Here is a 129,303-nt window from a genome sequence, read left to right as displayed (position 1 = left end):
CTCGTAGCCAATTATGCATATCTCAAAATATAATTATTTAACTTTTATTGGATGTTAAAGCTTGCTTCTTTAATATCCAGAACAGGAACATTTGGCACGAGTTGTATAATTTAGTATAAGCTAACGTGAATAGTTTTTAAAATAATGAAACAGTCACGCACAACGCATGTTAGAAGTAGGTCTAATTTTGAGTGTTACATCGTTTTGAAAATAAGTGAAACATGTTTATAATTGAAAAACTATAATGAAATTGATGTTTGATGTGTCCTTATAAATGGTATTTTAAAAATTTATTTCAATTCATCACCAACAATAATATACAACACTAAATTGTTCTGTAAACGCGTTTCTAGGCATCTTTATTTCACAATTTTCCGGGGAGCATGCTCCAGAATCCCTCATTCAGATCTTTATCCCTTTTGGAGCTCGGATCATTTGCCTTCGACAAACTGAAACTGCCCTTTTTAGAATCTTGTGCCCCCCCCCCCCCCCCACGTTTAGTTAGCAAAATCATGGATCCTTTCTTTACTTTCCTTTGATTTTTCTTTTCTGACAGCTCCTCCGATATTTCAACTTCTTTAGCTGTACATTTCCACATCCCAGTCCTTGTCTCTCCAACTGCACTAGACAGGTCTCGGTGGCGTCGTGGTTAGGCCATCGGTCTACAGGCTGGTAGGTACTGGGTTCGGATCCCATTCGAGGCATGGGATTTTTAATCCAGATACCGACTCCAAACCCTGAGTGAGTGCTCCGCAAGGCTCAATGGGTAGGTGTAAAACACTTGCACCGACCAGTGATCCATAACTGGTTCAACAAAGGCCATGGTTTGTGCTATCCTGCCTGTGGGAAGCGCGAATAAAAGATCCCTTGCTGCTAATCGAAAAGAGTAGCCCATGTAGTGGCGACAGCGGGTTTCCTGTCAAAATCTGTGTGGTCCGTAACCATATGCCTGACGTCATAAATAAAATCTGTTGAGTGCGTCGTTAAATAAAACATTTCTTTCTTTCTTTCCAGCTGCACTAGGGACAGAACCAGTGGTATCCAGAGCGCTCGATTGGTGTACGGTCGGTCTAGGATCAATCTCTGTTGGTGGGCCCTTTGGAATATTTTTCGTTCCAGCAATTGCTCCACAACTGGTATAACAAGGCCGTGGTATGTATTATCATGCCTGTAGGATCCCTTGCTGCTAATCGGAAAGAGAAGCCTATTGCGCAGTGGCCACGGGTTTCCTCTCTATTTTCTCTGTGGTTCTTAAACAATGTTCGACGCAATATAACCGTAATTAAAATGAGTGCATTGTTAAATACCAATAATCACAGGAAAGAAAGAAAGAAATGTTTTATTCAACGACGCACTCAACACATTTTATTTACGGTTATATGGCGTCAGACATATGGTTAAGGACCACACAGATTTTGAGAGGAAACCCGCTGTCGCCACTACATGGGCTACTCTTCCGATTAGCAGCAAGGGATCTTTTATTTGCACTTCCCACAGGCAGGATAGCACAAACCATGGCCTTTGTTGAACCAGTTATGGATCACTGGTCGGTGCAAGTGGTTTACACCTACCCATTGAGCCTTGTGGAACACTCACTCAGGGTTTGGAGTCAGTATCTGGATTAAAAATCCCATGCCTCGACTGGGATCCGAACCCAGTACCTACCGGCCTGTAGACCGATGGCCTGCCACGACGCCACCGAGGCCGGTGAAACTCGAGAATAGCTGCATATTGTTCATTTGTACAGAAAATTATAAATCTTATGCTAATGTAATGGTTGTTAACGACAGTAAAATGGCACATACATTTCTAGCAATAGCATTTTCTTTTGGAATTAATGTTTTAAAAAGGCAGATGACTCGGTAAAGCCTACCAAATATATATTCTTCTACACGCCGGGGAAATTACGTTTAATATTAGATTCTGTATTAACAAAACACTATTTAAAAGCGGTATAATCACAGGAGTGTAGAGGGTAAACAAATGTTTTATAACGCACCCATCCGAAACCCTACCGGCACTAATAAACCCCTTAAAAATAAACGTCCCGTTTGAAATTTAATGATTTAACTGCTTAGCCTATCCGTAACCAGTCTTAAATGGGTCGACCCCCCCCCCAAAAAAAAAAAAAAAAAAAAAAAAATAATAATAATAATAATAAAAAAAAAAAAATAATAATAATAATAAAACATATATATCTTACCAGACGTTTGTGTGATGTTTTCAGTAAGACAACAACTGTACCAAACTGCCTGGATTAACAGTGTCCAGTGAATGGTGTTCATATCCTCCTTGGTATCAGTCAATAGTCCGTATTAGATCTGCAATACATTAGAAAATAATCTCTTTGTAATTTGTGATAATGCAAACTCTGAAAAGTTAAAGTTTGTTTTGTTTAACGACACCACTAGACAACATTGATTGATTAATCATCGGCTATATATTGGAGAGAGAGAGAGAGAGAGAGAGAGAGAGAGAGAGAGAGAGAGAGAGAGAGAGAGAGAGAGAGAGAGAGAGATGTTTTATTTAACGACGCACTCAACACATTTTATTTTACGGTTATATGGCGTCATACATATCATTAAGGACCACACAGATATTGAGAGGAAACCCGCTGTCGCCACTTCATGGACTACTCTTTTTGATTAACAGCAAGAGTTCTTTTATATGCACCATCCCACAGACAGGGTAGTACATACCACGGCCTTTGATATACCAGCCGTGGTGCACTGGCTGGAACGAGAAATAGCTCAATGGCCCACCGACGGGAATCGATCCCAGATCGACCGTACATCGAGCGAGCGCTTTACCACGGGGCTACGTCCCGCCCCCGGCTATTGGATATGAAATATTTGGTCATTCTGACCCGTAATCATCAGAGGAAACCCGCTACCTTTTTCCATTAGCAGCTAAAGAATCTTTTGTATGCAACATCCCACAGACAAGACAGCACATACCACGACATTTGATCAGTTAAAGATAAAGATAAAGATAAAAAGATAAAAAAATTTTTTTATTGTATATAAACATTCCACATACGGAACTGGATGCAAAACATATGTATAAACAAGAAACAAACAAAATGAGGCACTGGTTGGAACGAGAAAAACAACAACCAATTAAATGGATCCACCGAGGTGATTCGATCCTGCGACGCAAGCACCTCAGGCGAGCGCCTCAGGCGAGCGCTCAACCGACTGAGCTGTAAGTCACATGATCACTTCGTGGAACCGACAACGGTTATTGGTACTAACGTATTACCACAAACACCGCGTATCATGATAAAATGTAGCGCGTTTCCTCTCTAACACTATGATAAAATTACCAAATATTTGAAATCCAATAACCGATGATTAATGAATCAATGTGCTCTAGTCCCTAGTAGTGGTGTCGTTACACAAAACAAACTTCTTTTTTTTTTTTTTTTTTTTTTTGGGGGGGGGGGGGGGGGGGGAATAGTTACGTAGGCCTAATGTCTGGTTTCTATTTATGACGTAAAATGCAGCTAGTTATTTTTGTTTTGTTCTTGAACAAATTATTATTTAAAAAACCCTCCAAATTGTTAACAACTACAAAAAATTACTCTCCTACCTATAATTACCGTTACATTTCCCCCAAATTTTGTCCACACACAAGTTGTGAAAAAAAACATTACAGTGACACAGCTTCCACATATGAGACTATAACGATGTCGCCAGTATCGACTTTGCTGAGATTGCATAGGGCAAAATACATGCAGTTTTCAGCCGTCTGCCATTTTGCTTTTTTTTTTATGGAATATTTTTCAAGAGGGGTGAAAGCCTCCAAAGTACGTGACATAATTAATATAAAATCAATGATCTTTAGTGGTATATTTAAACAAACAAAACATAATTTTAAAAATTAATATGACGTCATCACGTTTGCTTTTATTATCATAACATGTTATGACGTTGCTAGATTAAGTCATATCCTTTCACCCCTCTTGGAGAATATTCCATAAAAAGTCAAAATGGCAGCCGGCACAAAATCACATGATTTTTGCCCTATGCGATCTCAGCGAAGTCGATATTGGTGACATGGTTATCATCTAGTATGTGGAATCTGTGTCATTGCAATGGTTTTTCCTAGATTTCTGTCTGGACAAAATGTGAGTAAAATCTAACGAAAAATAAAGGTAGGAGAGCAATTTTTGCCCAAATTAAACGAAAATGCCCGAATCTGGATTACAAGATTTATTCATATCAGTATTACCACCAAACAGCTACATATACAGAGTTACCCTCCTGCACCCCCGTCTCGTATGCTTAATATCATTATGTTACGTAATTTTAGACGCGGGAGTAGTCTTAGCGTTACAAAACGTTATGGGGGTGGGGTATAGGCCTAAAGAAACAAACCAAAGTTTGCGTTACGTAGCCCAATTCGTTGAATTTCCCCATTATATATATATAAAAAAAAAAAGTATAATGCAGCCAGTCCTTTCTGTTTCGATTTTTGGCAGATGATTTTTCTATTTAGTAATTTTAGCCTACTAAACCAAACAGAAATACAAACCGAAAATCTAATAGGGCCTGATCAATATTGGTCCATATTACGTCATTGTGGCGGGAAAAGCGGGAGGGTAGGAGGTGGAGTGAATCGAACGAGAGTTGCGTACTTTTAGAGAGGGGATGGCTTTAGCATTATAAAACGATACATGGGGAGGGGGGCGGTAAAATATGACAAATTTTGCTTCACGTAAACCTCACCAAAAACTTACGGGTTTAAAAATGTACGCCAAGTTGACGTTAAATATTCCACACAGTTTGTCCCAATGACGTCATACAAAACGCAGTTACTTGCTAAATACAAAAGGACGAGCGCTCGCGAACAACAATTTTAGTTTTTTTCTTAATCCTATCCTACGATTATTCCTGTCATATCAGATTAATTTAACGTTAGGTACAAAGTTAAAGTGCGTGTTGTTTAACGACACATTGATTTACTAGTAATCGGCTATTGGATGTCAAACATTTGGTAATTTTTACATACAGTCATAGAGAGGAAACCGGTTTAGTCCGTCCCATCATTCTATAAATTAATATAGGCCTACATATTTTTTTATAATTTCAGTCTTGTTTGACGTAAGAAGAAAAGTAAAAGTGTTTTGGAAATAACAAAACAATACTATTTTCCTGTGCAATTTACAAATCAATCCGCTCAGAAATAAATAAATTGTAGTAAATTTCATAGCATGAAAAAAGGCGTTTCCTGCGGACGGACTATATAGGTGAGATTCGGCTAATTGCGGACATCGGCAAAATGCGGACAATCTCGACCATACTGCCACTACATTGCATTTTCGTACATTAAACATTTCATTTTATTGTCTGCAAATTGATAATGAGACTACAGATAGTTCTTGAAAATCCATGTTTCTATTTTTATCCCGGTGTCACTTTAAAAACAAAAACAAAAAACATTCACAAAAATAGTATCTCACGTCACATGCACAATGGCATCGGTCACGTAATATAATTTATTTCTTCAAACGTTTTCACTGGATATGTCTACCAAATTTCGAGTAAAACGTTTCAGAATGAGAGAATACATTTATGTATTTTAAGAATCTCTTATAATATGATACATATACTTAATTTTAAAAAACCAAAAAACAATCGTATTAACAATAATAATTCTTTGATAAAATTAACGGAATAAACTTGTCCGCAGTTGAACGACTACATAAACCGCAGTAGTTTATTTGCGGACAACATAATAAGGTCACCGCAGGAATGATCTATTCTAAATAAATATTTGTTTTATATAATAATAAACCCATTTTTATTTCATTTCAATTGTGTTTAAAATAGCAACATTTGGATCAATGCGGTTTGAATGGCACAAGAGACAAAAACTTGGGTTTCAGGATAGCGATATAGTCAATTATTTGGCAATATTGGATGTGTCTTCACTGGATGAGGATGTTCCTGCATTGCATAGAGAAATGGAGATGGAAGCTCTTGCTGTTCACTTCAACATGCTTGAATAGAATCTTCTAATGGAGAGGACAATTTTTCTTTCATTGATGTCATCCAGCACATTTGATAAGACTTTCCCAGGGATTGGAAAAGTACTTTTGGGCCCTGATAAAAGTGGACTACAGGCAATGTATCCACTGCTAGCCAAGCTTGTGTCTGTAGCACTAACTCTGCCTTTGAGCAGTGCTGAATGTGAAATAGTGTTTTCTCAGTTGAAAATGATAAAAACAGACAGAAGGAGCATACTAAATGTTCCAACTGTAAGCAAGTTCTCTAGCATATGTATGGTCCTTACCCATATGTATGACGCAATTATATCTTCTGCGTTCAATCTTTTTACGGCCGTCATATCAGTAAACCGAATGTGGTGATGAAGTCTGCCGATTTCCGGAGGTCGTCGACAGGTCCCCAAAGTTTGGTGTTGAGGGACGTGTCTTCCGTTCAAACTTTCCGTCGGATTTCTTCTAGGTGCGGGCAGGTTTGTAGAACGTGTTCCGGTATTTGCTCTTCAGCACCACATTCATATTGAGCCACCTCTGCAAGTCCTATCCTTATTAGGTGCTTCTTTAGGCCACAATGTCCAGTGCGAAGACGGAAGATTAAAGTTTGTTCTTTTCTGTCTAGTTGGTTAATGCTATCACAGTCAGGGCTGTATCCACCATACCTCGTCTTCCAATCACATTTGAATTTTCGTTTTAGGATTCTCTTGGCTTCACTGTATGATATGGAAGAGTTAGGTTGTGGGAGGCAGCTGCCTGTTTTGGCCAACTGGTCGGCCTTTTCGTTGCCTGCAACTCCTACATGTGATGGGATCCACTCTAGTATCACCTTGCAGCTTTGATTAAGAGCATTCAGTTTTTCTTGCAATTTTCTAATCAGAAGTTCTGAGGGTCCTGATGAAAGTGACTGGAGAGCTGACAAGAAGTCTGTTAAAAGCACTGTATTCTGTTTCTTTCCTTTTTTTTATTAGAAGCTCTGTCACGGCAATCAGGGCTTGCAATTGATTGATTGATTGTAAACATATTTTATTGTACAAATAACAAAAGAATTGGGCACAAGTTTCACAACTTACGAGGCCCTCTTCTATATTCATACAATATACTTGGCGACCTATATTACATAGCTGTAAATATGAACTACATGTATACATTCAAGGATAACCAGCAATTCTGCTCTGTAGTTTGTGCTTAGCTCACCAACTGGAATGGATTACTGATGTATACTCCACTTCCACCTTTTCGTATAGCATTCTCCGCTGAACCATCTGTAAATGCATGGATCCAGGTTGTCTTTGGATATCGCCTGTCTATCATTTCTTGGGTGAGTGCCAGCTGTTGAGATGGTGATTGCTCCCCCTTTGTTGTAATTACTGGAACATCCAATTTGATTTCTGAGAAATGGTGTGTTGGTGACCAGACATTTGGAGAAAGCTCTTCATATTGACTGGCATTTTGCATGAGTACATCAGTATGCATTTTTTGCAGGTCCTTCACATAGTGGTTATTATATAACATTAATTAATTAAAATGTGTTGAGTGCGTCATTAAAGAAAACATTTATCCCTTCCATTAGTTCCGGGGTGCGTTTCTAATGGCCTTCAGTATAAAAATGTTTTACACGGCATAGCAATGCTACGCAAATGAACACCATATTCTGCCATGTAAGCCTTTAATAATATAGGACGTTTATACTGACCGCTCAACGCACCTACAATTTTATTGCGTTTTACTTCGCGACACAATCACTTTTATATTTACATATTACTTCGGTGTTCAAAACCTAGAACAGAGCTGAGGTTAAAGGTAGATATTTTACTATCGATCTTTCGAGATACCGCCTCTGGGTGTTCCGTAATTAATCCAGCACCTTTCTTACATAGTTCACTTCTTGACAGTTTGTTAATTAATGGTGGCTGTAAGTGGGTATTTTTACACTGCAGTGCAGGACAGGTTGCGATGATTTATGTTTCGAAATTAAACACGACAGGTTAGCAAATGTGTGTCACCAAACGCAGAAATCTCTTAAGAACTTTGGTGAATTATTATTGTCAATAATGACACTTTCATTGTTATCCACGCACTCTGTTGAAGGAGAGTTTTAATGCTTGTTTATAGCGGTTTCTGAATTTGTTAACCAGACGGCTTTTATCGCTGTAAGCTGCAGACGTCAACTGACTGGAAACCGCGCAGTCGTGCAACACACGCGCGTGTATATTCGACGGAACAAAGTCATAATACAGGATTGCGACGTTATTCCGATGTGTACTGTGTACTTATTTTACGGTAATGTCCAAAATCACCTGTATCAACTGTTATTAACGTCATTCCATGGCAGCGAACACGATGCGTAGCCCTGGAAATCAGAAAGGTAATATAAAGTGTGATTACACTGTGCAAGAATCCGTAAGTTGTCGTTGGTGATATATAAAGTGTGATTACAATGTGCAAGAAAACGAGCAAGTCCGTAAGTCGTGGAATTTAGTGCATACCTTGATCATTGTCGCATTTTTTTTCTGTGGTACATTACTTTTGAGATCATTCCTGATCATCATCGTATTCAACTTTATCATCGTGAATATTAACATCGACAACATCAACATCGACGCCTTCATCATCGGCATTATCGTCGTCATTGTTGAATTCATTAACATTAACATATGTTTGTGTTACTCCAGGGAGATTTTTATTCTGACGCGGACGATACAGTCGTGACATGGCAGTATCTTGACAGTTTACGTGTGTTGTTCACAACTTCCTAAAGGACCTCGACAGATGAAGTTTCAACAAAACACCCACAGTGTATCCGTGAAAATCATCGGACGTCATTATTTTAACAGTGAAAGCATATTAACTGTTTGGACTACAGAACAAAACCCCAAAGGAAAGAATCGCTGATTCACTTAAACACAAATTACGATTCTTCTATCATATGACTCGGCAAGACCGCTGGTAGACGCCGTGTGAACATTGCGGAACTGGTATCACTATATTTGTTCGCTTTGCAAATGAAACAAATGTCAACAATATTTCCTCGTTACATGATGGATTTATAGTTTTTCGCAATACAGGTTTCAGCCAACTGCATAGACAATTGCAGTAAGTGAATTTGTAAATGGAAGTGTTATTGATTGTAAGCGATAACGGAAGCCAATATTTGTTTTAACAACTCAAAATGGAAATCAAAAGACAAAAACAGTATCCAGCTAAGTGAATAAACAGACACCACCAGAGGGAGAAACAGGTTCAGTTGGATAAATCGTCTAACAAAGTATCGACAGAGAAATGTCGTTTTCTACACCAGGATCGAAAATATCGTCTTTGAAAAGGTAAAAACGTGTTCTGTGTTTTGTACATGATAATATGTAACCGATGGCATCGGAACCAGGGAGTATTCGGGAGCATACCTCTCACTTTTCACCAACCAAATTTTAAAATAATGGAATGGTTAATTAAAAATTACCTAGACCCTGCATAATTTCAACAATTAACACCCTAACAGGACAGTATAACCACCACCGCCTACCCTCAAAAGTAGATCAAAGCCTTTCGTTGTCAATATTTATCATTATTTACGTTTATGACAATCATATGATGTTGCAGATAAAATTTTATTAAAATGTTCATTACTAGGCGATCAATTTGCCGCTCTCCTACAACTTTCCAAGCGAGTGTGGAAGAGAGTGTGAGTGATCACTCGCCTTATTTGACGAAGACGGGAAATTAAGAGCGTTCTGGATTCTTTAGACTTTACATGTATATACTTTTTAGGGGCGGGACGTAGCTCAGTGGTACAGCGCTCGCCTGATGCGCGATCGATCTACGATCGATTCCCGTCGGTGGGTCCATTGGGCTATTTCTCGATCTGGTATAACAAAGGTCGTGGTATGTACTATCCTGTCTGTGGGATGGTGCATATAAAAGATCCCTTGCTGCTAATCGAAAGCAGTAACCCATGAAGTGGCGACAGCGGGTTTCCTCTTTCAATATCTGTGTGGTCCTTAACCTTATGTCCGACGCCATATAACCGTAAATAAAATGTGTTGAGTGTGTCGTTAAATAAAACATTTCCATCCTTCCTTATATAATTTTTATGATTTTAATTTTGAAACACCTCCTCATCCCAACACCTTGCCCTCACCCAATCGCCGCTTCCGACACCTGTGCTTACTGAATATCAGCATAGATTAAATTACCTAAATTTTAAGCTGTAGCCCCTTCATATCAATACCTATAAAATGTGTTTTCATGTTTACTGGAAATTACGGATGAGTTCCTGAACTTCAAGCATGTTATTAATTGTTCAAGTATCAACAGCCAGAGTATGTCTCCAGGGAGCTAACTCACAAAGCTCTTTTAAGCTCGCTTAAGCAACATCACATTGTCCTTGCAAGTATTTTTGCATTGCACTGCGAGATTGGAAAATTGCGAGTGTTTAGTGAATTACTTTTAAGTCCCTGATGACTAAAGTAGATCGAAGACAGTAGTAAGTCAGGTACGTACTAATTTGTTTCCAAACCAGTCACAGAAAGGGAAGCTTTTCCAGCAGGACTATAGTAAAACACCACACTACATAGAGAAATAATAAAAATGATGCAGATTCATAAGCATAGTAATAATCGTTTCCCTTTCATACGCCGATTCTCTAAGGTTCAGTGTTATTCAGATATTTACAGAGCCACAATCTTTAACGTCTTCATTTTGTATATGTTTAATACACGTCAACGCATTGTTGTAAATATATGTAATCCTTTTCTAAGATGTAATTTTTATATTTCCTATTACATTTCCGGATCGCTTTGTTACACATTCTTGTGACTTCAAAAATGTCCTCATGCAAAAACCAATCACTTAGGCCTATATGTGAATCAAGAGGACTCTGGACATGATTAATATTTTTAATTAAAAATATTCCAACAATGAGATTATATAATATGTTTCATGGGGAAGATAGATAATGAGCATTTTCCCCAGATATGCGGCGAAAGTCCAATGGTAGAGATTGGAATCGATAAGGTTTGTTAATATTCCACTAAAGAGCAGAGTTGATGCCCAAGGACACCGGTAATGGGAAAAGACAGTTTTGTATGCATTCTGTCACAAGAGTTGTTTACCCAAATGTTCAGCGATAACAGACCAAGCCAACTGATGTATATGTTGTTTCCAGCCCAGAGTTACAAGTTAATACATCATTTCCCCAACTGCTGAGGGAAAGTTCGAAGACGATCACTTGATAGGTTGGGGTGAAGTGAAATAATGATTTTATGTTAAATATTTTATATCTGCTGTGTTCGCTAGAATTATGCATACACATACACATACACAAACACATACGTGTACACACACACGTACACACACCCACACACACACACCCACACAGAGAGACAGAGAGAGAGAGAGAGAGAGGGGGGGGGGGGGGTATCCGACTTCATTATGTCTATCATGCCATACACAAGTGGAGCATGCTTTAATTGGTCATTGTGTAGATCCTACTTCTGACACCACAGACATGTTCAATAAGGCGAATATCCGTGTTCGCTATCTAGACTGGTTTTTTAACCTAACGTTAGAGGAATCTGATATGATAGAACACAAATAATTCGCGAGCACCCAGTCTTCTGAACACGTCACATACCTCGTTGTCTACACTGTTTTCGACAATAGATTTGACATTAGGGTTGATGTCAAATCCTGTCCATGGTGATCTTTCGTTGAGAACATTTAATTGAAATGCGTTAAACTACTATATTAGATTGTTTTTGATTGGTCGAGTGAGAGGTCATCGAAGCCGTGCACATGCACACTGACCAGTATACACCCTGATTCAGAGTCGATACGGTGATATGAACATCTTGCATCTTCTCTGGTGTAATTTTATTTTAATGTTATATAAATATCCTAGTTTTGACGGGTCACACAGTACACGGTAAATAAAGCTCCATAATCCACACATCGATAACATCTGTTTGAACGACCCTTTATAGACGTGCGTTAACAGTTACAGGATGGACGCGGTTTTACCTGTTGATATTAGCCTCTAGCTATGTGATTAATCTCCTTGACTTTGGTTTGTTGTTTAGACTGTTCTAGAAATGACCAAGTCAAGACATGTTTGGCAAATCTACCTGGATTAAAATGATTTAATAGAAATAAAACAAAAATTTTAAAAGTAAATTGACATCCCCAACCCCCCCAACCCCCCCCAACCCCCCCCCCCCCCCCCCCCCCCCCCCACCAACAAAACAAAACAACAAAATCTACACACTCATTCAACTTACCGGGTGTGATGTAGCTTATTGGATCAAAGTTAAAGTTAAGGTTTGTTTTGTTTAACGACACCACTAGAGCACATTGATTTACTTATCATCGGCTATTGAATGTAAAACCAATTGGTAAATCTGACATAATTTATAGTCTTAGAGAGGAAACCCGTTACATTTTTCCAATAGTAGCAAGGGATCTTTTATATGCACCATCCAATAGACAGGATAGCACATACCACGGCCTTTGATATACCAGTCGTGGTCCATTGGCTGGAACAAGAAACAGCCCCAATGGGCCCACCGGCAAGGTGCAAAAAAAAAAAGGAAGGAAGGAAGGAAGGAAATGTTTTATTTAACGACGCACTCAACACATTTTATTTTCGGTTATATGGCGTCGGAAAACAAAAACCGAAAAAGAGAGTCCGGAAACCAATTTTGTTTTCTTGGAAACCAAATTGTGATATCTACTAAGTTCAAGGGCCATAACTTTGTCGAAAATAGGTAAATCGAAATAAAAGTCAAACTTGATCTGTAACAGTACTTGATAAAACTTGAGACATTGTGTACAAAAAAAAAAAAAAAAACGTCCGGAAACCTACATGTGGGACAGACGGACAGACGTACATAAGAATGAAGACAAAACCTATAGTCATCTCAGGTTGAACATTAACATAATAATAATATTATTATTAATAATTAATAATAATAATAATAATAATAATAATAATAATCTATTTTATTCTATTGAAAATAAACAAACACTCTCCCACGCCTTCAACCTATACCCATGGACGGGACGTAGCCCAGTGTTAAGACGATCACTCGATGCGCGGTCGGCGTGGGATCGATTCCCGTCGGTGGGCTCATTGGGCTATTTCCTGTTCCAGCCAGTGCACCACAACTGGTATATCAAAGGCCGTGGTATGTACTACCCTGTCTGTGGGATGGTGCATATAAAAGATCCCATGCTGCTAATCAAAAAGAGTAGCCCATGAAGTGGCGACAGCGGGTTTCCTCTCTCAGTATCTGTGTGGTCCTTAACCATATGTCTGACGCCATATAACCGTAAAAATTAAATGTGTTGAGTGGCGTCATTAAATAAAACATTTCTTTCTTTCTTTTTTTCTTTCAACCTATACCCATGCCGCCCCAAGTAATAATTCCGGAAATTAATCTTCGTAACGTAGATTACGAAGTGCACGTGCATGATATTACACGAGTTGGACAAGTGAATGTTTGTGATGGACGTGATCTGCAGCGCTTGTATCACAGCAGCGAGGTTCCGATACCTCGATATGGAATTAATACACCCGACTTCCAAACGATGCGACTGTGTGCAAGACCTGGCACATATGTAAGGAAGGGTATAATGAATATTAATGATTTTCTAAAGGTTAAGTTAAAACGTGCGTGCAAATAACGAAAAACACGTTCATGGTGTGATGTACTCTATAGTAATATCAATTGGTTATTATGCAATGACCGAGTCTGAGAAATGATTATTGTTATTAGTTGTTTGTTGGAAATGACAGAAACGTGTTTAGTATTGCATAGCTAAGTTCCACTCGGGGGGGGGGGGGGGGGGGGGGGAGGGAAAGTGTGAAGTGTGGGGTGGGGAGGGTGGGTACTGTTAGATCGATGTTCTAAGGAATGAAAATACCCTACATGTTTTTGAGCGCCAACGTCTGTTAGAGAATTCAGGATAGGTTCCGATGAGATAAAATTTGAATTTCAAGTGTTAAAATATGGCATTTTTATCTTTTTGAGCACACTAACAGGGGATAAGGCCCTCTCCCCTCCCATTCCGCTGCCCCTGATACTAATTAGCACAAATTGCACCTGTTGGAATTATTAATCAAGGATTATGTATAACCACGTGTGTTTGCGTCCCAACAAGTACCCTACGACTGGCACTGTTTATGGGAAAGTGCATATAAAAGACCATATGCAACTGATAGAAACATGTAGCGGTTTCCTCTGAAGACTACCTGTCAGACTAACCAAATGTTCGATATCCAATAGCCGATATTTAATTAATCAATATGCTCTAGTGGTGTTGATAGACAAAATACAAAGAAATGTTTATGCCTGTATGTATGATAGTATAAACCGTTTTTAGCTTCGTGTAGTATATAACTTCTGGTGCACGAAGATGCATAGTACGCAACACTTGTATAATAGAAGTTTAAAATAGCTTGTGTCTGTACAACAGATAGGACACGGTGGATGGCTGTGATGGCGGTTCCCAGGTCAGGTTTGTTTTCGTTGTTATCACATGCGATAACTTACATCCTTGTAAGTACGTACTATTTCACTGCTGTCAGCTTAGGTTATTGTTTACGATATAATGATCTGTCTATCGACTCTTGACCTATGGTTAATAATATATATCATTCAGTAAATTTCATAATTTTTGTTGTGCTGTGTCTGCGTATTTAACAAAAGGACAAACAACCCCGCCAAATACTTGATTAATATCTCTCAGCATATTGTGTAATGGATGGTTATTACACTAAGGGAGAGGGATGGGGAGAGGGGGGAGGGAGGGAGGGAGAGAGGGAGAGAGAGAGAGAGGGAGGGAGAGAAAAATAGGAGAGTGCCAGAGGAGAGAGGAGGGAGGAGACTGAGAGGAGAAATAGGAGAGGGAAGTGAGGATACAGAATAAAAAGAGAGCGTTAGAGGTGAGAGAGTAAAAGAGGAGAAAGAGAGGGGGAGAAGGGAGAGAGAGGGAGGGAGGGAAATATAGAGAGCGAGACGACAGTTATGGAATATTAGCTAAACAAACAAATAACGAGTCCACCGAGGAAAGGAATATTTAATGACACCCCAGCACAATCAGTGTCGCCACCTAGGTAGTCATTATTTCTGTATACCCAGCAAGCGGTGTTTTATACTACAGACAGGAGCACACCTACCTGCGATATATGTCATTTATTACGTCATTCGTAGTATCTACAGCACTGAATGTTTGTTTGGAGTCGCCCATCCCTCATCTTCATAAATCAAGGCTAATATTCGTTCCTCGTATTCACGAATATTAGCCTTGATGTATGAAGATGCCCATCCCTGTACACTTATTAACATTAGAACATTGCTCGACTTGGACATTAACCACTAGTGAACGAACACGATTATCATTTGTTTTATTTCACTTGATGAACTTCATGACGAATTTTTTTTTTTAATTCTTGTAACATTCTTCCGTCTTCCAACATCAATTATGCCGGTCGCACCTGCCCCACTTCACGCACACGTGCGCACACACACGGGTTAAATACTAAGCTCAGAATGCACATTATTTTCATTTTGTTGTGGACAGATACATTAGACGGTAGTATTATTTTCTGTTTCTGTTTTATCCGTTTGTTTTAAATAGCTTTGTTATAATCATCTTTTCTTTTTCTTTTTGACATCTTAAAACCACAGACATCTTGAGCCACTGTTCTATCTGCTGATACCAAACGGGTCATACAGTGGCTCAACGGTAAAGTAATCGCCCTAGATGCCCAATACAGCCTGCCGGTGTATATTGGAATATACAATACATATACACATGTTGCTTAACGTGTAGAATACATAATTTAGTTTCGTACTTTGATCAAGCAGATAATCAGATATTTCGGTTGTTTTTGCAAATCGTCCTGCATTCGTGTTTGCTTGATGGAGACGGACTGTTGCCATCAACAAAACCCATTCGTTCGCGTTCACTAGATCGGAAACATATTTTTTAAAAAAGAAAAAAAGAAAAATAATCATTAATTTGCCCTTTTCACGATTTATTCAAGGGGCGGAATCAAACTCAGTCAGTAGAGTGCTCGACTGAGGTGCTTGCTTCGTAGGATCGAACCACAGTATGTGTCCCATTTCTCGAACTGGGCTTGCTCCCGTTTCTACCAGTCAGTGGCGTAGGAAGGTGCCAAAAAGTGTGTGTATGTGTGTGTGTGTGGGGGGGGGGGGGGGCACACTTTTATATTTACACACTTTTACACTATTATAAAGGAAATATATATAAAGCAAAATATCTGAAAGGGGGGGGGGGCACATGCCCACCCACCCACCTCCCGCTTCCTACGCCAGTGCCAGTGCTCCACGATTGGTATATAAAAGGACAAGGTATGTGCTGTTATGTCTGTGGGAAAATGCATATAAAAGATCCCTTGCTACTAATGGAAAAATGTAGCAGATTTCTTCAGAAGAATACGAGTCAAAATTACCAATGTTTAACATCCTATAACCGATGATAAGATAATCAGTGAGCTCTAGTGGTGCCATTAAACAAAACAAACAAACATACTTTTCACGAGTTGTCCATGTGCCCTTTTCCTCTTAGTCGCCCCCACCCCTCCCAAAAAACTCTACTGGATCTGCCCTTGCGATTTAGCTCTCGCCCAACTAGTACCCCACGAGTGGTATATAAAGGGCCATGGTATGTTCTAACCGGTCTGTTGGTAGAACATATTGAGAGACCCCACGCTGCCTTGACCAAGGATCCTAATAGTGTTACGTTACGTACCAAACAGCCGTGGTTTAACACGTGTTGAGGTATAATTTAAAATATATAGTCCTTTCCCTACATACATTTAACAAACTGAACGGACGAACATATATCTATTTATAGTTCACTATATTCGACAGATAAGTGTTATTAGTTTGTCAGCAAAGTTCAACAGTGTATCGCAGTCAAAACATCAGCTTGCATGTAATCACGTGGCATCATACAGGCTAATGTCCAGCTTCCCGGAAAGATGGCTGACAGCGAAATGCCGTCGCATCCTGAGTACATTAGTCATTTTCCATTTTGTAGTTAACGATTATACGCGTTTACCAACCACTTGACTTCTCTCTATTCTTTTCTCACTCTTACTCTCTCACTCTCCACACTCTTTAGCAGACGACTAATTTAAAATGGCGACAAATCACGTGAAACATGTTGCTATGTGTAAAATATTTATGGACTTCAAATGGCACGACAGTCCATTAACATCAGATATATGAGAGACAAAAAACCTGTTTCAGTCTATTTATTCACGAAAAAAAATATGTCACCGATTTCTCTGACAGAGAGCTCGTGTCTTAGATGTGTGGAACAGCCTGTTTGAATGTTACATTTTGTCTTCTGTTGTCTCCTTATGAATAGACACAGTCTCGCCAACGTGGACATCGGCTCTCGTCTGCTGGGAGGAAGGCGGGGATCGAATCTGTCGACTTTTGGAATCACCTCGCCATCAGACGCCGCTAACAAACATGAACAACTTGAGAGGTAAGATTAAGACGCAGACGAGTAGATAGCTATACTAAATATAATGGAAGGGAGAGGGGAGAGGGGTAGAGTGTGTGTTGTGAACTCCATGGTGATGACTGAAAGAATGTAGATTTTTTTTACGTTCCTGCCACTTCTGATCAACTTACATAGGTTACCTGTGAAAGCCATACCTTATTCCTTAAAAGCTTTCCATCATGTACACTTTTCATATTAATTCAAGTATAAAACTAGTCGCTCATTGGCTGGTTAAATAACCTCATCACTGATGTAAGCTTGCATATATCACGTGGTATATAACAGTTTTATTTCGATCTTACGTTCATTCAGATGATAGGATATTTTTGCAAACTATTTAACTTTCAAATTGGCATGGATGACTGTAATAAAAGTAATGATCTAATGTGTTTGACATAGTGTACTGGAATATCAAAATGAGACCGTCATCAGAAATATAGTAATAGTGCATTAAAAACGGTGATGATTAATACATCAATGTGCTCTAGTGGTGTCGTTAATTTTTTTTTTTATAATAACGGAGTTGGGATAACTGGTTCCTTGGCTCTAGCGGTTCAGTGTTAGCGCCATGTATCGATAAAAATTATGTCTGCTGTCTAAGAAATCTTATTTATTTATTTATTTATTGGCATTCATCTTTGTTTCCATGATCCTAAACTGCATATTTAATTTAGCAAACATCTGACTGGTGATTACCGGTATGTGTTGTAGGTCATATACAGACCAAATCGAAAGATGAACGTCCGAAGAGATCAAAACGTCCATCAGAAAGCCTCTATAGTTGGGCCTGTAAACCGTAGATTACAGAATGATGCTTTAGCATGTATTCTTGTTGGTTTTGTAACTCATTTTATTGTACATTTGTAGTTTATGGTGACGGGGTGGGTAAATAAATAAATGCATTTTATTCTGTTCCTCAACAGATTATACCCAATTTCCATTTGGATTTTTACATAAAAAATGTCCGTTTGTTTCAAAGGACAAACACGTGTTTTTGCAAGAGAAAGTAACTGGAGACTTTTTTAGAAAGAGGAAAACCCCCCAGATGAATGCTTGTACAGACATTCATATAAAAAAAAATGTCTTGCAGGCAAAATTCGACACCAAGTTCTCGAAATATTCAGTTCACGACTGTTGTTCCAGTTCTGAATCCGTTAACGTGGAATCGACTAATATCCCCTATGAGAATTACATGGCACTTGGCACGCCATGGTCGCTCACCGGAATTAAGTCTGCAATGGCCATATTATACGACAGCGTTACGACAAACTCATTGCGTTCAGTACTGCCCATCTCATGAATGCTAATGTAATGTTTTCAGAATATCGCCATTATTTTAAATGCCACCAGTGGATTATGCACATAATTGTCACACGTGTTACCAATCTCAACGGCACAGATGTAATGTCATCACGTCAAGGTTCATAGGTGTGTGTGTGTGTGTGTGTGTGTGTGTCTCTCTCTCTCTCTCTCTCTCTCTCTCTCTCTCTCTCTCTCTGTGTGTGTGTGTCTGTGTGTGCGTGTGTGCGTGCGTGCGAGCGCGCGTTTGTTTGTTTACCAGTGTACTGTTTGTTTTGCGCGTTTGTGTATGTTTATGTGCGTGCGTGTATGTATGTGTGTTCATATGTATGTATATTATCATGTGTTTGTCTGTGTGTGTTTGTGTATTGGTGTACTTCCGCCTGTCTGTCGGTCAGTCCATCCGTCTGCCTATATATTTCAATTTATTTAATCTACTTAAGGTTTAAGCACTCTATTCTGGACATACACTTAGTCGAATCCAAGATTTTGTAAAGGGGAGTGGGGGACACAATTTTAGAATGCAATTTGAGTTTGTGAAAGGCAAATAAGCCGAACTCTCAAAGGAAGCGAGTCTTGTATAAATGATCACCTGGATGCGAATCGGAAGTAGTATTTGTGGTGGAAGCGGGTTTCTTCTCCAACAATCAAACTACTTGTAACAACTACCATATGTCACGCACCTAACAGTCATTGAGTAAATAATATGTTGAATTTCTTCTCCATTAATCAAACTACTTGTAACAACTACCATATGTCACGCACCTAACAGTCATTGAGTAAATAATATGTTGAATTTCTTCTCCAGTAATCAAACTACTTGTAAAAACTACCATATGTCTCACAACTAACAGTCACTGATTAAACAATATGTCGAGTTTCTTCTCCAGTAATCCACTTGGCGTACTAGGATATGTTCACAACTAAAGGGGGGTTAAACAATATGTCGAGATTGGGCGTACAGGATTTGATAGGGGGGTTCCAAAATAGATTGCAGAGATATTGGGCATATATTTCTATGTTGAGTTTTGAAAAGGGGGGGTTCCAAAATAGATTGCAGAGATATTGGGCATATATTTCTATGTTGAGTAAATATAATAATGTCAGATATCAATGTCAGATATATTAAATTATAAAAAAAGCGATTTCAGGGGGGTTCGGTCGAACCCATGTACGCCCATGTCTCCAATAATCAAACTACTTGTAAAACCTACCGTATGTCTCACACCTAACACTGATTAAACAATATGTTGAGGTGTCGTTAAACAAACATTCTCTCCTTTCTTTTGACGGTCCTTCTGACACCGACTGACAACTTATCAACCAGGGGACATTCGTCCTGGGGCAGATCCGTCTAGACGTTTTCTGCTCGGCGGATATGTCAACTGCTTGGAGATCAAAGAGTCACCGTTGCTCTACAATCAGTCTGAGTATTGATATAATCAGCAGTATAGCATCGACATTAAAAAAAGAAATTAGTTCTAAACAGTGGGCTGAGCACTTCTCGTCCCTTTTTAGAAATGAAATGACTATGAATAATAATATTTATAATGAATATTGTGTAAATATTGCTATAATAATAGTGATACAAATAATTTGTCAATAAATCTCCCAATTACAGAAGAAGAAATTTTAAGACATATATACATGATTTAGCAAATAACAGCTCACTAGGGCCAGATGGTATCGCTTCCGAATTTTAAAGGCCTCGCAAATCCTAATTCTTCCTGTACCGATAGCGTTTTTGTCCCCAGAGTAAAGATATTATGTGTCCATTATTTAAACTGGGTAATAGAGATGATGTAAATAGTTATTGTATCATTAATTGATATAATATGTATGGTGTTTACTTCAGTTCTTAATACAAGACTTTATGAATAGTATGATAGCAATAATATTGATGAATGTCAGGCTGGTTTAGATCAAATTATTCTACAGTTGATCATAGTTTTTCATTGCAAGCTCTTGTACAAAAATATGACTGGAAAAAACAAGAAGTTGATTTTATTGTCTTATTGTATATTTAAGGTTTTTGATAATATTAATCATATATCTCTTTTGTAAAGTCTCGCTGAAGTTGGAATATGTCGTAAATATGTAACTGTAATTTAATCGATGTATACTAAACTAAGGGAATGTGTAAGAACATCAATGTTCAGACTATATTCACTGAAATGACCATATGTTTGACGTCCAATAGCCGATGATAAGATAAAAAAAAAATCATTGTGCTCTAGTGGCGTCATTAAACTTTACTTTATGTTCACTGAAATATCGGCACCCGGTAGGGAGGTATATTGAATCCACAAATGTTCACTGTTTTCATTAACAGGCTTGTAAAAACTATGGAAGAATATGGAGGACAAGGTGTTTTTATTTCATATGATTTTAAATCATTATATGCTTTTGTTTCCTGATGATGTATTATCTGTTCCTGACACTCCCTTACAGCTACAAAAGAAAATTAGAGTATTAGTAGTGTGTTGTAATACTACAGATGGCTGTGAATTTAAAAAAGACCAAAGTCATTGTTAGAAATGGACGTCATCTAAAGAAGTATGAATTAAAAAATAATAATAATAGAAGTAGTATTGAGGTTGTCTCATATTATAGATATTTAGGTATATTATGTTCACACCAAAACTAATATGGACTTAAGCCCAAACCTGTCTTACAGCACAACGTTAAAATAAGCCATGATGGCTATATATAGGTATCAAAAGACATTGGATGATATTCCAGATATTTGATCCTATTTTATGTTACGGTTCAGAAGTATTGGGTACTTGATACTGTAAAATTATTGAAGATGTTCAGATTAAACAGTGTAAATGGTTTTTAAAATTAGGGAAAAACACCGGTAATGCTATGGCGTTAGTTGAATGTGATGGGACTCGTTTATAGCTAATTTACACTACCAGAGCTATTAAATATGTGTGTAGGTCACTACAGCTGAATGAAAACCGACTTCCCCACCAATGTTATAAAATGTTACGGACTCTTAATGAAGCAGGACGTACCACATGGGTTACTCATATTAAATATATTCTTTTTAGATCAGGATTTGGCTGTTTTTCGATTGCTCAGGATGTTGGAGATGCAAAATTGTTTATAGTTATAAACTGCTTGATATCCTCTAACAAAAGTTGTGTAGTTCTGTTACCAATCTATCCGATAGTTCTTTTATTATGAACATTATATCATTGTTAAATGTAGAACGTTAGCTCACTTATCAAATCCCAGCTTATCTTAGAGTAATATATATATACACACTGTATATACAAGATTTAGGTATAGTAACTTTAGACTTGCTATTGGCCAAGGAAGATATAACAATAAAGGATTACGTTATAGTGACGATGGACTCCATATTTTGCTTGTATGTAAGCGTTGTGGTATATTAAGAGATCTCCATATTTTATAATTTCTAAATTTATGAAAAATCTTTCATGGCAAACATGTATTAATATTATGGCATCAGAAAATCTGTATGTAATATTTAGGAAATAAAATGAAATTTAACCTAATACAAATACTAGAACGATCAGTAACACGTTTAATATACAACCACTAATATTTTATGCAGAAAACTATATTTGATATGTAATTACAATTGTTAAAAAGTCTGTTAGTCGATAACATCCTATAAATTGCAGCAAACTCAGGACTGTCCCTTTAAAACACGTCTTTGTGTTTATAATGTGCAAAAAAAGTAGAAAGATATAAATGTTTAAATATATCTATACAATATACTGTGCATATGTCAGCTACATGTATGCGCAAAATGTATAACAGGCTTCCGATAGTATTATGGGCCTATGGCGTTTATACTGAATAAACTGTCTGTCTGTAGCATTCAAACATGTAGTAAAACTGAATAAAACTCGTTCATTTTATTACAAGCGAGCGATAATATTCAACATTTAAATTGTATTCCACGTTTGCAAGAAATTATATTCTTCAAGGGCCGTTTTTCATGTTATAATTTTTTGGAGCCGTCCTGTATATGAACAGACAGATATGACTTCAGTTCGTATGTTGGAGTTCTAAAATATTTGAAAGAAATCATTGATAAAACATTTCGTGGGTGAATTTGTATGCTCCAAGATAAGACGTTTGTGTTATTCTTGGATGTCTTTCACGCTATTCTTAGATGTTAATCCATTCGATTTGATTTGTTACGCGTTTAGCCAAATTAAAACGTATAATTGTTGGAGGATGAAATGTTTAAAGATTTAAAATACTATAGACTGCGACGACTTGTCACTGTTAAAACGCTACAAAAGCAACACTAAGATTAAAGCTACAATTTCGTCTGCATTTTTACCAATTAATCATTTTGAAAAGACCACGCAGACTAAGTTTCTTCCAGTGATGCGCTTTACTTCGATCCCTGTTTGCTGTTATCACTGCGTCACATAAAGTTACGCTATTAGTTGTACGAACGGGGCGCTTTTTACACATTCTTTCCGCTATCTTCGTAAACCAATACACTGCATGCAGTTTATCCGTCAGCCGTACAAATGAACTGCATGCAAACCGTTCGTACGAACTAGGAGTCTTAGCATACGAATATGCCTTTTGGTCCACGTATTGGGTTTTACCTGCCCACACCATTTCACCACGACTAGTATATCCCTAACTAGTTCTCCGTACAAAACCGTAGTAGGTGCTGTCCTGCATGAACGAAATTGCGCACAAATGACATCCTTGTTGCCAGTCGGTAGTGGTCTATATATGGTAGAGCTCGAGATGCTTGGGTGGTCTCATTCTCTTAATGATTGCCTCCATCCCAACCAGTGCCCCACGACTGGTATATCAAAGGCCGTGGTATGGGTTGTCCTGTCTATGGAAAGTAGTAATTGATGCTTACTGTTAATGGAAAAATTTACCGGTTTTCTCTAAACATTGTATCAGAATGGTTAAATAGCTCTAAATGTGTTGTGTTTATATGTTGTGTGTGTATGTGTATGTGTGTTTTTTTGTGTTTGTGTGTGTGTGTGTGTGTGTGTGTGTGTGTGTGTGTGTGTGTGTGTGTGTGTGTGTTTACCAGTGTACTGAAAATGGCCATGAGACTATTAGCGAAAACATGCGAGTTCATTGAAACTATAATTACGTTTATTATATGCATACGTTTATAAACTATGTAATAAGTTGGGACAAAAGATTGCATCTTTAATATTAACACCGAAAATAAATATTATTGATCCAACATCACTTGCAGTTCCAAATCAGAATGTCCAATTAATTTAGTTTTCAACATTACGAGCAATTTACGTTTAATCAATGCTAATATTAGTTCTGAGTTTAATTGAAAAGAAAATTGATTGGACTAAATGTCAAACATCCAATGCTGGAAGTGGGATACCTGTTTGTTATAACCTGCCGTATGGGATGCAGTTTATAAATTATTTATTATTGAATATTCCAGCTTTCGAAAGCAAGCGAGATACATACTAGTGTGTGTCTCTCTCTCTCTCTCTCTCTCTCTCTCTCTCTCTCTCTCTCTCTCTCTCTCTCTCTCTCTCTCTCTCTCTCTCTCTCTCTCATATGTATGTGCATGAACGTAATGCAGACCCGTAGGAACGATATCTGATATCTGTAGGGGGGCACAGCCTCTAGTGGATCCAGATTTTTATTTTTATTTATGAAAGAGTAGCACCAAAAAACTCGTACATTTTTAAAAAAATGGGGGGAGGTGAAAATTCCACAACAAATTCTAAATCAATAACACTATATTATCAACTGTACATTATTCTTCATAATATTCTCCACAAACGTATCGCTTGAATTAAGGGAAAGCCAAGGCAGTGAGCGAGGAGGGTGATAGAATAAACTACTAAATCGTCTATATACGATACACATCGTATTCGGCATTAACGCGCAGTGCTTACATTAACACTTTCCAAAATGTTTTAATACTTCCCACATTAATCTAACATTTTATTAATCTGACATTTTATTACTTGAACCAGAAACAAAATCTTAACATCGCGCACTAGACAGCCAAAAGCTATATCTTTACTAGGTCATTGATTTATTGCTTTATGGAGTGAACGCATGTCCTTAGGTTTATTTGCCTCTGGGTATTTTTTATGTATCACCTTGCGATTGTGGCTTGTTGATAACCGACATGACAACTGTAGGTGGTACTAAGCTGCTACAGTTCGAGTGACCTAAATATTCAACTACCTGATTCAAGGTGTGTCATTTTGGACATTTCTCTTATGACGAACATAATATCAGACTGCTTAATACTCAACGATAAAGTTTTTAGCCCCCTTCCGGTCCAAATGAAGGGAACTGTAGGTTGTAAACCCGTCCTTCTGCCTGTCTCTTTGTCTGTCCGTCTGTCCGTCTGTCCTACATATAGTTTTCTGGATCTTTTTTTTCTATACAATGCCTCGAGCTATTGAGCCAAAAATGTGTGTATAGCTTTATCATATGCTATTACATACCATGTTTGACTGTCATGACGATGTACCCATTTTTGACGAGAGTAATGACCCTTAAACTTAAGAAATACAGAAATTTGTTTTCCGGACTCCCCCTCCCCCCCCCCCCCCCCCCCCCCCCCCCAAATGCCTCTAGCCATCGAGCTACCATTTTGAGTGTAGCGTTATCTTATAGAATTACAGATCAAGTTTGCCTTTCATGAACTACTACTTTTACTTCACACAATGGGTATTATCGGGCCAATTAAAAGTTAGTTTTTTAAGAGGTATACAGAGGACTTGTTTTTGTTGTGTTTTGTTTACTAGATATAGAGAGAGAGAGAGATAGATAGATAGATAAGATAGATATATTTGGATTATATATAATACTTAATATTGTTTTCTAATTTGTAGTATCCAAGTCGCTGTAGTTCAGCTGTTTCAGAAGAAGAAACTCAAAGAGAACGAACTAGGATCCCTACAAGAGACTGTTCGGTATGACGTTTTGCTTTGGTCTGCTCATTAGATCTTAGTTGTGCATCTTCAGATATACGAAATTTGGCCGGTTGGTACCCTCATAGGCGTACGGGCTCCCATCTTTATACGGGGAGGGAGGGGGGAGGGGGGGGGGGCGATTTTTCCCCGAATTCAACGAAAATGCTCGAATCTGTATAACAACATTTATTTGTATTGGCAATACTGCCAAACAGCTAAATATGGTTGCAAACGAATCACTATACATTTTTACATGGATTACAACCAATATTGTGGGTAGAATGAAGGAAATACATGGTGAAAATGGTTCAGGCCAGCTCATTTTGCCCGAATTTCTTTCGCTTTTGCCCGACTTTGATGATTTTTCTCCAACACTGGGGGCAGGGGTTGGGGTGGGGCGCCAGTTGCCCCTTACCCCCCTGTCTCGTACCCTATGAATGGGTGACCGTGCTGGAAAACCGACTGTAACAGTGATCGTCATATGTCCTGTATGTAACAAGGCACATATAAAAGATCTCTTGCTATTATTAATCAATGAACGACCCAGGACACATAATTAAATGTACCACCATATTACCTACAGATGGAATATCTGATTTCTAGTTTTTGTCGTTTTTGGTGTGACATGGGGCGGACGTAACCCAGTGATAAAGCGCTCGCTTGATGCACAGTCAATCTGGGATCGATCCCCCTTGGTGAGCCCATTGGGCTATTTGTCGTTCCAGCCAGTGTACCACAACTGGTATATCAAAGGCCGTGGTATGTGCTATTCTGTATGTGCGATGGTGCATATAAACGACCCCTTGCTACTAATGTAACGAGTTTCCTCTTTAAGACTGTCAAAATTACCAAATGTTTGACATCCAATAGCCAATGATTAATAAATCAATGTGCTTTAGTGGTGTCGTTAAACAAAACCAACTTTCAACTTTTGATATAACTATGGTTAGTTGTTCATGTATACATATGTGTGCAGTATAAAACTTGACGTTATTAACTTTGGGCTTTTAGTAATAGCACACACAATGAAAACTCAAAAACAACTTTTCATTGCAAATAACGACACACTATTAATGAATTGATGGATAATGTAATATGACATTAATGACTGGTATTCATGAGATACATTCACATGGAAACATAGCCAGTTATCATCAGTAATCGAGTTGCTATCGTAATCGAAAAGTTCAACCCCCCCCCCCCCCCCCCCCCCCCCCTTATCAAGGTCAGTATCTGGTGTGTCCACCATTGGTTCTTGAGCATGCGTGAAGACGACGGAGAAAGGATTGACAACAAACATCTCAAATAAGCCACAGGAATGTTCCTCCACTCCTCTTGCAACGCCTGTGCAAGCTCAGTGACGTTACGCGGTGGTGGCTGGCGGTGACGTACACGACGTCCTAACTCACCCCACGTGTTCATGTGGGTTCAAATCCGGTGAAACGGCGGGCCAGTTCATAACGGTGATACCGGCTTGTTACAGGAATGCCTGGGTAATTGTTGCAGTATGTGGACGGGCATTGTCTTGTTGAAACAGAAGGGGACCTCCTGGTCTTCGGTAACGGCGCAAAAGTGGCTGGAGAACTGGTCTTAGAATAACGTCAACATAACGCTGGGCTGTAAGGGCATCGTGGACAATGATGAGATCACTCCTGAAATCACAGTTGATTGCCTCCCATACCATCAGACAACCGCCGCCAAACCGATCACGTACCCTCACACATCCGTCAGCGTACCGTTCATGGAGTCTCCTGTACTCTTCCATCGGCAAAGGAGACAGAGAAACGGTACTCATCTGAGAAAACAATGCTCCGGTAAAAGGCTGGTGGATGATTACCATTCTGGAGAGCAAACTGTAGTCTCGCAGCACGATGTCGCGGTGTCATGATGTTACCGTTGTACGGGCGTCTGCATCTGAGTCCAGCCGTTCAGAGTCGACGGATGACCGTCATCGGATGAATATGCCTTCCATGACGTCCTATCGTGTTGCTTGCTGTCATCGTCGCAGTTCTGAACCGGTCACGGAGGTGGTGTCGTCGAATCTGCCGATCTTGGCGTGGGGTCGTAACGGGACGTTGACCAGGTCGAGGTCGATCACGGACACTCCCGGTCTGTTGATGACGTTCAACAAGTCGTCCAATAGTTGATGGATGGACTCTGAAGGTCCTAGCAACTTGGCTTTGCGAAGTCCCTCCTTGAACCATGCCCAACGCTCGCTCCTTTTGTTCTTCTCCGAGTCGTGACATTCGTAATGTGACGAGGAATATGACACCGTTACGTGACTTTTATGTGTCCACATACTGGCATTCCACGTGCATTGCATACAGCATGATTAAGCATGTAGTGAACGCATTTCATACCATTTTGTGTGTTTCTGCTATTGTATGTGTAACGAGAACAAAACTAGGATTAAAACCAAGACAAAAGTACCAATCAATGGCTTCCTCTCATAAATTGTTATTTTAAGTCCAATAAATATATTTTTCATTAATCACAACAAAATATTGAAAAATATCTGTTTTGCGTTTTCATTGTGTGTCAGCATATTTTGTCTATTTGCAGTTATCTTTCCGAAACGGAAATGGGGTCACTTATTTATGATTATTACAAGGTGAGATATGTTTTGTTTTAAATGTTTTTCAAAATATAACTGGACGTCGTTTGCTCTGATAATCTATAACACGCAGAAATGTGATATATACATGTATACAGTTTTAAAAAATATGTATAGGAAACCCCCCCCCCCCCCCCCCCCCACAAGCTGTCGGAAGCATAAATTTATTCGATTCCATGTCTCGGAAAGCTCAACTAAGGCCGAACTTACGAAGTCTGTTTTTCTTAAACGCAGGTGTTAAAGCATTGTAAATGTATGTAGTTACACGTGTGTAAGACTAAAACCGATGTTAAAGCATTGTAAATGTATGTAGTTACACGTGTGTAAGACTAAAACAGGTGTTAAAGCATTGTAAATGTATGTAGTTACACGTGTGTAAGACTAAAACAGGTGTTAAAGCATTGTAAATGTATGTAGTTACACCTGTGTAAGACTAAAACAGGTGTTAAAGCATTGTAAATGTATGTAGTTACACGTGTGTAAGACTAAAACAGATGTTAAAGCATTGTAAATGTATGTAGTTACACGTGTGTAAGACTAAAACAGGTGTTAAAGCATTGTAAATGTATGTAGTTACACGTGTGTAAGACTAAAACAGGTGTTAAAGCATTGTAAATGTATGTAGTTACACGTGTGTAAGACTAAAACAGTTGTAAATGTATGTAGTTACACATGTGTAAGACATAAACAGATGTTAAAGCATTGTAAATGTATGTAGTTACACGCGTGTAAGACTAAAACAGGTGTTAAAGCATTGTAAATGTATGTAGTTACACGCGTGTAAGACTAAAACAGATGTTAAAGCATTGTAAATGTATGTAGTTACACGCGTGTAAGACTAAAACAGGTGTTAAAGCATTGTAAATGTATGTAGTTACACGCGTGCAAGACTAAACAGGTGTTAAAGCATTGTAAATGTATGTAGTTACACGTGTGTAAGACATAAACAGGCTTGTTAAATTTGGCCTATGGTATATTTTCCACTATTAGAGCTGTTTTAATACATGTAATCAGACATCACTTACATTCGATTGTTTGAATTATCCATTTTGGAACATCAAAAGTGTTTTTGGTCTCCCAGGTGTTTGTTATACCACGAAATAGTTTTTTTTTTAATTTGAAAAAAACACGTACCTTTGAGAAGTAACGGTTATGGTAACAAGCTCTGTTCTATCTGTTATTTCCTCGATTTAACGTCTTTGGTAAATCCATTGTAATTTTATCTGGTTGTTAAAAGTTTGTAGATTAACCAAACTTCGTGTCCATTTTTACACGCTGAAACTAGGGTCTACGACTTTAAAAGATGGCACCCCAATATATTGTGTTAAATCGGCGTGTATAACAATCATCAATTAACGACACTTGGATCTAGGGCTAAGACGAACTAATTACCGCCCGCGAGCCAACCCTAACCCATCTGACCTTTCTTCCCTGCCTTTCATGACTACTGGCAATGGAGAAATTAAACAAATCTCTCATTCATTTAATATAATAAACCCTAGTCGCCGCTATTTCATCAGTTTGCACGCGTCCAGAACAAAGTTTGCAGTATTGCCTTTACGAAAGACGTGAAATACACGTGTATTCATTTCATTTTATGCAGTTTCCAACGTTTTAACACAAACCATACCATGATATTTCATAAATCAACCCCATGGAGCGCTGGGTGACCAGCCACTGTAGCCTATACGTAGTTGTTGTGCTATCCTGAGCGCTGGGTGACCAGCCACGGTAGCCTCTACATAGTGGTTGTGCTATCCTGAGCGCTGGGCGACCAGCCGCGGTAGCCTATACGTAGTTGTTGTGCTATCCTGAGCGCTGGGCGACCAGCCACGGTAGCCTGTACGTAGTGGTTGTGCTATCCTGAGCGCTGGGTGACCAGCCACGGTAGCCTGTACGTACTGGTTGTGCTATCTTGAGCGCTGGGTGACCAGCCACGATAGCCTATACGTAGTGGTTGTGCTATCGTAAGCGCTGGGTGACCAGTCACGGTAGCCTGTACGTAGTGGTATCCTGAGCGCTGTGTGACCAGCCACGGTAGCCTATAGCCTATGCGCAGTGGTTGGGCTATCCTGAGAACCTGAGAACACTAAGAATAATAAAACAGCCGACACTACACAGTTGGTTGACTCGTCAGATCAACACCATATGAAAAACACTCCTGTTATTTAAACAAATTAGTGCTAAAGATCCGTCTGCTGTTCAGAATACTCAGCATTAATATAAATTATGATTGACAGAGAAAATGAAGAAACCCAAATTGCTAAAAGTGATTTGGAAATCACAACTGTTAATACGAACAAAAATACAGACATTAGTGCCTGCTTTAATTTGTTATTAAAAAATATATAAAGATATGAATGCTTTAATGGTACTCTTCTATCTTTAATAGACTTGTACGTAATTTGTGATAAGAAACATTGGTGTTTTAATACAGAAACACACACACGCACGCACGCACACACACATACACACGCGTAGGTACTGAGGTTGCATTTTTATTCCGGCTGATCTTGACAGCTTAATGAACTGTATGCTTAGAGCAGCGTACTTGAACAAATCGAATAGAAGCACGAAAAGCACGTTAAAGTGAAAACACTGGCTGAAACGGGAAATAACCCAAATTAGTGAACCGAGAGATCGATTCTACGAGTAATCACATCTCATACCTCGTCTTAATATGGATCTTTTCATGTCATGAAATAGAACTTTTGAAGAGACGCGAACAATATTTAATGTCAAAATGGGTCACGAAATCAGTTGAAGCGTAATATAGAATTGACAGTAGCACGACTACATATGATTTCTATTTGTTTTTTCAGGATCAGTTGTTAAAAAAAGGAATGGTTATTCTTCGAGAGAATATCAAAAACGAAAGAGGTGAACATAGGGTTTTTATCGATTGTTATGACAAGTATAATTGGTAATATAAACATCAATGCATATCAATTGCGACTTTATGCTTGTATTTATGTATGTCCAAGAATGCTGTCCAAAGCACGCACACACTTTATCTGAGTTGTCCACAACAGAACTTGATAGTGGTTAGTGAGAGTCATCAGAGGTGGTTCTACTCTCTGACTGGAAGTCTACTGGGACACAAAGCTAGTACCTACCATCTTTCAACTCAGTAAACTAGCTAACAATTGGGTTATTGCAACAGTTTTATTTAAAATTAAGTAACGTTATCGTTATTTTATTGGCCTTGGCCTCGTTTTGCTATTCGTGCGTTGTAGTTACCATCATCATACTAAAGCCAGTCTGACGTATCTATGTACATGTTCGTAAATAATGTCAAATGGTGTTTTAAATTTGCCAGGCGCTGATCTGTTACAAATGCTGGGAGAAACCTGGAATTATTTCTTCAAGGAAATCCTGCCCGTCTTGCAATCCATGTTATATCCACTTCCGGTGAGTGAAACTATTAATAATGAAGTAAAATGAAAAAAAGAAAAGAAAGAAAGAAGAGATAATCATTTAATCAACTGATTAACAGAATAAATATTTTATGTGGACTTTATCACAGACAGAACAGTACATATCAAGGTCTTTGATATATATATTCCACAACTAATTGTAATATATTGATGTCTGTCACACCCACGAACATCGACATGGACCAATATGCGAAGACAATCATGTGATTTTCCAACCAAAACAGCACTTGGAACATTTAAATAATCACTAAATAATAGTGAAACCCATCATGTATATTGTCCCCGTTTACTAGATTTGCTATGCTTGAAAGTTTACAGTTCGGTGATTCATTTCATTAATGTTGTATGGTTTCTGTACAGCAAATTCATTAACTTTCTCTTTTAGCGTTCGCTTGATGCGCGGTCGATCTAGGATCGATCCCCGTCGGTGGACCCATTGGGCTATTTCTCGTTCCATCCAGTGCTCCACAACTGGTGTAACAAAGGCCGTGGTATGTACTATCCTGTCAGTGGGATGTTGCATATAAAAGATCCCTTGCTGCCAATCGAAAAAAGTAGCCCATGAAGTGGCGACAGCGGGTTTCCTCTCTCAATATCTGTGTGATCCTTAACCATATGCCTGACGCCATATAACCGTAAATAAAATGTGTTGAGTGCGTCGTTAAATAAAGCATTTCCTTCCTTCTAATTGTTTACTGAACTAATATGATGAGAAATTGCTACGATAGTTCACACAAATGGGCGATACACTACTTTGTGGATGTAGAGGACATCGCTTTATTACGACCAGCAGTGTGCTATGATATACGAGTAATACGGCAGGCCTCGGATTACAGTTATCTTCCCATTTGGTTGTCCAAAATCCGGAAGTTTCACCGCGCAAGTAGTCTGCTGTTTGACTGTGATTATTTCATGGCAGACAGCTATGAAGTGGCAACTGTTTGACTGAAGTGACAGGGGATAGCATGTAGTTTGTAAACATGTGTAACTTGCTGACATTGAAGACTTGTTTGTGGTAATTCCGGCCCATGCAAAAGTAGTGCTTTTTGTGTAAAATGGGTGTACTCCGGCCTGGTTTAGAGGGTGTGTCTGTTTAAACCAATATGCTGGGAGAAAGAGCTGGACAACAGGGGTTGTCCTTTTCAGGGTATGTGTCCCCCATGCAGGCAAAGGTACATACAAAACTTCACGGGCCTTCTGATATTAATAAAAATGTTATAGCCACTAAGGCTATATAGAAACATATAGCGAAATTAATTGTGGTCTGAGGCCAGCATTGGTCAGAAAGGATAATAATAACCCAGACGAGGTGTGTTTAAGTGACAGAAAACGCCGAACGTTGTTCAAGTTGTACTAAATTAAAGACTTTTTGGAGCCGGTACAGGGGTGCGAACCCAGTACCTACCAGCCTTATTACGATAGGTTTATAGTTAGTGCAGGAAGGATGAAATAGTCTTGTGTCGTGCTCGCATCGGTAATACATACGTGATCTATTCATCTATCTTGAAGAAGGATCCTCCATCTCAGTGAGCACTGACAGTGTACTTTGACAGTACGCCACATTTTTGTGGAGTGTAATCATCTGACGGAAACTAGAACATATATTTTTGGTCAAAGAAATGTGCTGGAATCCTTTTGATTCCATCCAGAACTTTTATTGCAATTTCTTCGAGATACTGACTTTTATTCTAAATTTTAATTTTATCTATCTGTGATATTTGTATTTTTTGCACACTTCTTTACACTGTTTTTATTTAACTCTTGAATTTTAATATTGATGTTGATCATCACTTTATTTGTTTGCATTACCATAGTTTGACACCCAATAGCTGATGTATTGTTCGTGCTGGGGTGTCGTTAAACATCTGTTATGTTATATTACGATAGTTTAGCCCCTGCGCTATCGAGACGCTGGAACATGTACTAGTTAACGTTAAGATAAGTTTTTGTGTTGTTGTTTTTCTTGCAGACTCACGATGTATCAATCCGCGACGTGACTCTATTAGGATTCAGAAATATAGTTCTACTAAAAGTGAGCATCGAAGGTTAGTTGATTAACAACAGTAATGTACTTTGTTTTAGGAAGAATTCTGTGAATACTTTGCTATCACATATACATTTTAAACCAACAGAAAGTAAAACAAGTAATTTGCTAGTGAAATCATACAGTATAGTCCTAGCTGTGCAAACCGTCATCCAATAATATCGTTTTTGTTTTGTTTAAAAAAATAAACACAAAAGAAAACAAAACAAACAAAACAAGAAAACAACAATACACCCCCAAAATACACTCAAAAACTCCCACAAAACACCAAAAGCACCCAGCAAAGTTTTCAATCAATAGTACATTCTGGTAATATGCCTTGCACCTCACATATTAAGTAATATATCATTACTGCGCCTTATATACACACTGGGTTATGACATTTATTACAAATTACAGAACACTTCAACTATACAAGAAAGCTATATTTAGAATGTACTGTACATAAAATTGTTTTATTAAACATTGTTTTGTACAACACAACCGTATGTCTGTATATGCTTATTCCACAAGACTGTACTTGTCATTTTACTGTTATAATTTGTGTACACTTCCAGATGCAATAGAACACAACAGGAACGAGACTCCTCCGCCTATAAAACAGATGCTCTTGGTCTTACAGGTCTGTTAGTTCTTTCATCTTGCTGTTTAAATATATAAGATTCCGTACGAACTATAATGATCTAGGTAAAACTAGAGCTGTTTCAAATAAAAATAATTTGAGTAATAATCTTGTAACATGCATATATATATTATGAAACAATAAGTTTTTTTAAACTTTTAACATTAGTTTTTAAAGCGGATGATTTAAGACAGAGAGGGCCGAATTTATGAAGCCTGTTTTTCTTAAAAGCAGGTGTTTAAACACAGTAAATGTATGTAGTTACACGCGTGTAGGACATCAATAGCTTTTGTAAATTCGGGCGTCAGTGTTCTTTCAATAAGTTAGATGATACAGTTATACATGCCACGGAAGACACTATTTATAGCAACCAACTTTCTGCAACAAACATTTCGTGTGTGTCCCTTCCATACTCAAATGCATGCATGCATGTAACCGCCATACTCTTTTGAAGAGTATTATATTATGAAACAATAAGTTTTTTCTAAACTTTTAACATTAGTTTTTTAAAGCGGGATGATTTAAGACAGAGAGGGCCGAATTTATGAAGACATGTTTTCTTAAAAGCAGGTGTTTAAACACAGTAAATGTATGTAGTTCAAGGTCCCTTTTAAGATCTTTACTGGCAGTTCGATGATATTTCACATTCAGTTGTAGATTTTTAACTTAATAAAGATGCTCTCTCTCTCTCTCTCTCTCTCTCTCTCTCTCTCTCTCTCTCTCTCTCTCTCTCTCTCTCTCTCTCTCTCTCTCTCTATATATATATCTATCTATCTATATCTATCTATCTATCTATCTCTCTCTCTCTGCGTGCGTCATTTACAGCATGTTACAATTTACATTTACAATTTCATTATCTTTAGTACTTTTTTTCACTGGTGTCATGCCCTTCCAGAAACACACACCTTTTATTCTGAACACCAGTCATCCCATTAACAGTGTGGATGTCCCCTCCCCCCTATTTGCTTTACTGTCTCACTATTTGTTTGGACTAGTTGGATTCGTCGTCATATTACAATTATTTGTTTAAATTACTATGCGTATTAATTAGTTAAAATCTACGTTTACGTTTCCACAACAGGGTGTCCCGGATCTATTTCCCGGTGAAAACTATTTTAAGTTGGAGAAGATGATAGCGAGAGTTGTCGTCCCTTATCTCGGTCTGCGTGGGCTGTACTTGGGACATCCGGAACCATCAATCAAAGCAAAGTCGCGAATGACTCCCAAAGTTATAATTACAGGTTTGCTCATATTAAATATACACTGTGTGTGTGTGTGTGTGTGTGTGTGTGTGTGTGTGTGTGTGTGTGTGTGTGTGTGTGTGTGTGTGTGTGTGTGTGTTTTAATGTAATAAAATGTTATAAAAAGGCATGTTAAAATGTATGCATTTCCTTCTTATGTTAATGAACATGAATTACATTAATATTCAGCTTGCATTGCATGACACTGCAGAAGGGTTGTTTTAAATTATTTAACATTCTCATCCTCCTCAATTTAACAATGTTTACAAATTATTTGTTATTTATTAGCCTTTTATTTAATTTGATGAAGGTTAATTATAAGTTCAGTTTTAATTAACAAACGCTAGCATCATTAATAACCACTTTTAATGTGCTCATTTAATACTCTGGTCAGGAGACAGTTGCCGTATGTATATCTATGTATGCAATTACTAACCTCAAAGACAAAAAAGCCATTATCTGTCATATTATCGACAAAATTAATATATGTATCATGATATTAAATTTTGTTTCCACTTTGAGAACATTCTTAAGTGAAAAATATGTAGATAGTTGAAATTTCATCACATTTAAAGCACAGTGAATTTTTTTGTATACGAAATTTCTATAATTTGTTTTCTTTGTTTTAAATTAATTTTGTGTTGCTTTATGTCAACAGCGGATTCGACAGAAGAAGATAAAAATGACTTTAATTCCTTCCCCAGTAGTGTGCAAACATGGTCACCTTCGGCAGCAAAACGTCTTTCCGGCCGACTGGCGACCGCTCTTGCGGGAAACAAGAAACTGGCACCAGTCGTGGAGAATGTGTTAACTTGTGAAGCGGGACACAGACGACACAGTATTATATCTTAAAGGTGCTATCTCACGATAAAACAGCTATACCTTGTTCCAGCCAACATTTTAACATAGTTAATGCTGATTCTGGGCTTCTACTGATCTGAAGAATTTGACAGCCTAAGGCCCAAAGACACGAAGCTGGGTCTGACGAGTATGGTGTATTTTGACATCTGGGTCTGTAGCTGTAACGTGTATATTAATGAGTTCATATATTTAGATAAAATTTACTTTTATAAACACCAAAAATAAGCATAAGAAATCAACATTGATTAATAAATACCTTTCCTGTTGTTTATTAGAAGAATGAAAGAGGAAGGTTCGAATATTGTGTAGCTGTCAGTCTGGCACTGAGGAAAACATAGCGCATGTTCTATGTCGTCTGTTGCCAGATCTGTAGTTCGTGCCAGCACAGACGCGGTGTGTTTTGTCACATTTGATTTATAGTGCGTTTCATTTTCGACTAGTACCATACTCGCCAGACCCAGACCCAGACCCAGCTTCAAATGTTTTATTTCATTGCTGTTTTGAAAACTGAAAAATAGATTTCGATCTATAAGTATCAACAGTTTACTAGTATTATTTGTGGTGAGCAATGAATGGAAACGAGGATGTATTTGTGTGATATTGAAGCCTTCAGTGTAAACACCAAGTGACTTTATTATCATGAAATATACTGAGGACTACTGTACAGCACACACGTCATTTTCATAATCATGTGTGTATATGACTATAATATATACTGACATCCAAAAGAAAATATACGAATATTCCGAGACTATGGAAGACAAACCAAAATATGTTGCATGTATAAAACATATTCGTGAGAGTGGTGTTTTGGCATGTTGGGAAAAAAATTTCATTCCATAAAAGAAGAAACATTTAACCACCATTTTATTTCAATTATCCATCTTATAAAGGAAATTAAATAATTTATTGTTGATTGGTATAGTTTCTCTTGGACGTCAATATATATGCTCACATCGGTCTCGCCTTGTCTTGCCTTGTACCCGATGTTGAACTACAGGCACATATTTAAGTTTGAATTTGCATTTTGTTTTGCAGGCTTTACCATTGTTTTTAAATATTGTTTGCTTCTTGTTTTTGTTTTGTGTTTCTTGTGTGTGTATATATATATATATATATATATATATATATATATATATATATATATATATATATATATATATATATATATATATTTGTGTGTGTGTGTGTGTTTGTGTGTGTGTGTGTGTGTTTGTAGATCTTTTAAAAATTGGTTTTGTTTGTATTTTGTTATAATGCAAATAGTCTCACAATATTTATGATTTGTATCAAAAAGCATTATACGTAATTCATTCCGTGGTGCCAATGCGCCAGTATGTAAAAGTGATAAAAATATTTGTTTACTGTATTGTTGATTATTAAGTAATATATTTTGTAATAATAAATATATTTATATTGTCATAATTTTGTTTTGTCTTTGTCATTTGAAAACATATACAGTACGGTAAGTAACACGACTGGTTGGAAAATATCAAACATTACATTTGTTACTATGATGATTAGCTAAAAAACATTGATGTTGTCTGGATGTTATCGATATACATTTCCTACTGAAACCAGGGGCCTAGCTTCCTTATACGCAGGTACGCAGCTGCGTACCACCCGAGATTACAAATATGTTTGTTTTTTATTAAAATATATGATGTAAATGCTTGTATGCTCTGTTTTATTCCATCGGCGAAAAAGTGTGCGTACCACCTGAAAATCCCAAGCTAAGCCCCTGGAATTGTGATGTTTCACGATGGCCACCAATTGAAAATAACAAAAGAAATATTCGCTTAACGAAGCCTTCATACTTTTTAAACTACCTATAATTAACTACACTATGGTTAGTTTGACATTTGGCAGAGAGAGGGAGGGAGGGGGGTAGGAATAGGTGGAGGAGGAATCCAGTCGGGTTTGATTTTAATAAATAATAATAAACCCCTTAAAAAGATGCCCTATTCGACAAATGAACAAGACTATTAAGAATGAGGATACAGCAAACCCAGCAATCTTAATTGTAAAAAACGGTTGAACAGTATAATATCTAATATTGTTTAAACATAGTATGTTACAAAGGAGTTTTTAAATAAACAATAGTTTAACAGTTTGATATATTACATTTTAAGCTAGAATCATGAGAATTTATTTAAATATTTAGAATTGATTATCACTAGTTATTTATTTTTTTCCCCACGACTGCGACATTTCATTTCGATTTTGATTATATATATTTTTGGGGGGATTTTGATTTTGCAGTCCATGTCGCAATGACATGTGAGATAAATAAACATTTTGCTACCTGAATTTTGCTGCCCAGGCTCTTGGCAAAAAATATGTTTTGTTTTGTTAAATGGACTATCCTGAGTTTTCAGCCAAAGCAAGACTTCCGTATCCCCCTAACAAAATAAACATACATCCTGCTCTTTCCTGTGTTTAAAACATTATCGTACCTTAACATGTTTTAAATGTTAAGCATTATATGGGCCTACGGATAAATACATTTGGAATGACCTTAGACCGAATTATTTCAAATTTCGTTTGGCTGTTGAAAGAAATAATAAATTCGTACGTACAAAAAATATATTTGAGACAAAAATACATTCATATTCTAAGCAAGACGGTGTAAGTAAATTGTAATTTTAATAATACAGCAATATTTTATTTACTAAAAACCTTTTGAAATATCTCCAAATTCTGAATAGTTCCTTTAATATATGTAACGTCTACACTGTGACCTTCACGAGTACAAATCATTGGATTCGAATACTCGAGGGACAAACTCGACCCGAGCACGAGTACCTGACACTTACACGAGATTATAATGAGACTAAGGAATAAAGTAAAATAGCATTATACATCTTAATTCCAGCACTGGACATTGATGCCAGATCATGCCATTGTATTGCATTCCACACTTTCGACTTTTGGTTTTCGCTCAATGTAGCACAGCCCTATAATGTAACCGGCGGCAAGCAAAAATATAATTAAATGAGAGCTCTCTTCTTTGAACCGGTACTCGAGTCCTGTGAACAGACTAGTCTTGCTGGATTCGGCCCGTGCCCGAGTACTCGAGTACTTGTGGTGACCTCAAGTCTACACAGGTTACAAATGGCGATTTCATTCATGACCTGCACATCTGTAGGCAGCTGTCGTTAAATTCTGCACTTAAACGGTTTTTTAGAAATCATATCATATTCATTAGAACTGGAGTTTTTTTGTGTGTTTGTATTTTACATTCGCTAGAGATATAGGTCAAGGATCAAGATGACACTACAGCTTTAAGACTCTCACAAGTAGACCCTACACCACAAAGAGAATTTGATATATTTGGCAAATGCGTGTTCGACAATAACAAGTGATTAATACAGAGCCAAAAATACCAGTTCTATTAGTTTACGAATCACATGTTTCTTCTTCTTCTTCAGATTAAAGTTATCGTGTGACAGATGCATCTTTCCTGTATTTCCTTTTAAGTAGACGTAATTACATAACATCTGACTCACCACTGGTGACCAAGTGCATGCGGCGCACAGGGAAACATTATGTTCAGCCGTGACAAGGTCGTCTGTATGGACCCGCAAAGATATTTTAAAGGGACAGTTCTGAATTTGCTGCCATTGTAAGATGTTCCGACTAATAAAATATTTTAACGACTAAAATTACATACTAAATATTTTTTCTTCTTTAGTATATGAGTGTCTGTATATTCAGTGTTTCCTGTTGTCCTATTATTTGTATGTAGCCCAAACTGGATTTGGTCTCCCAATAACTTCGTACGTACGAAAAAAAAACATATTTTGGGAAACGAAATGAAGTTTAAGCTACTACAATACTGGGACGACTAGAAACACATTTAAATATACAGCCACTGATATTTGATGCAGGAAAATGTATTTAATTCAAAGTAGTTGTCCTTGAAATGTATCTGGTAGTCCGTAACATCTTAACAATGACAACAAACTCAGGGCTGTCTCTTTAAGTGGATGGGCATGCTTCCTCGTGAATTTTTTGTCTCTATTTTATAGTATGTGGAAGAGGTTTGTTTTGTTTAACGACACCATTGGAGCACATTGATTTATCAATCATCAGCTATTGGATGTCAAACATTTGGTAATTCTGACACGTAGTCATCTGAGGAAACCCACTGCATTGTTCTATAAATAGCAAGGAATCTTTTATATGCACTTTCCCACAGATAAGAAATCACATACTAATTGAGATGTATTTTAATTGAGGTTTTCGATATTAGTCATTTTATATTATATTTATATGTTTAGAAACATGCTGAACCTAATGTCCGATGTGTGAAAAAGGCGTTTGATGGTGGGAGTGGCAAATATTGGAGTCAGTGTATGGCAACCTCCCCAAAACATGGGCACCTACTAAAAGGACTATTAATAGAGCAGATAACAGAAATGACCTTTCAAATGGTGATACAAGCATGAAACTTTACAAACGCGATCTCTTTGGGGAGTTCTTCAAATTCAATCAATGAGAAACTTGAAATATCAATATGGCAGTAATTTTTCAAGATGGTCGCTATTTTTTCCCCAACCATTGTCTGTTATTGACATGTATAATAATAACTTTGTCCCATTTTAGCCATCTTGGTGACTTTTTATGTACTAGCATTTTTTATTCAAAATGGCTTCCATACTTTCGGAAAACATAGTCACCAGCTACAATAGAAGAACATAAACTGGTACCAGTATACCTTATTACATAACCAAATCACTTTATCATCAAACACATATAGATGATATCCCGCGGGTGTTCTTCAAATCCAATAATGAGCCGCTTGAATTTTCAATATGGTTGTCATTTTTCAAGATGGCCGCCATACTGTCCTGCCAATGTTCATTATTGAGATTTATTTTAATGGAGATTTTCTATTTTAGTCCGTTAGTATTATTTTTATATATTTAGAAACATGCTGAACCTAACGTCTGATACGTAGGAAAGAACGCTGACGGCGGGAATGCAAAATATTGGGGTCAATGTACGTCAACCTCCTCAAAACATGGCCACGTACTAGTAAGACTACTGGCACCAGAAATTACCTTTCAAATGGTGATACATGCATGTAACTTTGCACAAATGATCTCTTTGGGGAGTTCTTCAAATTCAATCAATAAGCAACTTGAAATGTCAATATGGCGGTAATTTTTCAAGATGGCCGCCATTTTGTCCAACGATTGTCCGTTATAATAATAACTTGATCCAATTGTAGCCATCTTGGTGACTTTTTATGAACTAATATTTTAAAGCATGTTGAAAGTAATTCTCACTGTTGAATGTCCATAACAAACAGAACCACAGTCCCCAGAGCACATCCTGCAATTCTACCCCTTCTACAATGAAGCCAGAATAAAGCACTGGCCGAACGGAGCAACACTGGCTGTCAAGCTTTTGGGTTCCAAAGAAAACTTGACAGAGACAGCGTTTTTTTATCACCACAACCGGACTCCAAATCTAAAACATGATCAACTATAACTTGAACGCAGAAGAAGAAGAAAGTAATATCGACAATTTTTATTAAAATACATCTCAATAATGAACATTAGCAGGACAGTATGGCAGGCATCTTGAAAATGGCCACCATATTGAACATTCAAGTGGTTCATTGACTGGATTTGAAGAACGCCCCAGGAAGATCATCTGTATGTGTTTGATCATAAAGTGGTTTGGTTATGGAACAAGGTATACTGGTAGCAGCTTATGTTCTTCTATTGTACCTGGTGACTATTTATGCTGGAAATATGGCAGCCATTTTGAATATAAAACGTTAATTCTCATAATATTTTAAATATCAGAATTACTTTCAATTAGCTTTCAAATACTAGTACGTAAAAAGTCATCAAGATAGCTAAAGTTGGACAAAGTTATTATTATATATATCAATAACAAACAATAGTTGGGGGAAAATGGCGGCCATCTTGAAAAATTACTGCCATATTGACATTTTAAGTTGCTCATTGATTTTGAAGAACTCCCCAAAGAGATCATATGTGCAAAGTTTCATGCTTGTAACACCATTTGAAAGGTAATTTCTGTTATCTACTCTGTCAATAGCCCTTTTAGTAGGTGCCCATGTTTTGGGGAGGTTGCCATACACTGACCCCTAATATTTGCCACTTCCACCGCCAAAAACCTTTTTTGACAAATCACACATTAGGTTCAGCATGTTTCGAAACATATAAAAATAATAGAAAATGACTAATATCGAAAAACTCTGTTAAAATACATCTCAATAATGAACATTTGTAGGACAGTATGGCGACCATCTTTAAAAATGGCCACCATATTGAAATTTCAAGTGGTTCATTGATTGGAAGAACGCCCCAGTGGGATCATTTATGCCAAGTGTCATGTTTCTATCATCATTTGAAAGGTTCTCTCAGTTTTCTGTTCTTCCAATAGTGCTATTAGTAGTTGACCCTGTTTTGGGAGGGGGCCCTATTTTTACCCCCATATTTCCCACACCCACCACCAGAAGCCCGTTTACTAAAACCTTTCTGTTAACATATATAATGAGGAATAAAAAAAGCAGGTCTACATAATGTCCTCTCCGGGTGGCACATAGCTCATTCTGAACCGGTCTATACATTACTCTCATGGCCGTACCAACGTTTCATTGCTTCCGACGCTTCTGAAAACCACATAACTAATATGGTATTCGTATATCTCCATAAATGCTGCAATTACTTTCTTTTCTAAATATTATTAAATAGTCCGATCCTCTCTTCTTTCTCTTATTTATTTTTGGACTGTTCTTCTAAAATGCTCCAAATTATATAAATATTCGGCAGAGCAGTCAATTCTTTTTATTTTTGGCTTGTAACTTTTTATTTATTTTTTTAAAAATTCTATTAACTTTTTTACTAATGGCTTTTTTTAAAATTCTGTCCATTTTCAAATCTACCCTCCCCCCATCCCGAGTCAGGCCACCGATCTTATCGGAGGTCGGACTTTGGATGGGCGTGTTCGAAACCCGAGTGGTATATGAGCTCGTTAAAGTAGTTACCTACCTACCTATAAATGCTGCGGGTTTCCACTACATATGGTATTACATATGCCTAGTGTGCTGTTTGATCCATTTTGAATTTTCATCCTTTGTGTAATTTTGTTTAATTTTCAATGTTTACAATACATAACCTTTCTTATATGGTTTCTATAGTAACAAAAAAGACGGATGAAAAGTACAATTGAAAAAAACCCAACCGCTTTTAAATAGTGTTTTGTTAATACAGAATCTAATATTAAACGTAATTTCCCCGGCGTGTAGAAGAATATATATTTGGTAGGCTTTACCGAGTCATCTGCCTTTTTAAAACATTAATTCCAAAAGAAAATGCTATTGCTAGAAATGTATGTGCCATTTTACTGTCGTTAACAACCATTACATTAGCATAAGATTTATAATTTTCTGTACAAATGAACAATATGCAGCTATTCTCGAGTTTCACCGGCCTCGGTGGCGTCGTGGCAGGCCATCGGTCTACAGGCTGGTAGGTACTGGGTTCGGATCCCAGTCATGGCATGGAATTTGTAATCCAGATACCGACTCCAAACCCTGAGTGAGTGCTCCGCAAGGCTCAATGGGTAGATGTAAACCACTTGCACCGACCAGTGATCCATAACTGGTTCAACAAAGGCCATGGTTTGTGCTATCCTGCCTCTGGGAAGCGCAAATAAAAGATCCCTTGCTGCCTGTCGTAAAAGAGTAGCCTATGTGGCGACAGCGGGTTTCCTCTAAAAACATCTGTGTGGTCCTTAACCATATGTCTGACGCCATATAACCGTAAATAAAATGTGTTGAGTGCGTCGTTAAATAAAACACTTCTTTCTTCTATTCTCGAGTTTGTAAATTTGCCGAGCTTTCACTAGTCCTCTGAAATTGGATACTATAGATGTTGCTGGGCCACATTTTATGAGCATGTGTTTGCGCATTGTTGATAATGGATCCAGATAGGCCTTCAGGGAACATTAAGGTTTTTAAAACAGCATTTTACCACATAAAATATGTGCGTCTTATATGACCCATCATCGACAATGAGATACGGAACTCGGCGGAGTGGTGCAGTGGTTAAGCCATCGGACTTAATATTGTACTTTGTTCGACTCAATGGGTAGGTGTAAGACCACTACACCGACTTCTTTCTCACTAACCATTAACCCATTGTCCTGGACAGACAGCCTAGATAGCTGATGTGTGTGCCCAGCACTGCGTGCTTGAACGTTTATTGGATATGAACACGAACATAAGTTAAAATGAATGAATGAGCAAAGAGATAATGCCGAACATAATTCTGACCTACTCATGTTGTAACATATGTCGATTTCTAATTCATCACCATTCCAAAATGCAACAGTATTTCAAAACTTAACCACATACCCACCTCCCGAATGACATTTTAATGTAATTTGTTCTCCAGTTTTCAGGAATGGATTTTGTTGAAACATATTACCTAGTTAAATCGGCAATTGCAATTGTCTGATAACGTTGCCGCCATCTAGAGACAAAAAGTATACGTATCTTGAAACTTGAATCTTTGAAACTATGAAACTTTATTTCCGTACACTCAGGCCGTCAAACGACAGCATATGAGAAATTAGTGTACAATGGTAATTTACAGTGACAGGATAACTGGAGCTCTTCGTAGAATATATACAAACATAATTAAAAATAGCTATACACACATTTTAAAATGAAGACACATGGTATTATTAACATCACAGGATATTGTGATGCATTTGTTTGTACCAATCTGCTACGTCATGACATGTCCTAATATTAATCTTGTTTAATAGTATGGAGCAAATGTAGGCACTTGTGTTATTAGCATGTTGTGAATCCTGACCCGTGTCATCTTTTGGCTGAAGAAAATTAAAACGTTCTCCAACAAATAACCTGTCACCTCTAAAATAGTAATGGACTTTATCAATTTCTTCTCTTTTTTTCTTTTGTTTAACAACACCACTAGAGCACACTGATTTATTAATCTTTGGATGTCTAACATTTGGTCATTTTGACAGTCTTAGAGACGAAACCAGCTACATTTGTCATTAGTAGTAAGGGATATTTTATATGCACTATGCCACAGACAGGATAGCACATACCACGGCCAGTCGGACGTTAGTCAAACATTATCGAAGAACAAAGTTCGGTACATGACAAACATTAGCAGAGTAAGAATACTGTGGACGTATTTTCAAGTTTCGTAAATTTGCAAGCAACATCAAATAAACCAATGATGCAGCTCTAACGCCTAATCCAGACCGCCATCCAATGTGTCCAACCATCCCGATTCACAAAACAGATTTCAAAGAGTTGATTTATTTCACTAATATATATGTATACTAATAAAATAAACTATACATAAAACAGAATACACATATAAAACAATAGTGTATTATGCAATTTAAAAGAAGCACTGAAATAACACAAAACACAACCAGTAATACACTATGTTTCTGCTATGAATACGCAATGCGTATTTCTGTCATGAATTTAAACCGAATGCTTCGCAGCGTATATTATCGCGTATTCTATGTTGTATGTTTACGCAAAAACGCAGCTGCGTATTCGTAGCGTGTTAGGACGAAATACGTAAGCTTATTCGTGGCCTATTCGTACAGTATTCACGTGAATACGTCAAAAATACGCCAGCGGGTTCGCGCCGTTTCACACTGAATACAAACAGAAAAGAATCCAACATGATACCTTAATGAACTGAAATACGAGTGGATAATAGCTTCAGCAACTACATGTTCAAAATACACTGCCATTCTGTTCGGAATGTTTTTTATTGTTGATATTCGCTATCATTAGTTCGCCACTAACAATACGAAATATTTAGCCATGGGATGTTCCAGATGTTTTGTCCTGCTAACTGTTATTGAATAATATAAAATCGACTTTATAGTTGGTACTGAAATTAAACCTTCTAGTCAGATTACTCTGTTACCCATAGAATGGGAATAGCATACCAGTAGGAGTGTGGGGGGGGGGGGGGGGGGGGGGGGGGGGAGAGGGGGAGGGGGAGACACAAACCATATTTTTACCTTTATTTATAAAGAATAACACCAAAAAAACAACAACAAAAAAACACACAAAACAAACAACAACATTCATTTTCATTCTAAAAACTCAACGATATGTTTTAATATAAGTTTTAAACATTATTCGTTACATGTCAATTCATCGGTACCCTTTTGCCGCAAAACGGAATATAGTGAAATCAGTCAAAGAGTCGCGTCTTGAAGCGCTACCCCCTCAGTCCGTGCAATATCAGGCTCGTATGGGGGGGGGGGGGATGCGATCCCCCTCCCTAAATTACCAAAGGTCCACATTTTTTCTATCAAATTTATATCACGTTACGTAAACGTTTTTTTGGTAGGGGTTTTTCGCCATTGTTGGTCTTATCACGAGGAATTCGCACCCCCGCCCCATTAAAACTCCTGCGTACGGACCTGGATATGATGTATACGTACGTAAAGGGTGAAATCCCAATTTAGTACGATGCAACCTACCAGTCAATGACAAATAAATTTCTTGAGCTTCAATTTGCCCTTTGTTTCTTTAATATTATGTTGGTTATTTTGGGACATTTCTGTCAACAGAACACTATACTATATGAGTCCAGTAATAATAATAATAATAATAATAATAATAATAAAAATAAAGAAAACACTTCCAGTCTGATGACTATCCAAAACCTAAGGAGATTGAGTTATTAACTACATCTCAGTATACCTAAGGCGAGACATAGCCCAGTGGTAAAGTGCTTGCTTGATGCGCGGTCAGTTTGGGATCGATCCCCGTCAGTGGGCCTATTTCTCGCTCCAGCCAGTGCACCACGACTGGTACATCCAAGGACATGGCATGTGCTATCCTGTCTGTGGGGTGTGCATATTAAAGATCCCTTGCTGCTAATCAATAAGAGTAGCCCATGAAGTGGCAACAGTGGGTTTACTCTCTGAATGTGTGTGGCCCTTAACCATATGTCCGACACCATATATACGTAAATAAAATGTGTTGAGTGCGTCATTAAATAAAACATTTCCTTCCTTCCTTCCTCAGTACAACTGGTAAAACCTAAGAAGACTGAGTTATTAAATACATCTCAGTATGACTGGTTAAACCTAAGAAGACTGAGTTATTAAATACATCTCAGTACGACTGTTTAAACCTAAGAAGACTGAGTTATTAAATACATCTCAGTACGACTGGTTAAACCTAAGAAGACTGAGTTATTAAATACGTCTCAGTACGACTGGTTAAACCTAAGAAGACTGAGTTATTAAATACGTCTCAGTACGACTGGTTAAACCTAAGAAGACTGAGTTATTAAATACGTCTCAGTACGACTGGTTAAACCTAAGAAGACTGAGTTATTAAATACGTCTCAGTACGACTGGTTAAACCTAAGAAGACTGAGTTATTAAATACGTCTCAGTACGACTGGTTAAACCTAAGAAGACTGAGTTATTAAATACGTCTCAGTACGACTGGTTAAACCTAAGAAGACTGAGTTATTAAATACGTCTCAGTACGACTGGTTAAACCTAAGAAGACTGAGTTATTAAATACGTCTCAGTACGACTGGTTAAACCTAAGAAGACTGAGTTATTAAATACGTCTCAGTACGACTGGTTAAACCTAAGAAGACTGAGTTATTAAATACGTCTCAGTACGACTGGTTAAACCTAAGAAGACTGAGTAATTAAATACGTCTCAGTACGACTGGTTAAACCTAAGAAGACTGAGTTATTAAATACGTCTCAGTACGACTGGTTAAACCTAAGAAGACTGAGTTATTAAATACGTCTCAGTACGACTGGTTAAACCTAAGAAGACTGAGTAATTAAATACGTCTCAGTACGACTGGTTAAACCTAAGAAGACTGAGTAATTAAATACGTCTCAGTACGACTGGTTAAACCTAAGAAGACTGAGTTATTAAATACATATCAGTATGACTGGTTAAACCTCTGCCCGCTACCAATTCCGGTTGGGCTGCTGGTGCTCCCTTGCACTTGCCAATGCCAGCACTGGCGGTCCCCTCTCCCACCCACCCCAACCCTTTCCCTGTCCTGGACAGGCGTGGGCTACAACAGCTTGTTCTGCATGTGCACATAAAACCCTATGACCTGACTGGTTAAAAATACATTGGCAGCATCAATCATTACAAACTACATTAATAAGTAACTGACATCGTCTTTATTTGTTTCTGTATGAGTATTGAATAACAATAATAAAAATATACAACAAGGTGATTTCACCTCCAAGATCAACTGTACAGTAGCTATAATAAAAATACTGTTAACGTTTAAAATAAATTGCACAAATGTATACAAAAATATACTAAGAGCATAAACATGTAATTAGTCGAATGCTTCAAAAATGTGTAACACATGAACATCTGAGAAATTCTATGTTTGAAATATGGCTGACATTTATAATAAAATACTGGAATGTGTTTAACAAAACTAAAATAACACCCCCACCATGGAGCAATATAATAAAATATAAAGTTTTCGATCAATGGACTTCAGTCATGTTAAAAGAGATGTAACTAAGACTTGAAGAACAAAAAGTTTGTAAACAAAACATTATTCAAATAATCCTTTTCTTTTGAGGAGAACATTTGAAAAAAAGGAACATGTTTTAAATCTAGTTTTCTCATCACAAACTCACGGACTCGCCCTTTTTGTAGGTTCAAGCTTCTTAGTACATGTACTAGTTACACCTCTGGATATGAACAAATAAAACCAATACTTTCAAAGAATAAAACCAATCACCAATTACTGAAATGAACACTTTAACTGGCACAGCATAACATGTAACACACACAGACAGAAATCCAACAACAACCCCACATCAAACAATGTGACAATTCATTCAACAGTATGTCACCATGTTCACCCATTCTGATGTTTGCATAGAGACTTACTAACACATTCCGTGTCAATGCTGTCTTAACAGCTATACATTACCAAGACAACACAAGGATTTGTAAATGAATGCTTTGTGCCAACATTTAAATGTATACAGAGCCAGGAAGCAAACACTTTATGTGTGAACCTCTGAAAACTTGATTTTATTAATCATGTAAGTCGTACTGATTTTACGAAATTCGTGTCAGGATTCATGTATTACCCCAACTCTCGCTCGGGCAATATAAAAATCTTAAACACTTGTTTCGTAATATCAGTATGACACACAAGCTCATATAATAATCAGTTTACTTTAAAACACAAAAAAAAGAGTTTAAATAATTGATTTTATACAGGTGTGATGTGACAAAAACAAAAGGAATGCCAAGAGTTGCAAAGTCAAACATAATGTGTCATTAACTTCTGTACTTTGACTTTAGAGTATTTTTACATGCCCTTGTACCACGAAGGTTTCGGGCATGTCCATCTTGGGTCCAGTCTCTGGATAGCCAGTGATCTGACCCGGGACAGAAATAGTAGGACAATTTTGAGAATTTCTGTAATAGGTATATCAATTTTGTTCAAAGTGGCCTAATTTTTGTGCAATTCATGGAATAGTGCAGTCAATGAATTTAAAAACACAATGGAAATAAAATACATTCATACATATAATACAATTTTTCCTATACAGCCTTTTGATCTACAAATTTAAGTACACAATGTTGTTTTTTTTTAACAATACCACAGATATTTTAGCCCATAAAAATAAAGGCTATTACAGTTTATCATATAATAGGCAGGCCTATCCAATGTAATAAAACTGTGGTATTTTTCACAATGCATATTTTTAAAATTTTAAAAGTTTAAAAAATTAGATGCAAATTAATCAGTTCATGGGAATACATTTATTGACATGAAAGCAAATGTACTAGGCCGACTCTAAAAAACTGATGACTGAATTCCTAGTCATCAAACAAAAACATTTCAATAGCAATTTTACATTGAAAGTTGTCCAGCGTTTTGAAAACAAAAATGTTATGAACAAAATTGTTTTTACGTAGGGTTATTCAAATGACATCTTTCTACTATTGACATTATTTCCATTCAAAAAGATCCAACATTATTTATTCATACATAATTTGAATATACAGTAATGGCTGACTGGTATTATAGCAGAGTATAAAGTTTATAAAAAAGATATTATATTCAGCTTGAGATTATATGATTAAGAGATTATTACCCTTGTTTGTTTCAGTATCGTTAGCATCATATATTAGGAATAAAAATATAGTATTAACATGCTTGCCAGAGGCTCACTTAATAGAAAATGTATTAATACAATTAATATTATACTGACAATACCAAAACACACTTTGGTAATAATTATAACCTCTATACATCAATTTGAATTTTTTTTAATGTTTTTTTTTTTTTTTTTAGCAAAAACTGATGTTATTACTTAAAACAAGACCATAAACCTTTAAAAACTTCATGATACATGTATTTATTGGACGGATATTTTTAAACTGTATAGTAAGTACTAAATCTTAAACATACTGTTTTTGTGGTAATGACAAATTTCACTATTGTTTAAAAAAATGGAATGTTGGGAGTAAAATTCCATTTTGATTGATGAAATGTAATTACTGAGCAATATAATATGTACAGAACAATATCTTATAAAGCTATCATTCAGTATTCAATATAGCCAACATAACATTTTGGACCTATTTTCACATTTTTGTTCTATATTCAATAACCTACATAGATGGAACTATTTTAGAATACCCCAATCAAGTACAATGGATGATGAGAATTGTGTCCACAGTTTAGCAAATTATTATACATAGTGAACAACAGCTTTTGATTTTGTTCCACATAGATTTACCATTTTGATCATGTTATAGATATAGAAGCAAACTGCTGCAAAAGCTATTATAAAAAATTCCACATACACCTTTACACAACATTTATTGTACTATTACTGGTATTAATTACTAACTGCTGGCTTTTTAATGTACAATGTAGCTCACAGAGAACATTTTCTTGATGAGACTTTTCTGTACCAAATATAAATTTCTTAATGTATAGTTGGGCACGAATATTGTGAAATTTATGTGCACCCATTTTTTTCCTGGTTTACAATATTAATACTAGTGTAAGAAGGTTAAGACATAGACAGTGTCAGGCATCCATCACACATTAATCAACACCTCAATACTGTTGATTAATAAAATAATACATTCATATGCTTAACATGACAATATGAGTTGAGCCAACACTGGGTACAATATGCAGTTTATAACAGTGATAATTCCAATGATCAATTGTAATCGAAAATTAATCGGTTGGAAATATGAATATCTGTATGTCGGTATATGTATCAAGATAATGCAACTTGTAAATTAATTTTGCACTTCAATAATAAAAGTATATTAAAATAACAAATTCCAGCTGTGGTTTACTTTATTCTGCATAGCACAATGTTAGTCTAGTTGCAACATCCAAATAAAAAAATTCTACTTAATCAAATTACATCACAATAAAATAAAATTGTACATGTTCTTAATATAGCAATAAGAATGATATAAAAATGTCCCAATTTACTTCTAAAACTTATAAAACAATAATCGTTCTGAAAATAAATGGAGGAATAGTTTGTTGAAAAATGCATATTCTTCCGTATTGTCTATTATTTTCACAACGTACAGAATTTCACCTTTTACCACACCCTCATAGTAAATACAAAAACTGATCACATTCCAATAAAATAAAACATAAAAAATGTACATGTGTACAGTGGACATGTTTAAAGGTGACATACATCGGTTAGCATGTTTAAAGGCATAAAAGTACATTTTCAACATCCTATTTTAATGGTTTTATTTCTAGCAATACTGAAACCACATGAAGAACATTAATATAACTTTAATGAAAACAACAATCAGTAATATTATACAGGAACAATTCATGACTCGGAACGTAACTCAAAACAAAGATTGTAACTCCATGTAAGTAAGTGCAATAAAAACTACAGGTTGAGACTTTTCATTCTGAAAGGTAAACCTCTTAGACAAAATCTGAAAACATATTTCATTTGACTTGAATCATAAAAAGGTGGAAGACTATAAAAGGGAGATATTGTCTCTGTCAATTCTGTTACATTGAAGAGTGAGGGGATACGTGTTTACATTGCTTTTTTTGTTATCAATGTTAAAGCTCTGTCTAAGTGTTTTTGGCCTCTGCCGTGTAAATATAATTTTTGTTTTGTTTTTTAAGTATCTTTGACGCACTATAATAATGATTCACCAGGGTAGGCTTCAGGTGGTGTGAACAAACTCTCTTTTGGCAATTCATTTTCTCTCTTGCAGTTCTTCACCTTCTAAAAATTAAATATTAGCCACAAAACATACTAGCTCTTTATTTTAAACAAACCCCATGCTAAAATTCTTGGTCACATCCACATACATCACAGTAAGTAACCAGACCAGCTGGGTTTGTAAGGGCTAAGTAAGGCCCACTTTCCGTTAATGCAATTTTGTTTGCAAGCTTATCGATACCGTGCATTTACACAGTACCTTTTCCATATGTGGGATTCCGTGTGTTGGCATTAGAATGCTGAAATTTTTTGATGAATGAGTTGATTTTTTCTGCATGCAAGTTTTTCAGCAAGGTGACATCAAAATGCAAAGTATTTACTTTTCAGCTTAAAAGTACCCTTCGATGACATCAAATTTTATATAGTAATCCGAGAGCCAGTTTAAGCATCTGCGGGGCCTGTAGCACAAATAACAGTAGGGCCTCCTTCCCAGGATATATATTTACTGGGTAAAATAAATGTACACATCACCGCAGGACCCCCTGAAGTGTGGGGCCCGTAGCACGTGCTACATGTACTACTAGGATAAACCAGCTCTGAGTAATCTGCTTGCAGAAATGCAGATATGGAAAGTGTGCCTTACACAAAGTTTTCGTCACTACGGGAACACATCAAGAAAGAGTCCATCAGTCTTGGCGCTATCAGCTGCTGGACATCAGCATCACTTACGTTCTTGTTGCCGCACGTTGAAGAGATTTTTCTCAGAGCAGCCTGCAAATACAGAAAACAAAACCCCATTATCCAGTGTTTAGAAAATAAAATATTGTAAAAATGTAAAATTAATGAATCTATGCAAATGTTATTTGCTTGAACAGAACCCATAAAAAAAAATATAGTTCAAAATAAAAAATAAATTTCTCACACTTGCATTTAAAGAAACAACATATTTTGATCATGACGAATCCTCATAACTGACAAATAAATTTTGACTATGACTACATGAGCTTGATCTAGCTAAATGTTTTCTTCATATTTATTTAAAATTTTAAAAAAGGTGGCTAAAACAAAAATAGGATGTGATATAATATGTTTTGAGATGTTTTGGGTAATCTTGTCTATTGACTTTATTAAATGAAATATACTTACTGCACCACAGGTTCACATTTTCCTTACCTTTGTGAGCTTTGGAATAATAAGTTGTTTTTAATCTCTCTCTAATTAACCAAGGCTTCTAGATTATGGTAGCCCCATTCCCATGGCTACTTATAAGGGCTAGAAAATAACTACTATCGCCTTGCCCGATGGCTAGTGAAAAGTCGTCAACTGCTGCATTTAAGTCTATTTTTGTAAAAATGAACATCATATCCCCCCCCCATATCTTCAAATCTAAGGGTACTAAAGCTTTATCTTCTTTTTTAGATGACATATCTGATTATTCCTATTGGTAAAATTGTATTTACTTCAAGTAGGGCTAGTGAATTTTTAATCATGGCTAGTACTTTGAAAATCATTGATCCCATGGATGGTGTCTTTTTATAACAATTCCTGAAGCCCTGAATTAACATGCCCCGATTACGTTATATACATTTATCTATACCAGAAACATTACCAGTAACTTACCAGACTTGCCACCAGAACAGCATCGCTGTTATTCCTTTCTCTCGAAGATCGACATAGCTTTACCAATCTTGGTATGCCTGAAGACCAACACATATTTATTATATTCATACGAAACAACAATATATAGACAATTTCAATAAATAAAAGTAATTAATAGCAGGCTATCCAGAACATCCTTATGAAAAAGTAGGAATGGAAATACAGAAAAAGTAGGCAAATAGAAGGAAAAAGTAGAACTAAAACACAATGTAGCAACATTATTCATGGGTAAACAAATGCGTTAAATCCAAAAAGTGGTATTATTGAGAAACATTTTGCTCAGTTTGTACCTGTATTTTTGTTATCCAAAATAGTATGAATCTTATGTAATGTTCACATTATACAGTTATTTAAAGTTATTGTATACTGTATTAATTGATATATTAACATTGGAAAAATTGTTAGTTACTGAGTATTTGAAGCAATCATAAACAGTTAACATAAGACAATTTTACAAATTACACTAAGTTTGAAAATTGTTACTATAACTTTTATTTTTCAGACACTATATATTACAGTTACACAAACTTAATATAAAAATATCATCTATTAACATAAAACTAAATATGTTAGAATGACTTAGTTAGTTGTCAAATTCGGCTAAAACAGATAGTATATTAATGTAAAATACATAACATAATGAAAATACAATCAAACCTATCTTAAGTGGTCACACAACGGAGTAGAGAAAAGCGACCGCTTAAGACAGGTGGCTGCTGATTACAGGTTGTCACATATACAGTATTTAAAATGTTTGTTGTTGTTTCTTTTATTACCGCCTGTACTGCTAATTAATAAATGTGTGTTCCATAGCCGACTATAAATCAACTTTAAAATATCCATTTTATATAATAGTAAACATTTACTGTGGTCACTTAATACAGGTATTTTCGCAATTTTGGATCCAATTTAGGTGACTGCTGGCCACGTTAAACAGATGACCGCTTATTACGAGTGCATTTACATTATAAATCATTTGAGAGCAAATACAGTGGCTGCTTAAGGCAAGTGACCTCTGATTCCAGGTGGCCACTAGGACAGTTTTAACTGTAGCTGGAAGCAGTGCTATCACTGTATGTAAGCCAATTAGAAAGATTTTGTTCCCTCCATGGGTAAACTCATGTTTTACAGCACCACATTTTATTGCGGTCTTTTTAATGTAAAATGAGATGAAAAATTATAAATATTGTGAAATTTGACACCAACTGGTTATATGGAGTGATGTGGACATTTTGAGGCTGAAATTCAACTTTGATGTTTTAAGGAGTCAAAAACAACAGAGAAAATTTCTACATTTTAACAGTGATTTCAGACAATAATAATGATGATGAACGAATGGCTTACAACACCCCAGCACAAAAAAATACATCAGCTATTGGGTGTCAAACTAAGGTAAAAGCTAATGTTAGATAAAGACAATAATTCAATGCAATGTAGTAGTGCTACAACTCCAGTACTCGGCAGACAGCTTCATCTGAGTATCGAAGGAGCACACTACCTCGTCATGGCAAAAGTATCATTCGAGTGCCAGAAATGGACTTCAGGGTGTAAATTTAATATGTTGAGAGAGAGAGAGAGAGAGAGAGAGAGAGAGAGAGAGAGAGAGAGAGAGAGAGAGAGAGAGAGAGAGAGAGAGAGAGAGAGAGAGAGAGAGAGTCAGAGAAAGAGTCAGAAAGAGAAAAATAGACAGACACACACTCTCAAACTGATAAGATTCTCACAAACATGTTCGACTAACCTTCCAGATCAATGATTCTCTGTGCATACGACTCTTCTCTGCACAGCCTGGTGAGAGCAATAGCTGATTTCTGCTGGACGCGTTCACAGGCGGCCATCTCCGCTTCACTGGCACACAGTGAGGGACTCTCCTTGAGGAAGCTGACCAGCAGCTCAATCCCTTGGTTGTCTGTCAGACCAACCAGACAACTGTTCACAGCCGCCATGTTTGCCAGAATGGTGGCAACCTAAACAATGTATCATCACAGTATTTTAATAATCATCAATTGTTATGTGTAATATTTTAATAATCATCAATTGTTATGTGTAAAATATGTGGTCTCGACCAGAAATGAGAAATATGTGGCCTACTGAGTGAATCGGAGTCAAAAATTTCCATTAGTTTTATGACCAATCTAATTAAAATGAGCTCCACAATTACATATGGATCTAACACCAGCCAGTTGGAGCTCATGTCCACCAATCAAAACCTTACTTGCAGAATACTGCCAGTGATTTAAAACTAACAACACTGCGTAGTCCCCAATGTCCAGGTAACATTTCATCTGTAAATAATAATTTAAATATTGACCAATCACACTTTGCCTTTTATAACGTTATTTGGGAGCATACAAATTCTAAAAATATCGGGCGAGTCTATTTTAGTGGCTGCAGTACAGCGAACCATACCAATACGTACGGGGTGAGTTATCAGTCTTCAATTTTACATTAAAAATTATTTATTTATTTATAAAAATTAAAATAAATAAATCAGTCTTCAGTTTTACATTACAAATTATTTATTTTATAAAATAAAACATGTTTTAAGGCATTCGTAATTCACACGAAACATGTCGTATACCCTCAGGATAATTCGGAATGTTTTCAAATTATTTTTAAATCACTGGCAGGATTCTGAAAGTAAGGTTTTGATTGGTGGACATGAGCTCCAACTGGCTGGTGTTAGATCCACATGTAATTGTGGAGCTAATTTTAATTAGATTGTTTTATGACGACTCGTGGCAACTGAAGAAACAAAATGGGGGTCTTTATAATAACTGATTTTTGGTTTTGTTAATAATCATCAATTGTTATGTGCAAATTATGTGGCCTATAAGGTGCATCGGACTCATCCAAAACTTTTCACTAGTTTTGTCATGATTCGTGTAACTGAAGAAACCCCCCAAAATGGGGTCTTTACAATAACTGATTTTTGGTCTATAATGACTTTGATAAATGACATTTCCTTCTTGTTTTCTTATTTTATATAACCCTCCACCCCCCCCCCCCCCCCCCCCCCCCCAACAAATAATACTATTTTAGGTCAATAAAATTAACACTACAAGGTTTTTAACAACAGAGTTACCTGATCTTTGGCAAACAAGGATCCCGCTTTTGGCAATGAACACTGCTGTACTAATATCCTGTGAGCCTCGTTCTGATGTAGGATCTCGCACGCTGTGGAGTCAATGAAGGTCATGTTAGCCGTTGCTGCTGCAGCTAAAAGAAACACCTCCCGTGATTTTGTCTTTTGGCTTAGATCTGGATAAAATAAAAATCAGCCTGTTACTTACTATTCCATTAATCATATTTTAATTGCTAATCCTGATGGAATGTTTCCTAAAAATCTAGATGAGATATTTCATAAACATATATGTATAATTCCAGGTTTTTCATGATTTGTGTTAAAAGTAAGGCATCATATCACTATTACTACTTGTTCCATAAACTGCCAAATACGATGCCTTACTTGATTTTAATAGACTCTTGGATAACATAGGACCTAATTGTCTGTGTGCTACAGTGTCAACTTTAAGAAGAAGAAGGAAATGCTTTATTAAACGATGCACTCAACACATTTTATTTACAGTTATATGGCGTCAGACATATGGTTAAGGACCACACATATACTGAGAGAGGAAACCCTCTGTCGCCACTTCATGGGCTACTCTTTTCGATTAGCAGTAAAGGATCTTTTATATGCACTATCCCACACAGGATAGTACATACCACAGCCTTTGTTAGGCTACACCAGTTGTGGAGCACTGGCTGGAACGAGAAATAGCCCAATGGGTCCACCGACGGCAATCGATCCTAGACCGACCGTGCATCAAGCAAATGCTTTACCACTGGGCTACATCCCGCCCCCTGTCGACTTTTAAAACCATGTATCTAGTACTATGCATGTCTTAACATAATATTAGTAAGGTTCTTAGATTAAGCCAATATTTCACTATCCTGAATCTGAAAACATTTAGGTTCAAATGTCCCACACTATGTGGATTACAGAAGAAATCCCCCTGTAACATACTCACTAAGCAAAGCTTGAAGAAGATCTTGAATATTATCTACAAAGCCACCCAAGTGTTGATTGTGTTCCAAACAAGGGGAGGTAATCTGAGCCACGACACCCGCTGCTTCTCCTTGCACACACTCGGGGGCAGCACTATCACACAGCAACTCGGTTAACAGCTCCAGACCATTTTCCTACAGTCAATTAAAACTGAGATATGACATGTAATATTGGAATAATAAAAACTTTAAAAACATTTTTTTAAAGTCATTAACTTGCCTGAAAGAGTTTATGTTGTAAGTTTCATATTAGTTGGGTTACATATTAACACACTCCTACAATACTTAATATAAAACATGTTTTAAATATGCATCCTATATACTAATTAAAAGTAATAAATATTAAATGGAAAAAAAACCAAGGTTTGGTATGGTGTTTTAAATCAAACAAAACTTTCTTTTAAAACAATTAACAAATGCACAATAAATTGTTCCTTTAAATGAACTTTTCAGTTCTTAACTCTGAAATATATATACCCACCCCACAAGTTCAATAAGAATATATTACCCTTTCAAACTCCATAATACTTTCTGGTACACAGCTGAGAGTGGCCAAAGCTCTCAGAGCCTGTGAGTGAGCAAATACCAGCGAGTCGGTGCGGCAGATATCTAGTAGGGAGCGCACCCCTCCCTCCTGAAAATATAGCAAAACTAAATTATTATAATAATTTAGAGTAGCTACTATAATTACAAGTGATTATATTAACTGAATCAGTTGTGGATTCAGGAAGAATATGCTGGGATGAAACAGCCCTCCCTCAGTATCTGAAACAACCATTTTCAAATAACATATATAATCAATTCATTCCTAACATAATGTGTGTATGTGCATATCTTGGTTCACTGTGTGTTTCTGAAATAGATTGCTCTCTTTTTTTAAGATACACCCCTGCATTAAATATCCCTGCATACATCCCTATAAATTATCATCAATTTGCTTGAAATAAAGCGAGCAACTAAACATAATTTACATATAAATAAAAATGTAGTAACATCACCATGAAAGACATAGCAATAAAGAAAATGACATTAAATAGACTCACTCTAGCAAGTATATAACACATGTGTTCTCCATCCAGTCCCAGACTGATGAAACTTTCTATTGCACTGTTTACAGCTGAGGGGGCGGAGGCCTCATCAAGCAAGTCAACCAATTTCTGGAAAAGTGATCACATTGTCAATATTCGTAAGTAGCTATTAGTTCTTGTGGCTCTTCATGTGAGTTTCTTTGCCTTTTTTATGACACAAGAAGAAATTTTAACAAGTTCGTAGAATCACAGCAAATTATTTATTTTAAAGACTAGGCACAGGCTCTCTATATAATACATACTGTGGCTCGGCTTCTTTATAATATAGGTCATAATTCATTTTAATCAACAAACATTTACATACACCAGTATCAATTACAATGTTGTTTTTTAAAGAACAAATAATGTTTAACTTTCAGTTATAGCACCATGTTAGGTTTTATTATAAAACCCTTATTATAAAACCTAACATGTTGCTATAACTGAAGATTAAAGACATTAAAACAGTGTCATCATTTCACATTTATTTTAGATGTGTGTAAGATGCTGATCAAATATGACACGAGTGCATGTAACTTCAGTCTAAAATTTATTGTAGTCAGATTATATAATTAAAGAACTTTACTTCTAAAGGGGGAAGCTCAAATAAAAGACCACTTGCTGCCTGTTGTAAAAGAGTAGCCAATGTGGCGACAGCGGGTTTCCTAGCAAAATCTGTGTGGTCCTTAACCATATAACCGTAAGTAAAATGTGTTAAGTGCGTCGTTAAATAAAACATTTCTTTCTTTCTTCTAAAGGATATTTTGTGATGAGGTATATATTCACCCAGAACTGACAATACGCCGTGCATGTATACCTGGACTAGATATCCCAGAACATGATCCACCAGTCGACTGAAGGACTGGCCAAGATATGTCAGCTGGTTTGTAAGTGGAACCTTAGCTGGAAGCCGCCCTCCATGACTAAAACTGTAACAGTTAAAAATAAAATATAGAATGGAATAGGCAACATAAATGGTTACATAATGTACACCAATGTAGACCTTTATAACACTGATTAATGCAGAAATTAGTATGTTGGTACAAAGTAAAGCTATACAGGTCTTTCCAGTTAATGTGAATCATACTGTCTATGAACAGAAAGTGGTCAATGACAGGCCTTCGTATTCTAATTTAAGATACAGTGTATTTACAAAAACTTTATATTTAGAATATCTTTCAAAATAAAAATGTTATATTTATAGCTCAAAATTAGTTTTCAATAAGGCTCAGTTATTAGAAGAAATAAGCCATGTGATAAATATTTAGAATATTTCTATGCCATGGATGAAACTGGGTTTTTTTTGTCACACAGTTAGTTATAAGAACAGTTATGCTTTCTAGTAGAATCCTACTTTTAAAAAATGTCTAATTTCAAATGGTCAACATTACTTACCCATCAACTAATTGAGCTAGCTTAGCACATTCTCCCATAACAAGTTCTTGTTGCTGAAACATAACAGTGATCAATAATAATATGCCATTTTATATAGATACCAATTACAAACTCAAATGTATTCAAATTAATTTCTTATCAACTATTGGCTCAAATGAATATTTTAGACAAATGTCTGATCTACAATGAAAGAAAAATAAATATTAATAATAGCAATGGCTTATAGACTTTCTTACAAATAATACAATGCACCTTTTTAAACAAGTAGGCCATTTTGGAAACATGATGTAACACTGTATTTTAGCCATTCCAGTGTATTACTCTCTCCAAGCTGTTGCGTATCACAACACATATACATTTCAGATATTGATGGCAATCTAAAAAGAAAGCTGATATGTTCAGCTGTTCCGACAACCCACATATTACAACACACCTCTAGAATGTGGACAGGTGGTTCTCTGATACACTTGTTGCACAGCTGAATGAGGGACCGAATGTGGCAGGTAACCTGTATACCATGGTGACCTAGATGTTTCCAGTCTCCACACTCAACACTCCTGAAAAACAGATACTACACATTATTTTAGTTCTTCTTATTATTATACAATGTTAACAATATCAATTGTAGCTATACAAAGATGTAAAGACTGAGCACTTCTATTTAAACAACCATTCTGAGAGTATATGATAAAACTATTCACAAAATTTCAGTTCAGTATCTTAATGTATTGTGGGGGAAAAGGTCCGGAGAACTAATTTTCTTATTACCTAAGTTCAAAAGTCATAGCTCTCTCAAAAATGTAAAACACTTTTAAACATAGGACAGAAGGAAAGAGCAATGGAGCTTTTATATTTGAATTTTCGCATACACAGGACAGCACATACCAAGGCTTTTAACATATTAGTTGTGGAACATGAGCTCTACTAGTGAATTACATCCGACCCTACATAGCAGTTTCTAGTCGAATAATAAAATTATTTTTTCAAAACTCCGCACAAAAGAAAACTTCAGTCTATGCTTACTAGCTCTAATAGTGGTATGAAACATACAGACTCCTCTGAACTAACATGCTAAATAGTGTCACCTGAAAAGAGTGTCAAAATCTGAACTGATTGCATTAGATTCTGTCCTGATGGAGTTGACCACATCTGTAAATAAAAACATAATGGGAGCTTAAACATAAGGTACACATAACAATATAAGAAGAACATGTATGTATGTAATGTATGTATTTAATTAAAAATATATATTTTACTGCCAACCTAATTTTTTAGAATAAAGGCGATAAAGCTAAGAATGGATTTTAAATTTTGAAAAACTATTTCTAAAATTATCAGCTTAGGTAATGATAGCATTTACATGTAGCTAATAAACAATATCAATGAATATCACTAGACACAACAGCATTTAGGTGAACATGATTACGAATGCATCAATAAATAATAATCACTACTGATAAACATTTCACATTTTCATGGGATACTCAGTAAACATTAGGGGTGTCTCAATACACCTACCTCACGATATGATCTACCTCATGATACGTATCACGATACATAACCCACAATATGATATGTATCACGATACCTGATTCACAGGGTTTTCCATGTAAAACAAGAAGTTGAAGCTTAGGTGATGTGATTTAAAAATAAGAATAAACCTGATAACATTAATGTAGAAATACCACATCATAGACATACCGACATAAGCAGGCACATATCCTCTGTCCACTGTTGTTTTTTTGTGAAGGAAATAACTTCGTCAATATGTACATACCAGTACAAATTGGTGTTGGTAAATGAATAAGGAATTAAAATAGGAATTGATACACTAGCAAGTGTATCGTGTTATATCGTCAGCAGTAGTATCGTGATATATCGGTGTATCTTGACACCCCTAGTAAACATATACTACAGTGGATGAGACACCATAAAATATTTTTAATCTCTCACATTGTGAGATGTTTCTTTAGAGAGTTCTTGACCTCTGATCAGCTGATCGAAAAAATGTGCACTGCTTTTTCAGTTGACACTTGCATTAACAGAAAACTACTGACAATCCATTTTTATACATATTAAGTCAGTTACATAATGTAACAAAAACTATATTTTAAAACATTTTTGTTTAAATCTATATCAATTTGCAGTACAGTTTTGTTTGCAGCATTGTTTGTATAAACTTCAATGAAGCAATACATGTCCCCTACTGGGACCAACAAATTTTCACATCTCCTAAGTACAAGGACCATAATTCAAAAAATGGGAAAAAGTCAAACTTGATCAAAAACTATACATGATAATGCTGTACACAAACGTTTCGCTCAATATCTTGATGCATTGCAAAAAACAAGTCCAGAAAACTATTCGTCGGACATAGAGACAGACTGACAGATGGACAGACAGACAGACTTACAGGCAGACAGACTTAAACAAATCCTATAGACCTCTCTGGATGGACTAGTACTACGAGTAGTAGGTGACTAATAAATTATGACATTTTGGTATGTGACATTTTTCCTTGCCTTAACGCATTCGGTTTATTATGTAATACTATATGGTTCCAGTATGTCAATATTCACCTTTTATTTCGTTGACTAGATATGCGGTTTGGTCAGGGTCTTTTTTGCAGTTAAGTGACTTGCCCTGCAGTACACTCATACATTCCGTTTCTGTCACATCTCGTAACTCTAGCAACCATTTCTTAACTGCATCATCCATTCGGCGGCTTCTGTAACAAACATTCAAACAGTCAATACCTAAGATAGCAAAATCACTGAACAAATGAACCAAAGAACTGATTTGCGACTTACCCTTGAAACATAAGTGTTTTTAAGACTTTCCTATAATGCAATATTACAAATTATTATATATTAAATACTAAAGTGCTGTAAACACATGAACCTGCAATAAAAAACCTAATCAAAGATTAAAAGTCAGCATGTTACTTATATAAGACAGAAAGCCTTATGTTTATACAACTTAATGGTTACAATGGGACATTTAAATTTGCAAAATATAATTTGAGTCTGTGAAAATGGATACCAGGTTTTATTAATCTACAAACATGTAACACATCTGGATAAATTTACAATTATAGTGAAACAAAAGACTGATATATGTTAAAATTACTCCTTAAAAATAGATTAAAGCACATCTCCATATCTATTACTTCTCAGAGGTACATGTAGCATTTGTATGTACTTTTTTAGAATTATAAAACATGCATTTCATGGTATTACAAACACCTGGATGTCCAGAAACCCTTCAAATGTATGGCAATCTAAAATCTAAACAATAAAATGTAAATAACGTCTGATTTCAATTATCAATAGTGGTTCTAATAGCGAAAAATATGCAGTGTAGTGTTTCAAAACTAGAATCTGCATCTTTAAATGAAACATCTGTCATCTGTGATTAAAAACCCTGATGAGGTGAAAATTACAAAGAATTCTATTGTAATAAAAAGTTCCAATGGTAGAAATAAACCTAGTTAATGTTAATAACTCACTTTGACCTCCCCTCCATGACTGTCACAACAACATGACGCACTATTAATTGGTTGTCAACCAGCTAATCTGAAAGAATAAAGCAATTTAAATGTTCCACAATAAAAACATCAGTAAAAATATAAAAAAAGGTAATCAATACCTTCCCATTAAAAGTGACAGATGTACATACCAGAAGAGAACACAACACCAGGCTCATGTTTCAAATACTGTGCTAGTTACTATTACATGTAGTAAATTACACTGTAGCTGGAATGGATGGGTACATGTTTAATTCGGCCAAACCTACATGCTGTACATTTATATATAATAATGATATTTAATGTATAAAAAAATACTAATAATAATTTAGTAATGACATAAAACATTTGGCATGCTATGCTGGTTATGCACATTACTTTGTGTAAATATTATACAATATTATAATTTGCTATGGACTGTAACAAATATTGTTTTCTGTGTAATACTACATGTAGTATGATGTACATGAAGAGACAAGGTACATGTAAATTGTGTGCATAATGCATGAACCCCTCAAACTTAAGGACTATAATATGTTAATTTACAATGAGTGATTATTACAATTGGAGTATACTGATGGAAAACAAATAGGGAAGACATAAATAGTAACAGCTGTCATCCACAGTATCGACAAGTTAACTGTGTTACTGACAATCAATACCATAGCAGGGTTCGAACTTAACGGTCGCCCAATCACCCCTGGTGACTGAAAACGACGACGGGTGACTGAAAACCCACAGTAAGGTTGCCTGCCTGGCGACCGATTAAAAAAAAAAAAAAAATAAAGTAATTAATAAATAAATAAAAGTACAGCTATGTAGCCTACTTTGCACCATGAAAATGTGTAGGTCTGCTTTTACATATAAACATATGCCCAGTATAAGAACTGGTGTAAGGCAAGTTAAGTGGCATGTAAAATTGGGCACAAATTCATGTCGACAAGATTCAACCCTGGTTATGTGTACACGTCATAGATCGTATCCACTGAACATTATATTTTAGGTTTTTTTTTAATTATTATTATTTCACTGAGATGGGGTGGGGGGAGGAAGGTGTTGTGTCGGTTATACCGGTGTTCAACGTTTTGGTGAACGCAAGCATCTTTGTTTGTTGGAAATTATATAATCGGGAATTATATAATCCTATTATCTAATTTAATATGAAACGCTAAGTGATTTCGCAAACCTAACATGTGCGTAGATCGTGTCCTAACTTCTAACACGTGCATAGTTCGTGACCCATGCATAGTTCAGGTTGAGAAGCAGGAGACCTGTTAGTCAGGAGCCAAGTCAAAGTGGCAGCACAGACATTATTTCTGAATTGGTCCAGGAAAGAGAAAGGATGGATCCAGATGTTGTCACAGTTTCTGATGAGGATGATGATGATGAAGAAGATGATGATACTTGCAGTGCCATGGCGTTAAGTGACTAACAATACCACAAATGTATTGACAGTGACAGTGGGGAGTCACAGTGGAATGTATGTTATTTATTTAAAGAGTGGGTTGGTTGAGTGCAGGAAAATACTCAAAATAAACGTTTTCTCTTATAATATTGTAGGTTTTTTTTAGAAAATATTATTCAGACAAGTGAAAATAGATCCAGGCAAGTGAAAGTGCTGTCACCACTTGCTCGGATGGTGACTCAAAAAAAAAGTTAAGCGCAGACACTGCCATAGTACTGACATTCAATCCCACATTACATCTGTGTACTTTATACAGGCATAACTACTCTAGTAGAGAATTAAATCTGGACTCAGATGCCACTTGTTACCTTATCTCTTTGCATCAGTATATTTGGAGACTCAGTGATAGTCATAAAATATTTTGTTTCGCTGTGGGTGCAAACTTTACAGATCACTACAGTGTCAACACTAAATAGTAGCTGCTTCTCAAGTTTCAACTGATCATCGACTGTTGCTAATTAAAAAATTTAAAAACTAAATGTTCCCTGATTGTGAAAACCTTCATCACCTTTCCATTGTCATTTAATAAAAACAAATAAAAAAATAGTTCCCAGCTGTGGAAAACACTTATGAAAGATTCAACTAGGTGTGTGGACCAAACAGCCGTAACATAAACAAATAAAAATCAGTGTTGTCATTTAAAACTGAATGAGGCCGAATAGGCTACCCAAAGCAACATGCAATCTCGTTAGCCCATAGAACATAAGGCTTAGGGTATGTGCATTGACCATACAACTGTTACTAATGAGTGTGTACATGTAATTAAGGCTTAGGGTATGTGCACTGATGATACAACCATTACCAATGAGTGTGTACATGTAATTAAGGCTTAGGATATGTGCACTGACTATACCACCATTACCAATGAGTGTGTACATGTAATTACTAACCAGTACATGGCTATATTTAACGAGTAGTACTGTATCACAGTGGAATGTCATGGGAAGTGAAGGGACAGAGCATAAGTCAGTGTAGTATACAATGCCCTACCCCATTTAAAAGAGAAATAAAAAATGACCCCTTGAAAACTTTTTTTTTCCTTTTTGAAAACTCTTGGTTGCCTTTAACAACCTTGGACCATACCACTTTTTAAAAAATACTGTGCTGCCCCTGTATTTCTGAACACAATGAATTGGTAATTTTATTATTTAAAACAAATACATGACATATCACCACAAAGCCTGTTCACCCCATACCAGGTCAGCGTAAAGGATATGTCAGTTTGCCCTAATGCATTAATTACAAGTTTACCCCTAAAAAATATTATGGAACACACTATCTAACCCATCAGCACCTACTTATTTAACCGGAACATTATAGAAAAGGGATGCTGTTGGGCTTCTTCATATAGTGTGTGTATTAATGGTTACTATGTAAAATATTTGTTAATGGTGAACTCGAAAGTAAAGTTTGTTTTATTTAAAGGGACATACCCTAGTTTCAACCCGTGAAAATTAACACTAAGTTTAGTTAATCTACAAACCTGTAACATATTTGGATAAAGTTACAATTGAGTGAAACATGAGTCTGTGACTTTGACATGGTGAAATACCCTCTAAAGATATACTAAAACTCGACTCCATAACTGTTACTTCTCAGACGCACATGCGTTTTTAAAAATATGAGAAATGCATTTTGTGATACAAAAAAACACCAGGATGTCCAAAAACACTTCGAATGTATGGAAATGAATAATCTAAACAATAAAATCTAAGTAAATTATGATTTCAGTTATCAAAAGCGGCTCTAATAGTAACCAATATGCCTTAGTGTTTAAAAACTAGGGTATGTCCCTTTAATGACGCCACTAGAGCACATTGATTTTTTATCTTATTATCGGCTATTGGAGTTCAAACATATGGTCATTCTGACACTGTTTTTTTTAGATGAAACCAGCTGTCATAGGCTACTCTTTTACGACAGGCAGCAAGGGATCTTTTATTTATGCTTCCCACAGGCAGGATAGCACAAACCATGGCCTTTGTTGAACCAGTTATGGATCACTGGTCGGTGCAAGTGGTTTACACCTACCCATTGAGCCTTGCAGAGCACTCACTCAGGGTTTGGAGTCGGTATCTGGATTAAAAATCCCATGCCTTGACTGGGATCCGACCCAGTACCTACCAGCCTGTAGACCGATGGCCTAACCACGGCGCCACCGAGGCCGGTCTGGTGAACTCGAAAATGATCAGTGTAAAAATATTTAACATCGAAGTTAGAATTTTGTTTGTAGTACAGTGGAAATCATTGTCTACCATGTGGTAGTCAGACATTCTCTGTTTTCACTATAGAGTACCCCGTAATCTCTGATTTAGAGAGTGATCATAACCGTACAAATGTCTGTCTAGCTCTCGAATAGCAGAGTACTGATGGTAAATGGAAACAAAATAGTTTTATTGATGTAAATTGTAAGGAGTTGGATTTACACAAAGGGTTCTTATATTACCAAACTACTGGGTACCCCACCCATTTAAAATGTGCCAGAATGTTTTCTTCAGACAGTTCCAGCCAGTGCACAATGACTGGTATATCAAAGTTTGTGGTATGTGCTATCCTAATCCTGTCTGTGGGATAGTGCATAAAAAAGATCCCTTGTTATTGATGGAAAAATGTAGTGGGTTTGCTCTCTGAGAGTTTATCCTAAACTATCAAATTCCATCCCATATCATTTCTACATTCTTTCTAATTACACTGAGCAAGCGTAAACTTTGATACCACTGCATATCATGTATCAACTAAACAAGCCTCGAACGATCAAAATAGAAAATGATGAAAGAACGGTAAGGACTGATTGTTTTTCTTGGACAGAAGTGGTAATTCATTTATTGCATACAGGAACCATACCAAGTGGTTTATAATATATTAGAAACTTTATACACAAAAAAGCTAGATTTGACAGATCGGTAGTGAATGTCTGCATGTGCTTTTTTTTTATACATGTATTTAGTTGCAAGTCACGTGACTGACACTCCTTAAAGTGTGTGTGCGTGTGTGGGGGGGGGGGGGGGTATATATGAAAGGTTGTTTGCATCAGACCCACAACTGTTATTGAGAAACAACATAGGTTTATTACTGTTTTTAGAAAAAAAGTTTTTTCTTCTTTTCTCAGCTATCTATAAAAGTTATTAGCATAAGAAAATCATTTTTTTTATACTCATGAAAATGTATTGACTGCAAAGCTGTTAAGGGTGGCAAGAATGTTTACAAAGCATCTAAAAAAAAAATCAAATTCAGAAAGGACAGAGCAAGGGAAACTTTCTAATCCTGAACTCAGTGGTGCCAGTTGAAAAACCAATGTTTGCCAAAAACTTGTATATATGTTCATAATTAATTTACATTTGCTTTGTTGATAATCTGTTGTGTTGTTGTTATCTTAATTTTATGACAGATGTGGTTTTCGATACATACCGAGTTTGTGATGTTCACATGGGACAGATTTCAATGGTGTAAAATAAATGTAAAATATTCACTTCCTGATGGGAATTTTACATTCAGTGACACAAAGGTAGCTTTCCAGATGGTTTGTCCTCTGGACATTTCATCCACCGTACAATTCGTCCATGTACAATTTGTCCACCCACCTCAGGCAATTCATCCACTCGATTACAACATTTGGACCAATAACTCTAAAATGTTATTTCTTAGCCATTAAAATGGTCAATTATTTTTGTTTTGTGGTAAACAACTAGTATATGAAACAAACTAAATTTTACTGAGAGTACTATCAACTTGTTATTGTCTGTCTGTGTCCATTATAGTACTTCACTGATATGTTGTTATTCAAATTGCTCTTCAATTACATCTATAATTCTGACATACTATTTAGAAAACAAAGCTAGTAACTAAACTAAAATTTATGTCATTTATGTCAAAAATACCATAACGTGATGTCATTTGAGGTCACCAACCAATAAACAAAGATATTATGTCCATTCCGCTACCAGGTTCCAGCTAAGTTCTAAATTTAACTATAAAAATAATAGTGGATGAATTGTCCAAAAACTATTTTTGGTTGTGGACGAATCATCTCAAGTTCAACAGTGGACAAATTTTTAGTGGACAAAACATCCAGAGGACGAATCATCTGCATCCCCAAATGTATATGATTTTAGTTGTTTGACACAAAAATTAGAAAGAAATAATTTTCTTGTTGTTATGATTGGCCAGGGGGCTTGGCAGTGAGCGGAGTTAAAGGTACAAGTAGTTATGCAGTTGCACGTGTTGTGTGATTTAATGTATCAGTTCAGGCGACACACTGGGTTAAAACGGGTACCAGACAAGGCAGTTCGACCCCAGGTCTGTTCGCCCCCAAATAGGGTGTCAGTTCGCCCTCATGTGCATAACCAGTTCGCCCCCACAATGGTACCAGTTCACCCCCATAAAGATACCACTGTGTCGATGTGAATGTATGGTCTGGACCCATCTGTGTACCCAGCTTCCTCTAGTGCAACCATACCCTATTTTTAGACGATTTCGCACACTCCCATGTGCATTTTTAGATGCACGATTTGGCATTATTCGAACTTTGATTTACATTTTCAGTTCACGCGGAATTTTACTTTCGTAAAAATCCGGAATAAACTGATTTATTATGAATGTCATCAATGCTTAATTCTCAGTCAGGTGTGCCATGTCGCAGGTTCTTCATACCTGAATGGTAAACAGCATTTTTCAGGTGTATTCAAAGAGCACCTGTCGTATTGAAAGCAAAACCCATGGTCGGTCCCATGATAAGGAGGTGGTACACACCTTGGTAATTTAAATCTACTAATAGTAATATACTGCTGGCACCGTTTCTTAATGCAGACAAATACAACAAACTAAAATGTCAGCGGTCACCAACAACGCTCTGCGATGTTAACCAACAGAAGGAAGGAGGAAGGAAGGAAGGATTGTTTATCGCACACATTCAAAGCAAGCTGTTGTAGCGCACGCCTATCTTGGGCACAGGCACCGACCTCAACCGGTTTCTCTGTCCAGGACAGAAGGAAGACTACAGCCTGCTATATATACGACAGATAGGATGACAACTCGTGATAACAATGCTTAGGAGTGACGAATGACTGGACCAGCAAATCTCGGTAAGAAAAGAAACACACACACACACACCCTTTAACATGCCTCTAAAGAAACAATACAATAATTGTTTAAAAGTAACAAATAATTAGGAGTTGGAGGCGAAATGATTGAAAGTTTGGGGCGAACTGACAAATAGTTGGGGCGAACAGGCAAACAGTTGGGGGCGAATCAACTTAGGGGTGAAATGGTACATGGGACGAACAGGTCAAACTGACTGGGGGCGAAACGTCGGTTGAAACACGTAGCTTTTTGTGGTGGATTTTATTTATTTTGTATGTTCTTCAAATATTTTTAATGATGTACAATTTTATAATAAAAGGTTGATGTTTAGTCTGATGTGTCGTGTGAAATATATTTCATAGTTTTTTTTATTATTTGGACAAAAAGAAAGAAATGTTTTATTTAACGATGCATTCAACACATTTTATTTACGGTTATATGGCATCGGACAAATGGTTAAGGACCACACAGATATTGAGAGAGGAAACCCACTGTCACCACTTCATGGGCTACTCTTTTCGATTAGCAGCAAGGGGTCGTGGTGCACTGGCTGGAGCGAGAAATATCGCAATGGGCCCACTGACGGGGATTGATCCCAAACTGAACGCGCATCAAGCGAGTGCTGTACCACTGGGCTACGCCTCGCTCCGTATTGAACAAAGTAAACAATGAATGAATAATGTAATTAAATTTACCTAATTGTTGGACTGTCACTGAGCAAGCCAATATCATTTTCCTGTTAATGAGACGGAATTCGATAGGTTCAGGATATGTCAAAATTACCAAATGTTTGACATCCAATAGTTGATATGATCTACTGGTATCGTTAAAGTTAAGTTAAACAAAACAAACTTTTCTTCAGACAGTTCAGTTCTTGTTAAGTTTAACAGTTAAAGTTAAGTTGTTTCAAATCGAGCATTCCGAGAATGTAGATTTTAAAAACAAATAAAATGGCCATAAATAATTATATTTGTAAATTCTGCAGAGTCCGCCTCTAAATTATTATTACTAAATGACTGGATTAGCAATTTTAACTGAAAATTAAAGATCTATTATTTACAATACCTGAAAAGATTAACAAGCTGGCAGATTGCCACAGTCTGGCAAAACCGCTATCTCTCCAGAATTACGTCAAAATACTGTTATTTTAGCTTGACATTAAAACGTGACGAATGGACCAGTCTATATACATATTTACAATATGTTTCAAGCGGCCTGGCAGTATAGGGTCTAGTTGTTTAACGCAATGTACCGTCACTAAACTGGGGACATCAACAACAATAACGATACTACTACTACTACTACTACTACTACTACTACTACTACTACTACTACTATTACTACTACTACTACTACTACTACCACTTAATAATACCCCAACCTCCCCCCCCCCAAAAAAAAAAAACCCACATAGAAAACCCCCAGCCATGTTAGTTTTGTTTAACGTCACCACTAAAACACATTAATTTATTAATTATCGGTCAAACAAGTGCTAAATTTTATCTAACATATATCTATAGTCCATCCCATAGGAACGCCTTTTTTTCATACTATGGAATTTACTGCAAGTTCTGTTTATCTTTTCTCTGTTTTCTTCCTTCTTCTTTAGAACTTCCTTTCTCTCTTTCAGTAATATTTATTTCAGTTCATATTTAAATTGCATAAATATTTCACTGTCGTGACATGTATGTATTATGAAGAAGGCATAGTAAAGCTATGTTTCCATGTGCGCGTATGCGTATGCGTATGCGTATGCGCGAACGTGTGCGTATCTAAACATTCGCTTTTATGTATTTAAATTGTGGTGTCTCCATCTGTAGGCCTACGTATGCGTGAGCGTCTGCGTAAAAAAACAAACAACGTACACACAGAATCGGTACATGTAGCGAATTTTTCTCTACTAGTCCAGAGGATTAGCAAAAAATCGTGCACTTTGTGATACAAGTATGAAATTTGGCACACAGTTACTATGGCCCATAACACTTTATTCCAAAACTGGACCCCAACTGCATTTGACCTGTGGCGGCCATTTTTCAATGTCTCATATCTCGGCTCAAAATAATGATATACACTTGATTTTTGTGTCTATACTTATCTTATGGGGGCCAAGGAATCCAAATATGAAATTATTTTCAAAATATCTTATGTCAGCCATTTTGTTTTCAAATATGGCCGCCATTTTGAGTTCAAATTGATAGTTTTCTTAATATCTCGGCTCAAAATGATGATATACCCTTGCTTGTGTCTATACCTATGTTTTCAGGGCCAAGGAATCCAACTAATTATGACAGTATTTTGCATGTTGGCACTCAAGATATGTTTGTAGAAACATTGTCAAATGTTCATTCACATCCACGGCACTCGCATAGTGTTGTGCATGGCAAGTCTGCCTTCTTGCATTTCCACTGTCCTCTGCATACATATCGCGTGGTACATCCACACTTGATGACTGCACGACATGCTTCACCAGCAGGTGGAAGTCATCCATTTCATTTTCCACTGTGCATTAGACGTCTCCCAAATCCACCCAAAGTCTGCTGGACTTGGTAACTGTAGTGCTTTGATCATTGCTTGACCCCATACATGACCTGCCTCGTATCCTACTCGCAACAGATGCTGGGCTAGTGCGTCTTTGGTTGGTGGAATGTTTTCAATGGCTCTGCCTTTCTGAGTGAATAACCTCTGTCTTTCACTATTAACGCTACTTTCAGGGCTCCCACGGTCATACATGATCACCACTAATCTCTCAATTGTGTGAAAAGGAACATTCAGGACATTATATGTGGTTGGCGTATCGGCCAGTGTGCACGGAGCTGTTGTGGCATAGTCGAAGACATTCCACGCAGACCAGGCGGTACGTTTTCCTTTCCCAGCAAATGCAGATGTTACGTCACATCCAGTCAAGGCGTGGAATGCAGGAAGTGCCATGCATTTATCGTTACCAAGTACTTGAGCCATGGTTGTTGCATCGAGATACCGGAATGTGGTACCTGTAGTAAAAGCCAACCATAGACACTCACAACCAATCTTCTGGGCCAGACTTATGCTTATGACTACGACATCCGTGTCCACAGTTCTGAGAAGAATCTTCTTCATACCATGTTGAGCTCCGTCTGAGGCATGCACGAACATCCGTCATGTGTACAGGCCATCAACCCTGAAAGATCACAGGGGGCAGACGACAACACCTTCTCACCATGGGTAATTATCACCATTCCTGGGAATGCTTCATTCACAACACGTTCACTGATGAGGTGAAAGAGCTCAGACTTGATGTCATCTACGCGCAGGAACTCCTGCCAGTTACTTGGTACTTTATTCTTCCCTTCAACACGCCTTCGGGTACCTTTACCCCTCTTCTGTCTTGTGCATTCTGTCGTTTTCATTGCCTTCCTCGTTTGGGTTGTCTTGTCACACTGATGGCATCGCAGACATGTTGACACCATTGAGTTTCTGCTACAAGATCAACTACAGAATTGGGTTTCTTGGGCTCATTTATTTTTGGAATGGGTTGCCAAAACAGCTGGTACTGCGGTGTAGTCGTTTGGCAGTTTTGAAATCGTGCGGTTTGCCTTGGTCAGTGGGGCACGTGCTTGTTCAGTGCCGACGTGATGAACATCTCGATGCTGGAAAAGGGAAATACCTGTCCCATGGAATGATGTGTGAGCACTAGTTGAGGTAGGGTCATGATCTATATTGTCTACCGCTGATGTTGTGAATAGGCCGATCTTGAGGGATTGTGGAAAAACCGCTCCTATTGATTCAAAGTGGTTGATAGCAGTGTTGGCCAGATTAGCAGACATACCGAGAACACGGTCGTATGCTACAGAGACTCCTATTTTGTAAAGTGTATCAATCATTTCCTTGGATCTAGTCTTGGAATGCACATATGCTCCAAGGAACAGAGGCAGTGGAGGTTCACGATCTCGGCTGTGTCTGGTATCTCCAAGGAACAGAGGCAGTGGAGGTTCACGTTCTCGGCTGTGTCTGGTATCTCCAAGGAACAGAGGCAGTGGAGGTTCACGATCTCGGCTGTGTCTGGTATCTGTTGATTCTGTTTTCAGATGGCGAACAGTTATGCAGTAACAGTTGTGAGAGAGACAGTGCTGCTTGTGATTGATAAGTTGCTTCATTCTTGATGCTGGTACCATGGAGTATCATGGAAACAAGAGAAAGCATCGACGATGGTACTAATCTCTGCTGGCAATCGCCTGCGAACGTACCATCAAATGATGGACATTTATTGCTGAACACATTACGGCGGATAATATCTGCAACACGTAACATCATGACTGCCTCAGTTTCTCCATGCCTAATAGATTTGCCAGCCGTTCCACTTGGCACTAGTAGAATGTCACGCCCCTCACTGTGTGCCTCTAACTCGGGGAAATAGCTAAGTATCTTATTCTTGAATCGAGTCGCATGGATGCTAGATGGCGCATCCTTTTCTAGCTGATGTAGCCAGGATGTATATAGTTTGGTCAGTTCTGAGAATTGGAACACTGGCGTTGCCTCATCACTATCCAAGATGTCTTGCATGTAGGAGAGTAGTTCTGCAAAAACAGTGTCACTGGCTGTATGTGGGGGAGTAACCTTCTGTGATGTACTCGAGTGAGCACGATCTCTGTTATAGAGAGCTGCCAAACATTTAGGATGATATTTCATCTCTATAGCTACATCACCTCTACTCAGCTTGGATAATAGAAGCTGATCTTGAAGGTTAATGGCACATTGTTTTACTTTTGTATCTAGATCTCCAGTGGCTGCATTGCGGAGAGGCTTAGCTGATGTTCCGGGTTTGTTGCAGAAAAGACAGTTATTTGTATCTGCATGATCAGACTTTGATATCTTCTGTCGTGTAAACTTCTCAGGCATCTCAGGACTACGTTTGTGTTTTGTTGCTGGTTGTATATTTTTGTCATTGTATTTTAGACTACAGCTCTTATGATACTTGGCATGTCTCTGTCTGAATGTGGATTCAAGACCATCACCATCATCTAGACGATTCAGTTTTATGGAGGATGGCAACTTGCCAATCTCATACAAGGCAGGAAGATTTTTAGCTAGTGTTTTGTATCCAGCACCACCAAATGCATGATCCAAAGGACAAGTCAACTTTTCATCTGTTACTTGTTCACAGAGAAAACAGTTACTCCAATCTATGGTTGGTAGAGTTGGAGGAGGAGTGTCACTTTTCACCAATTTCATTGCCATTGCCATTTTCTTCTATCTTAAGGGGAATCTGAAAAGAGAAAAACATACGGTATGCCTACATAATAGTGAAAAGGTGCGATATTGCAATATTTTATTCCTTGCCCTAAGAGAAATAGCATAAATAAATATAGCGTGTTTATCTCTATGTACTGTACTATGGCAACCAATCACAAAATGATGATGCTAAATGATAACAATTGTGGAAGAAGCAAGAAACTACCTCGAATAGGTCAATAATATTGTTATCATCGGATTCCTTGGCCCTGAAAACAGGTATAGACAAAACTATCAAGTCTATATCATTATTTTGAGCAAAGATATTAAGAAAACTATAAAGTTTAACTCAAAATGGCGGCCATATTGGAAAACAAAATGGCTGACAAAAGATATTTTGAAAATAATGTAATATTTGGATTCCTTAGCCCTCATAACATAAGGTCTCACTACACAGATGTTATCTGCCATTGAAACCCATGCTAAACTGCCCAACTTCAAGCGAAGATTGCCCATAGAACGGGTTCTCGTTGGCACTAACAACATACACCATTGCGAACATACATTATATAAGCATTTATTTTCACTCCAAAATTGAGAACGTTTCCGTCTCAGTTTTTTGCTATATGACCGCATCTGGCTGTAGTACTGGTCCGAACAGGTGGTTCATTAACCGATTCACTCCGGCTGTCACTTGCACTGTATACCCATGTCCCAAAAGGTCGATGCACAATATTACAAAATAACATGGGCAAAATACAGCCAGAAGGCTTACCATTAAACATGCATATTGTTTTAATTCTTCACCATTTCCTAAAAGTGAATATGTGAACCATAACATGTGTCACGATTAGGAACTATAGTGGACCGTCATCAATGAACTCTCACCCGGAAGTCATCTGTGAGACCTTAGTATAGACACAAAAATCAAGTGTATATCAAAATTTTGAGCCGAGATATTAAGAACACTGTCAATTTTAACTCAAAATGGCGGCCATATTGGAAAACAAAATGGCTGACACAAGATATTTTGAAAATAATGTCGTATTTGGATTCCTTGGCCCTGAAAACATAGGCATAGACACAAAAATCAAGTTCATATCTGTATTATTAGCCGAGATATGCGACATTGAAGATTTGCGTGTCAGCCATTATGAAAAATGGCCACCATGGTCATCACAGGTCAAATCCGGTTGGGGTCCAGTTTTGAAATAAACTGTTACGGGCCATAGTAACTGTGTGCCAAATTTCATACTTGTATCACAAAGTGCACGATTTGGCTGCAGATGGGACTTAATCCTCTGGACTATACGCTCACGCAGTACGGACACGTAAATTCCATAAAATTACGTCATAGGTGAATTTCCCGCTAAATTTGAAGCTAACATTGTTTGCGTCGTTTGGTGATTTTAATATTTTCAACACGAAAACCATTAATGTGTCGAAAGTATTGGTGGAAACACGTTTCATGTAGTAACAATTTAGCTACAAGATGATGGTATGCACCATATTCCTCCCTTTTTGACGGATAGGATGAACCCACCACTGGTGCTTTCTTCTTCCCCCTCTTTCTTAAAGTTGTGGCAATAATTGCTAGTGCCAGTAACATGACGTCATCCTCTTCTTCGTCCAGAAGGGCTAGAACTTTTCCCCTTCTCATATTTCGGTGGCCACTTCCTCAATTTACACGTTGCACACATGGAGACATACATTACGCGTACGCACACGTTTGCGCATATGCATACGCGCACATGGAGACATAGCTTAAGTTGTATAACTTGTGCGTAATCCATTTGTTTAGTTTTTTAAAAGCAATAAAATATGTTTCGCTTGAATTGGTGTTGTTTGCGGTTGTTTTTATTAAATAGAAAGAACCAAGTAAAATGGGCCGCATACAACTTGCAAAGTTTATCAACTGCGGTTCATTCATACTACGCAGCGCAAAACAGCATGTGAAACAAACGATGACCGATTAGTCTAGCTAGAAGGAAAACATTTGCGGAAGAATTATTGCTATCATCAAAGTGTAAATGCTAAAATGGGAATTTGCTTGTCTTGTCTGAACGGTCCTTCAGAAGATTATGATGAACCAGATCCGGTAGGATGAAAGTAGCATATTGGTAAATAGCCCGAGTACTCTGACTGTAAGAGAGCTAGACGGACATTTGGACATAAAGATAAACACGCTCTCATTACAGTCAGAGACCAACCTATGTCTTTTTTTTGGCAATTCCTGACTACCAAACGGTAGGCAACGAATCCCGCTCTAATACCACAACAATCCTATGTTTGACGTCAAATACCTTTACATCAGTCATTTTCGAGTTAAGTGATACAAAAAAATTCACATATTAATCACTAATACACTTACTACAGAAAGAAACCCGACAGCACCCACATTCAGCTACGTTTCGTGACACTCCGTCGCAACAATTGCAAAGCTCGGCGATCTATTTCGAGACGTAGACCACGTGATCGCGCACTGGGCGATTCCGCCTTGTGCAGCAGTTACAGGGGCCGTCTCATATCAAGCGAAGTTACAACATGGAAGAGTTGGCTAATGCCGTTTTGGATGAATTTGGATTTCATTACGTCATTAAAACAAAACAATTACACATTATTGATTCCATTTTGAATTTGGGGTGTTATCGACAGGATACGGCAAAAGTATGTGCTACGTACTGCCTCCTCTTATGAGACGACCCCTGTAACTGCTGCACAAGGCGGAATCGCCCAGTCTCGAAATAGATCGCCGAGCTTTGCAATTGTTGCGACGGAGTGTCACGAAGCGTAGCTGAATGTGGGTGCTGTCGGGTTTCTTTCTGTAGTATGTGTATTAGTGATTAATATGTGGATTTTTTTGTATCACTTAACTCAAAAATGATTGATGTAAAGGTATTTGACGTCAAACATAGGATTGTTGTGGTATTAGAGCGGGACTCGTTGCCTACCGTTTGGTAGTCAGGAATTGCCAAAAAAAGACATAGGTTGGTCTCTGACTGTAATGAGAGCGTGTTTATGTCCAAATGTCCGTCTAGCTCTCTTACAGTCAGAGTACTCTGGCTAATTGGTAAAATATCCGACTGTTACCCCCTATTGTGAGTTTTAAGGTTAGAGTTAGTTTTAGGGTTAGGGTTAAGTTAGAGTTAGGGTTAGTTTTAGGGTTAGGGTTAGTTTTAGGGTTAGGGTGAGGTTCCCTCTATTTCAGCTATGGACCAAACTTATTCTTAGGATGTTTTGTGCTTCTACAGGTATACTTGAAAATACTAAATATATTTAACTCGGTAGAGTTATGTTTTTTGTTCAGTGAGTTGGTAGGCTGATTATAAGCATGTATTAATTCTGTAGATTCTTTCAACTAATAATTTTAATACAATTACAAAGCAGTTTTAAAATATACTAATAAAATTATTAAGTACCGTGAATCAACAGCTAGGAACCTATGCTAACACAAAATTATAGGGTTTTTTTTTTTAATGGGGATTGCTTTTGATAGTTTAAAATATTTTGTTTTTGATTAGGAAACAAGACGGAGACAACTGGCAGAAGCTGCAGATCGCAGGATGGCCGAAAATGAGAGAAAAGGAATTAAGGATCCTGACACACTCAAAAGGAAACAGAAAAGACAGGACGAGATGGAGAAAAGGGCCGAAACTCAAGGTGGTAGTGAAGGAGGAGGTCTCAGGGTAAGCCAAAGATTGTTTTATTTTTAATGACAACTTATTTTACTAGTAGTTATAAAGTATCAAACATGTTTTAGAGTAAAAAATTAGAAGAAACCCGACTGATGATACAAATGGCACTTTTCAAACTTTTAAGGTGTCTTGCATATAAATGTATTTTACCTGATTATGCATTACTGAACAGAAAAATAAACAATCTTGCATTTACTTTGAGATGGGTGGGATATTCCTTTCTTTGTTGTATCTTAGACAGAAACACTGATATACTGATCAAAATCCCTCCATCAAGGTTAAGAAAAGGAATTTAATGGCACTTTTCCACATTTTGTAAATTATGGCCATTTGGTGTTCAACATATAGTTATGAATACATGTCCCTTACAGGGCCGCAACACATTTTCTTATCTCCTACCTTCAAGGGCCATAACTCTGTGAAAAATTGTGAATTCCCATGAAAGTCAAACTTGATCTGTAACTATATATAATAAAGCTATAAACAAACTTTCAGCTCAGTGCCATGAGACATTGTGAAAAAAGTCCAGGACAGATGGACAGACAGGCAGACTGAGACAAAACTTATAGTACCCTCCAGTAGGACCATTAGGGGATTGTTGAGGGAGAGGAAAGGAGAGAGAGAGAGAGAGAGAGAGAGAGAGAGAGAGAGAGAGAGAGAGAGAGAGAGAGAGAGAGAGAGAGAGAGAGAGAGAGAGAGAGAGAGAGAGAGAGAGAGAGACAGACAGACAGACAGACAGACAGCAGTGTGCAATATTTTATATGCCCTTTCCTAATATACCATGTGCAGCTTTTGATGTATAACTTTGGGCGAGCACTTTACAACTACTAGTAAGCTACAACCCACCTCCCATCAGGGTGAAAGACAATGAATATTCAAATTAATATTGTTTAATCACAGGTATAAAATGCAGGGCTTCTAGATTGTGGTAGCCCCACTCCTATGGCTAGTGATATTCAGTGTTGGGCTAGTAAATGACTACTATTGCCATGCCCAATGGCTTGTGAATTTTTGTGTGTGAAATGTTGCAGTTAAGTCTGTTTTGTAAATATGAATATCCTGACCCCACCCCACCCCCAGTGTTAGTGTTTTTAAGCTCTACCTCCCTCTTTAGGTGACATATTTGATTATTACTATTATTTAGTAAAATTGTATTAACTTAAGTAAAGTAGGGTTAGTGAATGTTTAATCGTGGCCAATACATTTTTTAAATCACTGATCCCATGGCTAATGGATATATATATTAAAAAAATCAGAAAGCCCTGAAATGTAAGTTCTCCTCCCTGTTAGTTAAGTGGGAAAATATAAACACAGTATAACAGTGTTAAACCAGTATTTGTAAATGAAGTGTGTAAATGATTCAGTTTACTTTATATTAACATACTATGTTTTGTATTTTTAGTGGCAAGTTGGTTGACAAGCTGAAGCTGATGGTATAGTTTGTGATAGAAGACATACATGTATATAATAATATGGAGTTCCAAGTTCTCAATATTGTGTCCCTATTTCTCAAGTTAGTGCTACACATCAGTTGGTGAATGTCCAGTTTGTGATTTTCATAAAAAAGTTTTTTTTATCTGTGATTCAATTTCACTGTTTTCATTATTATAAATACAACTGTTAGTGAACAAGATCTATGTGTGTATCTAGTAATGTTTTATGAATCTTACATGCCAACCTTAGTTCTTTTGGCAGTGTGAAATATTCTCAACAGTTACTGCTTTATTACTACTAACAGACACATCTTTCTTAAATTATTAATTACGAAGTGGGATGGCATTACAAAAAGAACCAGGACACAGTAATTTTTGTCAAATTATAGCCACATATTTGTTTTTAATATCTGTTTTAACTTGCGATTAATGCACCAACACAATAGGCCTACTTGCATACCATCTATGTTAACTTTTCTATCTAGGAGCCAAATGGAGCCTACTTCTATTTTATTTTATGTAGTTAGTATGAAATGTTTTAGTTGCCAAATGTTAAAAATGGTCGTATATGCGACATGTAGAGGGCTGAAAAGCCTTTCTTTTTACCACTGTAGTAATTGTTTTTGGTTGATATTTAAAAAAAAAATCAATAAAAAAATACAGCATTTTTTTTTCAAAATAAAAGCATAAATAAAATACAGCTCATTTACTTAGCCAGCAATATTCCTTTGTTTTCATTGTGCTGCTCCTGGAATTGTAACTGTTAGGTGAACCAAATTTCATACACATATATTCATTATACTTGTATAAAGTCCGAGCACTGTGGATCTATTGAAAGATAAAGTCAGGTAAATTATTTTTACATTTCCAAACACTGTCCTCATATTGTGCCATTGTGTCTTTCCTGTATAAAATATGTAATGAATGTTGTATAATATTGTGTCTTTCTAATAACAATGTCTTAATTTTTCTAATAACAATGTCTTAATTTTTCTTGGCAGCTGCTTCTAGATATAAAGGTTTGTATCTAGGGCCAGTATCAAATGTTGGGAGGTCTTTAGATCAAACACTTGTTCCATTTTATAATTGTGCATCTATACATATTTATATTAATAATTATCATATAATTATATGTACCAAGGTGCTTTGTTTTTGTACTTTTATATTTGCAAGCAAATGATAAACCAAACTTGTCTTTGAACTAATGGCCGCTTACCAACTGTCTACCTCAGTCTAATAATAATTTAAGGTTACATAATATAGCAAGAGTGCTTTTCTATCATTATTTGAGAATTCTATAGGCCTGGTGTAAATGGTTGCTGCAAGAAAAGTGTATAGAGGCATGATCTTGTAAGAAAATCTTAATTGTAGGACGTACAGTGTAGGTGCTGTTACGGTACATTTTAAATGCACTTTTCATTCATTTTATAGTAATGCAGGTTTATACTAGGGCAAATGGTTGTATCCAATGAGAACTAAATTAGAATTAATAACATAAATACAAAATTCATATGTAAAAGCTTATGTATCTAGGCCTAGATTAGAACACATAGACATTAGCATGGAGAACCATTACTTGCTACAATGCAGTGCCTTAGACCATACATTCAAATTATCAAACAATCCTTATAAATCTGGTATGGATTGAATTTTATGGAATGAAACAAAAACTGTTATTACTCTGTTGCATGTGCTGACAGAAGGAAATGCTTGTTAATGATTAATAGTAATGATATTTGTGCTTACAACTAGAGCTGGACGGTATTGAAATTTGAGGTTCAGTATCGATATGGTATTCGGTATTGACACGATACCGATATCGAGCGCTATTTTCGGTATACTCGGCTTTAAGTGCATGCTTGTGTTATGGATCATCTGCTAATTTCACCTAAATACAATTAAATTCCATACACAATGCTCTCGTCTGATTTATACTAACCCATTTTGCATTCGTCAGATATATTATTAGTGCTTTCCTGAAAATATTTTTCAATACCGAAATTTCGGTATTTTGAAATTTGCTCGGTACGGTAAATCGGTATTAACATAATATACGGTATACCGCCAAACTCTACTTATAACTGAAAGGAATTATTTTTAATAGATTATACTGTTGGTCAATGTAGGAAATTATTTGATTGAATACACAGAGATTATTAAACAAGCTTGTGTGTCATTCTTATTTTATGAAACGAGTGTCAGGATTCTTGTACTGTCTGAGCAAGAGACACAAGTTTCGTAAAATCGGTACGACACACACTAGTGTAATAATTTCTTTATCATCCATATTATTTTTGTTTTTATGAATGACAAGAACTGTGTCGGCATGTTTCAAAACTAACTAAAAGGAGATGACAAAATTACATCATTTTCATAATTGATGTCATTTTGGTCATGCTATGACGTCGCTTTCTAAAATTACGTTATTGGTTGGTCATATGATTACTGTACTTGTTACTACGCTTGTGCTTTATGTCATTATTATTAACTGGATTATATTGAACCATATGAATAATAAAACCATTTAAAATAAAGAATGTGGTGAAATCATGGTGCATGTCCCAACAGCCATGACATGTTTATTCATTGTTTTACTAATAACATCATGTTTGGATCTAATGAAGTTATGTATGCAACATTTGGACGGGTACACCAAAACACTGATTTGAACAAGATATTCAAGAGGAGCTTCTTAAAGGTACCCGATGATCATTTCTAAATTTGTCTTACTTTATAAACTTGCCATAGGGTCAAAAACGGCAGCTAACTGCAAGAATTGATAAAAAGCACTATCCAATATTACACAAATTGTTTAGTTGTTAGTTTGTTTTAGATTAACAAATAATTCTATTAAACTGCAGACCAGTTGCAGTGTCTCCTCAAAATTAGGTTATTGTTTTTACACAACCCTGTATTGGTGAAGTGTCATTTTGTATATAGATACTGTGAAAAAGGTATTGTCTAAATCTTTGGGCTACATTACTACAGGTTTTGTTGTCATTTGAGTAACTAAACCCATTTATATGTAGTTCTGTTTTATGCCATTGTTTCATTATCTGCATTTTATTTATGTTACATAAATTACATTGTTTTAAACAAACCTTTCAGATACATTCTAATATATTTGCCTAATTTTGTCTAAGACAAATAAATTTGTTAAAATCATCAGATTTCTTTGTTGTAATGTAAAAGACCTAATGTAACAGTATATAAAATTGTTTGGATGAGGTATATTACATGGTCTGTACTATAAAAGAAAAGACACTAAAATGCTTGTGGTCAGTAATGGTAACCAGAAATGTATTATTTTATATTTTCATTGACATTAGAAGAGTAAGATACTGTCCACAAGGCATTTGTACGGTTTACCATTGGTTATAATCTGGAAATGGGGCTCTGTCAGATAATCGGTTATTAACATACCTTTGACACACACCGGGGCTTTGCAATTAAGCAGATTTGACTGTACCATGCATTAAGCATCAAACACTGGTTATGTTTGAAAGACCCCAGAAAACAACAAAAAACATTAAAATTTGATGTGTGGCAATCAAACAAAAAATGGAGGCAGGTTTTTATCTTTTGGGTAGGTGGGTATGAAAACCTGGCTGGGTCAAACTTCGAGGTGCACCAAACTTTTAATAGAGAAGTTAACACCACAAGTCCTGTGATTGGTGATAAATGTGAGTGTGTTGGCTGTAAACAAAAATTACTTTCATCTGGAAAAGACATATATGCTATTTTATTTCATCTAGTACCACTGTGTCAAGTAGCCTTGTACTTGAAACATGTATGGGGTTAGGAAAAAAGTAGGCTACCTAAATTTTATGCGGAACTAGAGTAGTCATAGACGCTACCAGTTATCTCTAAAATGAGCAGCTAGACTCCCAATTTTTTCTGATTCACTTTTAGGGGTGGTAGTATTTATATCCGTGGTAGCAGTTTTAGCCACATGTAACTACTGTCGTCTATGGGATTTGATTTGGTAGTATATATTTATTACACAGAAAGTTATAAAGAAATGTGATTTTTGACTTCTTAGTCCAAAAATATACAAGCAGTGATCACTACATAAAAAAAGAAGATATTAACAGTTGACCAAAGTCACATCTGCAAAAAAAGAAAAGAAAATTAATTTGCAAGACCACATAATGTCAGCAAATAATGATGACATTATAAAGATTAATATGTGTAACAACGTAATAACAAAATTCAGGTCTAAAACTTTTGCCAAATTATCTATTAAACTTTAAAAATGGCAGAATGTAATTATTTTCGAACACAATATCAATCATTACATGGAATTAATTCATCAAATGAAAAAACATTTGCCAGTTTTTAAAATTCACAATTCAGTGATGGAAGAACTAGCCCAACCGATATAGAGTATACTCCATGAGTGGCCATGGGATAACATTTATATTACAAGTTATTTTAAAATGTATCTTAATGAGTGATACGAGTTGGATAGGTTTTAAACAAGTTGTAAGATAAATAGTATCTCACGGACATGAATGTAGTATTCCGTTTCTAAAATACCTAAAAAACCCAAACTAAAACATATTTACAGCATCCTTGAGGCAATTGACGTATGCATCGATAATAAGTTTCAGGTGAACTTGTATGTCACAGAACAATCAATTTCGGACTTCCTTATTTTACTGAATGCACTGTGTCATCACTGTGGAGCAGCCACTCACAAGTCTCAATGTCCAACCACATCATACAGTCAGACTGTGTAACATGCTATTAACAATGACAAACACTGGGAAAATAGATGATATATTTATTTACTGGGAGAACTATCACAGATAACTTCATAGAAAAAGTGGGATCGTTAATCCACTGAATAATGATGTAAATATAACACTGCATATTCACCACAATTAACAGATACATAACAAGCATAATATATCATACAAGGCTCTAATAATTAATTATGTCATTGTATGATTTACAAATATGATTTTTTTTACAAGATATTTGTGACATGCTTTTTAAATCCTCTTGAAAAATGCTACAGTTGTAGGAAGTTAACCAAATTTCGATAACAATTATAACTTTTTTTAAGCTGCTATGTGCAAACTTTTACTCAATATGTAAACCCAAAGATATAAATACTACAACACTTATCTCTTAAAAATTGAGAGCTTCAGATGAAAACGATAGGTAATTGATAAAGTGTTACCTGTAAATATCATTATGGGGCCATATGATTCTACAGTTACATAATGCTTTGGGGGAAAAAAAAGGGTGTTTTGTTTGATTTCAAAACATCTAATTTTTTATTCATTATTTTGTTTTTTAACCAATGCTTTTAGTATTAATTACCAAAATAAATAAATAGAAAGACATATTCCCATAAAACTGGTCAAATTATGTCATGATCAGGAAAGCAGTGTTACCTGATTTTTGCAGGGAGAGTTACATGGGGGTAAGAGTATTAAAAACTGCTAAATTTTACATTACATGATTAATGAATGGCCCTAATGAATAATGTTAAAACTATATAAAGGCTATGTTGTGTTGGATATATTATAAAAACAGAAAAAGCTTGTTGGAGTTGAGGAATTCTTCGCTGTTGGAAAATATAAATACAGGTTCTAACTCCTATTGATCATACTGGTTATCTGAAAATGGTGAGATACTACTATACAAAATGTGCGTGTGATTCCAACGCTACTGAAAAACCAAAGGGTGTTAGAAACTAATATAATTTAAATAAAAATTCATGATTGGTTACCCATCTGCAAGGCCAAAATCCTCTCAAAATGCACCACAGAGGGTTTTTTTTGGCCATGGCAGCTTTATTTTGCCACACATCATTATCACTGAAAGGTGACTAACTATATCTCAGTAAATGGTAAACATTTAACTTTTAAATATAAAGAAGTAATAATTCCCCAGGCAAGTGTGACTCAATATTTTTAGATAAGTATAACAAAATTTGTCCAAGTTATTGAACTGGAATGGAGTTAAATAAATATATCATTTAAACCGAAATAAGTTTTCAAAAGGAGACACTTAGTTTTTCTTGCCGACTTCAGCTTGACAAATTGCAAAAATATATCATATTTTTTTCTGGGGAACTTGATTTTTAAAAACTACAACAGAACGCATAGGTTTATTTTAAACTTAATTTTTTTTATATTGCACTTTAGTTTGAATTAATGAGATGAGATCATACCTCACTAAATTAGCTTGGTCAGCATCCAGTTATGCAAATGAAAAACCATGAATTACATGTATTGAGAAATTTCAATATTAAGCTAATCATATTGTTTTCTCTAACAAAGAGAGAAGTAGCAGAAAAGTCTACAACTTAGATAAACTAAAGCACAAATACATGTCCTTTGACAGTGTTTATCCAGATAGACGCTGTTTAAGAACTTTTTCCAATTTAACAGCATCAGCTGCAAACTTGCGGATTCCTTCAGAAAGTTTATCGTTTGCCATTTGATCTTCATTCATTGCCCAACGGAAAGCTTTTTCATCTGCGGTCTCTTCTTTGATGTCCATACTTTTAGCTGTAAATAAATTTAAAAAAATACTCAGGGTTTGAGATATATGTGGGAGTCCGTGTGACTCCCTGAATTCAAAACTGGGAGTCAACAAGTCACTATTTATTAGTGAATACTTAACATAATCTGTTTTCACAACCAAAATTGAAAACAGTATCAATGTAGACAATACTTAATTCAATATCTGTATAATACAATATAATTGTTCTGTTTTTTTAAATAAATAAATATAAAAAAATAAAACATGAAAAAGTCTTGGAACACTGTCATTTCAAAAAATTTAAACATTTATTTTGAAAAACCACAAAAAGTATTTAAAATTGTGAGTGACTGAGCAGGGTTTGAAACTTGCTCAAACAATTATAATGCATGTTGGCAAATTATGGTAAGCGACCCACAAGCAAGATTTTAATGTGGAATATAAATATTAATAGTGGCTCATATGTTATAGCTCTAAAGAAGATAATATTATTTGGGCGACTAACACCATTATTTTTTAATAATTAAGTCACCCAAACAGGACATTGGTCATATTTTGCGAACTGGCCACAGGCCGTTTTGAGCCCTGGACTGAGTGGGTTTGAAAAATGGTTTATGAAATTTGGATTTGGAAAAGATTTCGATAAGTATGGAAATTCTTGTGACCTGCACTGTATGATTAGAATAGAATAGATGTTTAATGACACTCCAGGATGAAAAATACATCGGCTATTGGGTGTCAAACTATAGTACATTAGTACATGCAAAAATAAATTGATGATCAGTATCAATATAAAAATGCAAGAGATTGCACTATATGAATGCAGACTTTAAACACTGAAGACTAGGTGGAAAAATAAAGATGTTAATAATATTTCCATATTTGAGTTCATTTTGTAGCAAGTATTAATTTATGACAAAAGAAGTATAAGGAATAAAACCTTTTTCCTTTTTGAGGTGCACTACCACTTCTTCGGTTGATTTTGAAAGCTTTTCCAGTAATGAGGGTCTGAAAAAGAAATGTTAAAACAACCTGTTACTTGTGAGTATAAATAGAATATCGCAAACTGTAAATGACTATCATATATATCAGTATATCCAATTATCAATTATTTGTTGGCAAACGGTCCTGGTTGCATATGAATATGAAATCTCAGTCTGGCCATAAATAAAGATTAAACTGAATGGTACAGTCAACTTACGAGATTGTGAGAAGGTCGCATCCTGCCAAGCCCATGATCTGGCCCACATTTCTGAAAGAAGCTCCCATAACTACTGTTTTGTAGCCAAACTTCTTGTAGTAGTTATAAATCTGTGTAACACTTTTGACACCTGAAAACACAAACTGGAGTTTAAAATACACCAAGGAAGATATATAATTCGATATTACGAGACCAACCCTGGGAAAATACAACACAATAATTTCCGAATTCATTTGAACTAAATTCTGATGTTAATAACCAATTATGATTCAAGCACATGCCCTGGATACCTGGGCTGTTTGTCCAGGATATCTGGTTAATCAAAGACATGTTGGTGTAACGGCTTACACCACCTCACAGAGACATTAGAACTCTTTAGAACTGGGTAACAGCCGATTACTGGAAAGTAAACCTTAATATCGGTCATTGACAGAATATATCAGAGATTTACTATGGTATCATAATAATATAAACATGTATAGAACAATCTAACTATCAAAATGAATTACATACATTTACAAGCAACACATGTTCAAGGGACATAACTCTGTCAAAAATGGGTAAATAGCCATGAAAATCAAACTTAATCTGTAAAAGTGCACAATAATGCCAAAAGGGTCTGGAAAAGGGACAGACAGACAGACGGATGAAGATGATAACCTGTAGTCTCCTCCATTTGTCTTGAAAGTAGAGTGGTCTATAGGTGGGGTTCAACTATAATTATGTTATATGTGAAAATAGCAGAATAAAAAAATTATCCAGTCATTAGATGTGTAATTTGGCTAGTGATTTATTACACTGTTTAATGCTTGGCATGTTTACTCACCAGGATCCTCAAGCGGTTCAAACGATTTCTTGTCAGTGTTGGCTACAAACCAGTCCATGATCCTCCCGACAAATGGCGATATCAAAGTTACCTCCGCATCACCACACGCCACAGCCTGTGAGATATTTTACAGAATGTTTACAGAATAAAAAAAAAAGAAGAAAGAAAAGCACATATATACACATCCATTGTTTTGTCCTCTAATACCGGTGACACACTGAACACCCAATGTGCTTTGATGCATATTGAGTACAGTTATTGTCAGTTGTTACTACACCAACTATTAAGTGCTTCCATCCCATTCAGCATCCGTATGTGGAGGTTGGAATTCACTTCCAGTTCTGTTTGGCACATTTATGTCCCGTGTGAAATAAATTTTATTGTCACTCTCTAAATCTCGTGATAACTGAAAATTATAAACATGATACAAAATAGAAGCTTGTTTAACATCGTAATATTGTTTCTCTTTGCAATTTACCTGAATAAAATTGAAGATAAGTGTCATGTTGCAATGGATTCCATGTTCTTTCTCCAACTCTCTGAAATATCAGACACAAATTTGTTAAATACTGTTAGGAACAATCCAATTTAACAAATATAATGCAGTAATCAACTGCAAAATATCTGATCAAAACTGTATGATTGTTTTTTGCATCCATCCTTGAAATAATGCCTGATTGTTAAGCTTTATGCTATAACATAAATATCACTGTCAAAGTAACAAGAAATTTAACACAAGGCTGAGTGTTCATTATGCTTTAATCGGAGGTTGCTTGGTTACGCACCTTCCTAAACAATATCATTACATATAATTTGTAATGTAATGTGTATAATATAACCAGCACAGAATTATTAACAATAGCTAGATGAAATTTGCTGGTTGCTGGTTTATTTAGACAAGCCAGAAAGATCAGTGTAATACAGTTGTGTGCCAGTTTAATGTAATCACAGAACAATGTTCTGCAGTCAGTTTTATCACCCACTCATCTTTAGCCTGGCTAGACTTTTGTTTACATTAGTTCTGCTGAAGAAGCTACTGCCCAAAAACATGACAATTACATTTTTATTTGAAATGCTTATAAAGTAATTGGAAAACCACCTGGTAGCAACATAACCTATAGAGGCCTATGAGTGATACATTATTATCAGAATTATCTAATGAAACTGAAATAGTCATAATAAAAGACAATAACAAACCTGGCTGCCTCGACACCTTCCCATGTTGATGACAGCTTGATGAGAATTCTTTCTTTGCCGATGTCCATCTCTTTGTACAAGGCTATCAATTGCTGGGCGTTTGCAATCATTCCTTCTTTGTCAAACGATAGTCTGTAACGTGTCAAAATGAACAATATGTTTTATTTCAAAGCATGTTTCAACAGTAACATAAAAGCACACAGAATTTGAAGGATTGTTGTGGAGAAATAAAATGTCATTGTTTATGTAATTTTAACAAGTTTCTTTTGTTTAACGACACCACTAGAGCACACTGATTTATTAATCATCGGCTATTGGATGTCAAACATTTAGCATTTTTGACATATAATCTTAGAGAGGAAACCCACTACATTTTTTCATTAGCAGCAAGGGATCTTTTAAATGCACCATCCCACAGATAGCATAGCCATATATCACGGCCTTTGATATACCAGTTGTGGTGCACATGCTGGAACAAATGTAACTTTAAACTACTAAAGTAAAGACCACTTGTTACTCAAACGGCTGTCTGGTATCCTCTGGTAACCAGCATTCAGTCTAAAAGGTTACAGAAGAAACTCAATGCCACTACATAAGCTACTCCTTCGAAAATTAAAATTTGTTTTGTTTAATGACACCAGTAGAGCACATTGATTTATTAATCATTGGCTATTGGATGTCAAACATTTGATAATTTTGACAAGTCTTAGAGAAGAAAACCGCTAAATTGTTTTCTATTTAAATATTTATTTATAAGTACATTGAACCCAAAAGAAACCAAGTAAAAAATAACGAAAACTTGAATGACTAAAGCAAGTACATAATACTATACAGTATACCTTGCATCAACTTCAGTTGACACTCTACCAGGTATTATTTTGAGAATCTCTCTTCCAAAATTGACGTACACCTTGTCCATAGCCTTTGTCAGCTGTTCACGAGATGTTCTAAAAATAACAGAAATACATGCCAATAATAAAAATTAAAATGTACGTGTACATGTATAACTTAGTCTCAAGTAAATATGAATAGTTAAAACATCAGTTTTAAATATCAATATGGACTGCAAAAAGTGATTATTTTTTTTCAATTCTAAATAAAACTTGAGCAGGAAACAAACTTTAAAGTCAAGAACAGTATTGAGTTTGGAGGTCAGCTGAACATTTGCCATTACAGACTGTAAATGTCTTTTTGGAGATTCTAGGCAACAGTGGCTCAAAAAATTTGGGCATCATTCACTGCAAGCAAACAGTTAAAGGACCACAGCCTGTATTACATTTGTCATTATTTGAGTTGACTGAGACATCAATGTACAGGGCCCGACCTTAACAGTAGCCTGGGGTGTTTTGGCTACTGATTTCTCACTCGGGCTACCAGATATCTAAACCTGGTAGTCTGCTGGGCTACTAGATTTTTTTTTTGCACCTCTACTTACTCTGCAATCAACAAGATGCTTAAACACCTTAAAAAACCCCATCCTAAAACGTTTAAGTAAAAATAAATGATTCTGCTTTTTTGTCTCCTTTTTTAAAAGTTTATTAAAATTATTGGCTACCAAATTTCAAAACATGGAAGCCCGGCGGGATACCACTGAAATAGGTTACGGTCAAGGCCTGAATTTGTAACAAACAGGCTGTGATTTCAGAAGGATTCTGCACATCCACAAACCCCAGATTTTTTATTGGAAGCATAAGCTATAAGAACATGCAATGTGAGATAGAAACCTGAAATATGGATCCATATTACATAATTTTTATGATTCAGACAAAATCTTAAAAATAAAACCCTCAAATCAGATGCATGCAAAGTATGATGAACTCTCAACGAACCCTCCTGCAGCCTTTGCATAGTCTAGGGCCTCCTGAATGAGGTGTTTGTAAGCCGGCATGTTGGATGCAGCAAGGATCAGTGATGGATTTGTTGTAGCATCGGTCGGTTTGTACGTCAGCATGGCTGTGATAATAAATAACAATACATTTAATAATACACGGTTAGTCTCACATTCACTAACAAACCATTGTATGAGAGGGATGTATGCAGGATTTCCAAATGAGTGTATCTTTTTTCTTTTTTTTTAAAGTGTCAATGTCATGGGAAGTAACTATTATTTACTTAAAACGTGATATCAAGCATTAAAATTTGTATGGTATTCAGGCTTTCTGCAAGAAGATAATTTGAGGGTATGTAATAAAGACAGACCATAAATGCCTCTATTACAGGCAATGATAATGGGTTTGAAATTGGACAATGCATTCCTTCCATGCAGGGGCCATATGTATGATATCCCGGACCCAGTAGTAAAATGCTCGCTTGATGCATGGTCGGTTCACAATCGATCCCTGTCAGTGGCCCATTTCTCATTCCAGCCAGTGCACCACAACTGGTAAATCAAAGGCTGTGCTATCCTGTCTGTGGGATGGTGCATATATAAAAGATCCCTTGGGAAAATGTAGCAGGTTTCTTCTCTAAGACTATGTGTCAGAAATACCAAATGTTTGACATTCTATAACTCTAGTGGTGTTGTTAAAGAAAACAAACTTCAACTCCCTTCCATGCACTTTGCCATATAGGATATTAAACAGGGTTCGAATTTCACCATGACACCGATGGCAATTGACATAGGTGCCCTCCTTACTTGCCGTTATGCCCCTAAAACTTTAAGGTGTCGATAGCATGAAATATGCCAGGCTGCCTTACCCGGTTTGCCACTGTGCCCTTCAATTTAAAAAAAAAAAATTAAACCCAGCATTTTATAATTTACAAATAACACAAAATGTCACATGAAAAATCCAATCTAGCAAAGAAGGGCTGCTTGTTGACACACGAAGTGACAGATTAGTTACACCAGGATGTAAAACAAATGTGCTACAACGCCCATAAAAATAACATTATTTACATCTGTTTAAGTTGACGACACTTATAAATATATTCTTTGTGACTTACACTTTAGTGATTGCAAATAGCATATTAACCAATATATCTTTTCGACTTGGCAAGATGACTGGGACATTGCGGTCACGAACACGCTTCATTCTGTCAAGTCAGTCCTGAGAGTGGCAGTCTTCCTACAGGAAGGATGAAGTTGCCATATGCCCTGCCCGCATATTTGATGCATTCATTTATTTTAACCCTCTAGTGCCCAAGTACTCAAAATAAATACCAAAAATTATCATATGCATTCAACTTTCAGGTGTTAGTGTACATTGAACACTTCCATGTTCATTTTTTGAATTTTCATAAATTTGTATATATAATTATACTTTTAAAGGGACATTCCTGAGTTTGCTACAATGTTTTTGATGTTGTCGACTAACAGAGACTTTTTAACGATTGTAATTTCATATCAAATACATTTTTCTGCATAAAATATTAGTGGCTCTATATTAAACATTTTTCTGATAGTTTTAAAATTTGTACTAGGTTAATTTCATTTTATTTCCTAAAATATATTTTTTGTACATACTAAATTATTTGAAGACCAAATCCAGTTTGGGCTTCTTACAAATATTAAGATGACCAGAAAACATTGAATATACAGACACTGATATTCTAAACAAGAAAATATATTTAATATGTAAGTTTAATTGTAGAAATTTTTTATTAGTCATAAACATCATACAATGCAGCAAAGTCAGGAATGTCCCTTTAATAATGTAGCATATCTGCTACATTAGGCATTAAATGAAAACAGGGGACAATATTTCAAAATCTGAGGGAACCGGAAGTCGGTTCATGTGGTTTTTACTTAGGTAACCAATTGGTCGGTTACGTGAATTATATTTGCGAAACCTGTGGGTTACCTTATCGGTTACCTCAAAATTATGTTGAAATTATATTTTAAATACATAATTTTTAGCTGAAACATAAAGTTAAAACAAATACAAAAGAAAACATTTTACCAAAAAAAATGTCTTTAATGTTTGCTAAAGTTAACAATATTATAAAAGAACTGAATATCAGCCCCAGTACTGAAACAAAATACAGGGGCGTAGGCAGAAATTTTCTTAGCATTACACATGCCAAAGGTGTGCCCGAGTAGGGATACTCGGGGGGCCTCCCCCTGGGAAAATTTTAAAAATCAGGACGCCTGTAGATGCAATCTGAGCCTCTCTATCTAAGACTAACCCTACGCCTAACCTTAAAATTAAACCATTGAAAGGGGGTACGGGTCGAACTATTGCCACAGTTTTACCATTCGTACCCTTTGGCAGAAACACGGCTATTAAAAAAAATGCGGCTATTAAAAAAAATGGTATCACTAACTAACAAGTTTGGAAAACTGACAATGCAACTTTAATTTTTGTACAAATGCACTACGACACAGTCACTACAGGACCAGTTCTGCATCAACGATTTTCTCGACTACAGGAGTAAAACCACACAAGTGACTAGGTTATGTTTGGTTAATAGAAAGAGAAAAACCTTCGAAATCGCCAGTATCTGCTACCACTGTAGTAACAGCCTTCAGCTGATCAAGGGTAGACACACACGGTTTCTTCTGTCCGGACATGATGCTTTTCTGACCTGACACTGACTCGCACGTTGTCGTTATCGTTCCTCCCAGTCCACTCGGAACTCGTCGACTGATTTCACGAACACCGGGGGAAAAAACCCGTAATCAGCCGCGGTGTTCCATGATCCATTCAGGATATGGGTTACCTATCACAAAATAAATTTCCATTGATGATAATGTTAACATTTTGTAATAAGACCTAAATACTAAAGTACTGTCGGAAATAGAATAAAAATTATTTTCGTCGATTATTTCTTACATATTAAACTGACAAGTAAATATTGTGTAAATATCTATTTAATGATAGGCTACCTAATTTAGCATTTACTTGTTTAAGCTCTCATCGTTGTACAAGGTGGTGTTTACTCTTGAAATTAAAAGAAAGATGTCAGTAAACAGGTTATTTGTGCACTTTATTGGAACAGACTATAACAAAGTTTGGTCAACATGTGTCAGTTTCATTGCTTTTACAATATGACTGTTTCTGATACCGACGCCATATAACCGTAAATAAAATGTGTTGAGTGCGTCATTAAATAAAACATTTCCTTCCTTCCTTTCCTTCCGTTTCTGATGATGGTTTACCCTAATCCCTCTCCAAAACAAAATATGTGGAGTCATTTATAAGTAACTTTTGAGCAAAACTGTCAAAAACCATTTTGAGTTTGTAATCTATTATTTATCGGTATTAAAGGTGCTATCTCAATGTTGCACAATGACAGCTATTACAAATAAATTTTTTTATATATAAAATTTTCATTTAACATTTAAAGAAGACACCTTTAACTATATGCCCATAAATGACTTAGGAAATAATTTTATCTACTAGAAGAAAATACATTTTTATTGGAGAATCTTTATCATAAACAGATGCTCACATACAACTATGATATAGCACCTTTAAGGTGTTGCAAGATTGTGTAAATTTCTAATGTACTTATATTTAATTTATATTCAATAAATATGCTTGTCATAATTATATCATTTATGCTGCAATTCAAAATAATCAGTTAACTTGTAGTTTTAAATTAAAAGTTTGTTTGAGGGTAAATGAAATTGACACATATGGATTAAAATGTGTTATAGTCTGTTCCAATAAAGGTCACAAATCACCTGTTTACTGACATCTTTATTTTAATTTCAAAAGTAAACACTACCTTGTACATCAATGACAACCCAAACAAGTAAATGCTAAATTAGGCAGAGTATCAATAAATAGGTGTTTACTAAATATTTACTTGTCAGTTTAATATGAAAGAAATAATTGACAAAAATAATGTTTATTCTACTTCCGACAGTACTTTAGTTGTGTATTCATCGTAGACACATTGCTGGCATTTTACTGGATAGTTGAAGGGAATTCGGCTTGTAATTTTAAAGGTAATTTATGAGTTTGCCCTAAAAATGCTTTAGTAGTGATTGTCTATCCCCCACCCCGCCGACCCCAGTCTTATATGCCTATATTACATATAAGAAAGAATGACACCTATTAACACTTCATATCATCTATCCACGGAATAATTGTGTATAACTTTAATGAGTTTAGATAGTGTTTCCACACATAAACATTTAAGACTTTATATTAGTGATCAGAAATCCTTCAACATATTGAACGTCAACCTGTGCCACGGAAGCCTTAATTTAGTATATGGCAACCAGAAAAGAAACATTCGGAACACCTCAGCCGGTATGATTCGTGGAATTAACCGAAGAGTCCCGAGTGACTCTCCGGTAAATTTCCGTAACAAACGTTATGCAACGATGCTATAAATATAATATATATATATAGTGTGTGTGTGTTACATAGTGCATTATCACACAGGAAGCGTCGACTGATGCTATCAATATAGTATATAGTGCATTACATAGTACAGTACCTCATAGGAAGCGACGGCTATGTTAGTTTTCTTTTATTGTCGGTGGGATTAACACTCTGGCGCTCCGTCACTCCACTGATATTAAAGTTAAAGTTTGTTTTGTATAACGACACCACTAGAGCACATTGATTTATTAATCATTGGTCATTGGACATCAAACATTTTGTAATTTTGACATAGTCTTAGAGAGGAAACCCGATACATTTTCCCATTGGTAGCAATAGGCTAATACGATACCAGACCGACCCCGCATCAGGCTAACGCATTACCACTGGGTTATGTCCCTCCCCCTATAGAGATTAGTGCAATTTTAAGTAGCAATTAATCTCTCCGCTCAATGCGTGCTCACGGCGAGGTATATATATATATATATATATATATATATATATATATTAAAGGGACATTCCTGAGTTTGCTGCATTGTAAGATGTTTCGGACTAATAAAATATTTCTACGATTAAACTTGAACATTAAATGTATTTTTTTGTTTAGAATATTAGTGTCTGTATATTCAGTGTGTTTCTGGTCGTCTTAATATTTGTAAGAAGCCCAAACTGGATTTGGTCTTCAAATAATTTCGTACGTACGAAAAAACTATATTTTAGGAAATAAGATGAAATTTAACCTAGTACAAATAGTAGAACAATCAGAAACACGTTTAATTAATATTTTAAACAAAATACATTTAATGTTCGAGTTTAATCGTAGAAATATTTTGTTTTCAGATCAGTGATCCATAGAACATATTTAAACATCACATACAAAGCTGATTACATAATATACAGTAGCTTGTGCTAGCGATTTACACATACAGATCTGACGTACACATTTGTACACAGCAGATGTGCAAGTAGGTCGTTTGAGGTTGTTTCGATCTGCTCTTCAGCGAATATGCTGCTGAGCGAAGTACAGCGTCAAAGCTTTTTACTCGATAACTGACAAACATTTTGCTGGCACTGTAGGCCTATGGTCGTCGTTGTCCGATCATCCATCGGTATGCATTATTATAACATATATTAAGATCCTTTATGGTAACCTGTGTACATTTCGAACCTAGGAAAAAAAGTCACAGAAAAAAAAACCCCAGGAAAAAAGTCATAGGAAAAAAAGTCACAATTTTTAATAGAAAACAACATATTAGGAAATGAAAGATTTTGTCACTGAGAGTTTTTGTCAATGTTCTTTATTTTCAATGTTGGTGCTTTAAACGGATGTTCCAATCGATTCCACGGAGACATTTTGCCACAGTCTTGCGGTCCTCAAGACGATCAACACCGGTTGCGAAGGCGCTCTTGGAGCTGCACATAGCGTCGTCGAACCTGTCGTCGAGGTGGGTTGCCAGATGCATCCTGCTGGGTGATGGTGCTCACTGTTGCCTGCTCACGTTGAAACCATTCAATAACCCGCCAGGTTGAGGGGTGGTAGTAGCCCACAAGGTTGAAAAACATGTTGTTCCAACCTTCACACAAGTTGTTCGTACGAGGATTATTGTTCATGGTGGCATCATGAACGTTTCACAGGACAGGAGCGAACATTGGTGGAACACGGCGCAACCTGAGTTCAGCACCGGGCCTGTTTGCTGGCTGCTAAATCTGTCGGAAAGAACCACTGACGTATGTACGATCAAAGTACATAAGTAAGTCCTCGACTTCAGGTGGATCTTGCGGCATGACAGCTTTAAGGTGTTCCATACCCTCCTCAACTACACCTAATGGCAAAAAGGCGAGAGCATCCATCATGCCACAGAATAGGTGAAAGTCAGCATCAGCCATGTAGTGTGGACCCAAGACTAAGTCCTGAATCTTACGCCAGGTGCACTGAGTATGATGATAGAAACAACCCTTACTGTTAACGTCACGGCCGAAGATAGCAAGGACAACTCGCAGTACACCATCCTCAAAGTCTGTCACTATGGTTTGCACATTGAGGTCGAAGCCTGATTCTGTACACTTATCCACTACAGCCTGAAACAGTTCTTTGTAAGTGGCTCGGGCCTTGTTGGGAAGAAGAGCATAGACAGCAGTAATAGCTGTATCACCGAAGGGAACCCGGATTACGTGCAGTTGTTTGAAGACTTTTGGAGCCATGGAGAAATTACCATCCATGTAGAGGGTGTCGGCAGCAGCAAGATGTCTTAGGCCTTCCCTGGTAGCGAACGCGAGGAGGTGGTTATTTACATTTGGGCCATTATAGTAGATTAGAAACTCCTCTGGGTTCGGGCCAACTGTCAGCGTGAACTCGACGGGAAGATCACCCTAGCATCTAGCAGACATGGCACAGGTGGTGTCGACCGTTGGTTGCGAAGAGTTCGCTTGCAGGTACTAGCAGAAGGTAGAAGTGCACGTACGTCATCGTCACATTGGTTCACACCATGGGCAAATATCTGGCCTGGCTTGTCCCGGGTCCTAGCAGCTTGATCTTTCATCGAGTTGCGTATTTTGGCGAGACGGACCTGGGTCTCATCTGCAGCATGGTTGTGGGGTTGAACTGCCTCTGGGTGCTCTCTTTGTAAGTCAGTAATCATAGAACCTCAACAGTTACCACTTGATCTTTTGATGCATTTCCACCACAACTTTGCGAGTTGCATGTGTGGTATACATGAACCCCTCATAACAGATCTTGTTACCACCCTTATTGCTATGAATAATTTCCATACTAAAGATGCTTTTGATACCATAGCAAGTTGGAGAATATATAGTGAAAATATTTTAACCTGTGACTTTTTTTACTGTGATTTTTTTGCCTATACTAAATTGTGACTTTTTTCTGTGACTTTTTTCCAGTCACCTACATTTCACCCATAATGCATAATATAATATATATATATATATATATCCGTAATCAGCGGTCACCTGCCTTAAGCGGTCACTTTTTTCCCTCCCAAAAGATTTATAATGTATTGCACTTGTAATAAGAGTTAACCTGTCTAACGCGGCCAGCGGCCACCTAAATCGGATGCCAAATTGTTAAAATACCTGTATTAAGCGGCCACAGTAAATGTTTACGGTTATATAAATGGGATATTTTAACAACAAGCGATAAGGTGCAGCAAAGAACCGATCTTCACACCTTCAGGAACACTAATACCCTTTCAGTCCCGACATGTCAACTATGTATGACAATACACCACATGAAGTAGGAATTACATAATTAAATGGAAAACGATAACAAACTTGTTAAGAATGGTTAATTTAATACACTCCAGTTGCATTTTTCTGAAGGAGGCGACATGTCAAAAGTTGATTTATAGTCAACACTGAAGCAATGCACCCGGGGGAAGCTGAACAAAAGAATATCGGCCTCCCCCACCCAAACCCCCAATACTTGCTGCTGGTAATAACTTGGTACTTGTGATGCCTCGACCAGAAGCGGTCAGGCCCTTTATAAGGGCCCTATGGGCAACCTAGGGAGACACCACAGCATCGTAAAGGTCTAAAATTAACGAGCTACTCTCGATTCACTAATATCAAAACCTATATTAGCTCGGCCATTTACCTTTCGACCGACCGTTCAAAATTGCGCCAAATTCCCTCAATCAAAATTGCGCACCCTTTTCTCTTTGGCATTTAACTGCTCCATTCAAATTCCATAGCACCACCACCACCCCCACCCGCCTGCTACCGATTTGATCGGGCTGCTGGTGCTCCCTTGCACCTGCCAGTGCAGGCGGTCCCTCCTCTCCCCTCCCCCCACCTTTCCTTGTTCTGAATGTGCACGTAAAACCCTATGACATGACATGACTGTAAAAATGACCGAGATAATTTTTCAGGTGTCTGCGTATACAGGCCCGTTGGAATTGCTCAATAATAATTAACAGATTTGATCACACTGCTATATTTGTGCAAGAATATATAGCCTACAATGAGGACGGTCTAGACTGTGTCGAGCAAAGTTTCGAGGGTAGGGTCGAGTCAGGTTTCCTTGGAAATTATAATTGAAAAAAAAAAAAAAAATCGCTTTGAGTAGCCTACAAGCGCCTGATAGGTTTCGTAACCCGATCTAATCTAGCGACCAAATTTAATGAGTCGAATTTTCTTTATTAATTATATTAATTAGAGATGCGCGTCAAAATTTTAAAGGCTCACTATTTAATTTTTGGATGTAAATTTCAAAATTGTCCGCTTAATTTTCTTTCTGTCCCGGGACAAGCCCCTGGCTATCCAGAGACAGGCCCCGGGACGGACATGCTCGAAACTCTAGTGGTATATGAGCATGTAAAAATTATTCGCAGTCGCACGTTTTGTAAGTTACCAGTTTTGTAATTTATTTACAAATTCAGAACAGACTGAGTCTTCGTCAAGGTATCATGTGAGTTGGAGTTATTCCCCTTTAATCGTAAAATGACATTTACACATAACCAAGTGGCTGAGATGATGTTCAAGAATGACTGAAACGTTTCTTATATAATTAGTATCAGTACTTATAAGAATTTCTTTTATTTACAATCGTTTTGTAATTAAAGAATTTTTTTATTTATGCTGTATTATTTCACCACAAAATACACAGTACAGTATACAAAACATAACTGTTACTGTATACATATTGCTGAAATAAACATATAAGAATAAAAAGGTTAATGTACGTGTTCTTCTCCGTATTAATATTATAATTTTGAAAATCAATTCTATATCGAAGTAGTTTACAAGTAAATAATTCTGAAACATAAATTCACAATACGGTATTCAGTTACTTTTGTCAAAATATTCTACTTTTTTCAAATTTGATTTTCCTGTTTTTTATTATGGAAATATACTTATACTAATAATAATAATAAATGTTCAGATTATTTTGGAATCCAGTTAACGTTAGTTGGACATTGACTTTTGCATTTTTATTTATTGTTTGGCAATGAACAGTATTAAATCGATATAATTATCTTTTCAAAGAATAGTTAGGGTTGCCTAAAATAATTGTAGTGCATTAACTTGGAGTCTGACTTTAGTTTTTAAGAATATCCAGGTTTTATATAAAATATATTTGCTTGTATTTACAATCGTTTTGTGAAAAATTGGTAAAATAATCACGCCTCCGTTGTAGACGGCTTTATTAGGACTTTTGTAGCCCAAGGTGGTGGGTGTATACGTTTATGGAACTTAATTTTTTTTAAAAGAAAGAAGGGAAATGAAAGCATTTACAACTTCTTACTTGGAATATTACAATTTGCACATCTGATTGTTTTTGTTGTTGGTGGTGTTAACACGTTGCTTCACAATGATACATACCATTTTGGTTGCTCTAAATTGTTGTTTGAATAATTAATTTTACGAGCATGCCACAACGTCGACACCCTACCAAAACGAAAAAAGCGTATCCAACGAGCGAAAGCGAAAACTAAGTTTTTAAACAACGAGTTGTAAGACAGATGGTATCTAACGGACACGAATGTAGTATTCTATTTGTTACATATCTTCAGAAAACAGTTTTTAAATATATTTAAACGCCTTTCACAACTAATGCCTATGTACGACCCTAGCGCTTATAGTTAAGTTGTGCGTCACAGACTAGTCAATTTCAAGTTAACTTGTATGTCACAGAGTGATCGATTCGACCGTCCTTTTTTCATTGGATGGTATGACATTGGTGACCTGGTCATCACCTAGGAGCAGCCAGTCTATGTCTTTAAAATGTTGTTGCACGTATGTGTGTTAACACTATCTGTGTTATCAAAAATAACGAATGATGTTCTCGCCAACGTGTGTGTAAGAAAAATAGCAGCAGATTTACGTTTACCTAATACTTTCTTAGAATACGCTTGAATTTGCATGATAAGAACAGGAATATTATCTCCCGTTTAATATCAGCTGTCTGAGAGTTAACAGACTTTTGTTTTTGAAAAAGCCAGAAGCGTTAAAAAATGCAATCCTCAAAATGTCTCGCACTTCTCAAAATAATCGAAAGGCACTAAATCGAATGTGACAAAACACACCGTGTCTGCGCTAGCGCGAACTACAGGCCCTGTGCTTATAAACCTTAATGTCTAGACTTTAATCAAGTCCAGACTTTAACATCATGGCAACGCCATTCAAATAGCATTACGTTAAAATTAAAGTCCATTCCATCAAACAAAAGATCGGTGGCAGAATTTGAAACATCCGGACTTTCGCTTCAAGTTGGAAACGGTCTAGAAAGCTTAGCCAAACAAAGTTTGGTTTGTTTAACGACACCACTAGTGCACATTGATTCATTAATCATCGGCTATTGGATGTCAAACATTTGGTAATTCTGACATATACTCTAGCACACAATATAACGTCTGCAAACTGTTCAGACTTTACTGAGTGGATTTAAAAAAGTTTTATAAACATGGATCCTGGTCTGGCTTGACGAATGGTCAAGACAGTAATACCGATGACTGACATGCAGTCTTTATACTTGAGAGCAAGGAAACCTTTAGTACTGCTTTCCATCCGTGTCTGGATTTATGGGATATTAGAACGGCGATGTCAACACCGTCTGGTCTTCTGGGTATAGTCTTACACCGTCAAGGGAAACACGGTGGACTGGGTCCCACTAAGAAACCGTGCACCCGAGTAGAGGCTGAGGTCTGAACAATATGGCAGTTCTTCGCGGGACGTAGTCCCACGTCTGCCACTAATATCCGTAATTAGCCTCCCCATATCGATTGCGTGTTATAATGACCAGATTATGCTGCAGTCATATTGCAGGCACGTGTTGGGCGAATCTTCCCAGGTCTTTGCATAATCCAAGTCGCCCGTCACCCGTCACGACCTAACACGGAGATGGAGGGGTATTTTTTATTTGTCGGGATACAGGCTTACGTTTCCGACATTGAGAACTTCACCGTTGAGATTTAATGCAGGGTGTGAGTGCTAGTTCTGCAGTCGAGCTGTCTCGGGCCTCGCTTCTCTTAGCAGATTCTTCTACATCAGTGAATGGGTCCACGTTGTAGGATATGTTTGCCGAGGAGGAGTAAAACCGTCTCCTGGCTGTAAATTAATAACTTGACAAGAGCAGCGTGTTGACAAAACAAACACTCTATTGGCCCATTTAATAGAGCTCTGCGATTTAAATTTGTTTTCTCTGAAACTCGATACTTCATACGGCGACGCCGGTAGATCTTGTCTCTCATACCATTCCTATATCAGACATATTTAGTGATGTAACTGACCCGAATTAAAGCTCCTGCCCACGATGAGATCGAGTCCTCCGTCATCACGGTCACGTTAACTTGTCTGCCTAGATCTAAATCTATTCCAATCATCTGGATAAAAATAAAATCTCTGCCTAAAAATCACAAAATGTCAGACATAGAACCTTAAAGTCCTGTGCATGCAAGTCCTTGACAATGAGGAAACTTTTCCACGCCAGTCCGCTCGAACATTTCGATAAAAAAACAAAAACAATATTCTGAGTTTCAGAGTATAGACAACACTTGTTCTTTGAATCCTGAATTGGTTTTTGAGCCTTGCGTATAGAACATTTTGTGAGCAAAGACTTAAATCCATTTTTCATATTTGAAATAATTGTTGTAATCATAAGTTTTGATAAATAGGTTATTTTCTTTGAAATCCAGTAATCTGCTAATTGCAGAAATGAAGCATATGTAATAATATCTACAATATTTATATATTATTTTTTCCCAGTAGGATTTGCGGCAAATTAGTAATATGGATAACAACTATTAACTCGAATAAAACAATGCGGTATAGTTCGTCGTCTTCTCATTTCATGACGACCTTGGGATCAGCACTGGTTTTTCATTACAAAAAATAACCTTAGACAAATATTACACAACGCAGTATCAAATATCTCCAAATCATTTTAAACCAGGCATAATGGAATCCAGACTGATATTTTCATATTCATAATCACACAAAGCCCAAGTGACAACACCGCCAAAAGATGCGCTGATGGGTCCATCCGCCCACGGAGACGCAATTTGCCATCATTAGAGCAAAGGCAGGTCAGAAGATGGACCTCTTCACAACGGAACCGGCCGATCAGGTTGCCGAAATCCGCTCACTGCAAGATCTATAAACAAGACACGGTGCTGATACTATTTACTCTACGTGTCCGTGTAGTGCCACCGAAATATTTTCAGAGTTTTTTTCTAATTAAAAAGGGTACGTTCGAATCACGTCCTTGGTGTAATTCTATCCACGTCAGCGTTCCAGCTAATTGTCAAGATGTGCGAGGTCGGAGGAGTTCGCGCGATCTGGCGCAGAAAGGTTTCCTGGTTGTCATAGCGCAAAGAAATATGGAATTATCTTAATTAAATTAATTTGTCAGGACAGAACTTAAATTCAGTGAGATGACAATATTTCAATACACTGTGCTATTCATTCAATGGCTGGGTCTCGCTCCAGACAGTGCACCACGACTGGTATATCAAAGGCCGTGATATGTGCTATCCTGTCTTTGGGATGGTGCATATAAAAGATCCCTTGCTGCTAATCGAAACAACGGTTTCCTCCCTCAATATCTGTATGGTCCTTAACCATATGTCCGACGCCATATAACCGTAAATAAAAGGTGTTGAGTGCGTCGTTAAATAAAACATTTCCTTCAATGGGCTGGGCATATTTGAAAACACTAGCTGTTATACCGTTTAGATAAATCGCTGGCCTCGCAGACTGGACTCGAACTTAAGGCTGGGCATATTTGAAAACACTAGCTGTTATACCGTTTTGATAAATCGCTGGCCTCGCAGTCTGGATTCGAACTTAAGGCTGGGAGATACTGGGTTCGATCAACAGCAAGCTTTAACGGCTCAGTGGCGAGAAGTAAAGGAGTATGGGTGGGGTGGCTACAGAGGGAGAGGTAGAGCGATAGGAGGGCGACAACATTCATTTAACTAATTTATCCATTCTCATAATGAATAGGAAAAATGCTTGCCGCCTATTTATGAAATACCCCATATGCCTATTTGTACAAGCAGTATCGGTCAAGCCAAGGTTCCATTCCGTATACTGTACGGTATACTGTACGGAATGGTAGCCTACTTTGGCTTGCGAAGTTGCAGTCATTTTGAAATAACGGACAGCTGATACGTCTACTGATAAATCGTGACCGATTTTTTTACGGAAGAATAGAAGCATCAATTTGAAAGTAATCTAACGTCAACGTCAATATTAACATAACAAGGCAACTCAGGACCAGACACAAGACCTATAAACACATAAAATAAGTACGAAGAAACGAATGCTATAACCAAGTCATCAAATACCAACGATGAAATTTGATATCCCAGTATCAGACTGACCCAAGTTTATTTTGATATATTAATAGAAATGTGATCACAGATTAATATCAGATGGAACAATAACTCCCATACAAGGGAACAACCGCAAGTGATGTTATAAATCTCACGTGTGTATGCCATGCTGTGAACATCTTGCGGCGCGTGCGAATCCGCAGAGCTCTTATCTGTGATGCACAAAACAACGGAGTCACACGATTTACAATAGATGTGGCAAATGAACCGTTACGTCACGCGAAGATGCGGCCGGCACGATGAACGACTGTACTAATATACCCCGCTTTCTTTCCACGATAGGGGCTCTGTTTAAAACTGGGTGAACCGTCACGTAGGATTTATATTACACCGTTAACACTCAGTTTTAACAAGTAATTATGAAATGGAGATCTATAAATCACTAGAATTCAAGTAAAATGTGTGGTTTTGTACGAGTGCGCAGGTGTGTATGTGTGAAATAGTAGCCTATATATAATGTTAATAAACCTTGTCATAACAGTAGGCCTATCTATTGTAAATTTCAGATGATGGATTTGGAACTTTCTCATTGGTCGCAGGATCGACCGCGCTACATGGATTTAAGAAAAACAAAACCCACCAAAAAACCCCAACAAAACAAAACAACAACAAAAAACACACATCCCATCCAGTTTTCTACGACTGGTATATTAAAGGCCGTTTCTGTCTATGAAAAGGTGCATATAAACACTGATTTATCGGCAAGACTACCCTATACTCTCTAAATGGAGGGAGCACAGTCTTTCGGGTGGTGGGGGGGGGGGGGGGGGGCGGGGTACAAGCCATATATTTATCTTGTGAATATAGAATAGGACAGCCCCCCACCATTTCCGGTTCCTACAGGCCTGCTTTACGACGGGTTTCAGGCGCGGATCCAGGCTTTTTTAATAGAGAGGGCCCAAAAGCCGTTCTTGTAAATAAAATTTAAAGGTCCTTGACAGATGGTCGGGATAAGTTTGCATTTTTTGGTGTATTCTATAATATATATTGTTTGACCAAAAAAAAATAGGGGTGGGGGGACCTGAATCCGCGCCTGGGTTTTCTCTTTTTCCGAGATGTAGTTAAACGAATATACGTATATATTCCTTCCTAGCTACTGATAAAAGCGAGTAGTGCATGTAACAGCAGTGTGTACCTCTCAGGCCAGTAGTCAGAATTTTGAGAGGGGGGTTCATTTAGGCTTATGGTAAGGCACGAAGTACCTCACACGAGTGTGCGAAGCGCACGAATTGTTTAGGGGGTTCGGGGGCATATTATAAAAAAAAAGCCACCGGTGTGGGGGGGGGTCACCCCCCCCCCCCCCCCCGATCCCCCATTAGCTACAGGCCTGCCTCTTTCACATAGACCTCTGTCCTGCCTGCCTAGAACAGCGCACTTTTACCTTGGATATCAGAATTATAGATCGATGTTACAACGCTACACCGATTTTTACACTTCACGTTAAACCGAATGTCTAAGCCAGGAACCAATCTTGAAAATCGTTTGCGAGCGTTAGCGTTTATCGCTGTCGCTAAACGCAATTGGTGATTATGTGTCGTAGAATATTACATTAAAACTTATAGTTATCGACACTGCATAATTTATAACAATACTTTTTCCTCTGTGGTACAAAATCTAAGATAAGGTAAATAATTTATACACATTAATTTGTATGATAAATTTGGAATAAATAAATAAATAAATAAATAAAAATTAAACAATATATTTTTTTTTAAAGCACAAAAAACAACAAAAAAAAAACAACAACAAAAAAAGCAGTTGCAACAGGCCCCTTATATCGAAAATCGTTGTCCTGAAGTTTGTGCATTTTTAGTAGATTATCGACCAAATGTTACGAACGCTATAGCTTATTGGTTTCGAGTTATTTCTGTCTTAATTAATATATAAAACTAGATACGTGTAAGAGTCCTCCTCGGTTAATCTTTCAATTTACTTTGTTACTGAAACTTTAACCCCCCCCCAAAAAAAAAACAACAAAAAAACAAAAAAAACAACAACAACAAAAAAACAAAAAAACAACAACAACAACAAGAAAACAAAAAAACACAACAACAAAAAAACAACCCCAAAAACCCAACAACTTCGAATGACACTTCGATGGTTTCCGTATATTACGAACGTTGCCGGAAATATAACTAATACGTCAACAATAGGATGACGTTTCAATATGGTTATGGACGTCAAGGTTGCTCAAAGTAAATTCTTCTGGATTTAGCTTAAATTTGGGAATATGTAAAAGATATCGCTCTTTGGCGTCTATGAGCATATTTAAGGTGTACAAGAAGACATTAAATTATTTGATATGCATTTATAATATAATAATGATGCAGAAGCTGTCACAAACTTGTGTGGACGGTGAAGCTGGTATTTCAGTAATCTACTACAGTGTGGATATCACCAAGACAGGTCAGTAAAGTTATTATATACCTTATAATTAGTAATTTAGTAAAAATATATTTTAAATTAGTGAAATAATAGTGTTATCAGTTACTACTGAAGATGACGTTTTGTTCTAGGAAGGGGATGGATGCAACGTTTTCTAAATTGACACACACAGTTTTCAGGGATGGAGCACAGTTAAAAAGAGGCACCTATAGCATTCAAAAGTACACAAAAATGCATTATTTATTATAGAAACTTTCACCAGAAACACCAATACGACCATTATAGTACGTCTTCCACTAAACATATAAAATTATTGTATTCGAAATTCCGTGGGGTGCACACCCTCGGCATCTTCCCTCAGAATCCATGCCAGTTATAATTGTTTATTAACTTGTAAAACTTCGTATCCACGTATTCATTCGTCCAGAAATCTGCGAAAAATTATCACCATATATTCGAAGCACTCGTGTATTATTTAAATAGCTCAAATTAACAAAATAATGTTTGTAACTACATACATTTATTATAGACTTCCTGACGATCCTGTAACATGTAATTTCTAAAATGTTAAAAAGTTTAAGTTCGAGTTAATTTTGTTTAATGACACCACTAACATTGATTAGGGCCTAATTAACAATCAGCTATTGGACGTCAAACATCTGGTACAGTCTTCAGAAGAAAACCGCAAAAATGGATTAGCAACAATGTATCTTTTATATACACTTTCCCACACATGACATCACATACCATGGCCTTTGATATACAAGTAGTGGAACACTGGCTGGGACCGAAAAAAACCCCACCCAGTCGGAGAATGGGTCCACCGTTGAGGTTCGATCCTGCGACCAAATCCGCCCCTCTTATAGACTAGGACCACCAAGAATTTACCGAATATATAGAAATTGATATTCCAAGTTAGAAAACATAATTCAAACAATTACCGTGCAATGTTTTAAGCGGCACTGTGAATTCATTTTGTTTTCTTAAAAACCCCAAGTACATTTAAAAGACACCCCTCGCCTTCTCTTGCATAGTCGTGAAAGTCTACACTACCCCTAAAGAGTATCATTAAATATAAATAAATTTCATCACATGTAAGCATTTTCTGTTCCACCAATTATTCAAGGGATTTTGATTTTCAAAGAAGGATTGCAGTGCTCAGACTGGAAGAAAATAGGGTTTTGCCAATTTTCAGATAGATGTATATATTAAAATTCTTTCCTTGAAAATTATTAAATGTAGTTAATTTTAAGGGTATCTTATTATTCAGACTGTGTAAAAATGGGCTAATTTGGCAAAGGAGAGGGTAAGCCCTGAGGATGCCTTGATCGCCGACGTCTTTGTTCCTCTGTGCCAGTTCTTCTTTTCAACCCGAATACTATTGTCGCTGGTGATCAGATTCTCCGCCGACAAAAACGAAATCCAATATGTGTGCATATGTGAAGACAATGCTGAGCACCGATTCCGAAGCAGGTTAGCATCGCCCGGCATCATCGAGCACGTACACGACGACATCACGACGCGGCCCCGATCAGACCCTGTGGGCAGTTGCTCTAACCCTTGATGGTGATAATCCGTCAATTAAGAACGTTTTGCGTCTTAAAGGAACACGTTCGGTTACCCCACAGACCACTAAATGTTTGTTTGCCGTGCTTTGTTGGATCTATTTGGACTAATTTTCGGTTCGTGTTCCTCGGTTAAATTCCTCATCGGAATCGCGAAGCACGTCCCATGGTTTCCCCCCGTCGTGCGTCACGTGACATGACGGCGCGTGCGGTAGAAAACGGAAGTCGTTAACCGCAGATGTTGTACATGTAAAATCATGTTTTTAAATCTGAACCGGATGTAAAAAAAACCCCAACTTACTGCTTTGTCTTTCAATCTCTGTGCGTTCTTTATTCTTCGAAGAATACAACATGAATTGTAGAAATCTTAACTGTTCACGCAACCTATTTTAACAAAACTATTGTGCTGTCTTATTAAATGTCCTATTATCCAGCTGATCAGTAGGCCCCTATTAATATAGCTATGCAGGGCCGTAGCTAGGATTTTTTTGGGGCAACTGAGTAGTTAATAGTCTAAAACTCTTTAAACAGTCAAGAAGAGAATTTTCTTTAAGTTTCTATAATGCTTTCCGGATTTTTTTCTGGGGGAGGCAACTGCCCCCCTTGCCCCCCCCCCCCCTCCCCCTGCTAGCTACGGCCCTGCTATCATGTTCGCAAGCCAAAGTACGATTTCGTCTAACTACTAAAATACAGTACATATGTAGTTAAACGGAATGGTACTTTGGCTTGCGAACATGTATAGCTATGCTCTTTTATGGTTTCGACAAAAACAGTGGTGAATGCAATTATTAATGGTAGTGTTAAATAACAATTATCACCGCTTTGCATACAAGTACAGATATTTAAAGAGTTTGTAAATCCAGAATAAATAAATAAATAAATAAATAAATATAGTCTACCCCAATAGTAGGCCTACATGAAACGTGATTGTATGTGTTTTGTGTTTTATTTTAAGAAATAAATTACTGGGAATCGTACACAACTTAATATATTAACATTAAGCGTACGTGACGGGGGGTGGGGGGTGGTCAGTGCTGGTGCAAATCCTAAAATTCGAGCAAATATTATAGATATATTTGGGCAAAATGTCCTAACAAGACCTTTTTACCATGTCTTTCCATCATTCTGCCCTCAAAGTTAGTTGTAATCCATGTAAAGGTGCTTAGTGATTCGTTTGCAACCCTTATATAGCTGTTTCTCAGTAATGCTAATATGAATAAATCTTGTCATCCAGATTCGGGTATTTTCGTTTAATTCGGACAAAAATCAGCCTGCCCCCCCCCCCCCCCCCCCCCCCACACCCCGTTCAAAAATGCGAGTCCGTACGCCTGTGTATACCAATACTATTCGTTTTATCAGTAGATTGTTTTACATGAAGATCTGTCCAAATACCAAAATGTATGTAGCCGATGAGCAACACGTGGATATCTCATTTGTGATCAATGACATAGCTAATTGAATGGGTTCAAAAATTATGTGATATAACAAATAGTGTAGAGCAAACTAAATCAACCTCATTACAAATGCTTCAACTATATCAACGACGACTATGCACGTGCACATTGTGTTGGTGTTTGTCATCTGTGAATCATCTTTATTATCATTGTACCCTCAACCGATCGTAACTACGATTTTCCAGGCTAGCAAGACATTGTATCATTTTTTAAACCACCCACCTGCAGCAAAACAAAATCTAATCTAGGCTGATAAAAAATATAAAAAGTAAAATAAATTAAGATCATGTTATCCCAGAGTTTTGGTGAAAAGCCTTCTCGGCGGGTTTCTTTGTGTCCCACTCATCGACTTGCCGCCATTGTTCCGCCAGCAAATGATCGTCACCCGGAACAAACAGCAGCAGAATCAGTCGGTAGTGAAAAATCACGCGAGATCTCGAATGTAAACATTCCGTATTTATGGCTCGTGACTAAAACCCTGTCGGAACCGTAATGTGGCATAATGTTAATAATCATATCTGTTGCAGGTCAATATTGACTAACACGGAAGACAAAGGTAGACAAAACGAAGGGAGGGCGACCCGCAGATCAACAGTTGGGGCCGTGATCAGGGGACGCTCACGTCGCCAGCACCTGCTGCGGCTAGCTAGGAACCGTGAAATGCATTTCAGATGCCGTGACGGACACATTTGAGCTTTTTTCGCATTCTGTCTCAACTTATCAGTCGAAATATGAAAACTTTAAAATACCATTAAAGAAAACCCCCAAACCACCCGTCCACCAAACCCCCCAACAACAAAACAACAACAACAAAACAACAAGCAAACATAAACAAACAAATCAACAACAACAAAAAAACCCAACCCAACAAACAACAACAGTAGTAACAAACAACAATAAATAAATAACTAAAATAAATAAATAAATAATATTAAAAAAAACCCCTTTAACCCCTAAATGGTTGTATAAGGGAACAATAACTCAATGCATCATAAAAATACCATCTCGAATTGTTTTAAAGATACCACTCCCTCAAAAAGACAGTCCTTAATTTTTTTTTTTTAAAAATACGTTAGTAGGCGTTGATATTTCTGTCATTAATATTTTCTGTACCGTATATAAAGAAGTTTGTTTTGTTTAACGACACCAATAGATCACATTGATTTATTAATCATCGGCTATTGAATGTCAAACATTTGCTAATTTTGACATAGTCTATACTGTATATATCTGCACATGGTTGATTCCAAAACGAAGTTATAATAGTAGAGAATTCAGAAATATACAGCCATCAATCAGTCAGGTGTATTGCCTATATACTACAGAGAAGAACTAATCGGAAGTGCGAACTGCCCTTTTCCGGCAAATTGGCATGGAATTTATAAATCGAACATTTATAAAATGTTACACGGCAGGGCTGTAACTTACCAGAACTGGCTAGTGTGACGGAGCACTTTTAAAATTTTAATAATAATAATAAACACCAAGAAAAAAAGGAGTATAAATTGAACATTAATTTTAGGTGTTTAAATACAATTTTCTGATGTCCATAATTCTATGTATACCAAAGCAAAAACAAAAGTACTACAGGTATTGTAATTAATATTCCTGACTGATACGAATTATCAGGTATTCCAGACACGTTTTAGCCGTATTGTAATTTATCGTCTTCATTCTTCCTATTACGTGTCTGAAACGTCACGTCTCACCATGCACGAAACGTCGCCGAACACTCGTGTTTAGAAGTGAAAGGGCAGTTATTTAGACATTGTCACATGGATTGGGGTGAGTGGGTGTTATTTTATCAACTGTTTCAGGGCAAATAAAAGTAAGTCATTTTATTGAAGAGGACGAAGGGGTTGAAAACAATGATCTCGTGTTTGTAATCCTATCTGGAACTGCCCTAAGAAGGTTTGTTGCCTGGGTCATCTTACTATTTAGTCAGAGCCAAAACATCTAAATAAATATAAAATTAATATTTTACAACTGAATTCATATTCTTTTGACAATGATAAGAATGTTTAAATAAATTGTTAATTGAAATATATAGGTTAAAATAAAGTGAATAGTCAAATAAAAAAAAATATATAAAAAAGTGTTTGTTATGTCATTTGTTATGCATGTATATTTTAATAATGTACAATATCCTAGTTAGTTTGGGATTTTTTGGTCAATTACTCAGTAATGGATTAACGGCGTATGTATAGTTTGTTTGACAGCTCAAATGTACCTATTTATGAACCTGTTGTTTAATGTAACAAACATTAACCTAATACAGCCTCTGTTCTGTATTAGAAACTTTGACCCTTAACTCATTCTTTCCCTCGAAATAACAGTATTAAAATTTACACAAACCAAATTCAAATACTGAATTTAACCAGAAGTAATTTGAAAATAATTTCTGTTGACAAATCGGTATTTAAGTTACCTAATTAAACTCAAATGTTGCATACATGCATAAAGACAAGACGACAAGACTGTGTTGTCTTACAGAGGGTTCGATATTGACAGGTCCTCTGCAGAACGTTAGCATAGAAACGTGCATCAATATGGTAATACTTTCTTAAAGAGATAATTCAATAAAGTATTTTGTAGAATCTTCCCTCAAGTGGGTTTTTATTGGCTGATTTCACAAACGAGCATCTATTCGTGTCACATTTGCATTGAAAACACCGCCGAATTGACAGTACATTTGTCAATGTTCGCCGCGCTATTAATCTCTAGGCATATGGTAAACCTCTATTAACAAACTAAACATCTATTACTCCCAAGTTAAACTTTTATAATTACCCCAAGGCAGTCTCAAGCTTGGATTATTTAAATACGGAAGAGTTATTGATGTAAGTGTGTATAGCTGGATATTTATATTAGATGGCAAGGAACTGAAATAATGTTTGGACTTTTAAAATTCAGAACGAATACAGTAATTGCGATAATTAGTTTAGATGATGAAAGAAGAAACCCACTTCGGCTATATGACTTCGATTATTATCAGTCAGAAGCCATGGTTTTTAAATACACATTCCTACACAGAACAGCACATACCATGACCTTTGATATGCCAGTTACGTAGCCTAAAATAACCGAAGGCGCAGTAAAAGAAGCATAAGGAATATGCACACGCTAGACAAAAGGGACACCTTTTTATTATCGATGGTAGAAATTACTTTGCTGGTTGAAAGGGACAAAAACAACAACAACAACAACCCCCCCCCCCCCCCCCAAAAAAAAACAAAAAAACACAAAAAAAAAAAAACAACAACAACAACAAAAAAAAACACCCCAAAAATCCAACAAAACAAACAAACAAACAAACAAAAAAACAAACCCAAAGTAATTATGTTGGCGGCATATGTATAATTTTTGTATAACTTTTAATTGTTATCATGTGGAAATCACTTTATTAATACTACCTGTTTTAGTTTTATTTTATTTTATAATACTACTGAAATTAATGATGTTTTTATAAATATATCACGTTTCATATTACTTTCTTTTCCTCATTGGTAAATATGAAAAAAATACATTATCTTTTGTCTGATGACCTTTTCATTCACCAATAACCCCCCCCCCCCCCAAAAAAAAAAAAAAAAAACCCAACAAAAAACCCACCACCAAAGAACCCCCAAACAACAAGAACAAACAACAATAACAACCAACAACAACAAAAAAACAGACAAAAAAACACAACCCCCCAAAAAAAAACCCCACCAGAAACAAAAACAACAAAACTGCCAGATGCATTTTAGAACATACGGCATCTAAACACTAACTTTTGTCATATGTATGTATGTATGTATGTATGTATATATATATATATATATATATATACATGCTAAGCTCCCCGCTAAATTAAATATCTCGACTACCATAGCCGTATTTAAGATCGCTGAGTGATGTTAAATTAAACTTTGAAACAAATCAATACAAAATTCAGTTTAAAATTTCAATCAAATAAATTTCTCTTTTTTTTTTTTAGCATGCATTGAGATAAACATTAATAGATGTAACTATAAACCAAATTTTATTGAGTAATGGAGCTGAACGCGAAACAAAGTTGAGCTCGAGCTAAGCGAAAAGGTTGAAATCTGTTCGTAAAGGCGAGACAAAAAATACAAGCAACTCAGTCACTACAGAATTGTTGCACACATCCTTCCATTCCATTGAATTATTATCATTATAATATTTAATTTCAGCGTGATACATGCTCCTGTTTGAAATAGTGTGATAAATTTTACAACACTTATATTCACATTAAGAATTAACCAAAAAACCCAACAAAAAACAACAAATAAATCCCCCAAAACAGCACCCCCCCCAAAGAACCACCCACAAAATTCCCCACCCTCCAATAAAAAAACAACGACATAACGACAACCACATACGTGCGCTACAACAGCTTGCTCTGAATGTGCACGTAAAACCCTATGACCTGACCTGACCTGACCTGACCTGACAACCACAAAAAACCCGAAACAAAACAAAACAAAACAAAACAAAACAAACAAGATCAATAACAAAATCTCCACCATCAACCAACTGTTCTTCAAAATTTAATAATTTTGGACACTAATTGTAAAGACCATAACGTATCAATTACTCCTTTCAGTACAAAACCTACCAGTAATCTAAGGATATAAATCTTTAGAACCCCCATTCTAAAACTTATCTTTTTTATACAAATATATGTCTTCCAATGCACGTTAGTTTTGGTAGAACGCCCAAACTGCTCAAGTTTTGCGAAATCTGAAATTGTGTCCTGGATAGACGTAATTGAACCTTCAGTGGATAGACACGCTGATGTCGAGTTTGCTTCCTTCCATGATGTATTCATAAATTTTGCTTTCAGTTACATAGTTGTGATATTGTTGAGGGTACTCATCCTTTCCACAAAGTCCAAGGTTAATCCTGGAAGACTGGTCAACGTCATTAAGCAGACGAGCAGACGGTCAATGAGCATTCTTTGAAAGCCGAGAACAATGATTTTGTGTAACGCTACCTAGGTGATTGTTCGCCGACATGTACACCGGTCGCCCTGGACCTGGTAAACACCACCTTGGATGCCAACTTTGTAACAGATGTCACTGTCAGACCTAACCACTCAAAAACCACAGACCTGTCTGTGTGTGAGAAATGAAAAATGAGCCACTCTTAGTTTTTGTTTTAAAAAAGGAAATGCTTCTCTTTAGTATAGCCATCTAAACCATATTTTAATTGCCACCTTCGTCTACCGTATATCAATGCAATTTGTAAGACTTGAATAAGATTATGGCTTGACACACAATAGCCGATGCATTGTTCGTGCTGGGGTGTCGTTAAACATCTATTCTATTTTATTTTATTCTATTTTATTCTATTTTATTCTATTCTATTCTAAATTTTAGTAATATTGGATGAACTCTTACTGCTGCTGTTGTTACTTTTTCCAATACTTCTGCTACTTTTACTACTGCTGCTACTAATATTATCAAGAAAGTAAGAGTACTGAATCTAATTTGAATTACCTTTATCAGTATTAATGATGATCTACAGGAGTAATTAAATTATATTAATTTCTGAGTTTTTCTTCAAAGTTGCCACCCGCACAATTCGTCGAGTCATGCATCAAAAACGTTTGCACTCATGGATAAATCATTGAATAACGGGTTGAGATTAAATCATATTTATAACTCACGAGATGGACAGTATAAAACAAAGTTAGTGGCATGGTACATCGGTGCAGACATGTTTCATCCGGTAGACCGGCATGACGTGTCGTGATGTGGGTCAAGGTTACCAGGAAGAGGATTTTAATTTCCAGTTATATGGCCGTTATATTGTGTTGTTTTATGTCACGAGTTTCACACGTAGATCACATATTGTCGGGTTAGTATCTCGTAAACTCTGCCTACTAGCACGCAGCCGCCAACTACAAAAGATACTAGTTGTTTTGTGGCCCATTAACAACGGTGGCAGCACAGGCCACACTGCCTGCACGGTTGACGTGTGCACCTGCTGTATTAAACACCGTAAATGAATGATGGGCCTTGATTGTACATCTCTAGCCCGGTACCGGCTCCCACCCAGAGCGAATTTTGACGACTCACTGGGTAACACCACTACACCCTCTTTTTTTTTCACTAACCACTAACCCACTGCCTGGCCAGACAGCCCAGATAGCTGAGGTGTGTGTCCAGGACAGCGGGATTGAACCATACTTGGATATGAGCACGAACATAAGTTGAAATGAAATGTGCACCTCTGTTGCTGGAGATCGACCCGTTTTGGAGGTATTTATAGGCCTACATTTAAATGTGTTATTTCACAAGATGATATATATATATATATATATATATATATATATATATATATATATATATGCGAACACCCACGACATCACGTAATAAGCTTTCTCCATGGCATGATGTATCACATCTATATGTGTGTCCAAATCCGTGACTTCAGTCTGACGTATTGTTGGTTGGGTATTAACATATCTTCCCCTGCGCGTGCTGTAACCTCACCGTGGTGCAGGGGTGTAACATTCTTGGCCAATACAGCACAAAATTGAAGTTTTGAGTAAAATTCAGTATCCGTAAAATTCTGTAATATTTGTGTTTTTGCACAGTTCTTTACACTGTTTTTGTTTAAGTCTTGAATTTTTATATTGATGTTGATCATCACTTTATTTATTTGCATTACCATAGTTTGACACCCAATAGCCGATGTATTTTTCGTGCTGGGGTGTCGTTAAACATTCATTCATTCATTCATTAACATATCTTATGGTTTTCCTACGTATGCGTCCGTGTCTGATCATAGCCATCATAACAACTCTGGCTGTGAGAAGAAGTGACTCTCCCATCCAACACACCACGCAGAAGACATACTCTATAATATGATAAATGCTCTTCAGCTTTACAAAATGGACACCAGGAAATGCAATAATGATTTCAGTACATAAACACTCGTCAATAACATCAGCATTCGGTTTTTTTTCTTCTTGTTATTTTTGCTGCAGGTAGTATTTTGTACTTGTTTATTTCTAAACAAACAGCTGACAGTAGATGGTGCTTCAACAAGCAGCACTTGGATTCTTAGATCTTTTTCTCCGCTGCCAAACAGATAATTACTAAAATGTTTAGTCGTGGCATTGTTCTAAGTCTCGCAACTGAAACTTGTCTGATATGACAGGAGATAAAAAAGTAGATCGACGTCATAAGTGAAAAATCATTGATTGTTGTTGCAACCCTCGTGAGTAAGACTGTAGCCAGACGAATGAAGCTTTTGAACTTTTGCATTATATTACTATTGTTTGAAGATATATTCTGATTACAAAATACATTTAACAAGTTACTCAAGGCATTTCATTTATTTTGTTTGGTCATTGTTGGATGATGCATACATATGTTGTTTTAAATATGCGAGGTTTTAAATGAACATAATTAGACAACATTGAATACACAAGATTTTGTATTATAATAATAAATTGTCTTGCTGTCTGACTGACTGAACGCATGAAACAAATAACATAGGCCTTATAACAATAGGGACCTGATCAACAACGTAAGTCATTGTCCACAAAAAATAATTTAGCGACTTAATACGCGCAGCTCCACAAAACTCAATAGGTAGATGTAAACCACTTGCACCGACCAGTGATCCATAACTGGTTCAACAAAGGCCATGATTTGTGCTATCCTGCCTGTGGGAAGCGCAAATAAAAGATCCCTTGCTGCCTGTCGTAAAAGAGTAGCCTATGTAGCGACAGCGGGTTTCCTCTAAAAATAGTGTCAGAATGACCATATGTTTGACGTCCAATAGCCGATAATAAGGTAAAAAAATCAATGTGCTCTAGTGGCGTCGTTAAATAAAACAAACTTTACTTTTTTTTTAACACGTGCATTTCTTCAAAATAAAACATGTTTTAAAATTAATGTACAATTAGTATACTGCGACTTCATTTTGCGACCGTTTCAAACCATTGGACTAAATTCCTATCCTTTCGTCCACACGTCTAAATATATATGACAGCTTGCAATGAAAGTAGAGCCAAAGATTGAATGTCTCTCGTCTTCTGTAATTTCCTGTAATTCTAAAGTTACATTGAAGGTACATTCTATAGTGTACCGGTGTGCGAGTTTTATGCGCTATTACTCAAGGTTTTGTCCCATTAACATGTGAGCAAGAACCATAGCGCCTTGGCCATGAACATCTAAAACAGCCATAACGTTCGTCTAGCCTCGGGCAGACGACAAACGGGGTCAGCAAACGTCCCAAGTCACACGGTGCTGCTGTCTGCTCGCGACTTCCTCGCTATTTCTATTGTAGTAGATGCTATTCTTAACTTAGGTCCTTGGCCTGAGGTTCTTGCGTGGTGGTATCGAACCACCTTTGTGGACCCATTGTCTGATTTAAAAAATAAATAATTGTATCCATCCCAACTATTGCCCCACGCCTGGTATATCAAAGGTGTTTTTATTGTATCCATCCAAACCATTACCCCACGCCTGGTATATCAAAGGTGTTTTTATTGTATCCATCCCAACGATTGCCCCACGCCTGGTATATCAAAGGTGTTTTTATTGTATCCATCCCAACCATTGCCCCACGCCTGGTATATCAAAGGTCTTTTTATTGTATCCATCCCAACTATTGCCCCACCCATTGTATATCAAAGGTCTTTTTATTGTATCCATACCCCCAACCATTGCCCCACGCCTGATATATCAAAGGTGTTTTTATTGTATCCACCCCAACCATTTCCCCACGCCTGGTATATCAAAGGTGTTTTTATTGTATCCATCCCAACCATTGCCACACCCCTGGCATACTAAAAGTGTTTTTATTGTATTCATCCCAACCATTTCCCCACGCCTGGTATATCAAAGGTGTTTTTATTGTATCCATCCCAACCATTGCCCCACGCCTGGTATACCAAAGGTGTTTTTGTTGTATTCATCCCAACCATTGCCCCACGCCTGGTATATCAAAGGTGTTTTTATTGTATCCATCCCAACCATTGCCCCACGCCTGGTATATCAAAGGTGTTTTTATTGTATCCATCCCAACCATTGCCCCACCCTTGGTATATCAAAGGTGTTTTTATTGTATCCATCCCAACCATATCAAAGGTGTTTTTATTGTATCCATCCCAACCATTGCCACACCCCTGGTATATCAAAGGTGTTTTTATTGTATCCATCCCAACCATTTATCCATCCCCCATTGTATCCATCCCAACCATTTACCCACGCCTGGTATATTAAAGGTGTTTTTATTGTATCCATCCCAACCATTGCCCCACGCTTGGTATATCAAAGGTGTTTTTATTGTATCCATCCCAACTATTGCCCCACGCCTGGTATATCAAAGGTGTTTTTATTGTATCCATCCCAACGATTGCCCCACACCTGGTATACTAAAAGTGTTTTTATTGTATCCATCCGAACCATTGCGCCACGCCTGGTATATCAAAGTTGTTTTTATTGTATCTATCCCAACCATTGCCCCACGCCTGGTATATCAAAGGTGTTTTTATTGTATCCATCCCAACCATTGCCCCACCCTTGGTATATCAAAGGTGTTTTTATTGTATCTATCCCAACCATTGCCCCACGCCTGGTATATCGAAGGTGTTTTTATTGTATCCATTATTGTATCCATCCCCAACCATTGCCCCACGCCTGGTATATCAAAGGTGTTTTTATTGTATCTATCCCAACCATTGCCCCACGCCTGGTATATCAAAGGTGTTTTTATTGTATCCATTCCATCCATTGCCCCACGCCTGGTATATCAAAGGTGTTTTTATTGTATCCATCCCAACCATTGCCCCACGCCTGGTATATCAAAGGTGTTTTTATTGTATCCATCCCAACCATTGCCCCACGCCTGGTATATCAAAGGTGTTTTTATTGTATCCATCGCAACCATTGCCACACCCCTGGTATACTAAAAGTGTTTTTACTGTATTCATCCCAACCATTTCCCCACGCCTGGTATATCAAAGGTGTTTTTATTGTATCCATCCCAACCATTTCCACACCCCTGGTATACTAAAAGTGTTTTTACTGTATTCATCCCAACCATTTCCCCACGCCTGGTATATCAAAGGTGTTTTTATTGTATCCATCCCAACCATTTCCACACCCCTGGTATACTAAAAGTGTTTTTATTGTATCCATCCCAACCATTTCCCCACGCCTAGTATATCAAAGGTGTTTTTATTGTATCCATCCCAACGATTGCCCCACGCCTGGTATATCAAAGGTGTTTTTATTGTATCCATCCCAACCATTGCCTCACGCCTGGTATATCAAAGGTGTTTTTATTGTATCCATCCCAACCATTGCCCCACGCCTGGTATATCAAAGGTGTTTTTATTGTATCCATCCCAACCATTGCCCCACGCCTGGTATATCAAAGACCGATGTTTGTGCTGTCCTGTGCATATAAAAGTTCCTTGCTTCTAATGGCAGAAAAATGAAGCGGTTTTTTTTTTAAATTACGAAATGTTTAATAGCCGATGATAAATAAGTCAATGTGATTTAAACAAAATCATGTCGTTAAACAAAACAAAGTCTAACTTTTAACATTAGACGTACACTGAACATTGTGATATAATTCATGCAGGCTGCCCTGGGCTGGAAATGTAGGTTGTCCGATGTATGTGTTCAGCCAAGGCGGGACGTAGCCCAGTGGTAAAGCGCTCGCTCGATGCGCGGTCGGTCTAGGATCGATCCCCATCGGTGGGCCCATTGGGCTATTTCTCGTTCCAGTCAGTGCACCACGACTGGTATGTCAAAGGCCGTGATATGTACTACCCTGTCTGTGGGATGGTGCATATAAAAAGATCCCTTGCTGCTAATCGAAAAGAGTAGCCAATGACGTGGCGACAGCGAGTTTCCTCTCTCAATATCTGTGTGGTCCTTAACCATATGTCTGGCGCCTTATAACCGTAAATAAAATGTGTTGAGTGCGTCGTTAAATAAAACATTTCTTTCTTTCTGTTCAGCCATAGGTTAACGGGTTGATCTTTACGGTGCTTGATGCTTCTACAATGACTACGATGCCATACACTTTACAGTTAACAGTAAGGAGAGTACATACCACGACGTTTGGTATAGATGCTGCTGACGTTAGAGAAAATAACTAAATAGAACCACGGAAAATATGGGGCGTTATGTAAAATATTCATACGTATATAACATGAATATTTATATTGTATATTTGAAATAAAATACAATGTAGTTATTAGTCAATCAACAGTCAAATATTATTAGAATAAATTCATAAAAAGTATTTTAATATATACATATTGTAGCGAGTATATGTTTAGTTATTGTTTTCTCGTTTTTAATCCATTCGTAGTATAATTTTGTTTCAAATATTACTTCTACTAAAATAACTATATACGCTAAAAATAAATGTTTTGTGTCGTAACTTTAGGAATGTTCGAGGACCACAGGTTACATTAACAGATGCTTCAGATTTACTGAATCGATCCCAAGTCGCCATTACACTAATCGACAACAAACGCTTACGTCAAATGTTTCGTTCTCATCTCAAAGTAAAGACGCGCACGCGGCTTCCGGCACGTGCAAAAACGCGCACTGCGCCATTAGCAACGACCGTGGGGTCAATTTGAGAGCTCTGCAACAATGATATAATTCATCATCATCATTTGTAAATTTTCCAAAAATGAAATTAATAAAAGCACAGAGGAAAGCCAGCCGGCGCTAAAGAAAGAGATAGTTTGATGGTAATTTGATGGGCACTGCAGTCCCCTGTCCCATCTCGCGATGCTCGTTGCAGACGACTAGTCTCTGGCTGAGGACACTGCCTCTTGGTGATTGACTTGTATGGAAAATAATAGACCAAGGGTCATAAATTTGTAGCAGAAGAACCGTAATTTATTGCAGATATCTGTGTCCTTTCATTATAGCCCTCTGTCTTTGGTGAGGTGCAGGGTCATCCTAGAAGGGGAATTATGGAAAACAAGTCTAACCTTTTGATTTGAATCGCCAATTTTATATTTGCATATATCCAAGAAGTAATTATCTTCGTGGCATTTTCCATTGATTTTGTCCTTAAAACATCAAGTACCGCTACCGTGTGTTATTAGTTCTGCAGCGTTGCATATATAATTGTAGAGAAGAGGAAAGACACCATCGAACACGAGTTAAACAGAAGGTAGTCATAGATGAGATAAATGGGTTATTTTTATGATTCAAAAATGCACAATTTCAAGTTTCCTCATTGCAGAATTTCATCCACTCAGTCATCGAGTCTAGTGTTTATGAATATTATTAAACGTGAAACAAAACAATCGCACTTAATTACTTATAAAGGAAGGAAAACGTTTTATTTAACGACGCACTCAACACATTTTATTTACGGTTATATGGTGTCTAACATAGGTTTAAGGACCACAAAGATATTAACACTGGCTAGAGCGAGAAATAGCCCAATGGGCCCACCGAGAGGGCTCGATCCCAGACCGACCGCGCATCAAGCGAACGTTTTACCACTGGGCTACGTCGCGCCCCTAATTACTTATAAAACCACCTAGTACCATCGTGTTTAATAACAGTAAATATATACATGTATATATAAATATATATTTAAAATTTCAAACAAGACGTCGCACTGGACATCCAATTTTATAAGACGATTTAATACTATCCAAAGCCTCCCGTATGTTGACTTATATTAGTTATGTAAAGACATATACATGTCACAATCTTGCTAAATACCTTTTCATATTTACAGTTATTTGTAGTTTTGAGGACAACTACGCTTACGTTAGCAATAACTGCTTAGCGTTTATATGTTCATCCGTGGATTAGAACTGTGAAATAAAAATCTCGTTTATTTCTGAATTTTATTGTGTGATATCAAAAACGAAAGAAGTTATGAGCTCTTCGAACTTGCTTAACGTCAGCATTGTGTCATAAATATTTTCATACGTCTTTCTATGGTAACGAACAATGACTCCAGATTTGATGCTAATTAAAAACAGCAGTTTTTGTGACGGCAGCGCTTTGTTTAACGCTGTAGATCAAGCATTTAAAATAATAAACAGCTGATTAAACAATGCCACAAGAAGTGTTAAACATGCCGTAGCTTTCCCAAAGTTGGAAAATAATGTTGACAAAGAATCTGTTTGGAGTTATCTCGGTTTATATTTCACAAGTCCTGCGAACGAGGTAATAGCTAGTCATTCATTGTTTAGGCATTTTTATTAATAGAAGTGGCAACGACTTGGTTTCTTTTGAGAAGTTCCTGATAGATGCGTTCCGCTTCTGCGCACACCGGATCTATGGCATTATAACTTCCGGTGCAGAAAAATTACTGGAATACTGGGGACTCCAGTGTCAAAAATAATGATATTTCGTCTTACATTCCAGGAGTTTATGTCTGCCACTTCCGTCAACGTACATCCGAAAGCTTTCGATATAATGGAATCTAAGAATTGCTTTCTTCTCGGAATCATTAGAACCGCGTCTCCAAGGAGTTGGGTTTAAATCCACACCGATGTTTTATGTTGGCTAATACTGACCTGGCGGACATATTGACAGCTTCTTGGTGGGGCTGGCGTCTTTTTTTCTTTTTTTTAATTACTCTAAACGTTTAATTGTGTCTGACAGGAGCAAAATGTTAAAACAACACATTTATTACAGAAATTAATCTTACGAATCCGTTTGTGAGGTATGATGGTCTGACCGTATAGTCAAACCTATTTTAAGCAGCCACCAAAAGGTGTATCAAAAGTGGCCTTTTAATACAGGTAGCTGCTTAATACATGATATTATATTAAATTGTTTGAGAGAATAAAAATGTGGCCTCTAAACACAGGTGGCTGATTAAACAGGTAGCCGTGTGAACAGGTTTGAATGTACTGGACTTTTGAAGGATCAGAAAAGGTGATGACACAATTAAATTTACTTGGTAGTGTCGAGGTTTATCCATCGGTCATCAAGCTGGTAGGTTCAGGGTTCGGTGTAAGACCACTACATCCTCTGTTCTCTCACTAACCACTACCAACTAACAACTAACCCCCTGAACAGACATCCCAGATAGCTGTGGTGTGTGTGCCCAGTACAACGTGCTTGAACCTTAATTGGATAAAAGCACAAAAATAACTTTAAATGAAATGAAATGAACTTTAAAAATAGTTTTATTGGAATAATCTTAGAAAGATGGACTGTTCGTCGGAAGAATAGCTGTCCTGGACCAAAAACAAAATCTTAAAAGCGGTGTTTTGTATTAAACATATAAAAATAATTGTTCTTAAAAGGTTTCTGTTGGTATCATGGAATATTCTTCTTTTCCTCATGGTTATAACTATTATTTAAAGCTTTGAGCATTTTATGGTATAACGTCATTTAGCCACTTTAAATATAACTAATCACTAAAGTGATGTCTGATACCGTATCCTATTTCGACCAGAGGGACAGTAAACCTACTTCTTTCGATAACACTTGGTATCATCACGGCTTTGACAGTAATCCGTGTGTGTAGTTTTCTACAATGGTTTCAGATATACAACATCAATCCACGGTGCCTATTTATTGAGTTAGTGAGTTAAATTGTGTTACCTGTTAACGTTTAAGGTCAATCCGTTCATTCACCCACCCACCATTGCATTCACTGGATTAAATGGATGCATTAAAAATCCTAGATACCCGAAATCATTTGCTTGATGACAATCTCATTTTTATAACATCAACAAAAAAAGAAAGAAAGTGAAATAATACATCAAACATATCAGATGGAGAAATTCAATATTATCTAATCAGTTAATAAAATTAACCATTTCACGTTGCCTTTTAGCTTCTCCAACACAGAGTTCCGTGAAGTTTTAAATGTCTTGAGTGTCCGTCTACCGCGCTAATTACAGAACAAGCGAAAACCGAATTTCAGCCGAATCTAATACTTGATATAAATGAGTTCAGAAAACACCATTCGACGCCCCGACACAAGGACGTTAAGGGCCGACAATGGGGCACACGGCTCTGACTACCTCGGCTGTCGTCCCGCGGATGTGAAGAGGCCCGTTCTCGGAGACATGCTCAGGAACAAAGCTCGTCATTCAGAACTGTTGACCGAGCAAACATTTACTTCTGATTTCATCCATTAGAAATGGAAAGTGATATGCACACACCGCCAGTCACGCTTGCCCATCAAGTGCCCCGCGGGTGGTTCTGCCACAGTCTGTATGTTCCTCGTGGAGCGGGGAGAAAAGGTGCTGTAGAGACTACAGTGCAAGTGTGTTTTTAGATTTAATTTGATACAAACAAATATTTAAAAAATTCTTGGATTAAAATGAATTAATTAAAATTGTGCCTTGCTATTCTTTAAGTTAAACTGTTGTTTACAACCCTATAGATGGACCCTAATGCTTCTTATGAATTCAGTACTTTATTTTCCTGAATTCGTGCCCAGGGTGGATGTGCCTCAACCTTTAGTGAATATGGGTACGTTAATAGAGTTTTCCTTCCTTCCTTCATAAAAACAATATCACAGAACACAATAATGTATTGTTTAAGTTCTTCCCATATTTGGTTTGAATCTGAAACTACGACGAAGGACAGAGCGATCTCTTTTCTATAGGGATCCCAAGATTCACTTGATGCCGTTCAGTCTTATCCTTGATTCAAGTTTTACCTTTTACATAATGTCCAGTAAAAAAGGAATACGAGTTAATGAATTACACAACTAAAAACCATTCGTCAATGTAATGCACAACTGGCATCAAAAAAGGTAAATGACAGACAGTCTTAGTATTAAACCAATGAGTCAGTGGATCTCAAAACTTTAACATGGTTAACAAATATCAACAGTCAAACACGATTCGACGAAGACCAAACGAAATATAAAACAATGGATGTTCCTTGAAGGCTACAAACGAAATACGAGTTAACAGACTGCACAAAACTAACATGGTTCAACGTAACAAACAAAAAAACAAAACAAAAAACAAAACAAAACAAAAAACAAGGAAGGGTTTATGGACTGCAAAACCATAGCTGAGTGCGGAATACAATCCCAAAATGGGGATTTGGACAAATATAATAGGTCCTATAAATAAAACACTGTAACCCAGGGCACAAGCGACATTTTCATCAGCTTGACTTCGCCCTGCCATAGTGTCAGCAGCGAAATCCATGTCGTGTTATAAAAAACAGTAGTAGTTAAATATATCTAGTATACCCTGCATAAGTATTAACTATTTTTGAAAGCTGGTTAGGATGACTCGCACTTAATTGAACTTTGCTGTTTTACGAACACTTGAAATCACATACGAGGATGAAAAACAACACCATCTACCCACTTAAGTGTTTGAGGTTTTCGTTCCATCACAACTGACTCTTGCATTGAGGCATCTCTCCAATTACTTACCAACAGGCATGGAACAAGACAATCACATTTTACGTAATGCACATGCCACTGTTTATTTATTGTGTGGCATTCAAGGCTATATCGCGTACCAGATTAATCTGCTGTCACTGGTCATGTTAGAGAGGCCTACAAAAGCCTATACATGTCACACGATCAGTGCCAAACTGTTTAGAGGACAAAGGCAGAACAATAAAACCCCATAAAAAGACACGACTGCCGTTTTCGTGGGAGATTAGCTCGGCGGGTCGAAGTGATAGCGGTTTCAACTGATACCCACTTAGAAGTAAATGGTGGTGATTTGAAAATTAAAACCAGAGAACAGTGCCTTGGATACGGGGAAAAAACAAGAACAATCGAGAGATGGATGGACGGATGGATGGGTGGATAGGTACGATGGGTGGATAGGTACGATGGGTGGACGGATGAATGGGTGCATGGATGGACGTATGGATGGGTGGATAGGTACACAGGTAGATAATGGCTCATTAGTCGGTGTCTATAGTGCACTGTATACATATTTGTGGTGAAAGAACGAAGAAGCGGACGGATGAACGAATACGATGGTATGCATAAATGCATTACTTGAAGGCATAATTTTAACACCACATTATAAAGGCGTAATTCAGCTCAGTCGGTAAAGCTCGGCTGAGGTGTTTGGGTCGTAATATCGAACATTCTTCTCGGACCCATTGGGGTTTCCAGTCCCAACCAGTGATCCA

The 129,303-nt window shown here is 36.8% G+C and overlaps 5 protein-coding genes across 9 annotated transcripts in view; 2 read left to right on the top strand and 3 right to left on the bottom strand.

The window, feature by feature from the left end:
- The window catches only part of LOC121371036, a 9,693-nt gene extending 4,849 nt beyond the window's left edge, over window positions 1-4,844 (bottom strand). Inside the window, exons 1-2 of one of the 2 annotated variants that reach the window (XM_041496652.1) lie at window positions 4,742-4,844; window positions 2,204-2,321 (exon numbers count right to left, since the gene is read on the bottom strand). In XM_041496652.1, coding sequence (XP_041352586.1) covers window positions 2,204-2,285 — 82 coding nt within the window. In that variant the 5' untranslated portion in view covers window positions 2,286-2,321; window positions 4,742-4,844. Of the gene's footprint in view, window positions 1-2,203; window positions 2,322-4,536; window positions 4,637-4,741 lie in introns of those variants that run through there. The other variant, XM_041496653.1, reaches the window with a different exon arrangement.
- Window positions 4,845-7,987: 3,143 nt separating this feature from the next.
- Window positions 7,988-37,727, top strand: LOC121371035 (proline-rich protein 5-like). Of its 3 annotated transcripts, none has more exons than XM_041496648.1 (10): window positions 7,988-9,327; window positions 17,399-17,521; window positions 25,687-25,767; window positions 28,330-28,378; window positions 31,204-31,261; window positions 31,701-31,792; window positions 33,788-33,863; window positions 34,420-34,484; window positions 35,566-35,725; window positions 36,384-37,727. In XM_041496648.1, exons 1-10 carry the CDS (start codon window positions 9,284-9,286, stop codon window positions 36,575-36,577), a joined length of 942 nt encoding a protein of 313 aa, XP_041352582.1. In that variant the 5' UTR covers window positions 7,988-9,283; the 3' UTR covers window positions 36,578-37,727. The 3 variants fall into 3 exon arrangements, with proteins under 3 accessions (XP_041352582.1, XP_041352584.1, XP_041352583.1); XM_041496650.1 differs by lacking the exon at window positions 7,988-9,327 and adding an exon at window positions 14,407-14,510; XM_041496649.1 differs by lacking the exon at window positions 7,988-9,327 and adding an exon at window positions 16,983-17,038.
- Window positions 37,728-48,797: 11,070 nt separating this feature from the next.
- LOC121371033 (protein inscuteable homolog) lies at window positions 48,798-72,262 on the bottom strand. Of its 2 annotated transcripts, none has more exons than XM_041496646.1 (14): window positions 72,174-72,262; window positions 64,547-64,613; window positions 63,618-63,766; window positions 62,124-62,187; window positions 61,472-61,595; window positions 61,039-61,091; window positions 60,461-60,572; window positions 59,620-59,733; window positions 59,085-59,210; window positions 58,540-58,711; window positions 57,591-57,766; window positions 56,247-56,472; window positions 54,470-54,546; window positions 48,798-53,620 (listed from the first exon to the last, which is right to left on the bottom strand). In XM_041496646.1, the coding sequence occupies exons 2-14, from the start codon at window positions 64,561-64,563 to the stop codon at window positions 53,489-53,491; spliced, it is 1,542 nt and encodes a 513-aa protein (XP_041352580.1). In that variant the 5' UTR covers window positions 64,564-64,613; window positions 72,174-72,262; the 3' UTR covers window positions 48,798-53,488. The 2 variants fall into 2 exon arrangements, with proteins under 2 accessions (XP_041352580.1, XP_041352581.1); XM_041496647.1 differs by lacking the exon at window positions 72,174-72,262 and adding an exon at window positions 71,804-72,110.
- Window positions 72,263-78,238: 5,976 nt separating this feature from the next.
- LOC121371032 (small VCP/p97-interacting protein-like) lies at window positions 78,239-84,609 on the top strand. The gene is made up of 3 exons (XM_041496645.1): window positions 78,239-78,414; window positions 79,838-80,002; window positions 81,414-84,609. Exons 1-3 carry the CDS (start codon window positions 78,355-78,357, stop codon window positions 81,426-81,428), a joined length of 240 nt encoding a protein of 79 aa, XP_041352579.1. The 5' UTR covers window positions 78,239-78,354; the 3' UTR covers window positions 81,429-84,609.
- Window positions 84,610-86,216: 1,607 nt separating this feature from the next.
- LOC121371031 (transaldolase-like) lies at window positions 86,217-95,756 on the bottom strand. Its single transcript, XM_041496644.1, has 9 exons — window positions 95,592-95,756; window positions 92,999-93,122; window positions 92,009-92,116; window positions 91,170-91,301; window positions 90,451-90,511; window positions 89,973-90,087; window positions 89,147-89,276; window positions 88,886-88,953; window positions 86,217-87,971 (listed from the first exon to the last, which is right to left on the bottom strand). Exons 1-9 carry the CDS (start codon window positions 95,677-95,679, stop codon window positions 87,808-87,810), a joined length of 990 nt encoding a protein of 329 aa, XP_041352578.1. The 5' UTR covers window positions 95,680-95,756; the 3' UTR covers window positions 86,217-87,807.
- Window positions 95,757-129,303: the final 33,547 nt, after the last annotated feature.

Source organism: Gigantopelta aegis, chromosome 4 (assembly GCF_016097555.1).
Source record: "Gigantopelta aegis isolate Gae_Host chromosome 4, Gae_host_genome, whole genome shotgun sequence".
Taxonomy (NCBI): domain Eukaryota; kingdom Metazoa; phylum Mollusca; class Gastropoda; order Neomphalida; family Peltospiridae; genus Gigantopelta; species Gigantopelta aegis.
This window is presented reverse-complemented; position numbering and strand designations above follow the sequence as displayed.

What these genes read in the sequence shown, in the direction of transcription:
- LOC121371035 (XM_041496648.1), top strand. Translation starts at nt 9,284, where the DNA reads ATGTCGTTTTCTACACCAGGATCGAAAATATCGTCTTTGAAAAG. An exon ending in GAATATCAAAAACGAAAGAG is followed by an intron (nt 31,262 to 31,700) that starts GTGAACATAGGG and finishes TAAATTTGCCAG; the next exon opens with GCGCTGATCTGTTACAAATG. An exon ending in ACTAAAAGTGAGCATCGAAG is followed by an intron (nt 33,864 to 34,419) that starts GTTAGTTGATTA and finishes GTACACTTCCAG; the next exon opens with ATGCAATAGAACACAACAGG.
- LOC121371033 (XM_041496646.1), bottom strand. An exon ending in TCTAGTCAACGAAATAAAAG is followed by an intron (nt 62,188 to 63,617) that starts GTGAATATTGAC and finishes TTTTATTTACAG; the next exon opens with ATGTGGTCAACTCCATCAGG. An exon ending in GTATTATGGAGTTTGAAAGG is followed by an intron (nt 58,712 to 59,084) that starts GTAATATATTCT and finishes AATTGACTGTAG; the next exon opens with GAAAATGGTCTGGAGCTGTT.
- LOC121371032 (XM_041496645.1), top strand. Translation starts at nt 78,355, where the DNA reads ATGGGAATTTGCTTGTCTTGTCTGAACGGTCCTTCAGAAGATTATGAT. An exon ending in ATTATGATGAACCAGATCCG is followed by an intron (nt 78,415 to 79,837) that starts GTAGGATGAAAG and finishes GTTTTTGATTAG; the next exon opens with GAAACAAGACGGAGACAACT.
- LOC121371031 (XM_041496644.1), bottom strand. Translation starts at nt 95,679, where the DNA reads ATGTCCGGACAGAAGAAACCGTGTGTGTCTACCCTTGATCAGCTGAAG. An exon ending in AGATACTGGCGATTTCGAAG is followed by an intron (nt 93,123 to 95,591) that starts GTTTTTCTCTTT and finishes TTATTATCACAG; the next exon opens with CCATGCTGACGTACAAACCG. An exon ending in TATGCAAAGGCTGCAGGAGG is followed by an intron (nt 92,117 to 92,998) that starts GTTCGTTGAGAG and finishes TGTTATTTTTAG; the next exon opens with AACATCTCGTGAACAGCTGA.